The following is a 144,179-nucleotide window of genomic DNA, read 5'->3' as shown; positions in this document are numbered from 1 at the left end:
CTGAATCAACATCACTAAACAACAGATTATCTGGTCATTATCACATTGCTGTTTGTGGGAGCTTGCTGTGCGCAAATTGGCTGCCATGTTTCCTACATTACAACAGTGACTCCACTTCAAAAGTACTTCATTGGCTGTAAAGTGCTTTGGAATGGCCTGTGTTCATGAAAGGCGCCATACAAATACAAGTCTTTCTTTCTATAAGTGCAAGTTGTTGTAAGCCAGATTCCCGTAAACCATACCATGCACTTATTAACTGGCATTCACGACAACTTTCTCACGGAACATGCTTGTATACAAAGAAGGTCCTAGGTTTTATATTGCTTAGTATTTACATCTGTAATGGGCAGAGTGCTTAAAAATTAAGTACAATGACACGGCAACAGTCTGCCCAGATTGGAACGCGGCCTACTGCCTACGGCAGAGATTGATTTTCATCAGCTCTTGGTTAACGCCTCATTCTTGTACAACAGGACATCTTGGGCAGTCATTTTCTTTCAATAAATCTAAGGCATTGAGGATACAATAGTGAATAAAGAATAAATCACGTATGTACTCTTAGTCTAACATCTTTCAACTTCGCTGAATGTTAGATTGTAGCTGAGATGCTTCAATTCCCACCTTTCCAACCATCATAGGATAGGAAACATAGGAACAGGAGGCCATTCAGCCCCTCGAGCCTGTTCCACCATTCAATTAGGTCGTGGCTGATGTGTGTCTTAACTTCATTTACCCATCTTCGTTCCGGAAACTTTCATACCCTTACCTAACTGGACGGTTTGCACCTGGGCAGGACCGGGACCGATGTCCTAGGGGGAGTGTTTGCTAGTGCTGTTGGGGAGGGTTTAAACTAAAATGGCAGGAGGTTGGGAACCTGCGCAGGGAGACAGAGGAAAGGGAAGCAAGGATAGAAACAAAAGACAGGAAGGAGGTAAGCAAAAGTGGAAGGCAGAGAAATCAAAGGTGTAAATCAAACAGGGCTACAGTAAATAATAATTCTAAAAGGACTAAGAGTGTTAAAAAAACAAGCCTGAAGGCTTTGTGTCTTAATGCGAGGAGCATTCGTAATAAGGTGAATGAATTAGCTGTGCAAATAGAGGTATACAGATATGATTTAATTGGAATTACGGAGACATGGCTCCAGGGTGTCCAAGGCTGGGAATTCAACATCCAGGGGTATTCAATATTCAGGAAGGACAGGCAAAAAGGTAAAGGAGGTGGGGTAGCATTGCTGGTTAAAGAGGAGATTAACACAATAGTAAGGAAGGATATTAGCTCTGATTATGTGGAATCTGTATGGGTAGAGCTGAGAAATACCAAGGGGCAGAAAATGTTAGTGGGAGTTGTATACAGACCCCCAAACAGTAATGCTGAGGTTGGGGATGGCATGAAATGGGAAATTAGAGACACGTACAATAAGGGCACAGCAGTTATCTTGGGTGACTTTAATCTACATATAGATTGGGCTAACCAAATTAGTAACAATACTGTGGAGGAGGAATTCCTAGAGTGTATACGGGATGGTTTCCTGGACCAATATGGGGAGGAGCGATCATAATATGATAGAATTCTTCATTAAGATGGAGAGTGAAGTAGTTGACTCAGAGACTAGGGTCCTGAATTTAAATCAAGGAAACTACGATGGTCTGAGGAGCGAGTTGGGTAGGATGGATTGGGGAATGATACTTAAAGGGTTGACAGTGGAATAGGCAATGGCAAACATTTAAAGATTGCATGGATGAACTACAGAATGTGTTCATCCCTGTTTGGCATAAAATAAAACAAAAAAGGTGACTCAACCATAGCTAACAAGGGAAATTAGGGATAGCATAAGATCCAAGGAAAGGACATATAAATTGGCCAGAAAAAGCAGCAAAGCTGAGGATTGGGAGCAGTTTAGGTTTCAGCAAAGGAGGACAAAGGGATTAATTAAGAGGGGGACAATAGAATATGAGAGTAAGCTTACAGGGAACATAAAAACTGACTGTAAAAGTTTCTATAGATATGTGAAGAGAAAAAGATTGGTGAAGTCTAGCATAGGCCCCTTGCAGTCAGAATCAGGGGAATTTATAATGGGGAACAAAGAAATGGTTGACCAATTAAATACATACTTCGGTTCTGTCTTCACAAAGGAGGACACAAATAAACTCCCAGAGATGTCGGGGAACATAGGGTCTAATGAGAGGGAGGAATTGAATGAAATCCGTATTTGTCAGGAAATTGTGTTAGGGAAATTGACAGCATTGAAGGCCGATAAATCACCAGGGCCTGATAATCTACATCCTAGGGTACTTAAGGAAGTGGCCCTAGAAATAGTAGATGCATTGCTGGTCATCTTCCAAAATTCTACAGACTCTGGAACAGTTCCCATGGATTGGAGGGTAGCTAATGTAACCCCACTATTTAATAAAGGTGGTAGAGAGAAAATGGGGAATTACAGACCGGTAAATCTGACATCAGTAGTGGGGAAAATGCTAGAGTCCATTATAAAAGATGTAATAGCAGAGCACTTGGAAAACAGTGACAGGATCGGACAAAGTCAACATGGATTTACAAAAGGTAAATCATGCTTGACTAATCTACTGGAATTTTTTGAGGATGTAACTGGTAGAATAGATAAGGGAGAACCAGTGGATGTGGTGTATTTGGACTTTCAGAAGGCATTCGATAAGGTCCCGCATAAGAGACTGGCGTGCAAAGTCAAAGCACATGGGATTGGGGGTAAGGTCATTACTTGCATAGAGAACTGGTTGGCAGACAGGAAGCAAAGAGTTGGAATAAACGGGTCATTTTCCGAGTGGCAGGCAGTGACTAGTGGGGTACCGCAGAGATTGGTGCTAGGACCCCAGTTATTCACAATATATATATTAATGATCTAGATGAGGGAACTAGATGTAATATCTCCAAGTTTGCAGACAAAACAAGACTGGGTGGACGTGTGTGCTGTGAGGAGGATGCAGAGAAACTCCAGTATGATTTGGACAGGTTGGGTGATTGGGCAGATGCAGTATAATGTGGATAAATGCGAGGTTATCCACTTTGGTGGCAAAAACAGGAAGGCAGATTATTATCTGAACGGCAATAGATTGAGAAAAGGGGAAGCACAATGAGACCTGGGTGTCCTTGTGCACCAATTGCTGAAGGTAAGCATGCAGGTGCAGCAGGCGGTTAAGAAGGCAAATGGTATGCTGGCCTTAACAGCGAGAGGATTAGAGTACAGGAGCAAGGATGTCTTGCTGCAGTTGTACAGGGCCTTGGTGAGACCACACCTTGAGTATTGTGTGCAGTTTTGGTCGCCTTATCTGAGGAAGGATGTTCTTGCCACGGAGGGAGTGCAGCGAAGATTCACCAGACTGATACCTGGGATGGCTGGAATGATGTATGAAGAGAGATTGGGTCGATCAGGCTTATATTTGCTAGAGTTTAGAAGAATGAGAGGGGATCTCATTGAAACTTATAAAATTCTAACAGGACTAGATAGACTAGATGCAGGAAGGCTGTTCCCGATGGCGGGGAGTCCAGAACCAGGGGTCACAGTCTAACGATAAGGGGTAAGCCATTTAGGACAGAGATGAGGAGGAATTTCTTCACCCAGAGAGTGGGGAACCTGTGGAGTTCTCTACCACAAAAGACAGCTGAGGCCAATTCATTAGATATATTCAAGAAGGAGTTAGATATATTTCTTAAGGCTAAGGGGATCAAGGGATATCGGGAGAAAGCAGGGACAGGGTACTGAATTTGGATGATCAGCCATGATCGCATTCAATGGCAGAGCAGGCTCGAGGGGCCGAATGGTCTACTCCTGCTCCTATCTTCTATGTTTCTAACAAAATCTATCTATCTCAGTTTTGAAATTTTCATTTGACCTACAGTCTCAAAAGCTTTTTGGGGGAGAGAGTTCCAGATTTCCACTACCCTTTGTGTGAAAATTTGCTTCTTTTCCTGAATGTCCTAACTCTAATTTTAAGGTTATGCCCCCTTGCACTGTGTTGCGGCCATGTATAATAAGACACAGACTGCGGAGAATGGTACAACAGGTGTTTACTCAACATGGCTCATAGTGGCACTGATCTGTACAGATTACTACTCAGGGCTATATACAGGTGTGGTCACTGCCGGTACTACAGTATACATGAGCTGTAAAAGATAGTTCCCCACTTAAAGGTATATACATTACAATTCCTCCCCTTTTAGATTAACAGTACCATAACACTCATTTAACAATTAAATATCAAACTAATTACAATTAACACTTTTAACATGCAACATTAGCTGAAAATAGTCTATTTATATATTCAGTCTTTGGGGAGGCTTCCTGATCCTTTCTGGATAGCGCTTTTCCCGAGTGTCTTGCTCTTGGTGCGGAGGCAATTCTGGCCCCCTGTCATCGGTTGGTTCATCAGCTTCCGATGCTACTGTTTCTGGGGCAGATGCGACCTGTACGTCGGGTTCATCACCAGGTACGTATGGGCGAGGCATGGGGTTGACTTGTTCCTGTGACTCTACGATCTGGTCAGCATGGCACCTCACGTTGCTCTCCCCAACGTCCACTGTGTACATTAGTGGGCCCTGCCGTGTGCATATCGTTCCTGGCTGCCATTTTTCTGTTCGGTAGTCGCGGGCCAAGACTGGTTGCCCTACATTGAAGCTCCTGGTTGGCTTCTCATGGATGTGCTGGAATTGCTTACTCTCAACATCTCTTCGTACGTTTGGTCTGAGCAAATCCAGGCGAGATCTTAACCTTCGGTTAAAGAACATCATGGCTGGGGCCTGGTTGGTGACTGCATGTGCCGCATTCCAGTAGGCGAACAGGAAATTGTCCACCTTGTGCTGCAGCGGAATGTGGTCATTGTACATAGCCTTTATTGCCTTCTTAAAGGTTTGTACGAACCTCTCAGCCAATCCATTTGTGGCTGGATGATACGGGGCGGATGTGCAATGCCTTACCCCATTCTTTTTCAAGAACCTCCGGAATTCTTCGGACACAAACTGTGATCCGTTGTCAGAGCAAATCTGTTCTGGCAAGCCAATCCTGACAAAAATGGTCCGTAGGACTCCAATAGTTTTCTCCGTGGTGGTGGAGGACATTTTGATGACCTCAGGCCATTTCGAGTGCGCATCCACAGCTATTAAAAACATTGAGTCCATGAATGGACCAGCAAAATCAATATGCACCCGTTGCCATGGAGATGAGGGCCACTCCCATGGGTGTAGATGGGCCTGTGGTGGTGCATTTTGGACTTTCTGGCATCCTGAGCAACTCTTGGTCAGGTCCTCGATTTGTTTATCGATTCCCGGCCACCACACATAAGCCCTGGCTAGGCTTTTCATTTTTACCCCTCCCAGATGACCCTCATGAAGCTCATTGAGCACTCTCTCCCTTAACTTGGGTGGAATTATCACTCAGGATCCACACATCAAGGTCCCCCGGCATACTGACAGCTGTTCTCTCCTTGTCGAGAATGCTGGCAACAGTGAGTCGCCATGTGCTGGCCATCCCTTCACCGTCAAATCATATACCCGAGACAGTGTCGGGTCATTTCGGGTTTCCTTTTCGATACAAGCGTTAATTACCGGTAGGTATTCAACTATAGTCGAATGGAATATTTCGACAGGATCCACTGCTGCTGCTTCCTCTGCAGTAGGCAGTGGCAGGTGTGATAGCCCATCAGCATTTCCATGCTGTTTCGTGCCCTTATATTCAATCTCATAGTGGTGCGCCCCTAGAAAAAGGGACCATCTTTGTAGTCGTTGCGCAGTCATCACCGGAACGCCCTTCTTCGGATTAAAAACGGAGACAAGAGGCTGGTGATCAGTCAGCAAGGTGAATTTCTGCCCGTGCTGATAGTGATTGAACTTTTTCACTCCCCACACTAGTCTGAGGGCCTCCCTGTCAATCTGGGTGTAGTTACGCTCGGCTGAGGTTAGTGATCGTGACGCGAAGGCTATTGGCCTCTCTGAGCCATCCGAGAATTTGTGCGACAGCACCGCTCCAATGCCGTAGGATGACGCATCACATGCCAACTGAATTGGTAATGCTGGGTTGTAATGGGCCAATACCTCTTTCGATGTGATTAGTGTTTTGCTCTTCTGGAAAGCTCATCTACATTTGTCACTCCACTTCCATGGCACCCCAGTTTGCAGTAGGGTGTTCAGTGGGTGTAGTATTGTAGACAAATTTGGCAAGAACTTATGGTAGTAGTTTACCAGCCCGAGGAACGACCTCAGTTGTGACACATTTTCCGGTGCTGGAGCCTTGACTACTGCCTCAATCTTCTCTGCGGACTTATGTAACCCCTCTTTATCGATAACGTGGCCACAATACGAGATCTGTTTTCTAAAAAACTCGCATTTGGGGCGGTTAGCTCGGAGCCCATATTCCTGCAATCTAGTGAACACCTGCTCCAGGTTGGCAAGGTGATCACTGTCATTTTCGCCCGTGACCAGGATGTCGTCCAAATAACACTGGGTCCCTGGGATCCCTTGCAGGACTTGTTCCATTGCCCTCTGCCAAATAGCCGGAGCTGATGCTAGCCCGAATACCAGCCGGTTGTATTGGTAGAGACCTTTATGGGTGTTGATTGTGAGTTATTTTTTTGATGCTTCTTCTACCTCCATTTGCAGATACGCCTGGGCCAGATCAATCTTAGTGAAGCGTTTCCCTCCAGATAGCGAGGCGAAAATATATATAACGGTCACCCTTATTTTTCCTTTGGGGTAGACTTTTTGCCCCGTGTACGTCTTCAAAATAATTTTTGTGTCTCTCAAGGGTATGTGTGAGAATAGCCGCTTGTAGTCCCGTCGGTTTATGACTGTTAGGGCTGATCCTGTGTCCAATTCCATCTTTACCTTGCCTCCTGCTATCTTGAGAATGACCCAAATGGTTCAGTGATCCTCCGTTGTGATCACATTATGTAGTTTCAGACAACTCAGTTCCCTGCCTTCGGAGTCATTATCACTCTTTTGTTCATCTGAACTATTCTCCGTCATCTTATGTACCTCCTTGTACTTCTCTTTGGTAGGTTTCCTATTGCTGGTTTTCTTTCCCGACCTGCAGACTCGTGCTATGTGTCCTACTTTTCCACACTGTCTGCACACTTTGTCTTTGAACCAGCAATCATTCTGGTCGTATGTTGTTCTGCCGCAGCGATAGCACTTCTCTGTTCCATATGACATTTCGTTTGTGCCATATTCTTGCGGTCTCTGTTGTATCTCTGCAGCGCCCCGTGCTGCTGCTTCATATGATACCGCAATGCTGAAAGCCTTTTCCAGCGTAAGGTCCTTTTCAGATAAAAGCCGTTTCTGGGGTCCTTCACTTTGAAGCCCACACACAAACTTGTCCCTTAAGGTATCTGCCAGTCCCGCTCCAAACTGGCAGTGTTTCCGATAGTTTGCACAGTTCTGTTAAATAATCAGCATTGCTTTCATCCTTATGCTGGTTCCGTTTGTGAAACTTGAATCTTTCTGCTATCAGCAGCGGTGTGGGGTTTAAATGTTCCTTTAGTATCGTTACTATGTCTTCAAAACTCTTTTCCATTGGCTTCGTTGGGGTTACTAGATTTCGTAATAACCCATACGTCTTTGCACCCATTAAATTTAACAAAACCGACGCTTTCTTGTCATCTGACACCTCATTTGCCTTGCAGTACACCTCTATTCGTTCGACATATGTAGTCCAATCTTCGACTTCATTGTCAAATGCGGTGATACTGCCACTCTTCGGCATTTTGGGTGTGGTTTAAAATGGCGTCTCCCGTGCTTTCCTTCCTCCCCCGCTGCTGCCAACGCCGCTCCCGACGGTTCTCGTGGCAATGGCGGCGCCCTGTAGGTTTCGCGCGCTTCTCCTGCGCTGCTGCCAATGCTGCTCTCGGCGGTCCTCGTGGGTTTCTGCACGTCTCTCTCTCCCTCTCTCCGACGCTGCTTGGCCCCTGAACACCGGCTGCGCCCTGTGCACTCTGCCCTCTCTCTCTCTCTCCCCCGTCGATGCTGCTCGGCCCTTTGCTGTGCCGCTTGGTCGGGCTCTAGCCCGCCGCTGTCCGGGAAGGGCCTGCGCACTACCTGTTGCCAGCCCGTTTCGCTGGACCACCTCGACTGGAAAGCCAAGCCTGGCTCTCGACAGCCTCCCCCGCAATTCTCGAGTCTCTGCTGGATGACTGGGTGGTTGCCCGTGGTCGACGCCCAAGTCTCTGGCCTTGACCTCCAATCCACTGATCTCCAGGAACGAATCCCCGGGAGGTGATGCAGAGTTGCAGATAGGTTCGAACTTGCCTTGTCGCCAATGTTGTGTCCGTGTATAATAAGACACAGACTGCGGAGAACCGCACAACAGGTGTTTACTCAACGTGGCTCACACTGCAACTGATCTGTGCAGATTACTACTCAGTGCTATATACAGGTGTGGTCACTGCCGGTACTGCAGTATACATGAGCTGTAAAAGATAGTTCCCCACTTAAAGGTATATACATTACACACTGGACTGCCACCAGAAGAAATAGTTTCTCTCTATCTATCCATCTATCCTGTCAAATCCTTTAATCATCTTAAACACCTCAATTAGATCTCCCCTTAATCTTTAAGGAAATACAAGCCTAGTCTATGCAACCTGTCCTCATAATTTAACCCTTTTAGCCTGGTATCGTTCTTACTCTGGGGTAAGATGGGTATATAGCAGTTAAATCATAAACACTGTTGGTCATTACAACAATCGACAGGTTCTACCTGCACATTTTATTTCTAAAATTGGGACTGGATGACAGTCATCCTCAGTGAAGCATTTCTTTGAAGTCTTTGCGTTAGCCATACTTCTGCCTGCAAACCTCCCAAAACACAATAGCTTATGCCTTTTGTTATGCTCCCATGTTACATATTCATGCAGCCATGAATTTGTCTGTCCAACCTATATTTCAGGTCTACCAGAGTCATTGCTCAGATTGTCCTCAATGTTACTATTTGTTTTTCAGCTTTTAATACAGTTGTGGTAAACCACTGTTTGTATTCCTGTTTGTCCTGTTTGTATTCCACTGTGTACATGCCTGGACATGCCTCGGCTGACTCCTCCCACAGGTCCTAGTATAAAGGTGACTGCTCCCCAGCCCTTAGTATCATGGACCGGTCGACCACGCGAGGCAGACCTCCATTCTGTTGTTAATAAAAGCCTTTAGTTACTCTTCTAACTCTCAGTCTTTTATGAGTAATTGATAGCGCATCAATTTTATTAACAACATTTTTATAATGGAGAAGATCCTCACACCAGCATGCCTGGACTTAGATCATCGGGAGGCGGACTCATCCACCAAGTTTACTCACTGGCTTAAGTGTTTCGAAAAACTCCTGACCGCCTCCGAAGCAATCAAATCGGACGAGGACAAACTGGATGTCCTGACCTCCAAAGTGAACCACCGAGTGTACTCGGTCATCCAAGACGCGACCTCGTACGCGGACGCTATCAAGCTCCTCAAGGACCAGTACACGCGCCCAGTGAACGAAGTGTACGCCAGGCACTTCCTGGGGAGTCGTAAACAACAACCTGGGGAATCGACCGTGGAATACCTTCAGGCACTGTCTGTGCTTGGCCGGGCCTGTGGTTGTAAGGATGTAAAGGCCGCCGTGTACACAGAGGAACTTATCCGGGACGCTTTTGTAGCGGGCCACAGATCCAATTACACCCGACAGCGACTGTTGGAGCAGAGTAACCTCGACCTCAACAAGGCCTCTGAACTCGCACTATCGTTGGATGCAGCCTACCAGGGCATGGATGCCTACTCCTCTGCACCGTGGACGCCGCGGGGAATGACAGCCTGGGACACGGTAGGACTGCCTCATAGCGCCGTGCCACCCCAGCCACACCCCAACAACGGCCCAACTACCGCAGCAGTGTCCCAAGGCCAGACAGCAGTGCCCCAAGGCCAGAAATGCTACTTCTGTGGCCAGGCAAAACACCCCAGAGCGCGCTGCCCGGCGAAAAACGCAATCTGCTCGGGCTGCGGGAAGAAGGGACACTACGCTAGCATCTGCAGGGCCAAAGCCACCCCGAACCCCAGCAGCGCCGCGTGTGGGCCATGCGGGCCGCCATCTTGGACCTCCCCGGCCATGTGCGAATCACCGGTACAGCAGCCATTTTGGACGCCTCCAGCCACATGGGGATCATGGACGCCGCCATCTTGGACGACAGCCGGGACGCAGCAGGCCCCCGACACCGCCTCATCTGATACCCGCAGCGACACACCGACCCCTACGCTGGCATCCGTTACACTGGACCAAGCGAGACCGCACCAACTGGCCAGTTCCACAATGGACATTAAGGTAAATGGTCACGATACAATCTGCCTTTTTGACTCTGGGAGCACAGAGAAGTTCGCACGAGCCAGTGTGTCAAAAGATAAAATCATAACGTTTATCCAGGTGAATTGTAGATCCAAGTACTGGGGAAGGAAACGCCATGTATACCCAGACATAATCAAAACACTTCTAAATTAGTCATAACATGGATTAAAGAAAGGGCGTGCATTTATATAGCATTTTCATGCACATTCCGCGGTGCTTCACAGCCAATGAAGTATATTTGAAGTGTAGTTACTGTTCTAATGTAGGAAGCACGGCAACCTCTGCAGAGCAATCCAGTCAGTTCCATTCCCCCGCTCTATCCCCGTAGCCCTGCAAGTTTATTTCCCTCAAGTGCCTATCCAGTCTCCCCTTGAAAACATTGAGTGTCTCCGCTTCCACCACTTCCGTCGGCAGCGAATTCCAGGTCCTCACCACTCACTGAGTAAAAAGGTTTTTCCTCACATCTGCCCTGCATCTCTTGCCTAAAACCTTAAATCTGTGTCCTCTAGTCCTTGTACCATCAACTAGTGGGAACAGCCTTTCCCTGTCTAGCCTATCCAAACCCATCATAATTTTGTCCACCTCTCTATCAAATCACCCCTCAACCTCCTTTGCTCTAATGAAAACAAATCCAGCTTCTCCAACCTGTCCTTGTAGCTAAGATCCCCCATCCCCAGAACCATTCTGGTAAATCTCCTCTGCACCCTCTCAAGAGCCTTCACATCCTTCCTAAAGTATGGTGACCAGAACTGGACGCAATACTCCAGTTGTGGCCTAACCAGTGCTTTGTAAAGGTTCAGCATAACCTCTCTACTTTTGTACTCAATACCTCTATTTATGTAGCCCAAGATCCCATATGCATTGCTAACCACTCTCTCAATATGTCCTGTCACCTTCAGGGACATATGCACATTAACTCCCAGGTCCCTCTGTCCCTGCACACCCTTTAAAACTATGCCATTAAGTGTATATTGCCTCTCCCTGTTTCTTCTGCCAAAATGCATCACCTCACACTTCTCTGTATTAAATTCCATCTGCCACTTGTCTGCCCATTCTGCTAGCCTTTCTATGTCCTGTTGCAGTCGATTGGTATTCTCCTCACTGTTTGCCATACCCTCAAGTTTGGTGTCATCGGCAAATTTAGAAATTCTACTCTGTATTCTAATATCCAGGTCATAGATATATATATATCAAAAAAGCAGTGGCCCCAGCACTGACCCTTGGGGAACACCACTGTCCACCATCCTCCAGCCTGAAAAACAGCCATTTACCACAACTCGCTGTTTTCTGTCCTTCAGCCAATTCCTTATCCAAGCTGCCACTGACCCACCTATACCATGAGCCTCAATTTTATAACCAGCCTTCTATATGGTACTTTGTCAAACGCCTTCTTAAAATCCATGTGGACAACATCCATTGCATTCCCTTCATCAATCCTCCCTGTTACTTCATCAAAAAATTCAATTAGTTTAGTCAAACATGATCTGCCTTTTACAAATCCATGTTGGCTCTCCTTAATTAGCTTAAACCTCTCCAAATGCCCATTAATTTTTTCCTTGATTATTGTTTCTAAAACTTTACCCACCACTGATGTTAAACTGACCGGCCTGTAGTTACTAGGATTGTCCTTACACACTTTCTTGAACAATGGTGTCACATTTGCCACTTTCCAATCTTCAGGTACCTGCCTCGCATCTAGGGAAGATTGGAAAATTATGGCAAGACCTTCCACTACCTCCTCCCCCAATTCCCTTAGCAACCTGGGATGCAAGCCATCTGGACCAGGCGACTTGTCCACTCTAAGCATACCCAGCCTTTCTAGTACATCCTGTCTATCAATTTTCACCCCTTCCATTGCTTCTACCTTTTCCATTTGTACCACTGAGCCAACGTAATCAAGATTGTGTCATCCAAAAGTACCTTAAAGGCAGAGGTGTGCAAACTGTGATCCCAAACCTTGGCAATCTGCTTTTCAAAGCCTAGGTGACTCAAGGCAGCAGCTAAATTAAGATAGCTAAAGTTGCTTGCAAAAAAAATACTCCCCTCCTTACAATCACTATCCGCAGTGCCCTGCTGGATAGTACATAAAAAATGCAATGTTAGGTGAGGATAGGATGAGGCACAGGTGTGATGCCCACCCAAGGTCAACACACATCGTCTAGACAAGCATTTGAAGCTACTTGGATAATGTACAAGGGTGCTGCTGGCACCTGTACCCTAGCATTGCTCAGTGTCTTCAGGAGAGAAGGGAACAAAGAGAAACCTCAACTCTAAAAATTATACAGCATAGGAGGCCATTCAGCCCATCGCGCCTGTGCTGGCTCATTGAAAGAGCTATCCAATTAGTCCCACTCCCGTGTCCTTTCCTCATAGCCCCTGCAAATTTTTCCCTTCTAGTATTTATCCAATTATCCTTTGAAAGTTACTATTGAATCTGCTTCCACCGCCCTTTCAGGCAGTGCACTCCCGATCATGATTCGCTGCATTAAAAAATTCTCATCTCGCCTTTGGTTCTTTTGCCAGTCACCTTAAGTTTGTGTCCTCTGGCCGACAACCCTCCTGCCACTGGAAACAGTTTCTCATTATTTACTCTATCAATACCCTTCACGATTTTGAACACCTCTATTAAATCAGAAAATGCTGGAAATACTCAGCAGGTCTGGCAGCATCTGTGGAGAGAGAAAAAAAGTTAACATTTCAGGTTGATGACCTTTCGTCAGATCTGGAAAAGGTTAGAAATGTAACGGGTTTTGTCTTAAAACAAACTTCCGTTTGTTCACTTGAGTAGTAACGAATTCAGTCTTCTGGTTATAATCATTATGGGCTAGAAATTCAGTAGGCTTTGCGCCCAGTTTTCGCCCAAAGAGGGCTTTTGCGCCACTTGCTGAGCTTTCGCCGATATTCAGCGCTGCGGTAATGGCGGCGTTAGCCAGTAGCGCTGCGCCACCACCGATGACGTCATCGGTGTGCGCAGTGCCCCGCTACCGGCCCGACCGCCATATTTAGTTGCGGCCGCCTCTTCCGCAGCGGCCGCAAACAGCGATCAGAAAACGGGGCCGTCCTGTAGCGTTAGTGGGGCGAGTTAAGGCGGAGGTGTGGTCGGCCGCTTTTTCGGCAGCCGCCTGCCCGCACCTCCTTCCCTGGCCTCCTCCACCCACCCCCCCCCCCCGCGGCATTGCCGGCTGTTTTCCGGGAGCCCGGCACTTCTCCGTGGTGCCGGGCTCATTTGCCGGCACTAGCGAGCGGCGATCTCGCTGTTGCAGGCACCTCCCCCTTAAGAGGGAGAGGAAGGCCTGCAGTACCGCAGCCTGCCGCTCTGCAGCGGGTGGCGCTGCGGCACCTAGCGCACCGAAATTCAGTTTCAGCGCCCCAAGCGGGGGCGCCGAAACCCTTGAATAGCGGCCGCCTTTGAGTTGGGGCGCTGAAACTGAATTTCCGGCGGGCGCAAGTGGCTCCGCACGCAGCGGTACTTTCTGGGCGCGAGCGAGCTGGCCGCCCCAAACTGAATTTCTAGGCCTATATTCTTTAACTTCAGCATAAAAAGCAATTTACAAGCTCAGTATAGTCACAGATAGAGCACGCAAACCTAGACATGGGTCCTTTCGTGCTGCCTGAACAAAGGAAAATGCTTACATTTATACACTGTTTTCTTATCAAACTGGAGCTGGCATTGCCTAATATGGTAGTCTCTGGCTACTGCATAATCCAGAGACACAAGTTTGCATTTTCTTCAACATGCATCAACAACTTTAGAAGCACATAAAAACATCGTGGCCTTGCTGTGGAAGCATAAATCTTCTAGTCTCTAGACTTTCTTATCCTAACATGATATTTCTAATCTAAACATTCTATTCTGAAAATATCCAAGGCAAACACCAGCTGTTGCTAAGTGAAATCTGTCTCTCTCTCTCCAATGATACCAACCACATTTTTTCCTTATATCGAATGAACTAAACATGAAAACCTTTCAGAAGCTGAATTAACCGAGTTCCATATGCCAACAGGTTTCACACAAGTATAGAGGCAGGGAAAGGGGGGAGGGAGGAAAGAACAAAAGGGAAGGTCTGTGATAGGGTGGAAGGCAGGAGAGATTAAATGACAAAAGGGATGATGGTGCGAGGCAAAAGGGGATGGTAATGGGACAAGTAAAGAAACAAAAGATGGGTCTAGAAGAGGTGTAAATGGGAATATCAGAATCGCTCCTTAACCTTCCCTGCTCTAAGGTGAATAACCTTAGCTTCTTCAGTCTCTCCACATAACTGAAGTCCCTCATCCCCTTGAGCTTGTTGTGCATTCAGTTAGATCATGGCTGATCTGTACCTCAACTCCATTTACCTGCCTTTCCTCCATATTTCACAATGCCCTTAAGAAAATAAAAATCTAGCAATCTCAGTCTTGAAAATTATTGACCCAACATCCACAGCCTTTCAGGGGGAGCAGAAACTCTCAGCGCAATATGTGAATTTCATAGCTACATAGAGAACAGGATTGGCAACTAAATATTGCAGGATATAACACATTTAGGAAGGAAAGGGAAGGAAGGGGGAGGTGAGTAGCTGTACTAGTTAAATTTAACATAATGGCAGTAGAAAAATAGGATGTAACTAGCAGGAAGATAGGTACATAATCCATATGGATTGAGTTTAAAGGTAAGGGATCCATCACCCTGATAGGGGTATACTATAGCCCAAATAGGGGAAGGGAATTGGAGGAAGAAATATGTGAGCAAATCTGAGGTGAGTAGCAGGCTGGAATAGTAATCAAATTTCAACTACCCCCAAATAAACTGGCAGGAAGAAGTAGCGAAAGGAGAAAAGGAATTGAGCTTTTACAGTGTATACTCACTCAGTACGAAAGAATCCCAATGAGAAAAGAATCACTGCTGATTCTTGTAATGGGTCATAGAGTCATAGAGTCATAGAGTAATACAGCACGGATAGAGGCCCTTCGGCCCATCGTGTCCGCGCCGGCCATCAAGCCCTGTCTAATCTAATCCCATATTCCAGCATTTGGCCCGTAGCCTTGTATGCTATGGCATTTCAAGTGCACATCCAAATGCTTCTTAAATGTTGTGAGGGTTTCTGCCTCCACAACCCTTTCAGGCAGTGAGTTCCAGACTCCAACCACCCTCTGGGTGAAAAAGTTCTCTCTCAAATCCCCTCTAAACCTCCCGCCCTTTACCTTGAATCTATGCCCCCTAGTTATTGACCCCTCTACTAAGGGAAAAAGCTCCTCAGCATCCATCCTATCTATGCCCCTCATAATTTTGTACACCTCAATCATGTCCCCCCTCAGCCTCCTCTGCTCCAAGGAAAACAAACCCAATCTGCCTAGTCTCTCTTCATAGCTGAAGCGCTCCAGCCCTGGTAACATCCTGGTGAACCTCCTCTGCACCCTCTCTAACGCGATCACATCCTTCCTGTAGTGTGGCGACCAGAACTGCACACAGTATTCCAGCTGTGGCCTAACCAGTGTTTTATACAGCTCCATCATAACCTCCTTGCTCTTATATTCAATGCCTCGGCTAATGAAGGCAAGTATCCCATATGCCTTTTTTACCACCTTATCCACCTGTTCCGCCGCCTTCAGGGATCTGTGTACTTGCACACCCAGATCCCTCTGACCCTCCATCTTGCCTAGGGTCTTTCCATTCATTGTGTATTCCTTTGCCTTGTTAGTCCCCCCAAAGTGCATCACCTCGCACTTTTCCAGGTTAAATTCCATTTGCCACTGTTCCGCCCATCTGACCAACCCATCTATATCGTCCTGCAGGACAAATAGGAGAAGTAGGAGAGCATCGTCATAGTAGTGATCACAACATAGTAAGGTTCAAGATGAGGGTCGAGAGTGACACGAGGAGGACATGAGGATCGAGAGTGACATGAGGAGGACAAACACTAAGGTAATAGATTGGAAAAGAGCTAATTATGAGGAAATGAAGGTGAAACTAAAGAAGGTAAACTGGGAGAAAATCTTGAAAAACAAAGAGACAGAAAAATAGTGGGAAATCTTTTAAAAGGGTAATCAATAGAGTTCAAGAGAAATTGCACTTAAAACCCCAAAACAAGCACGCTAATTATGGGGCACTGTGGATGAATTAAAGAACCGAAGGGAAAATTGAATCTAAAGAAAAAGACATAAGAAGTACAGGAAACTCTCGCTTAAATGGCACCTAAACATTTGGAATTCTCTATTAACCAGCAAAATTCATACTCCGAAAACAACACCTCAATAACTGGAAATGTTGCCGAGTCCGAATCTCCCGCGGTGGCCGAGTTAGTCAGTGGGGGTAGTTCTCCAAACTGCCACTACTTGGCTTCTTGGCGCTGTCGGAAGTCCGAACACCTCAATAACAGGAGTCTGACTCTCCCGCGCTGCCGGTAGTCTCTTCCGATCTGCCATTTTTCTGTTTACTGTACAAGTTTTGTTTCACTGTTAAGTAATTAAAGAGTTATGGATTAACCTCAACTGGCAGTACTGTACTTAATCAAGCATCTTCCACCATCCATTTAACACAACATTCTGTAGGTGAGTACCCAATTACTGTATACTGCACATTTCTTGATTTTTTTTATTTTTGTTTGTTAAAAATAGCCTCGGTAGATAACCCTCTCCGTCATCCGGAATTTTTAATCATCCGGCACCATCCCGGTCCCGTCAGTGCCGGATATCAAAGAGTTTCCTATACTTTAGATAATAAAGGCGAGGAGGACAAAAGGGAATACAAAGAACTTAGGAGAGAAGTTTAAAAAATAATCAGGAAGGCAAAGAGAAATTACAAAATCAAATTATTAAGGAATATAAAAAGAAGTAAGTGTTCTATAGACAGATAAATAACAAAAGGAAAATTAATGTAGGGATAGGGCCACTAAAGAATGAGCAAGATAAACTCACATGTAATGTTTTTACTCAGTTTTTACTGAAGATAATGAAATAGACACTTCACTGGAGGATGAGTTTAAACAGATTAATACAGGGGGGATATAAAGGGAGAAATAATTGACAAACTAGCAAAGCCAGAAGAGGATAAAAGCCCAGGTCTGGATGGTATACACCCACGCATACTCAAGGAAACTAGAAAGGCTATACATAACTAAAAGTTCCATAGAATAGGGGATAGTGCCAGAGGACTGACGGACTGCTAATGATGTTCCTATATACAAAAGGGAGATAGAACAAAACCTGGGAACTATCGACCACTCAGCTTAATGTCAGTGATAGGAAAGATACTGGAATCTATCCTAAAATAACTGATAGAAGAGCATCTAGAGAGAAAACATAATAAAAAAAGTCAGCTTGGATTCCGAAAGGCTGTCTTGCTTAATGTTCTGCCTTATAATTGCAGGAGTTTCGTTTTGTTGCCGCCAGTAGGTGGCAGTAAAGGGAAATGGCCAGTAGGGTCACTCAACAGGAAGTAGTATAGTGATAGCAATCAAAGAGGTCACAGCAGCATGGAGCGTGCTGCAAGTTAATCCACTGTAATCCTACATTGTTACGCCTTCGAAAGCATTGCCTGTGAGTTCAATGGTTTCATTACATATCCATGTTTAGATGTTAGTTATATCTCATGTATGTAACAAGGTGCATTTCTTTCTTTTGTCTTTCTCAGTTTTACTCCAACCCAATGCAACTGATTTGTATTGTTTCATTGACCTCATGCAAGTGTGGCATTATTAAACACCGGAGCTTAGACGCTACATCCTGACTCCCATGTCGTTATTGAAAGGAGTTTGGCTGGCTGTCTAACTGCGTACAGACACATACACGTAGGGAGGACAGTACAGTAAAAAGGCAAGTCATCAGCTGGCGCAACAAGCAACATTCGCAGTGCAGCACGGTGCAATCATGGACGGCAAGAGCTTCCAAGACGAGCAGAGATCTGTGACCAGCTCAAGAAGTACACGCTCATCTAGATCATCAACAGCCAGTGTAGCAGCAGCTAGAGCCTGGGCTAAAGCTAAAGCGCACAGGCTCGCGTGACCTTTGCTAAACAGGAACTGGCTGTGAAGAAAGAGAAGGTCCGACTACAAGCAGAGGCTGCTACATTGGATGCCACGCTGGAGGCACTACACATTGAGAAAGAAGCAGCTGCCGCTACTGCTGAGGCGGAGATATGGGAAGCAGCACTAGAAGCAGAGATGAGAGAGCACCGCAGCATTGCTCGTCCTGCATCACCTCAAAGCACTGAGAGGCGGACAAGCGACTATGTCCAGGAGCAGGCTAGGATACGCACAGACATCTCCTCCTTCCCAAACTTTGAACCATTGCATGAGAACACGGAATCGCCATCACCAGCCCAACATGAGGTCACTCAGGTGGATCATTCACGCTACACTGATGACGACCCCTTCCTTGTTATTGACGACTGGTCACACGAAGGAGAGTTTGCAGCGCTCCCGAAGAAACCTGTGCCTCAATCCGCCGCTCCCAACCACTTGGAAGGTACTCATGCTAAAATTCCACACATCAAAAAAGAACCCTTTCTAAAGGCTAGAACAGGTCATCCGGCATGGCAGTCTCCCATCCAATCGCAGCCCTTCCGATGCGATCACACTCTGGCAACCCATGCACAGACTCCTAATATGACAGGCATTGCCCAATATTTGGCACGTAGAGAACTTGTAATCACAGGTCTCACAAAATTTGATGACAAGCCAGAGAGTTTTAGAGCATGGCAGTCATCCTTCCTTAATGCCACTGGCGGCTTGAGCCTGAGGGCTAGTGAGGAGTTGGATTTATTGTCATCATGCTGGGCAAAGAATCGTCAGAACATGCCCGTAGGATCTGGTTTGTGTACACAAATGACCCAAGCATAGCCCTTAGAATGGTCTGGGCAAGACTCAGGGAGTGTTACTGCGCTCCTGAGGTGATAGAGAAAGCCCTCTTCAGTAAGCTGGAAAACTTTCCTAAAATAGGTAACAGAGACTACCTTAAGCTTAGAAAACTCGGAGACCTTTTAATGGAGTTACTGGCAGCCAAAACAGATGGATACTTACCTGGGCTCTCCTATTTAGATACTGCTCGCGGCATCGACCCAATAGTGGAGAAGTTGCCCCACCCTCTCCAAGAAAAATGGATCAACGTAGGCTCAAAATTCAAAGAAGACAACCACATGTGGTTTCCCCCATTTTCCTTCTTTGTGAACTTCATCTGCAGAGAGGCCAGAATTAGAAATGATCCAAGCTTTGCCCTGTCCAGCTACTGTAGTGGACCCTCAAAGTATGAGAAGCCCATGTCAAAGTACATAGGCACAAGAATGCCTCTACCTGTGCATAAGACAGATGTCACTGCAGAGTGCTGTGGCATTTGAGTGGAGAGAGAGTGTGGTAAGTAGGAGAAAAAGTCATTTAAGTGTATTTTGTGAATTTTAGTGTGCTAAAAAGTTAATTATTTGAAGTGAGTTAAATTTTTTAATGTAAATTAAGCTGCTGGGGAGCTTAAACCAGAAGTAGAATCCGGGTATAAAAGGGGCGGGACTAGTGCGGCTGCACAGAGTGCAGTGCATTGAGTGGAGTGAGAGTTTGTAAGTGGGAGAGTTCAGGCAAGTGGGAGGTGAGGGGGTGTTTTTGCTCTGCTTTGTTCCCTACTCCCAGGCTTAGACACCACTGCGGAAGTGGAGCGGCGAGACAAATCAACCAAACAGGCCCCACAGACAGCATTCAAAGAGGAGGTTGGTGATCAGCTGGTTGGTAGGTTCTCTTCCTTCTCTTTATACCTTTAAGTTGGTAAGTCCTATTGAATAGTGGTGTGATATTATCATCTATATCCGGGCAGGGTCTTCATAACTAATATTAAGAAATTTAATTAATTATATAGAATGGAGCAGGTGATGTGTTACTGTTGCGAGATGTGAGAGCCGGTGGACCCCATTGAGGCTTACGGTGAATACATCTGCGACAAGTGTTTGCTGCTAGAGGAACTCCGGCTCCGTATTGAGGTGCTTGAGACCGAGCTTCAGACACTGCGACACATCAGGGAGGGGGAGAAGTTCCTGGACTCTATGTTTCAGGAGGTAGTCACACCTATGAAATGAATTAATTCAGATGTAGTCCGTGGTCAGGGACAGGACGGTGTGACTATGAGTGTGGTAGGTACAGGGATCCAGGAGGTAGTGTTGAAGGAGCCACAGTCCTTGCTCTTGTCAAACAATTTCGAGATTCTTTCTCCCTGTGAGGGCGGGAGCGGGGACTGCGGGGAGGATGAGCAACCTGGCCACAGCACCGTGGAACAGGGGGCCATTCAAGTGGGGGGAGTAAAAAGAAATGTTGTAGTGGTAGGGGATAGTATCACTAGGGGGATAGATAGGGTTCTCTGCAGTCGAGAGCGGGAGTCCCGAAGGCTGTGTTGTCTGCCCGGTGCCAGGGTTAAGGACATCTCTTCTGGGCTGGAAAGAAACTTGGAGTGGGAGGGGGAGGATCCAGTTGTCGTGGTCCATGTTGGTACAAATGACGTAGATAGGACAAGGAAGAAGGTTCTGTTAAAGGAGTATGAACAGCTAGGGATCAAATTAAAAAACAGAACCTCAAGGGCAATAATCTCTGGATTATTACCTGAGCCACGAGCGAATTTGGCTAGGATTGTAATGTATGTACCTTTAAGGGAGAGAACTACTTTTTACAGCTCCTGTATACTGTAGTACTGGCAGTGACCACACCTGTATATAAACCCTGAGTAGTGATCTGTACAGTTAGTTCTAGAGTAACCCTCATTCACTAAACACCTGTTGAATCGTTCCCTGCAGTCTGTTGTCTGATTATTGAAGGACACAACATTAAGATACACGGATCTAACATTGGCGACGTGGCAGGTTCGAACCTACCTGCAACTCTGCATCACCTCCCAGGGATTCGCTCCTGGAGAACAGTGGAAGAAGGTCGAGTCCAGAAGCACGGGCGTTGACCACGGGCAACCGCCCTGTCATCCAGCGGAGATTTGAGCATCGCAGGGGAGGCTGTCGAGATCCAGGCTTGGCTTTCCAGTCACGGTGGTCCAGCAAAACGGGCTGGCAACAGGTACTGTGCAGACCCTTCCCGGACAGCGGCGGGCTAGAGCCCGACCGATCGGTACAGAAACGGGCCAAGCAGCGTCGACGGGGGAGAGAGGGCAGAGCGCACAGGGCACAGCCAGTGTTCAGGACCGAGCGGCGTCAATGGGGGAGAGAGACGAGAGAGAGCAGAGCGCAGCCGGTGTTCAAGGGCTGAGCAGCGTCAACGGGGGAGAGAGGCGCGCAGGAAAACGCGAGGCGCTACCATTGCCACAAAGACCGCAGAGAGCGGCATTGGCAGCAGCGCAGGAGCAGCGCACGAAACCCACAGGGCATCGCCATTTGCCACGAGGACCGCCGAGAGCGGCGTTGGCAGCAGCGCGGGAGACACCATTTTAAGCCGCAGTGGGAGATGCCATTTTAAGCCAGTCTAACCACACCCAAAAATGCCGAAGAGTGGCAGCATCACAGTGTTCGACAATGAAGTCGAAGATTGGACGACATATGTCGAACGCATAGAAGTATACTGCAAGGCGAATGAAGTGCCAGATGACAAGAAAGTGCTGGTATTGTTGAATTCAATGGGTGCAAAAATGTATGGCTTACTACGAAACCTAGTAACCCCAGAGAAGCCAGTAGAAAAGGATTTTGAAAACATAGTGTCAATCCTACAGGACCACTTAAACCCCACACCGCTGCTGATAGCAGAAAGATTTAAGTTTCACAAAAGGAACCAGCATAAAGATGAAAGTAATGCTGAGTATTTAACGGAACTGCACAAGCTATCGAAACACTGCCAGTTTGGAACGGGACTAGCAGATACTTTAAGGAACAAGTTTGCGTGTGGGCTTCAAAGTGAAGGAACCCAGAAACGGCTTCTATCAGAAAAGGATCTTACGCTGGACAAGGCTTTCAGCATTGCAGTATCACACGAAGTAGCAGCACGGGGCGCTGCAGAGATACAACAGAGACCGCAAGAATATGGCACAAATGAAATGTCATACGGAACAGTGAAGTGCTATCGCTGCGGCAGAACAACACATGACCATAATGATTGCTGGTTCAAGGACAAAGTGTGCAGACAGTGTGGAAAAGTAGGACACATAGCAAGAGTCTGCAGGTCGGGAAAGAAAACCAGCAGTGAGAAATCTCCACAGGAGAAGTACAAGAAGGTACATAAGGTGACGGAGAGTAGTTCAGACGAACAGAAGAGTGATACAGACTCCGGAAGCAAGGAGCTGGGTTGTCTGAAACTACATAATGTGATCAAAACGGAGGATCACCAAACTATCTGGGTCACGCTCAAGATAGCAGGAGTCCAAGTGAAAATGGAATTGGGCACAGGATCAGCCCTAACAGTTATAAACCGAAGGGACTACAAGCGGCTATTCTCACATATACCCTTGAGAGATACAAAGATTGTCTTGAAGACGTACACGGGGCAAAAAGTCTACCCCAAAGGAAAAATAAGGGTGAACGTTATATATAACGGCCAGGAAACACCAAAAATGGACCTATATGTATTGCCAGATGGAGGACCACCACTACTAGGACGTGAATGGATCCGGAAGATACAGCTAGATTGGCATTCCATACAGGCACTGACTGTGGCTGACAAAAAGGATGACAACGTCACACCTGGGCGACTGTCAAAGATCCTAACTGATGTGAAAGAAGTGTTCCAGCAAGGACTCGGAACACTAAAAGGCATGACAGCGATGATTAAAATTGAAGAAAACACAAGCCCAAAATTTTTTATGCCAGACCGGTACCTTATGCGATCCGCCCAGCCGTCGAAGCAGAGCTGGAGAGTCTGGAACATTCAGGTGTACTGTCCAAGGTAGACTGGAGCGAGTGGGCTACACCCATCGTCCCTGTGATGAAAAAGTCATTGAGCAGCGCGCCTGGGGAACCAAGGAAGGTTCGCATCTGTGGGGACTTTAAGGTAACAGTGAACCCGGTCCTTCACACCGTACAATATCCACTTCCGCGGATTGAAGATATTTTCGCCTCGCTATCTGGAGGGAAACGCTTCACTAAGATTGATCTGGCCCAGGTGTATCTGCAAATGGAGGTAGAAGAAGCATCAAAAATATACCTCACAATCAACACCCATAAAGATCTCTACCAATACAACCGGCTGGTATTCGGGGTAGCATCAGCTCCGGCTATTTGGCAGAGGGCAATGGAACAAGTCCTACAAGGGATCCCAGGGACCCAGTGTTATTTGGACGACATCCTGGTCACGGGCAAAAATGACAGTGATCACCTTGCCAACCTGGAGCAGGTGCTCACTAGATTACAGGAATATGGGCTCCGAGCTAACCGCCCCAAATGCGAGTTTTTTAGAAAACAGATCTCGTATTGTGGCCACGTTATCGATAAAGAGGGGTTACATAAGTCCGCAGAGAAGATTGAGGCAGTAGTCAAGGCTCCAGCACCGGAAAATGTGTCACAACTGAGGTCATTCCTCGGGCTGGTAAACTACGACCATAAGTTCTTGCCAAATTTGTCTACAATACTACACCCACTGAACACCCTACTGCAAACTGGGGTGCTATGGAAGAGGAGTGACGAATGTAGATGAGCTTTCCAGAAGAGCAAAACACTAATCACATCGAAAGAGTTATTGGCCCATTACAACCCGGCATTACCAATTCGGTTGGCATGTGATGCGTCACCCTACGGCATTGGAGCGGTGCTGTCGCACAAATTCTCGGATGGCTCAAAGAGGCCAATAGCCTTCGCGTCACGATCACTAACCTCAGCCCAGCGTAACTACAGCCAGATTGACAGGGAGGCCCTCAGCCTAGTGTGGGGAGTGAAAAAGTTCAATCCCTATCTGCACGGGCAGAAGTTCACCTTGCTGACTGACCACCAACCACTTGTCTCCATCTTTTATCCAAAGAAGGGCGTTCTGGTGATGACTGCACAACGGCTACAAAGATGGTCACTTTTTCTAGGGGCGCACCACTATGAAATCGAGTATAAGGGCACGAAACAGCATGGAAACGCTGATGGGCTGTCATGCCTGCCACTGCCTACTGCGGAGGAAGCACCAGCAGTGGATCCTGCCGAAATATTTCATTCGACTATAATTGAATGCTTGTCAGTAACTAACGCTAGTATAGAGAAGGAGACCCGAAATGACCCGACACTGTCTCGGGTATATGATTTGACGGTGAAGGGATGGCCAGCACATGGCGACTCACTGTTGCCAGCATTCTCATCCAGAAGAGAACAGCTGTCAGTGTGCCAGGGGACCTTGATGTGTGGAACCAGAGTGGTAATTCCACCCAAGTTAAGGGAGAGAGTGCTCAATGAGCTTCACGAAGGTCATCTGGGAGGGGTGAAAATGAAAAGCCTTGCTAGGGCTTATGTGTGGTGGCTGGGGATCGATCAGCAAATCGAGGACCTGACAAAGAGCTGCTCAGGATGCCAGAAGGTCCAAAATGCACCACCACATGCCCCTCTACACCTATGGGAGTGGCCCTCCTCTCCATGGCAGTGGGTGCAGATTGATTTTGCTGGTCCATTTATGGACTCAATGTTTTTAACAGCCGTGGATGCGCACTCGAAATGGCCTGAGGTCATCAAAATGTCCTCCACCACCATGGAGAAAACTATTGCAGTCCTACGGACCATTTCTGCCACGAATGGCTTGCCAGAACAGATTTGCTCCGACAACTGACCACAGTTTGTGTCCGAAGAGTTCCGGAGGCTCTTGAAAAAGAATGGGGTAAGGCATTACACATCCGCCCCGTATTATCCAGCCACAAATGGATTGGCTGAGAGGTTCGTACAAACCTTTAAGAAGGCAATAAAGGCTATGTACAATGACAACATTCCGCTGCAGCACAAGGTGGACAATTTCCTGTTCCCCTACCGGAATGCGACACATGCAGTCACCAACCAGGCCCCAGCCATGATATTCTTTAACCGAAGGTTAAGATCTCGCCTGGATTTGCTCAGACCAAACGTATGAAGAGATGTTGAGAGTAAGCAATTCCAGCACATCCATGAGAAGCCAACAAGGAGCTTCAATGTAGGGCAACTAGTCTTGGCCCGCGACTACCGAACAGAAAAATGGCAGCCAGGAACGATATGCACACGGCAGGGCCCACTAATGTACACAGTGGACGTTGGGGAGAGCATCGTGAGACGCCATGCTGACCAGATCCTAGAGTCACAGGAACAAGTCAACCCCATGCCTCGCCCATACGTACCTGGTGATGAACCCGACGTACAGGTCGCATCTACCCCAGAAACAGTAGCATCGGAAGCTGATGAACCAACCGACGACAGGGGGCCAGAATTGCCTCTGCACCAAGAGCAAGACACTCGGGAAAGGCGCTATCCAGAAAGGATCAGGAAGCCTCCCCAAAGACTGAATATATAAATAGACTATTTTCAGCTAATGTTGCATGTTAAAAGTGTTAATTGTAATTAGTTTGATATTTAATTGTTAAATGAGTGTCATGGTACTGTTAATCTAAAAGGGAAGGAATTGTAATGTATGTACCTTTAAGGGAGAGAGCTACTTTTTACAGCTCCTGTATACTGTAGTACCGGCAGTGACCACACCTGTATATAAACCCTGAGTAGTGATCTGTACAGTTAGGTCTAGATTAACCCTCATTCAGTAAACACCTGTTGAATCGTTCCCTGCAATCTGTTGTCTGATTATTGAAGGACACAACATTAAGATACACGGATCTAACAAGGATAAATAAAATTAGAGAGTTAAATGCGTGGCTCCAAGACTGGTGTGGGAAAAATAGGTTTTGCTTCTTGGGACACTGGCACCAGTACTGGGACAAGAGGGAGCTGTTCCGTTGGGACGGACTCCACTTGGCCAGTGCTGGGACTTGAATCCTGGCGAATCATATAACTCGGGCTGTAGAGAGGGCTTTAAACTAATTAGTGGGGGGGAGGTTTCTAGAGAGCAAATAACAGAAATGACAATGGAGAAGGTCATAGACATAGGTAGCAGTGGGGAAATTAAAAAACAGAGCGTGTCAGGAAGGGACAGAAGGTATGGAGTAAAAGGTAAAGTAGTAAAAGGGGAAAAAGCAGGAACTAAGTGTCACAAAACATATTTGAAAGTTCTTTATCTGAATGCACATAGCATTCGTCACAAAATGGACGAGTTAACGGCACAAATAACTACATATGGGTATGATCTTGTGCCCATTACAGAAACATGGCTGCAGGGTGACCATGACTGGGAATTAAATATACCAGGTTATTTAACAATCAGGAAGGACAGGCAGGAAGGAAGGGGAGGTGGGGTGGCTATGTTAATAAAGGAAGGAATCACTGTAATACAGAGAAATGATATTGGGTCAAAGGACCAGGATAGTGAAACAGTTTGGGTGGAGATAAGGAATAATAAGGGGAAAAAAACAGTTGTGGGCGTAGTCTATAGGCCTCCGAACAGTTGCAACTCTGTTGGACGGAGTATTAATCAGGAAATAGTTGAGGCTTGTAATAAGGGAACAGCTATAATTATGGGGGATTTTAACTATCATATTAACTGGACAAATCAAATTGGGCAGGGCAGCCTTGAGGATGAGTTCATTGAGTGTATTAGGGATGGGTTTCTTGAGCAGTATGTAACTGAACCGACCAGGGGGCAAGCAACCTTAGATTTGGTCCTGTGTAATGAGACAGCATTAATTAAAAATGTTCCATATTCAATTAGAGGGTGAGAAGGTGGATCTCAAACAAGCGTGCTGAGCTTGAATAAAGGAAAACTATGAAGGTATGAGAGCGGAATTGATTAGAGTGGACTGGGAAAATAGATTAAAGGGTAAGACGGTACATGATCAGTGGTGTACATTTAAGGAGTTATTTTACAACTTCCAAAAAATATATATTCCACTGAGGAAAAAAGGGTGTAAAAGAAAAGATAGCCATCCGTGGCTAAGTAAACTAATTAAGGATAGTGTCCGACTAAAAACAAGGGCATATAAGGTAGCCAAATCTAGTGGGAGGATAGAAGATTGGGAAGTCTTTAAAAGACAGCAAAAAATAACTAAAAGATTGATTAAGAAAGGGAAGATAGGTTATGAAAGTAAATTAGTAAAAAATATAAAAACAGACAGCAAAAGTTTCTATAGTTATATAAAAAGAAAAAGGGTGGCTAAAGTAAATGTTGGTCCCTTAGAGGATGAGACCGGGAAATTAATGGTGGGAAACATGGAGATGGCAAAAACGCTGAACAATTATTTTGTATCAGTCTTTACGGTAGAGGACACTAAGAATATCCCAACAGTGGACAAACAGGGGGCTCTGGGGGGGGGGAGGAGCTAAATACGATTAAAATCACTAAGGAAGTGGTACTTGGTAAAATAATGGGGCTCAAGGCGGATAAATCCCCTGGACCTCACGGCTTACATCCTAGGGTCTTGTGGGAAGTGGCGGTAGGGATTGTGGATGCATTGGTAATAATTTTCCAAAACTCCCTGGACTCAGCAAAGGTCCTGGCAGATTGGAAAACTGCTAATGTAACACCCTTATTTAAAAAGGGTAGTAGGCAGAAGGCTGGAAACTATAGACCTGTTAGCCTAACATCTGTGGTTGGTAAAATTTGAGAGTCGATTATTAAGGAGACAGTAACGGGACATTTGGATAAACATAATTTAATAGGACAAAGTCAGCATGGTTTTATGAAGGGGGCACGGTGGCATAATGGTTAGCACTGTTGCCTCACAGCGCCAGGGACCCGGGTTCAAATCTGGCCTCGGGCGACTGTCTGTGTGGAGTTTGCACATTCTCCCTGTATCTGCGTGGGTTTCCTCCGGGTGCTCCGGTTTCCTCCCACAGTCCAAAGATGTGCGGGTTAGGTTGATTTGGCTATGATAAATTGACCCTTAGTGTTAGGGGATTAAATACATGGGGTTACGGGGATAGGGTGGGATGTGTGTCGGTGCAGGCTCGATGGGCCGAAATGGCCTCTATCTGCACTGTGGGGATTCTGTGATTCTGTGAAGGGGAAGTCATGTTTGACAAATTTGCTTGAGTTCTTTGAGGAAGTAACATACAGGGTGGATAAAGGGGAACCAGTGGATGCAGTGTATTTAGACTTCCAAAAGGCATTTGACAAGGTGCCACACAAAAGATTATTGCTCAAGATAAAAAATCACGGGATTGGGGGTAATATTCTGGCATGGGTGGAGGATTGGGTATCTAACAGAAAGCAGAGAGTTGGGATAAATGGTTCGTTCTCAGACTGGCAATCAGTAACTAGTGGTGTTCCGCAGGGGTCAGTGCTGGGTCCCCAACTCTTTACAATCTATATTCACGATTTGGAGGAGGGGACCGAGAGTAACATATCAAAGTTTGCAGATGATACAAAGATGGGAAGGAAAGTAATGAGTGAGGAGGACATAAAAAACCTGCAAAGGGACATAGACAGGCTAAGTAAGTGGGCAGAGATTTGGCAGATGGAATACAATACTGGAAAGTGTGAGGTTATGCACTTTAGCAGGAAAAAACATAGAGCAAGTTATTATCTTAATGGCAAGAAACTGGAAAGTACTGTAGTACAAAGGGATCTGGGGGTCCTGGTGCACAAAACTCAAAAAGTTAGTATGCAGGTGCAGCAAGTGATCAAGAAGGCCAATGGAATGTTGGCTTTTATTGCTAGGGGGATAGAATATAAAAACAGGGAGGTATTGTTGCAGTTGTACAAGGTATTGGTGAGACCGCACCTGGAATACTGCATAGTTTTGGTGTCCATACTTAAGAAAAGACATACTTGCTCTTGAGTCAGTACAAAGAAGGTTCACTCGGTTAATCCCGGGGATGAGGGGGTGGACATATGAGGAGAGGTTGAGTAGACTGGGACTCTACTCATTGTAGTTCAGAAGAATGAGAGGCGATCTTATTGAAACATATAAGATTGTGAAGAGGCTTGATCGGGTGGATGCGGTGAGGATGTTCCCAATGATGGGTGAAACTAGAACTAGGGGGCATAATCTTAGAATAAGGGGCTGCTCTTTCAAAACTGAGATGAGGAGAAACTTCTTCACTCAGAGGGTAGTAGGTCTGTGGAATTTGCTGCCCCAGAAAGCTGTGGAAGCTACATCATTAAATAAATTTATACAGAAATAGACAGTTTCTTAGAAGTAAAGGGAATTAGGGGTTACGGGGAGCGGGCAGGAAATTGGACATGAGTCTAGGTTCGGAACGGTCATGGCCCTGTGGGTAGTGGAGCGGGCCCAGGGGCCATGTAGCCTGGTTCTGCTCCTACTTCTTGTGTTCTAATTATGTGTTAGATTTGAGGAGATGGTTCTATTCCTGTTCCTGGCTCGGGTGGAGATCACCTTTTACAGAAGGTAAGTACTGTAGAAAATATAGGGACTAGATGGGTCGGAGAGGAATTTCCCAGATTTTTTCTCCCAAATTGGCCATTGGGTTTTTTAATCTGGTTTTTCGCCTCTCCCAGGCGATCACATGGGTTTGGGTGGGATGTAGAGTGATAGTAGATTTGAGGTTAGGATCAGATCAGCCATGATCTTATTGAATGGTGGAGTAGGCTCGAGGGGCCGATTGGCCTACTCCTGCTCCTATTTCTTATGTTCTTAAGTTCTTATAAGACCGACATCAGCATAGATGCAGCAAAGAATGAAGACGATCCCGGAAAACACTGCCCCATCCATCATAAGCCTCATCCGCTCGCAAAATGCAGAGACTTCAGAAACAAGACCATAGATGAACGCAGAGCCTACCTCAAAGATAATGGGATATGTTTTAGGTGTTGCGCCTCCATTTCCCACACTGCGAGAGACTGTAGGATAGTGTTGAGATGCAGGGAGTGTGAGAGTGACCACCACAGCACAGCTATGCAGCCAGGTCCTACACCCCACAACGGAAAAGCCAACCATCAAAGACTCTGAGCCCGGAGACGAGAGAAAGGGAACCCTTACCACTGCACCAACGGTGAACTCCATGTGCACTGAGGTGCAAAATGGGACAAACACCCAATTGAGATCCTACATGCAGAATTCTGTAAAAGTATCCTCCGGACTCAAAGGAAAACAGTAAACAATGCATGCAGGGCGGAACTAGGCCAATATCCATTAATAATCACTATCCAAAAAAGAGCCACCAAATTTTGGAATCACCTACAAATGAGCAACCCCCAATGCTATCACTACGACGCCCTGAAATGCCAAGAGCTGACCATAAAGAAAAATACCCTCAGTCAACTAGTCCTGGGACTCAGTGAAGTAACTACTAACAACACTAACAATAACCAGTCCCAGGACAGTGACAGGGTAACACAAAGAATTCGACCCAACACAATCGCCGCTAAGCAAAAGGAAAAATATCTGACATATTGGGCAGAAACAACAAAAACCCAAAGCAAACTCAATTGCTACTTGGCCCTAAACAGACAATACAACATAGCTGATTACCTGACCATGGTAAAGGATAACAAACTGAGAAGAACCTTGACAAGGTACAGACTTAGCGAACATAGCCTAGCGATCGAAAAAGGCAGACACAGGCAAACCAGGCTGCCAAGAGAAGACAGGATATGCTCTCACTGCAGTCTGGGAGTAGCTGAGACAGAGATGCACTTCCTCACAGCCTGTGGAAAATATCAGGACATCAGGGAGAATTTCTACCAAAAATTCTCCCAAATATGCCCTGAATTCAGAAATCTGAATGACAACCAAAAACTCCCTTTCATACTGGGGGAGGAGAGAAGCTGTGTAACACTGGCGGCACACTATGTTACAGCTTGCCATGAACAGAGGGACAACCAGTAAACTAAGACAAGAATATATACAAACAAGGCGAATGTATATTTATAAACTGTATGAATAGAACCGCGTTTATGTGTTCAACCATAAATGTATTTTGATGCTTTGGCAACATAAGATGTACCTTATCATGCCAATAAAGCGATTTGAATTGTGAATTGTGTGGCCAAGGCCTCACAGGACGATCGTGTTCCAAAATATGCCTTGTAAGAGTCTACCCACAAGGACAGCGCGACCGCTCAGTTAACATGTACGCAATACTCGATGACCAAAGTAACCGGTCACTCACACGGTCAGACTTTTTTGACATATTTGGCGTCGAGAGTAGCCCAGTCCCTTACTCACTGAGAACCTGTGCCAGACACCAGGAGATGGCAGGAAGGAAAGCAGATGGGTTCTGTGCCCAGGCAGTGAGTGAAGGGGTGAGCATAGACTTACCGCCACTGATAGAGTGCAGTGAAATCCTGAACAACCGATCGGAGATACCAACGCCTGAGACAGCACTTCACCATGCCCACCTAAAGCCCATAGCATCACGCATCCCAGCATTGGATCCAAAGGCCCAGATTCTCCTCCTGCTCGGGAGAGATGTGGTGAGGGTGCATAAGGTGAGAGAGCAAGGTAACGGACCACACGATGCCCCCTTTGCCCAAAGACTCGACTTAGGCTGGGTGCTCGTGGGAGAAGTGGGCCTAGACCAAGCTCACAAGCCCAACGTAAGCACCTTTAAGGCCAACGTGCTAGAAAGCGGACGACCCTCTTTCCTCACTCCCTGCCCAAGTCACATCCACCTGCGTGGCTTGGGCAGGGAGTGAGGAAAGAGGGTCCAAGAGCGAGCTACGGCGGGGAGCAACAAGGTGATTTCTCTCGCACAACATGGGGGTGCTCGGCTGACACCAGAGCTGTCGACAAACTGGGGCACACCGTGTTTGAAAAGACAAAAGATGACAACAAAGGTGCTCTCTCCTTCGAAGACGAAGCTTTCATGAATATTATGGAGAAAGAATTTCACAAAGATGAGGCGAACAACTGGGTTGCGCCTCTCGCCTTCAAGGTACCCCAGCTTCTTCTGCCTAACAATCGCGATCAGACACTGTCACGCCTCACATCACTGCGGCGCACATTAGATAGAAAGCCCGAAATGAAGGAACAGTTCATTGCCTTCATGGAAAAGGTTTTCGAGAGTAACCATGCTGAATTAGCACCTCCACTCAAAGAAGAAGAGTGCTGGTATCTCCCGATTTTTGGAGTTTATCACCCCCAGAAACCTAGTCAAATAAGTAGTTTTCGACTCCAACGCTCAGCACTGTGGCATCTCACTCAACAACCTTCTGCTCACGGGACCAGACCTAAACAACACCCTCCTTGGCGTGCTGATTCACTTTAGGACAGAGCTCGTAGCAGTAACCACAGACATCCAGCAGATGTTCTATTGCTTTGTGGTGAGAGAGGACCATAGGAACTATCTGAGGTTCTTCTGGTATCGCAACAACATGTCAAAGGACATCACTGAATACAGGATGCGGGTCCACGTTTTTGGTAACAGCCCCTTCCCTGCAGTCTCCATCTATGGGCTCAGAAGTGCAGCCAAAGAGGGAGAACACGAGCATGGAAAAGACACAAGACAGTTTGTGGAGAGACATATATCCTCATATCCTTACCTTCAGAAGCAGAAGCCATCAACCTGCTGAAGCGAACTCAAGCTTCATTAGCACAGTCCAACCTGAGGCTGCACAAAATTGCCTCAAACAGTGTAGCAGTGATGAAGGCCTTTCCAGCTGAGGATCTCGCCAAGGGCATTAAAGACTTAGACCTCAGCGACGAAACCATGCCAGCCCAGCTAAGCCTTGGTTTATGTTGGGAAATTGAATCCGACACCTTCACCTTTGCAGTCTGTAGGTGACAAGCCATTTACACGCCGTGGAGTGCTATCAACGGTCAACTCACTCTTTGACCCTCTCGGCATGATGGCGCCCATGACTATTCAGGGAAGAGCCCTACTACGAGAACTCTGCACAGACATGAGCGACTGGGACTCTCCACTCCCCGAAAGCAGGTTAACAGAATGGGAGACATGGAGAAATTCTCTCAAAATTCTAAAAAATCTTCATATCCCACGCACCTACTCACCAGACACACTCTCCAAATCCAAACGCACTGAGTTGTGTGCATTCTCAGATGCATCCGAGAAAGCTATCGGCGCGGTAGCCTACCTGAGATCCCTGGATGATGAGGGCCAAAGCAACGTGGGATTTGTCCTGGGAAAGGCGAAGTTGACACCCCGGCCAGAGCCCACCATACCACGCCTGGAGTTATGCGCTGCAGTATTAGCGGTGGAGATGGCGGATCTCATCCTGGATGAGATAGATTTCAAGCTTGATGCAGTGAAATTCTACTGTGACAGCAAAGTTGTGCTCGGTTACATCTCCAATGAGTCAAAGAGGTTCTTCATATATATACACAACAGAGTTCAGCGAATAAGACAATCAACATGCCCCGACAAGTGGCACTATGTGCCCGCAGAGCTGAATCCAGCTGACCTCGCCACCAGGTCAGTGCCTGCCTCCCAGCTCTCCAGTACAATGTAGTTTACCGGGCCAGCTTTCTTACACAAACCTGCCCAAGCTAACCATACGGCACAAGAATCATTCAAGCTCGTCAGCCCAGAACTAGATGTGAAGGCCACTGTTCAAGGGATGGTTAAAAGTTCTTCAGACCCATCTCAGAGGTCGTACTCCTCTTACCTAAGGAGGACTGAGTGTTATTGATTCCACAGTTCTGTATGTTTTATAAGTAGTGGCATCTGATAGACGCCAGGCAGGGAGTGTTCTGCCTTATAATTGCAGGAGTTTTGTTTCGTTGCCGCCAGTAGGTGGCAGTAAAGAGAAATGGCCAGTAGGGTCACTCAACAGGAAGTAGTATAGTGATAGCAATCAAAGAGGTCACAGCAGCATGGAGCGTGCTGCAAGTTAATCCACTGTAATCCTACATTGTTACGCCTTCGAAAGCATTGCCTGTGAGTTCAATGGTTTCATTACATATCCATGTTTAGATGTTAGTTATATCTCATGTATGTAACAAGGTGCATTTCTTTCTTTTGTCTTTCTCAGTTTTACTCCAACCCAATGCAACTGATTTGTATTGTTTCATTGACCTCATGCAAGTGTGGCATTATTAAACACCGGAGCTTGGACGCTACATCCTGACTCCCATGTCGTTATTGAAAGGAGTTTGGCTGGCTGTCTAACTGCGTACAGACACATACACGTAGGGAGGACAGTACACTTAACTAATCTGATAGAATTCTTTGAAGAGGTAATCGAAAGAGTATAACAAGGGTAATGCAGTAGATGTCATATGCTTGGATTTTCAAAAGGCCTTCAATAAGGTACCACACGGTAGGCTCATAATGAAGGTTAGGGTATGTGAAGTCAGGTGACAAATAGCTGAATGGATAGCAAATTGGCTAAAAAATAGAAAGCAGAGAATAGGAGTAAAAGGTAGTCATTCAGATTGAAGGAAGGTAGAAAGTGGTGTTCCACAAGGATCACTACTGGGACCACTGTTATCCATAATTTACATCAGTGATTTGGACTTGGGAACAAGTAACTTAATATAAAAATTTGGAGATGATACCAATTTTTTTTTGGGGGGGGCAGGGGTGGTATAGTTAACATCTGAGCAGTTAAGGACAAAGTAACTTTAACATAGATAAATGTGAGGTGATTCACTTTGGTAGTAAAAATAAAAACATCACCTACACCTTAGAAAATAAGAAACTGTTTGGGGTAGAAGAGCAAAGTGATCTAGGGATACAGGTAAACAAATCATTAAAAGCATCGCAGGTCAGCAAAGCAATTAAAAATGCTAACAAAGCACTGGGATTTATTTCTTGGGGTGTAGAATTCAAAAGTAGTGAAGTTATGTTACACTTGTACAGGAGTCTGGTCAGGCTACACTTAGAGTACTGTACACAGTTCTGGTCTCCATACTATAAAAAAGGACATAGAAGCACTGGAGAAAAATTTACAAATAAGATTTACAAGGATGGCACCAGAACCGAGAGATTATAGCTTTTGGGAAAGATTGAACAGGTTGGGACTTTTTCCTTAAGAGACATAAACGTGATCCGATAGACGTCTTTAAAATTATGAATGGGTTGGACAGGGTAGATGTGGAGAAAATGTTTCCACTTGTGGGAGAATCCAAAACTAGGGGCCATAAATACAAGATAGTTACTAATAAATCCAATAGGTAAATGTGGAATTTCTTTACTCAGTGTGGTTAGGATGTGGAACTTCCTACCACAGGAAATCATTGAGGCAAATAGCTTAGATGCTTTCAAAATGAAACTAGATGCGTACATGAGAGAAAAGGGAATAGAAAGATATGCTGAAAGGCTGAGGTGAGGCTGATGGAATGGGAGGAGACTCGTGTGGAGTATAAACACCAGCACAGACAAGTTGGGCCAAGTGGCCTGTTTCTGTGCTGTATATTCTATGTAATTATTACATAAACTATTTCAAGCTTCTTCAGTCTCTCCACTGAAGTAACTGAAGTCTGGCATCCCTGGTACCATTCCAGTAAAGCTCCTCTGCATCCTAAAGTCTTGACATCCTTCCTAGTGTGTGGTGCCCAGAATTGAACACAATACTCCAGCTGGGGCTGAACTAGTGTTTTATAAAGGTTCAGCATAACTTTCTTGTACTCTCTGCCTCTACTAATAAAGCCAAGAATCCTGTATTTTTATTTTACATCAGCCTTCTCAACTTGTCCTGCCACCTTCAAAGATTTGTGTACATACTGTTGTATCCGCGTGTTAATAGAGACACTGAAGACAGGAGTTGGTTTCATAGGTGTTTACTGAACAAAGTCTGGAGGGGAACTAACTGATACAACACAATATACAGGCTTATATAGCCCGAGTGGCCATTACCGGCATTACAGTACACAGGGGGCTCTTAAAGGCACATACACTACAATTCCTCCCCTTTTAGCCAACCAGTACATAATATTTTAAGTAATCATTAATTACATGTTACAAGAAAAATAATCTACACATTGCTGCAGTTAATCAATTATAAGTCAGTCTCTCTGGAGGCTTCCTGACTCGGTCCGGATAACGCCTCGGTGGTGTAGTAGGTTCTTTTGGCAAGGCTGATTCGGCTTGAATGCCAGTGTCGGGTTCATCGGGTTCCAGTATCACCGGATTGGAGGTAGATACTATGGGTATCTCTACGTCATCATTAGGCGTATAGAGTTGTGGTGTAGGTTGTCCCTTTTTGGATGACTCTATGATGTGGTCAGCATGGCGCCTTATTATGCTTTCTCCGATGTCCACGGTATACATCAGCGGTCCTAGTCGTGTGCAGATAGTTCCAGGCTGCCATTTCTCGGTACGGTAGTCCCGGGCCAAAACTTGTTGACCTATCTGGAAGGTTCTAGTTGGCCTTTCATTCATGCCTTGAAATTGCCGGTTCTCCACGTCCCCTCTGATGCTTGGCTTGATCAAATCCAGCCGGCATCTTAGGCTTCTATTGAAGAACATCATGGCGGGAGTTTGGTTTGTAACCATATGTGTTGCATTCCTGTATGCAAACAAGAAGTTATCCACCTTATGCTGAAGTTTTATGTCTTCATTACCCATGGCCTTTATGGCCTTCTTGAAGGTCTGGACAAACCTTTCAGCCAATCCATTGGTGGTGGGATGGTATGGGGCGGACGTGTAGTGCTTAACCCCATTGTTTTTTAAAGAACTTCCTGAATTCTTCGGACACAAATTGCGGTCCATTATCAGAACAGATCTGTTCAGGCAGCCCATTCCTGGCAAATATGGTCCTTAATACTGTGATGGTTTTTTCCGTGGTGGTGGAGGACATCTTTATTACCTCCGGCCACTTGGAGTGTGCATCAACCGCGATTAAGAACATTGAATCCATAAATGGACCAGCAAAGTCGATGTGTACCCTTTGCCAGGGAGATGAGGGCCACTCCCATGGATGTAGAGGGGCTTGTGGTGGAGCGTTTTGGACCTTCTGGCACCCTAGGCAGCTCTTGGTCATTTCTTTGATGTCTCCATCGATACCTGGCCACCATACAAACGCCCTGGCTAGGTTCTTCATTTTCACTCCACCCAGATGCCCCTCGTGAAGCTCCTTTAGAACTTTATCCTGGAGTTTGGGTGGAATCACCACTCTGGATCCACACATCAAGGTTCCTCGGCACACTGACAGCTGTTCTCTTCTTTGCGAGAATGCTGGCAACAGTGGTTCGCCATGTGCTGGCCATCCCTTCACTTTTAAATCGTAGACTCGTGAGAGAGTCGGGTCATTTCTAGTTTCCCTTTCAATGGCAGAATTTGTTACTGGTAGACATTCGACTATGGTAGAGTGGAAAATCTCCACTGGGTCTACGGTAGGTGCTTCTTCTACCGTTGGCAACGGTAGGCGTGATAAACCGTCAGCATTCCCATGCTGTTTTGATCCTTTGTATTCTATGTTATATTGGTGTGCCCCTAGAAAAAGGGACCACCTTTGTAGCCTTTGCGCTGTCATAATGGGAACACCCTTTTTAGGGTTGAATATGGAGATGAGGGGTTGATGGTCAGTCAACAAGGTAAATTTTTGTCCGTGTAGGTAATGGTTGAATTTCTTCACTCCCCATACCAGGCTGAGTGCTTCCCTGTCGATTTGGGCATAGTTACGCTCAGCTGAGTTCAATGAGCGTGACGCAAAAGCTATTGGCCGTTCCGAGCCATCAGGGAATTTATGCGATAATACTGCTCCTACGCCGTAAGGGGATGCACCGCACGCCAGTCTGATTGGCAGTGATGGGTTGTGATGAGCCAAAACTTCTTTGGACGTGATTAAGTCTTTGCATTTATGGAAGGCACGTTTACAGTCTTCGCTCCATTTCCAAATTACTCCTGTTTGTAGCAGTTCATTAAGAGGGTGTAGAAGAGTTGATAAGTTCGGTAAAAATTTATGATAGTAATTTATTAATCCCAGGAACGACCTTAATTGCGAAACATTTTCAGGTGCTGGGGCTTTTATGACCGCTTCAATTTTTTCAGGTGACTTATGCAACCCTTCCTTATTAATTATGTGGCCACAATATATTTGATTCTGGAAAAATTCACACTTGGGGCGATTTGCTCGTAGGCCCCGTTCTCTCAGCCTAGTGAGCACCTGCTCCAAATTGGCAAGGTGCTCGTTGTCGTTTTCTCCTGTTACAAGGATGTCGTCTAGGTAGCATGGAGTCCCCGGAATCCCTTGGAGGACTTGCTCCATAGCTCTTTGCCAGATAGCTGGAGCGGATGCTACTCCGAAAACCAGTCGATTGTACTGGTACAGACCTTTGTGTGTATTTATCGTGAGATACTTTTTAGAGGCCTCTTCAACCTCCATCTGTAGATATGCCTGTGCCAAGTCAATTTTGGTGAAACGTTTCCCTCCGGATAGTGAGGCGAAAATATCTTCTATCCTCGGAAGAGGATACTGTACCGTGTGAAGGACCGGGTTTACAGTCACCTTGAAGTCTCCACAGATGCACATTTTTCTCTGTTCTTCAGATTTATCATTATTCAACGTTTTCTTCATGACCGGGACGATGGGTGTTGCCCACTCGCTCCAATCTATTTTGGATAATACGCCTGCCTTTTCCAAATTCTCCAGCTCTGCCTCGACTGCTGGACGAATTGCGGTCTTGCCTTAAAAAACTTGGGAATTGCCGCATCTTCCACTTTTATTGAGGCGGTGATGCCTTTCAAGGTTCCTAGTTTCTCTTGAAACACTTCTGTGGCATTGGCCAAGATGTCTTTTAATCGTTCAGGTATGACATCATCGTTTTTTTCCTTACTGGTCACCGTCAGTGCCTGAATGGAGTGCCAATCTAAACGTATTTTCCTGATCAATTCACGTCCCAACAGCGGTGGACCACCATCTTGTAGAATGTTTCAATACAACTTTTGTATTTCCTTGCCGTTGTATACAACAGGCACCCTTATTTTTCCTTTGGGGTTTACTTTCTGCCCCGTATATGTTTTCAAGATAATGGATGTGTCTTTTAAAGGTATATGCGGAAATAGCCGCTCGTAATCCCGTCAATTTATGACGGTCAGAGCTGATCCTGTATCTAGCTCCATTTTAACTGGGGACCCTGCTATCATGAGGGTAACCCAAATGGTCTGGTAATCTTCTTTGGCAATTACATTATGTAATTTGAGACAGCTTAGTCTCTTGTTTTCGGAGTCGCTATCGCTCTTCTGGTCTTCGGAGGTACTGTCCGTCATCATTTGTACCTTTCTGTACTTTTCTTTATTGATTTTTTTTTTTCCTGTCCGTGAATTTTTTTGTCCAGATCGGCATACCCGTGCAATGTGTCCAATCTTTCCGCATTGCCTGCATGCTTTGTCCTTGAACCAGCAGTCCCTCTGGTCATGGGTGGATCTGCCGCAGCGATAACATCTCTCGAAACCGTGTCATTTCATGGGTGCCGAAGTCCTGTGTCTTTTGTTGTATCTCTGCAGCTCCTCTTGCGGCTGCTTCGTATGATACAGCCATACTAAAAGCCTTGTCCAGTGTTAAATCTTTCTCAGAAAGCAGCCTTTTCTGTGTTCCTTCACTTAGGAGACTGCAGACGAATTTGTCTCGAAGATAATCTGCTAGTCCTGCCCCGAATTGGCAGTGCTTTGATAGCTTTCTTAATTCGGCGAGGTAATCAGCGTTACTTTCATTCTTGTGTTGATTCCTCTTGAAGAATTTGAATCGTTCCGCTATCAGCAGCGCTGTTGGGTTTAAGTGCTCCTGTAGGGTATCAACAATTTCTTTAAAATTCTTGTCCTTTGGTTTGGCTGGAGTGATTAAGTTTCATAACAGCCCGTATGTCTTTGCGCCCATTAGATTTAGAAGTACTGACGCTTTTTTTTCATTTTCTATTCCATTTGCGGTGCAATATACCTCCACTCTTTCCACATATGTGGTCCAATCCTCTATATCGTTATCAAAAGCATCAATATTGCCAGACTTAGGCATCCTGGAAAAAAAATGGCGCTTCACGCGCTTTTTTCTTTTCTGCAGAAAAGGTATGGCGCTTCCCCGCCGCTGCTGCTGACAACGCTGTTTTCCGCGGGTTTCCCTTTTTATTTATTTATTTACAGGTGGAGATTCGTTCCCGCCAGACTCTCTCTGCTAGGTCTGCACGCCGACCTGCTTGCAGTGCCGGCCGTCTCCCGAGTGCTCCCTCCCCGCCTGTTACTGCTTGCCTCTGCCTTCGCTGCTTGGCCTAGCTGCAGAGCCAGCCGCTGGAGCCCCAGCCCGATGCCCAGGAAGGATTATTGCAGTGCCTGCCACCAGCTCGGCTAGCTGGTGAAACCACAGCTTTTTCTTTTTCTTGCTTTTTTTTCGACTTTGGACGCCAGAGGAATCGATGTCCTTGAGGTGCTGCCGAATTGCAGGTAAGTCCGTTTCCAATTCGTCGCCACTGTTGTATCCGTGTGTTAGTAGAGACACTGAAGACAGGAGTTGGTTTCACAGGTGTTTACTGAACAAAGTCTGGAGGGGAACTAACTGATGCAACACAATATACAGGCTTATATAGCCCAAGTGGCCATTACCGGCATTACAGTACACAGGGGGCTCTTAAAGGCACATACACTACACATACACCTCCAGGTCTATCTGTTCCTGGCATTTAAAATATTGCCCAGGATTTGGCCATAGAATTCCATGTAATTCTCTGGCCAAATCCTGGGCAGTATATTCTCTTTTTTTTTAAATCACAAAAGCTAACTTTCTATCCTTTGCAACACAGACCAACACAACTACTGCTTTGAGTTACCCTCGACAACTACCAAGAGCATCTTTTCCATTAACCATCTTTTATTCCCTAAGGAAATGCCCATCTTCCATTCAACGTCTCCTCTAATCTACCCGTCCAAGATTAGATTCTTGGGTAGAGAAGCCCAGGTGGAAACCTAACTCCTTGCCTGTACAATGCATCACGAGATCATATATATTGCAACAGGCAAAATAAAAACACAAAGGACTTTTAGTGCTGGTATTATATAAATCTAACAAATGTCACATTTGTGGAAAGGGGCTATACTTCAATAAAACATGCTTGAAAAAAGTTTCTTCAATTGTGTATAAAGTTTATTGATAAATCTTATGTACATAAATATACCAGTATAAATTATCATCGGCAGGTTACTTTAAAAAAACAATTGGCTTCATTGATTTGTCCTTTCAGGAAGCTGCAGATCCCTTTAAGCAGTACTGAACACTATGGGGTGAGAACCTGACGCCTACACATGGCGGCAGAGGACAAACGGATCAAAAGCACAACGTGATCTCATCAGTTTCATTCCTCCAACTGCACCAATAAAACTTCATCAGAAAGAGCTGAGTTCGTAACTATTTTGTTAACTGACATGTATTCATTAGTTTACAACTGTATAGGAAAAATGTGTAAACAAATACCATGATTTCAGACATGAGCCAAATACTGTTAAACACACTATTTAAAACACAGGGCTCATTGACAGATCACTCCTGGAGCACATCTCACTGAAGTGTAGCAGTCAAGCAGACAGATGATTTTTTCCTCTCCTTTAACAGAACACTTCTAGCACCCATTTGTTGCATTTTGGATAGTTTATTGGACAAGCAGGGCCACACCAACATCCTTAGCACAGCATCAATGTGGTGATGTTAGCTAGTTCTCAAAAGGTTAACATATGTGTTTGGTCATACAATACTGACGCAACCAAGGCCTTGCAGCTTGACGGTTGGAGTGTCAATCCCTTGGCCTGCTGCAGGTACTCGATTGGTTTCTCAGTGCCATCTCCGAAAATGGAAACATTCAAAGATGGAGACTGGGTTTGAGTGGAAGAATGAGAGCTTGAAGCACACCTCCAAGAGCACTTGGTGATTGATGTGTGCTGGCTACACTGTCCCATCTTTCTGGTATAGGCTAACGTGGTTACACATCAATAACTTTGGGCACAAACCAACACAGTTTCACAGGTTATTAAGAAACCAAGAGACAGATGAGGATGACCAATGTATACCCTAATGTACATTAGGTACAGTTCAAGGAACCAAAATGGGATTATCACGGAGGCTGGATATTGGCACAATAGCTCCACTTTATTCAGTCTCACACTGAGTAACTTCTATTATCTGGAGCCTGAGAGCTGCTTTTGGGTCACAGTGGGTTAGACGTATTTGTCAACAGTTCTTTCACTTTCAATTTTGAGTTCCTCAATATGCACATCCAGACGTTTTAAGAGCTGCTGCGACCGCCTGTCCTCCTCCTCAAGAAACTTGACTGCAACCGATGTGTTTTGCGACGCAATTGTTGGGCTCTGAAATAAATTAATCAATATGAGTAACAACAACTAAAGTGAGGATTATCGTCTTTGGGCGAGTCAGACAAATTAGCACCACTAGTGCACAAGTGTGAGCCGTTTTATACCGTATGTTCACACCCATCAGTTGAGAGCCTTACCAGCCATCAGAGGAAGGAGACATTCAGATACACTGGATTCAAATGCAAGTCCCTCATGTAAAAGCCAATGTCCTAACTAAATGTATCACCCATAGCAACATCATATTTATACAATGGAACAGCACAATTCTAGTTCAGCTTGTATGTTTTTTGCACATACTGTGTCCAGTTCTGGTCCCCTCACATGGTGGGAGATAGACACTCTGAAAAAGGTTTGGAGGAGAGCCACTAGATTAATACCTAGTTTAAAAACCCTTAGTTATCACAATAGTCTCAGGGGGCTGGGTCTTTATTCAAGAAAAGCAGAGATTATGGGGGAGACTTAATTGAAGGATTTAAAATCATATTTAAAAGACTGTGTACATGTGGACAGATTATTTGAATTAGATAAATTAGGGAGAACATGGGAAATGCGTACAAGTTACGTAAGCATAAGGTTCGATGTCAGAGGCTTTTCTTTTCAGAGGGTCATTAACGGGTGGCATTAGCTATCGGATCATGCTGTTGGTGCAGATTAGCTGCAAAGATTCAAAAGGGAGCTGGACAAGTTTCTAGAAGAGGCCGATATCACTGCATATAAGAGGTAGGTGTGATATTGCGTGATGCACCTCATGGTAACTTATCACCTCGTTTTTGAACAACTTGCATTTATATAGCGCCTTTAACGTAGTAAAATGTCCCAAGGTGCTTCACAGGAGCGTTATCAAACAAAATTTGACACCGAGCCATATAAGGAGATATTAGGACAGGTGACCAGAAGCTTGGTCAAAGAGGTTGGTTTTATGGAGCATCTTACAAGAGGAGTGATGGGTAGAGAGGCGGAGAGGTTTAGGGAGGGAATTTCAGAGTTTAGGGTCCAGGCAGCTGAAGGCACGGCCGCCAATGGTGGAGTGATTAAAATCGAGGTGCGCAAGTAGTCAGAATTAGAGGAGTGCAAAGACTTCGGAAGGTTGTAGGGCTGGAGGAAGTTAGAGATGGGAGGGGTGAGGCCATGGAGAGATTTGAAAACAAGGATGAGAATTTTAAAATCGAGGCTTTGCTGTAGGTCAGTGATTACGAGGGCAATGGGTGAACAGGACTTGGTGCGAGTTAGGACACGTGCAGTAGAGTTTTTGATAAGCTCAAGTTTACAGAGGGTGGAAGATGGGAGGCTGGCCAGGAGAGCGTTCGAATAGTCAAGTCTAGAGGTTACAAAGGATGAAGGTTTCAGCAGATGATCGGAGGCAGGGTCGGAGACGGCAATGTTAGAGGTGGAAGGTCATCTGAGAGTCAAATACGACTCCAAGGTTGCGAACAGTCTGCCTCAGGGTTCAGAGGAATTTCCCAGAATTCTCCCTTTCCCCGGAGTTGCAGGTGGTTTGTTTTGCCTCTCCCAGATGACATGGCTGTGGGCGGGTAGGGAACACTGGGGGAAGGTGGCTGTGATGCTTAGTTACAACACTGCTGAATGGGACAAACTCAATGGACCAGTTGGTCTTTTTCTGTTTTGTATGTTATATTCCAGTTTCAAGTTCTGTTGAAACATTAACTTATCTTTCCACTTCACACTGTGTATTTCCAGCATTTTCTGCTTTTATTTCAGATTTCCAGCTTTTCTTTACCTTTTAATAAAAATGCCTGTTACAAACACTTTGGAAACTGGTTAGATTTGCAATCAACTGTGGAATATTTGGTCAAACCTGATCATGATCATATTTTTCACAGCATGCAATAATTATGAAAACTTTGGAAGTTAAAGGAGAAAACGGGTTTCAATGACAAAACTTCAATTTAGTTTCTTTCCCGGTGCACTTACACCCGTCTAAGGTGAATGGCTGCAGGTTGGATTTCTGTTGGGCAGAGCCCAGTCAACACAACCTGACTAAAGCAGGGATTCTCTGCGCATGTCCATGCACTGAGCTTCACCCCAGCAGTAAAATATTGCAAGTTTACACATGCAGATGCCAATGTTAGCCTTGGATAAACACGGGGACAGATATTGCAGTCGGCGGCGTACCTACGGAGTTCACTGTCGGCATTCAAATAGAATATAAATTTACCTGATGGGGACCCTCCTTCGTGAACTTGCTCTCTGACGCTGCATATTCGAGGGCTGCGCAATGGCCCACAGATCCCAGGGGCGCAGCGTGTGATGAAGCGTACCTGGGATCACGTGGGCCTGATGCTCCAATCCTCAAACAGAATTAGATTTTAGATTATTTCAGATTTAAATCCCGTAATCAGATTTAATTACAATTACTGTACAGGATTGGAATTTAATTCCTAATTAGCTTCATTCCACCAACTTCACTAGATCTTAGCTTTATTAGTAAAAATTTAAATTTGCTGGTGGTAATTATCAACATCAGTAAAACTCCAATCTTTCCAGAAACAAGAAAAACTCATTTGATACTTTGTGTATGTTTAATTAACGAAGTTGAGTTACGAATGGGGTTCAATTCAAACACCTCAAACGGTACACTCGGATCGCAGAAAATTAAACATTCTGAGATGAAAATGTTAAAACATGCCTGAGGTATCCACTTACGCTGATGCAAACAGGCCCTGTGCCTGTTTGCATCATAAGAACATAAGAAGTAGGAGCAGGAGTAGGCCATACAGCCCCTCGGGCCTGCTCCGCCATTCAATAGGATCATGACTGATCCGAACCTAGACTCACGTCCACTTCCCTGCCCGCTTCCCGTAACCCCTAATTCCCTTATCAGCTAGGAAACTGTCTATCTCAGTTTTAAATTTATTTAATGTCGCAGCTTCCACAGCTCTCCGAGGTAGCAAATTCCATAGATTTACTACCCTCTGAGTGAAGAAGTTTCTCCTCATCTCAGTTTTGAAATGGCAGCCCCTTATTCTATTATGCCCCCTAGTTCTAGTCTCACCCATCAGTGGAAACATCCTCCCCGCATCCACCCGATCACGCCCCCTCACAATCTTATGTTTCGATAAGATCGCCTCTCATTCTTCTGAATTCCAATGAGTAGAGGCCCAACCTACTCAACCTTTCCTCATACGTCAACCCCCTCATCTCCGGAATCAACCGAGTGAACCTTCTCTGAGCTGCCTCGAGAGCAAGTATATCTTTTCTTAAATATGGAAACCAAAACTGTACACAATATTCCAGGTGTGGCCTCACCAGTACCCTGTATAACTGAAGCAAGACTTCCCTGCTTTTATACTCCATCCCCCTTGCAATAAAAGCCAAGATTCCATTGGCCTTCCTGATCACCTGCTGTACCTGCATACTAACCTTCTGTGTTTCATGCACCAGGACCCCCAGATCCCTTTGTACTGTAGCACTTTGCAGTTTCTCTCCATTTAGATAATAACTTGCTCTTTGATTTTTTCTGCCAAAGTGCATAACCTCTCACTTTCCAACATTATATTGCATCTGGCAAATTTCTGCCCACTCACTTAGCCTGTCTATGTCCTTTTGCAGGTTTTTTATGTCCTCCTCACTCACTGCTTTCCCTCCCATCTTTGTATCGTTGGCAAACTTGGATATGTTGCACCTGGTCCCCTCCTCCAAATCGTTAATATAGATTGTAAAGAGTTGGGGTCCCAGCACTGACCCCTGCGGAACACCACTAGTTACTGATTGCCAACCCGAGAATGAACCATTTATCCCAACTCTCTTGTTTTCTGTTAGATAGCCAATCTTCCACCCATGCCAGTATATTTATTACCCCCAATCCTGTGATTTTTTTTATCTTGTGCAGTAATCTTTTGTGTGGCACCTTGTCAAATGCCTTTTGGAAGTCCAAATAGACCACATCCACTGGTTCCCCTTTATCCACCCTGTTTGTTACATCCTCAAAGAATTCGAGCAAATTTGTCAAACATGACTTCCCCTTCATAAAACCATGCTGACTCTGTCCGATTAAATTATGCTTATCCAAATGTCCTGTTACTGCTTCCTTAACAATGGACTCCAACATTTTACCAACCACAGATGTTAGGCTAACTGGTCTATAGTTTCCAGCCTTTTGTCTACCTCCTTTTTTAAATAAGGGCGTTACATTAGCAGTTTTCCAATCTGCTGGGACCTTTCCTGAATGCAGGGAGTTTTGGAAAATTACCACCAATGCATCCGCAATCCCTACCGCTACTTCTCTCAAGACCCTAGGATGTAAGCCATCAGGTCCAGGGGATTTATCCGCCTTAAGTCCCATCTCCTTAGTGATTTTAATCGTGTTTAGCTCCTCCCCCCCTATAGCCCCCCTGTTTGTCCAGTGTTGGGATATTTTTAGTGTCCTCTACTGTAAAGACTGACACAAAATATTTGTTCAGCGTTTCTGCCATCTCCATGTTCCCCACCACTAATTTCCCGGTCTCGTCCTCTAAGGAACCAACATTCACTTTAGCCACCCTTTTTCTTTTTATAGAACTGTAGAAACTCTTGCTATCTGTTTTTATATTTTTTGCTAGTTTACTTTCATAATCTATCTTCCCTTTCTTAATTAATCTTTTAGTTATTCTTTGCTGGCTTTTAAATGCTTCCCAATCTTCTATCTTCCCACTAGATTTGGCTACTTTATATGCCCTTGTTTTCAGTCGGATACTATCCTTTATTCAGCTGTATTCATCTTTTTATCAGCCGTAAAATGTTCATACGTAATTGCTAGGAAGTTGGTAGCCCAACTCGGCACCAGCAATTGGGATTTCCAAGGCAGTGCGGATGATCTGTCAAGTCGTAACTTGACAGATCGCAAGTTCAGGATTTAGATGCGCTAATCCCGAACATGCAGTCCATTTCAAAAGGTGGTATGACGGGTACTCCGTCATACCCACCGCAAATTCTGGCCCATTGAAATTAATTGCAGGTAGATGCATTAAGTGTCCAGGAGATTCAGGGGATTCCACGGGCAATCTTTCACACCTGGCTTGCCACTAGAATGGACTTACACTCCAAACAGAAGTGGTACGCGACTCTCTCCTCCAGAGAGACTCATTTCACTCCAGTCAGGCCCAACATTGAAACTGCATTTACATTACAGGATACGTGCAAAACCTCTTTGCAATGATAGTTATGTCACAGGACTAGTATTCCAGAGGCCTGGACAAATAATCCAGAGAACGCGAGTTCAAATCTTACCATTTGAAAATTTGAGTTTAGTTTAAAAAAATAATTCTGGGAATAAAGAACTGGTATCAGTAATAGTGACTATGAAGCAGTCGGGTTGTTGTAAAAACCCAACTGCTTCATTGTCATTTAGGATAGGAAACCTGTCGTCCTTACCCGATCTGGCCTATACATGACTCCAGTCCCACACCAATGTGATTGACCCTGAAGTGCCCTCTGATATGGCCTAACAAGTCACTCAATTGAACTTTTTCTCAAGAAGGTAACCCACTACCACTTTCAAAGGGCAATAAATGCTAGGCCTTGCCAGTGACTCCCAAGAATGAATTAAAAAATAAAGGTGTAGTGCAAATGCACCTTTTGCTAAATAGCATGTATTTTACTAACAGAAAAACTGCAATCACGATGTACATCTACTGTATCCAACAAAAAGACAGGTGTTGGATGTTCTTTAAAAGTTATACTAGCAACCTCGCCTTCTGATGCTCATTCCCCTGCTCTAAAGATAAATACCATTTTGGGATATAATATAGGAGTAATTTGAGACATGAGATGTGGTAAGTGTAACAGGCTCGGGAGGAACAGGCGAGTTTGGACCTATGGTTTCGAAAGCTCTCCACCACTGATCTTCCTCATTTTGTTTTGATAATATTTTATTTTCTTGTTCTGAAGCCAGTCACAATTGAACTATGGTGGGTCTATTGTAGACTAATTCATGGAGATTGATTGCTATGATTAAAACATGCCCGAGGTATCTCCATTATCATTGTATCGTGCGACGACCTGGATGGTAGATGAATTAGACGGACCTTGGTCTTTTCTCATCTAGCAATTCCTATGTTCCTAGTTGATATCGATGGAGTGGTTGACTTTTCAGGATTGGATCAACTTAGACACGCCACAAGTTGTGTTAGCTTTAGAAATGGTTTTAGTCACGTTGAGATGTGACTAGCTTCAGAACAAGAAAATAAAATATCACCAAAAAAAAAAAATCAAATTCATTTCTTGATCCAGGTGAGGGGAAATATGAGAGATTTCATTTGGGACATGATTAAAGCAGAATAGGAAGACTTGCACTACTTTATTTTAGGGATGATTAAAACCAATAATCATAGACTCTTACAACCCAGGAAAAGGCCATCGTGCCATGCCAGCTCTTTGAAAGAGCTATCAAATACTCCCATTCCCCCGCTCTTTCCCCATAGTCCTGCATTTCTTTCCTTTTTAAGTAGAGATCCAATTCCCCTTTGAAAGTTACTATTGAATCAGCTTCCACCACACTTTCAGGCAGTGCATTCCAGATCATAACTCGCTGTGTAAAAATAATTCTCCTCATCTCCCCCTGGCTTTTTTGCCAATTATTTTAAATCGCGTCCTCTGGTTACTGACCCTCCTGCCAGTGGAAACAGTTTCTCCTTACTTACTCTATCAAAACCATTCATACTTACATTTACAATATTTGCACATTTAGGAATAAGGTGGAAATTCACTTTGTTGAGTAGAATGCAAGGGTTTCATACACAATAAAAGCACAATAAAACCCACTTACCAAAGGCAGAAATTGTTCACTGTGAAGCGAATGGACAGACCGCACTGACGCACTGTCAGAAAAATCTGCTTCATTCTCATCTGCAGACAAGGTGATGTAAGAGGTGATCCCACGCAGCGATTCAGAAGGCGAAGCATCACATGAATCACTCTGAACAGCATTGCAAAGGTCACTCTCAGTAACTTGACCTCGGCCCTCTGTTAAATTTTGGAAGTCAGACTCCGACAGTGGATGCTGACTCTGTAATGTCCTCTTCCCTCCTTTGGAATGCACAGTCATCTCCCTAAGTCTGTTCTGAAGCTCTCTGAGTTCTTCCTTATGTTCAAGCTGGAGCTCCTCCACTCGCCTGGAGATTTTCAGAAAAGTTTTCAGATTACACAACTGTTCCTGTAATTAATGAATTAAAACAAGTGCTGGAAGCTGTAAAACACCAGTTGTCCTGTGGGTGCTGCGTGAATCGATCAGCAGTTCCACTTTACACATTTTGAGGGAATTTTAACCAAATCTTAAACAAAAATCATTTTACACCTTTAGGGAAGGAAACCTGCCATCCTTAACCGGTCTGGCCTATGTGACTCCAGTCCCACACCAAATTAGTTTGACTCTTAAGTACCCTCATAAGTGTCCGAGCAAGTCACTCAGTTGTATCAAAACCACTACAAAGAATAACAAGAATAAAATGGGATGTACCTTCACCACATGCACTGCAGCGGTTCAAGAAAGCAGCCCACTGCCTCCTTCTCAGGGTAACTAGGGATGGGCAATAAATGTCAACCTTGCCAGCGATAGCCACATCCCAAGAATTAATAAAAATGATTTTTTTTTAGCATAAGTTGAATACAAAGCAATGAACTTCTGGAGACCTTAAACCATGTCTTTCGCCATCACCAGCTACAAGAGAGAGCTCAACTTCTCAATTCTGGATGAGGCATTTAAAAAAAAATCTAATTGAAATTTTTTAGGAGTAAATGCTTTGTAGATTATAAATCTTTGCCAACTATCCAAGTTTCAGAATCACCGGCACAACTCAATGTTGCTGGGCTCCACCCACCTTGAGATAGGCCCAATGAGAAACTCTTAAGGTGCAAAGAACCCATGTCATGTCAACAAGTTTCTTCATCACGATGTAACATCCAACATTGAAGGCGTGTAAACCATGTGGGTCACTAAGTTTTGTGCATCATAGTTTGGAGCTTACTGAACCCTTTAGGAGATTGGGGAAAGGCAAGTAGTAATGAAAGGCTGGAATTAAAATCACCACTACATCTGCTCAGGTCTCCTATACATGGTACAGTCCAATTCAAATGCAGCCGAGATGATTACAGTCCTGAGATGCAAGAGTGGTTTGTGGCAGGGACTGCAATTCCCTCCTCGCCTGAAGATGCCAACATTCCCTGGGGTACTGTTCCACAGATGCTGGCAGTCCTCCATTATCTCGCCCATGTGGCCATTCTTCAAGTGTGAACAGAAACGGAATACTAGTCTGCAGGCTTCTGAACTCTGGAGGGCATCACCAGACATGCATAAACATCCTTTCTAACAATGGTTATTGGATAACTATTGGGAGCAGCTACACTGGCTGAAGCTTTCCCCTCTCTAGCCCATGGGTTCAGAGACCGATTATAGCATCCCAATGACCATGGAAGTTGCTGGATCAACGTAGAAACCCAATTGGTTCATTAATGGCTTTCAGGGAAGGGAGGGTGCCACCCCTATCCGGTCTGGCCTACACGTGATTCCAGCTCACTCTTAATGCCGTCTGAAATGGCCGAGCAGGCGGTAGCTCAGTCATTTTCTCAGAGCAATTACAGATGGGTCATAAACGTGGCCTTGCCAGCATCACTCGCATTCCAAGAAAAGAATTTGCTGTTCTGACTGAGTTCTACTAATTAAACATAGACTAGAAATCAAACCCGGGACTTACTGCTCTGGCTAACTTTGTCAATTACAAGTACATAGCATGCAAGCAAACCTGTCAACTAGAGGCAAAAAAGAACAGGTTCTGTCAATTACAGGAAACTTTGGTTTATCCGGAGGTTGTATGTCCGGAAACCCCGATCTAACGGCAGAAATCAGCAGCCATTTTGGTTAGGTTTTTTTTCTTCTCCTAGCATTTTTTTTAATTTTTATAAAAACAGTCAGGCTCTGGAAAGCGTCTCTGTAGCTTAGCAACAGCTTCAGAGACGCTTCCAAGGTACGGGCCACAAGCTGTTGCTAAGCAGTGTTTGTTGTCAGATACGGAGATGAAAACCTCCGTATCCTTCAACATTAGCGCTGGTCTATCAGGAAGTTTTGATAGATCGGCAGCAGCTCGGTCCCGTCGGTGCCGGATATCGCGAAGTTTCCTGTATCTTGATTAACAAAGGCTCCATACCGGTCCTCCGTTTCTCTGATATCTGTCAGCTTCTTCTGTATCTGCAGTAGGAGCATCTCGTATCTGTCCTGAGACACCTTGGCTGACATCTCCAACTTGGTTCTCACTTCAGCCAGTTCTTGCTGGAGCTGCTTGTTTTCCTGTTCCAGTTGCCTCAGAGATGAAAAATAGCCATTGCGAAGGTCCATTATCGAACAATTGTGCTGTCATTGGAATTAATGGAAGTTTGTTATTGCTTATTTTTCTCCTTCCCCCCCCCCCCGCCCCTGGAAGTCATCGACTCTCGCAGCTCATCAATATCACAATTTTTCAAGTGTCAACCTAGTGTTGCAGACTATCGAACCACAGAGGGCATCACCGCTAAGCCCAATCCTGTCGTCATCCAACATGCGCACACTTGCACGCTCCAGCATGTGCCAGGAACTTTGGTCGGGGTGCCATCTCTCTAGCTCAAGGGCACGGAGGTCAATTATAGTGCCCGAAACTGCTGGCCCAGCTGAATTCAGTTACCTCAGCACAGACTGCGAGTCTAACCTGGGACCTGCTGCCGCAGTTAAAAACTAGCTTAACTAGCGGAGCGCCCAAGGCTCACTTTCAAACCCATGAATCAGTCATTAAACCCATAAAAAAATTAGTTGCACTGTCGATAAACAACTCTTAATTTTAAAAATGATGAAATGTTTCATCAACCAAATCAGTAACTTAAAAATGGTAATAGCTGCAGGGCACAGTTATTTCAGTAAAACTAGATTTGATTTTTTGAAAAAGGTAGTCTTGTACTATGAAAACTGCATTTTATTAACCATGAATTGCCATCATCAAGAAAAAGGGTAACATTTAGTTTTCTATTACTAACTGTTGAGTAACACAAGATAAAACCCCAGCCCGTGAGGATGTAATGTGTAACTGAGAGAGCGTACACGCGAGTGTGAGAAAGAGAGCGCAAGTGTGTGAGAGCGAGAGCACTTGCATTTATATAATGCCTTTCACAACCTCAGAATGTCACAAAGTGCTTTATAGCCAATGAAGTACGAGTCATTGTTGTAATGTAGGAAACATGGGAGCCGATTTACGCACAGCAGGGTCGCACAAACAGCAATGAGATAATGACCAGATAATCTGTTTCTAGTTTTAGTGATGTTGGTCAAGGAATAAATATTGGCCAGGACATAAGAAATAGGAGCAGGAGTAGGCCATTTGGCCCTTCGAGCCTGTTCCGCCGTTCAATAAGATCATGGCTGATCTTCTACCTCAACTCCACCTTCCCACACTATCCCCATATCCCTTGATTCCCTTAATATCCAAAAATCTATCGATCTCTGTCTTGAATATACTCAACACCAGGTTATAGTCCAACAGCTTTATTTGAAATCACAAGCTTTCGGAGCGCTGCTCCTTCGTCAGGTGAAGTGGAGAAATGCATAAAGACACAGCTTAGAAAGTCAGAGAATAATGTCAGATGTTTACAGGTAATCTTTCCAACTGCCATTTATCACACCTCGGCAGAGAGATAATCACATGGTGCATACTCATGTGACTCGGCCAACGTTGTCTACCTCATACGTTGCAGGAAAGGATGCCCCGGAGCATGGTACATCGGCGAGACCATGCAGACACTGCGACAACGGATGAACGGACACCGCGCAACAATCACCAGGCAGGAGTGTTCCCTCCCAGTCGGGGAACACTTCAGCAGTCAAGGACATTCAGCCTCCGATCTTCGGGTAAGCATTCTCCAAGGCGGCCTTCGAGACACACGACAACGCAAAATCGTCGAGCAGAAACTGATAGCCAAGTTCCGCACCCATGAGGACGGCCTCAACTGAGATCTTGGGTTCATGTCACGCTACATGTAACCCCACCTGACACAGGGTCATCCAGACTCGAGTCGACATTGGCTTGTTCTCTCTACACAGATGCGGCCGGACCTGCTGTGATTTCCAGCAAAAAAAATGTTTTTTGTCTGTTTTTTTGTTTTTCATACAGACCCCAGCATCTGCAATATTTGACCCCTTGTGACCCCACCTCATTGTTCTTTGATGTAATGTTTTCCTGACTGACCTGTTTGGACACCATTCACACCTTTGATTGCTGTGATAATCTCTCTGCCGAGGTGTGATAAATGGCAGTTGGAAAGATTACCTGTAAACATCTGACATTATTCTCTGACTATATAAGCTGTGTCTTTATGCATTTCTCCACTTCACCTGACGAAGGAACAGCGCTCCGAAAGCTTGTGATTTCAAATAAAGCTGTTGGACTATAACCTGGTGTTGTGTGACTTCTTACATTTGTCCACCCCAGTCCAACTCCGGCATCTCCACACCTTGAATATACTCAACAACTGAACATCCACAGCCCCCTGGGGTAGAGAATTCCAAAGATTCACCACCCTCCGAGAAAGAAATTTCTCCTCATCTCAGTCCTAAATGGCCGACCCCTTATTCTGAGACTGTGACCCCTGGTTCTAGATTCCCCAGCCAGGGGAAACATCCTCCCTGCATCTGCCCTGTCAAGCCCTGTAAGAATTTTGTATGTTTCAATGAGATCACCTCTCATTCTTCTAAATTCTAGAGAATATAGGCCTAGTCTACTCAAACTCTCAACATGGGACAATCCCCCCCATCCCAGGAACCAGTCTGGTGAACCTTCGTTGCACTCCCTCTATGGCAAGTATATCCTTTCCTTAGGTAAGGAGACCAAAACTGTACACAATACTCTGGGTGTGGTCTCACCAGGGCCCTATATAATTACAGTAAGACGTCTTTACTCTTATACTCAAATCCTCTTGTAATAAAGGCCAACATACCATTTGCTTTCCTAATTGCTTGCTGTACCTGCATGTTAACTTTCAGGTGATTTGTGTACAAGGACACCCATCTCCCTCTGAACACCAACATTTCCCAATCTCTCACCATTTAAAAAATACTCTCCTTTTCTATTTTTCCTACCAAAGTCGATAACTTCATTTCTCCACATTATATTCTATTTGCCATGTTCTTGCCCACTCACTTAGCCTGTCTATATCCCCTTGAAGTCTCCTTGCATCTTCCTCACAACTTACATTCCCACCCAGTTTTGTATCATCAGCAAACTTGGATATATTACATTTGGTCCCCTCATCCAAATCATTGATATAGATTGTGAATAGCTGAGGCTCAAGCACTGATCTTTGCGGTACCCCACTAGTTACAGCCTGCCAACCCGAAAATGACCCGTTTATTCCTACTCTATTTTCTGTCCGTTAACCAATCCTCAATCCATGGCAGTATATTACACCCAATCCCATGAGCCCTAATTTTGTTTAATAATCTCTTGTGTGGCACCTTATCGAATGCCTTCTGAAAATCCAAATACACCACATCCACTGGTTCCCCTTTATCTATTCTACTAGTTACAACCTCAAAAAATTCTAACAGATTTGTCAAACACGATTTCCCTTTCATAAATCTGTGCTGACTCTGCCCAATCCTATTATTATTATTTTCTAAGTGCCCTGTTACCACGTCCTTAATAACAGATTCTAGCATTTTCCCTACTACAGATGTCAGGCTAACTGCTCTGTAGTTCCCCATTTTCTCTCTCCCTCCTTTCTTATATAGTGGGGTTACATTTGCTACCTTCTAATCCACGGGAACCGTTCTAGAATCTATGGAATTTTGGAAAATGACAACCAATGTATCCACTATCTCTATAACCACCTCTTTCAAAACCCTAGGATGTCGGCCATCAGGTCCAGGGGATTTATCGTCTTTCAGTCCCATTAATTTCTCCAGTACTATTTTTTTTTACTGTTACTAATTTCTTTCAGTGCCTCATTCTTGCTAGAGCCTTGGTTCCAGGAAGTTTTTTGCGTCTTCTTCCGTGAAGACAGACATAAAGGCTACGATTTTATTAATGGAGGCGGGTTGGGTCAGTTGGTTTACGGCTTCCAGTCCCGCCCCCAGTTGCATCCACTCCACAGACGTGATTTTGCCTTGATTGACCTTGTTAAGCCCGCCCCGCGGGCTTGCCGGCCAATTAACAGGAAGCGAGTCAGATGACGTCATTTGATGATGCGTCATCTGCCGGTTTCCTTAAAGGGACCACACACAATTTTATTTTGACAGGTGATTTCTCAGTGTTTGACAGCATTGAGGTGCTGCACCTGGTGTGGTGTCCGGACGTTGGGAAACCCGAGCCAGAAGCGGCAAATTCAAAAATAGGCTGACAACTACTGGCAAGTACCTGTTAATAGGCAGGTAAATGCCTTTAATCCGCTTCCCGCCGCTAGGCGTCGGGTCCATTCGCAAATCGGGGACCCGACACTTGGGAAAGCTTTTTGGAGGTGGGTTGACGGTGGGAGTGCAACGCGCCGTCAATCAAAACAATTTTAACCTAGGACCCGCTTCCAAACCCACCCTCTGAGCACTGCCAAAATCGTGGCCAAAGTATTTGTTTAATTTCTCTGCCATTTCCTTATTCCCCATTATAATTTCTCCAGTCTCAGCCTACAAGGGACCCACATTTACTTTTGCTAATCTTTTCCTTTTTACATACCTATAGAAGCTTTTACAGTCTGTTTTTATGTCACTCGCTAGTTTACTCTCATTCTATTTTCCCTTCCTTTATCAATTTCTTGGTCCTCCTTTGCTGAATTCTAAAATCCTCCCAATCCTCAGGCTTACTACTCCTTTTGGCAACATTATAAGCCTCTTCCTTTGATCTAATACTATCTTTAACTTCTCTTGTTATCCACGGTTGGACCACTTTTCCTGTGGAGTTTTTGTGCCTTAAAGGAATGTATATTTGTTGTAAATTATGTATTCATTCTTTAAATGCTAGCCATTGCTTGTCTACCATCATACCTTTTAATGTAGTTTCCCCAATCTACCTTAGCCAACTTGCCCCTCATACTTATGTAGTTTGCTTTGTTTAGATTTAAGACCCTAGTTTCAGATTTAACTAAATCACTTTCAAACTCAATATAAAATTCTAACTTATTATGGTCGCTCTTCCCTAAAAGCCCCTTTACTACAAGGTTATTAATTAATCCTTTCTCATTGCTCAAAACTAGATCTAAAATAGCCTGTTCCCTGGTTGGTTCCTCAACATACTGATCTAGAAAACTACCTTGTATACATTCCATGAATTCGTCCTCCACACTATTACTGCAAATTTGGTTTGCCCAGTCTATACGTAGATTAAAGTCCCCCATGATTACTGTATTACCGTTGTTACATGCACTTCTAATTTCCTGATTTATACTCTGCCCTACATTACAACTACTGTTTGGGGGCCTATAAACAACTCCCACCAATGTTTTCTGCCCCTTGCTGTTTCTTAGCTTCACCCAAACTGATTCTACTTTTTGATTTTCGGAGCTAAGATCTTTTCTCTCTGCTGTCTTTATCCCATCTTTTATCATCAGGGTTACCCCTCCTCCTTTTCCATTTTACCTATCTCTTCTAAAAGTTAAATATCCTGGAATATTTAGTTCCCAACCTTGGCCACATTGCAACCACATCTCCATTATGGCTATTAGATCAAACCTATTAATTTCTATCTGCGCTATTAATTCATCTATTTTGTTGCAAATGCTTCTCGCATTCAGATATAGTGTCTTTAGCTTTGACATTTCTATTTTCCCCTGATGTCTTATTACCTTTGTTACTCTCTCTGTCCCTTCCTGACCCACTCTGCTTATTTTTACCCAAAACTCTACTCTGCTATAGAACCTTGACATTCCTATCGCTGCTTTTAAGTTTACTCTTTCCTGAATCCTCCCACCCCCCCTTCATTAGTTTAAAGCCGTCTACTGCCCTAGTTATTCAGTTCGGCAGGACATTGTTCCCAGTCCGGTTTAAGTGGAGCCCGTCCCAACGGAACAGCTCCCTCTTTCCCCAGTACTGGTGCCAGTGTCTTATGAACTGAAGCCCCTTGCTCCCGCACCACTCTTTGAGCCACGCAGTTAAACCTCTAATCTGTTTGTCCCTATGCCAATTTGCACGCGGCTCAGGTAACAATTCAGAGATCATTACCTTTGCGGTTCTGCTTTTTAATTTGGATCCTAGCTCCTCAAACTCCCTCAGCAGAACCTCATTCCTAGTTCTACCTATGTCGGTGATTCCTACATAGAACACGACAACTGGATCCTCCCCCTCCCACTCCAAGTTCTTCTCCAGCCACGAGGAGATATCTTTAACCCAGGCAACACAATCTTCGGAACTCTTGGTCGCGGCTGCAGAGAAAAGTATCTATTCTCCTGACTATACTGTCTCCTACCACAACTACATTCACTTTCACTCCCCCCACTTGAATGGCCTCCTGCACCTTGGTGCCATCGTCAGCTTGCTCATCCATCCTGCAGGCTTTTCCCTCATCCACACAGGCAGCAAGAACCTCTTACCTGTTGGACAAGGGCAAAGGCTGAGGCTCCTCCAGCACTGAATCTTGTGTCCCCTTACCTGCCTGAGTTTCAGTCACCCCCTCCTGTCCCTGACCACTAACCAGACCTGTACTACTACCTAACCTAAGGGGTGTGACTGCCTCCTGGATCAAAGCATCCAGGTACCTCTCCCCATCCCTGATGCCCCGCAATGTCTGCACCTCAGACTCCAGTTCAAAAACTCTGAGCCGAAGTTCAAGATGCAGGCACTTACTGCAAACGTGGTTGTCCAGGATCACAATGCTCTCCACACTCTCATATGCTGCAGTTCTGGCACACCGCCTGTACTGCCATCCCTATATGACCTTATTTTATTTAATTAAATTTAAATCGGGTAACCTAGTTTTGTGTAGTTTATTGACTACTTACTTGATCTAGATTAAGTTAAGGGTACTGAAATTAAATATCTACCTGTAACACAAAGCAAAAAGGAGTAACTCCTTCCCCCATTTCCAAATTCCAAAATAAAACACTGTTCAAGTCTACTGTTTCATCCCACTCTGTGCAGACCAATATTTCCAATATCACCAATATTTCCCATGCTTCTTCAAATAGTGCCATGGGATCTTTTACATCCATCTGAGGGGGAAGGCGGGGCCTCAGTTTAATGTCTCATCCAAAAGATGACACCTCCTACAATGCAGCACTCCCTCAGTACTGTACTGGAATGTCAGCCTAGATTGCGTGCTCAAGTCTCTGGAGTGGGACTTGAGCCCACAAAGTGCACAGTCGATGTAATGTGTTACTGGGCCTATGAGTGAATCATAAAGCAATAGGTGTGTGGTTTGCACCGTCAGCCTTGAACATAATGGGTCCTTGACCTCAGCCGCACTGTTGGAAGATCCAATTGGTGGCCATGTTTCCCCTCAAACTTTGTGCTAATGTTGACTGGAATTAACGGCAGAATCCCATTTTCAACCAAGAGCCCCATACTAAACTTATGGCAAACGATTATGCTTAAGAATGACTGTCAAATTTAAGAAAGTAAAGTGAACCTGAAACTTGGCTCCGCCTCACCTGACAAATTCTGAATATGCCCTTACCCTATCTACTTTTAACATTCCTGCTAAGTGTTCATTTTCCAATTTCAAGGTCTCGAACTGAATCTGGGTGACCTGGAAAACAGGAAAAGAAATGTGCTTTAAAATCTGGGAATTCTCTTTTGAGGTTTACAATGTTATTTGTGATTCAGTGTGTGTCAATTTTGATATTTAAGTAGATGAATGCGGAGACTGCATTAAGGCAAATACCGAAAAATAAATCAGGAACCAGGATCTGTTAAACATAGTACGATAGCAAAATACTGCAGATGTTGGAAATCCGAAATAACAACAGAGAATGCTGGAAAAACTCAGCAGGTCAGGCAACATCCGTGGAGAGAAATTTGAGTTGACGTTTCGGGTCGAACCCTTCTTCAAAACTGGAAAGAAAAGAAACCAGATCGAAGGCAGGGCTGCGATCAGACAAAAGAAGTGAAAGAAACAAAAGAGCTAGACGAGATGGTAATAGGCTGAGATTAGGTGTAAAGTGTACTGGCAGGGCAAGAGATAGCTGCCAGGTGTGAGAGAGAAACAAAAGGAAAGGGGGGGCGGGGGGAGAGGAGTGGAAAAATTACAAGAAAAAATGTGTAATAGGGGCCGAGGTTATCACCTGAAATTGTTGAACTCGGTATTGAGTCCAAAAGGCTGCAGAGTGCCTAATCGGAAGATGAGGTGCTGTTCCTCGAGTTTACGTTGAGCTTCCATGGAACAATACAAGAGACCAAGGACAGTGAGGTCCGAGTGGGAATGGAGCGGTGAATTAAAATGACAGGCGACCGGAAGCTCGGGGTCACCCTTACGGACTGAACGGAGGTGTTCCGCACAGCGGTCACCCAATCTGCATTTGGTCTCCCCAATGTAGAGGAGACCGCATCGTGAGCAGCGATTCACTACAAGCCCACCGACTCCCACAGCTACCTGGACTACACTTCCTCCCACCCCGCTTCCTGTAAGGACTCTATTCCATTCTCCCAGTTTCTCCGTCTCCGCCGTATCTGCTCCGACGATGCCACCTTCCACACCAGTGCTTCAGACATGTCTTCCTTTTTCCGCAACCGAGGATTCCCCTCTACCGTGGTTGACACTGCCCTCGACCGTGTCAGTTCTATCTCCCGCACTTCTGCCCTCACCCCTGCCCCTCCCTCCCGGAATCACAATAGGGTTCCCCTTGTCCTCACCTTTCACCCCACCAGTCTCCACATTCAACGGATCATCCTCCGGCATTTCCGCTACCTCCAAAGTGATCCCACCACCAAACGTATCTTCCCCTCCCCTTTCAGCATTCCGTAGGGAACGCTCCCTCCGAGACACCCTAGTCCACTCCTCTATCACCCCAAACAGCCCTTCCCCTTCGCCTGGCACCTTCCCGTGCAAGCGGAGGAGATGTAACACCTGCCCCTATACCTCCCCTTTTCCCACTGTCCAGAGCCCCAAACACCCCTTTCCAGGTGAAACAGCGATTTACTTGTACTTCTCACAATCTAGTATACTGTATTCGTTGCTCACGATGCGGTCTCATCTACATGGGGAGACCAAACGCAGATTGGGTGACCGCTTTGCGGAACACCTCCGTTCAGTCCGTAAGGGTGACCCCGAGCTTCCGGTCACCTGTCATTTTAATTCACCGCTCCATTCCCACTCGGACCTCACCGTCCTTGGCCTCTTGTATTGTTCCACGGAAGCTCAACGTAAACTCGAGGAACAGCACCTCATCTTCCGATTAGGCACTCTGCAGCCTTTTGGACTCAATACCGAGTTCAACAATTTCAGATGATAACCTCGGCCCCTATTACACATTTTTTCTTGTAATTTTTCCACTCCTTTCCCCCCCCCCCCCCTCTTTCCTTTTGTTTCTCTCTCACACCTGGCAGCTATCTCTTGCCCTGCCAGTACACTTTACACCTAATCTCAGCCTATTACCATCTCATCTAGCTCTTTTGTTTCTTTCACTTCTTTTGTCCGATCGCAGCCCTGCCTTCGATCTGGTTTCTTTTCTTTCCAGTTTTGAAGAAGGGTTCGACCCGAAACGTCAACTCAAATTTCTCTCCACGGATGTTGCCTGACCTGCTGAGTTTTTCCAGCATTTTCTGTTGTTATTTCTGTTAAACATAGAATTACAACGGATATACAACACAAACAAGCCATTTGGCCCAACCAGTCCATGCTGGCGTTCATGCTCCACTCGAGCCTCCTCCCATCCTTCCTCATCTAACTCCATCAGATTAACCCTTCTATTCCCTTCTCCCTCATATGCTAATCTAGCTTCCTGTTAAATGCATCTATACTATTTGCCTCAACCACTCCCTGTGGTAGCGTGTTCCACATTCTCACCACTCTCTGGGTAAAGAAGTTTCTTCTGAATTCCCGATTTGATTTCTTGGTGACTATCTTGTATTGATGGCCTCTAGTTTTGCGCTTCCCCACGGTGGAAATACTCTCTGTGTCAACTTTATCAAAACCTTTCATAATTTTAAAGACCTCTATTTAGGTCACCCCTCAGGCCTTCTCTTTTCAAAAGAGAGACCCAGCCTGTACATCCTTCGCTGATGGGTATAACCTCACATTTCTAGTATCATCCTTGTAAATCTTCTCTGTACCTTCTCCAGTGCCTCTATATCATTTTTATAATATGACGGCCAGAACTGTATGCAGTACTCCAAGTGTAGTCTAACCAAGGTTCGATACAGGTTTAGCATAACTTCTCTACTTTTCAATTCTATACCACTAGAAATAAACCCTAGTACTTAGTTTTTTTTTAAATGGTCTTATTAACATGCATTGCTACTTTTAGTGATTTAACATAGAAACATAGAAGATAGGAGCAGGAGTAGGCCATTCTGCCCCTCGAGCCTGCTCTGCCATTTAATGAGATCATGGCTGATCATCCAAATTCAGTGCCCTGTCCCTGCTTTCTCCCCATATCCCTTGATCCCTTTAGCCTTAAGAAATATATCTAACTCCTTCTTGAATATATTTAATTAATTTGCCTCAACTGCCTTCTGTGGTAGAGACTTCCACAGGTTCACCACTCTATGGGTGAAGAAATTCCTCCTCATCTCTGTCCTAAATGGCTTACCCCTTATCCTTAGACTGTGACCCCTGGTTCTGGACTCCCCCCGCCATCAGGAACAGCCTTCCTGCATCTAGTCCTGTTAGAATTTTATAAGTTTCAATGAGATCCCTCTCATTCTTCTAAACTCCAGCGAATATAAGCCCAATCGACCCAATTTCTCCTCATACGTCATTCCTGCCATCCCAGGTATCAGTCTGGTGAATCTTCGCTGCACTCCCTCCACGGCAAGAACATCCTTCGTCAGATAAGGCGACCAAAACTGCACACAATACTCAAGGTGCGGTCTCACCAAGGCCCTGTACAACTGCAGCAAGACATCCTTGCTCCTGTACTCGAATCCTTTCGCTATGAAGGCTAACATACCATTTGCCTTCTTAACCACCTGCTGCACCTGCACGCTTACCTTCAGCGACTGGTGCAGAAGAACACCCAGGTCTCGTTGCACTTCCCCTTCTCCCAATCTATTGCCGTTCAGATAATAATCTGCCTTCCTATTTTTGCCACCAAAGTGGATAACCTCGCATTTATCCACATTATACTGCATCTGCCATGCATCTGCCCAATCACCCAACCTGTCCAAATCATACTGGAGTTTCTCTGCATCAACCTCACAGCACACACGCCCACCCAGCTTTGTGTCGTCTGCAAACTTGGAGATATTACATCTAGTTCCCTCGTCTAGATCATTAATATATATTGTGAATAGCTGGGGTCCTAGCACCGGTCCCTACGGTACCCCACTAGTCCCTGCCTGCCACTCGGAAAAAGACCCGTTTATTCCAACTCTTTGCTTCCTGTCTGCCAACCAGTTCTCTAGCCAAGTCAGTACCTTACCCCCAATCCCATGTGCTTTAACTTTGCACGCTAATCTCTTATGCGGGGCCTTATCGAAAGCCTTCTGAAAGTCCAAATACACCACATCCACTGGTTCTCCTTTATCTATTCTACCAGCTACATCCTCAAAAAATTCCAGTAGATTAGTCAAGCACGATTTACCTTTTGTAAATCCATGTTGACTTTGTCCGATCCTGTCACTGTTTTTCAAGTGCTCTGCTATCACATCTTTTATAATGGACTCTAGCATTTTCCCCACTACCGATGTCAGTCTTACTGGTCTATAATTCCCCGTTTTCTCTCTACCACCTTTTTTAAATAGTGGGGTTACATTAGCTACCCTCCAATCCATGGGAACTGCGCCAGAGTCTAGAATTTTGGAAGCTGACCAGCAATGCATCTACTATTTCTAGGGCCACTTCCTTAAGTACCCTAGGATGTAGATTATCAGGCCCTGGGGATTTATCGGCCTTCAATTCAGTCAATTTCCCTAACACCATTTCCCTACACATACTGATTTCATTCAGTTCCTCCCTCTCATTAGACCCGATGTTCCCCGACATCTCTGGTTCCACAACATTTGTGCTCCCAGATCCCTTTGCTCATCTACCTCACTTAGATTCCTATTTTCCAAGTAATATGTGATCTCATTTTTCTTAGCAAAATATAATACATTGTGGCGGAGCCACCAAGAGACACTGGGCAATCAGTAATCATTCCTTTAACTACCATGTAGTGCAGCTGTGGACTGCACCTTTAAACTATGTAGTTTCTTGTATTTTCACATCATGACACCGATCACGTGACCCCCAGTTGGCGCGGAGAGCGTGATAACGTCATGACGTCAGCTTCCAGTATTTAGTAGCAGTCTTGGAGAGGCTGTGGGACTGGACAGACCTGCTTACATCTGCTCTTGTAGTTTTACCAGTTAAAGTTGTTTGTTTATTAAACTTGGTTATTTTGTTTCACTGCGTCGAACTTCATTATTCGGATAGGAACTTCCGTTCTTACATTGGTGACCCCGATCTCGTTGGACAACTTTCGTCGAGATACTTATAATGAACACGAACGCCGTTGCCCTTAAATTGCCGCAGTTCTGGGAACAGCAACCAGCAGCATGGTTTTTCCAGGCAGAAGCCCAGTTTGCACTCCGGGACATTACAGCGGATTCAACCCGTTATTATTACGTGGTTTTCGCTCTCGACAGCGCCACGGCTTCACGGGTCGTCAGCCTCTTGGGGAATCCACCAGCAGAGGGCAAGTATGAAGCTCTAAAAAATCGTTTACTACAGGTGTTTGGTTTAAATAAGTCGGAGCGTGCACGCAGGCTTATTGCTATGCCCGGTCTTGGGGACTCAAAACCATCGGAATTGATGAGCCAAACGCTCACGCTTTTGGGTTCGAGCCCCAATGTTTTTTGTTTCGAGAACTCTTCCTCTGCCAGCTACCTGAGCCAGTTCAGGCAGTCTTGGCCAGTTCTATGATTATGGACTGTGCCGAGCTGGCTGCAGAGGCAGACAAGACTTTTACGGTCACACAGCAGAGTTGTGCAGCCACGAGGCGTCTTTCCCCTATGCGAGCAAAGTCCAGCCCTCCTCCAGCAGGCTGGTGTGTGTACCACGCCCGTTTTGGCGCCAAGGCTGGACGCTGCCGTCCTCCCTGCAGTTTTGTTGAAAAAAAATCTCCAGCAGGCGCTCAAACTTCGATGAGGATGACAGGGTCTGACAAACACACCCAGTTCACCATGGCAGTCGGTTCAGCGGGAAAACTCCTCTACATTACTGATTCCAGGACAGGGCGACGATTCTTGTGTGATACTGGTTCTCAGTGCAGCATTTTGCCAGTTTCAAAGCTAGATCTACAATCCGGCGGTCACGGCCCTTCCCCCGAGGCAGCCAATGGTGCGGCCATTCGCACGTTCGGTAAACGGACAGTTCATTTAACTCTTGGAGGTCAACGTTTTGTGTGGGAGTTTATAACGGCTAAAGTATCACAGGCCATCCTGGGGGCTGATTTTTTCTGTGCCTATGGTTTTCTGGTCGACGTCCAACATTGTCGACTCATTAATGCGTCTACTTGCCACGCGGTGCCTTGTCACCGCAGTACTGCTGTCTCCTGGTCGGTTGCCTGTGCGGTTCCATCGCAGGAAGGGTTTAGGCGCCTACTCGGCGAGTTCCCGGGGCTCACCAGGCCTACATTCTCGGCAGCAGTCGCGAGGCACGGTGTGGTGCATTACATCACCACAACGGGATCGCCTGTTTACGCTCGGGCACGAAGATTGGAACCCGGAAAGCTTGTAGCCGCAAAGGCAGAGTTTCAGATCATGGAGCGCCTTGGGATTGTCCGACGCTCCGATAGTCCTTGGTCTTCCCCACTACACATTGTACCTAAACCAGGTGGCGGATGGAGGCCTTGCGGGGATTACAGACACCTTAACGAAGCCACTATGCCGGATAGGTATCCAATACCGCATATACAAGATTTTTCGGCTCATTTGGCTGGCAACTCAATATTTTCCAAAGTAGATCTCGTCCGTGGATATCACCAAGTTCCTGTGCACCCTCAAGACGTCCCCAAAACGGCAGTCATCACACCGTTTGGCCTTTTTGAGTTCCTTCGCATGCCGTTTGGATTGAAAAATGCAGCTCAGGCCTTTCAGCGACTTATGGACTCTGTGTTACGGGACCTTCCCTTCATTTTCATTTACTTGGATGACATTCTCATTGCTAGTAAGGATAAGGAGGAGCACATGGCTCATTTACGTACACTCTTTGCCCGTCTCAGCCAACATGGCCTCATCATAAATCTAGCCAAATGCCAGTTTGGGTTAACCAGCATTGACTTTCTGGGGCATAGGATCACCTCAGAAGGCGCTGTCCCACTGGCCACTAAGGTAGAGGCAGTTACGGCATTCCCGCGGCCTCGTATACTCAAATCTCTTCAGGAGATCCTGGGGATGGTAAATTTTTATCATCGTTTTGTCCACAAGGCAGCCCAATTGATGCAGCCGCTGTATGAAGCACTTAAAGGGAAGTCGGGTAAAGATGTTATCATTTGGACACCACAGATGGACCAGGCGTTCCTGGACACCAAGGCGGCATTGGCAGATGCAACTATGCTTGCACACCCACTCCCGGGCGCGACCATCGCCCTTACTACCGATGTCTCCGATTACGCCATCGGGGCGGTTCAGGAACAATGGGTTGACGGGATTTGGCAGCCATTGGCCTTTTTTAGTCACCAACTGCGTAAGAATGAGCGAAAATATAGCACTTTTGATAGGGAGTTGCTGGCCTTGTTTTTGGCCATCCGGCATTTTCGTTTTCTCCTAGTAGGGCGCCCGTTCACTGTATTTGTGGACCATAAACCGCTCACTTTTGCAATGGCCAAAACGGTGGAGCCGTGGTCAGCCCGGCAACAGCGCCACCTTACATTTATATCTGAATTTACGACGGATTTACGACATGTGTCTGGCAAAGATAATCTTGTGGCTGATTTGCCTGGACTGGGGCCCGCGAAAGGCATTCACCTGGGAATCGATTTCGTCGGGTTGGCGGAAGAACAGCTGGCAGATCCTGAAGTTCAGGTGTATCGGACCATGCCTTCTAGCTTGCAGGTAGCCAATGTTATGTTCCAATCAGCAGGAACCACGCTCTTGTGTGACACATCCATGGGAGTGCCCCGGCCCATTGTGCCAGTCGAATGGCGTAAGAAGATTTTTCAGGTTATACATGGCTTATCACACCCGGGGATGCGAGCTTCACAACGACTTATGTCCCGCAAATTTGTTTGGAAGGGAATGCATTTAGACGTTCGGGACTGGGCAAACAATTGCGTGGACTGTCAAAAATCAAAGGTCCATCGTCACGTTAAGGCTCCAGTGGCCATCTTTCCGGTGCCTGAACGCCGGTTCGATCATGTACATGTGGACTTAGTGGGCCCCCTCCCCACTTCGCGGGGTTTTATGCATCTCCTGACAATAGTGGACCGTACTACCAGGTGGCCAGAGGCAATTCCCTTGGTTGCTACTACTACAGCGGACGTATCCAGGGCGTTTATTTCGTCGTGGGTGGCCCGGTTTGGGGTGCCATCTGATATCTCCTCTGACCGAGGTCCACAATTCACGTCAGAGTTGTGGAATGCAGTTGCACAGGGCTTGGGTACCAAGCTGCACCGTACCACCGCTTACTATCCGCAAGCAAATGGTTTATGTGAGAGGTTTCATCGGTCTCTAAAGGCGTCCCTCCGTGCCAGCTTGCGTGGTTCCAACTGGGTGGATAGACTCCCTTGGGTGATGCTAGGCCTCCGTACAGCCCCCAAAGATGACCTCCAGGCTTCATTGGCTGAGTTAGTCTACGGTCAAGCGCTTCGAGTACCAGGGGACTTCCTCCCTCCACATACAGAATCATGGTCGCCTGCTCAGCAGCTCCTTCAGCATCACGAGGTGGCAAAGAATTTCCTGCCTATTCCAACCTCGCATCACAACCTACAGAGGCCTCATGTTCCGGCAGAACTCATGAGTTCCGATTATGTTTTTATTCGGCAGGATGCTCATAGAGATACACTCAGACCACCTTATGCTGGACCGTTTCGTGTCATCGCAGCGGGAGAGAAATATTTCACGGTCGAAGTGGGAGGTAAGTCCGATACCATCTCCATCGACCGACTTAAACCAGCCCATCTGGATCGGAGTGAACCAGTTGTTGCTGCTCAGCCACCTCGCCGTGGACGACCACCGTTGGCTGCTAGACCAGTTATGCAACAGTCTACTATTAAATTGCCTGCTTCAGCCTCATCCTTGTCTACACCTTCTGCTACTGTTTCCTCCACCCCAGATGCACTGCTTCAGACACAGCCAAGCATTGGCTCATCTTCCAACGTTCCACCGTCTGAAGTTCGTAGTCGTTCGGGCAGAATTATTAAACCTCCTGTTCGTTTGACGCTGTCTGTTAAAGAGAATTCTGGGGGGGCGCCTGTGGCGGAGCCACCAAGACACAGGGCAATCAGTAATCATTCCTTTAACTACCATGTAGTGCAGCTGTGGACTGCACCTTTAAACTATGTAGTTTCTTGTATTTTCGCGTCATGACGCTGATCACGTGACCCCCAGTTGGCGCGGAGAGCGTGATAACGTCATGACGTCAGCTTCCAGTATTTAGTAGCAGTCTTGGAGAGGCTGTGGGACTGGACAGACCTGCTTACATCTGCTCTTGTAGTTTTACCAGTTAAAGTTGTTCACTTGGTTATTTTGTTTCACTGCGTCGAACTTCATTATTCGGATAGGAACTTCCGTTCCTACAACCTCACATTTATCTGTGTTGAAATTCATTTGCCAATTATATGCCCATTCTGCAAGTTTATTAATGTTGTCTTTGTAATTTGTTGCAGTCCTCCTCAGTATTGGTGTCATCCTGAAATTTAGAAATTGTGTCTTTGATTCTAAAGTCTAAATTGTTAATATAAATTGTGAGCAACAGTGGTCCCAGCACTGATCGTTGTGGGACCCCTTTCCACCTGTTGCCACTCTGAATAGCTACCTTTCACCCATACTCTCTGCTTTCTGTCTTGCAGCCAGCTAGCAATCCATTGTCCCCTGATTCCACATGCTCCGCCTTTATTCATTAAGCTATTATGTGGCACCTTATCGAAATCTAGATAAATTACATCTACTGCATTATCCTTGTTTACTCTCTCTGTTACCTCTTCAAAGAATTCAATGAGGTTGGTCAAGCAAGAATTTCCCTTTTGAAATCCATGCTGACTATTCATTATTATATTTTTGGTTTCTAGATGTTTTTCTATTTTCTCCTTTAGTAGGGATTCCATTACTTTTCCTACCTGTTAAGCTGACTGGGCTATAGTTCCCTGGACATGTTCTCTCTCCTTTCTTAAATACGGGTATAATGTTAGCGACCCACCAGTCCTCCGACACTGCACCTTTTTCTAACGAATTATTAAATGTGTAAATAGTACTTCTGCTAGCTCTTCTATAGATTTATTTAAAACTCGCAGATGCAATCTATCTGGACCAAGGTTTATCCTCTTTGACTTTGATTAGTTTATTTACTATTTCTCGCCTCTATTTTAAATGGGGTTATATCATTTCTAATCTCATCTTCCAATGTTATACCCACCTGATCCGTCTCCCTGGTAAATACTGAAGCAGAGTCATTATTTAATATTTCGGCCATTTCGCTATCACTGCCTGTGATTTTATCCTATCCATCCCTTAGTGGCCCTATTCCCATCCCGACTTTGCTATTTTTATTTGTGCCTGTAGAATATTTTACTATTTTGTTTTGTTCCTTGATAATTTAATTTCGTAGTTCCTCTCTGCCTTCCTAATTGATTTGACGTCTCTCCCCTCCTGCCTCTTTCCTTACCCTCAATTTTTCCTTTATGTCTTTATTCTTCCGTGGTGTCTCATTAGTGTTTAGTTGGTTCTTGTTTTTTAGCAGAATATATTGTTCCTGGACTCTGTTGGACACCATTTTAAATGTTTCCCATTGCTACATTGTTTGCCAATATTGTTGTCCATTTTATTTTCTCAAGTTCTATTCTCAGCCGCGCAAAATCAGCTTTCCTCCAAACTATTACCCTGGTCTTTGTCATACTTATGTTCTTCTCAATTATCGTATTATATTATGTTCACTATTGCTTAGCTGTTCCCCTACTTTTACTTCCCTTATCTGTTCTGGTTCATTCCCCATTGCTAGATCCAGTAGCGAATCCTCCCTTGTTGGGTTTCTTACATACTGGGTTAGAAAGAAGTTCTGTACACATTGTAGGAACTCCATTCCCTTATCCCCTTTACCTACCTCTTCTGGCCAATTAATTTCAGGGTAGTTGAAATCCCCCATGATTATTATTCTATGTTTTTTACTCATTTCCCTAATTTGTTTGCATATTTCTTCTTCCACCTCCCTTCCACTATTAAGTGGGCTGTAGACTACCTCTTTTAGTGTAATTAATCGCTTAATATCTTTTATCTCTATCCACATGGATTCTATTTTTGTTTTACGGATAGCTGTGTCACTTTTTTCTACTTCTGTTATGTTATCTCTAATAAGTACAGCTACTCCACTTCCCCATTCTCCCTCTATTTTTTTATTTTTTTTATTTGTTAAAAGGATGTGGACGTCACTGGCAAGGCCAGCATTGATTGCCCATCCTAATTGCCCTCGAGAAGGTGGTGGTTAGCCACCTTCTTGAACCGCTGCAGTCCATGCATTGAAGGTACTCCCACAGTGCTGTTAAGGCAAGAGTTCCAGGATTTTGACCCAGCGATGATGAAGGAACGTCGATATATTTCCAAGTCAGGATGGTGTGTGACTTGGAGGTGATGGTGTTCCCATGCGCCTGCTGCCCATGTCCTTCTAGGTGGTAGAGGTCGCGGGTTTGGGAGATGCTGTCGAAGAAGCCTTGGCGAGTTGCTGCAGTGCATCTTGTAGATGGTACACACTGCAGCCACGGTACGCCAGTGGTGGAGGGAGTGAATGTTTAAGGTGGTGGATTGTGTGCCAATCAAGCGGGTTTGCTTTGTCCTGGATGGTGTCGAGCTTCTTGAGTGTTGTTGGAACTGCACTCATCCAGGCAAGTAGACACTATTCCATCGCACTCTTGACTTGTGCCTTGTAGATAGTGGAAAGGCTTTGGGGAGTCAGTAGGTGAGACACTCGCTGCAGAATACTTAGCCTCTGACCTGCTCTTGTAGCCACAGTATGTGTGTGGCTGGTCCAGTTAAGTTCCTGGTCAATGGTGACCACCAGGATGTTGATGGTGGGGGATTCAGCAATGGTTATGCCGTTGAATGTCAAGGAGCGGTGGGTAGACTCTTGCTTGTTGGAGATAGTTATTTCCTGGCACTTGTGTGGCTCGAATGTTACCTGCCACTCATCAGCCCAAGCCCGAATGTTGTCTAGGTCTTGCTGAACGGACAGCTTCATTATTTGAGGAGTTGCGAATGGAACTGAACACTGCAAAGTCATCAGCAAACATCCCTACTTCTGACCCTGTGATGGAAGGTCATTGATTAAGCAGCTGAAGATGGTTGGGCCTAGGACACTTTCCTGAGGAACTCCTGCAGAGACATTCTGGGGTTGAGATGATTGGCCTCCAACAACTACAACCATCTTCCTTTGTGCTTGGTATGACTCCAGCCAGTGGAGAGTCTTTCCCCTGATTCCCATTGACTTCAATTTTACTAGGGCTCCTTGATGACACACTCGGTCAAATGCTGCCTCGATGTCAAGGGCAGTCACTCTCACCTTACCTCTGGAATTCAGCTCTTTTGTCCATGTTTGGACCAAGGCTGTAATGAGGTCTAGAGCCAAGTGGTCCCGGCAGAACCCAAACTGAGCAATGGTGAGCAGGTTATTGGTGAGTAATTCCACTTGATAGCACCATCAATGACCCTTTCCATCACTTTGCTGATAATTGAGAGTAGACTGATGGGGTGGTAATTGGCCGGATTAGATTTGTCTAGCTTTTTGAGGAGGACAGGACATACCTGGGCAGTTTTCCACATTGTCGGGTAGATGCGAGTGTTGTAGCTGTACTGGAACAGCTTGTCTAGAGGCTAGTTCTGGAGTACAAGTCTTCAGTACGGCAGCCGGGATGTCGTCAGGGCCCACAGCTTTTGCTATATCCAGTGCGCTCAGCCGTTTCTTGATATCACATGGAATGAATCGAATTGGCTGAAGACTGGGATCTGTGATGGTGGGGGCCTCAGGAGTAGGCCAAGATGGACCATCCACTCAGTACTTCTGGCTGAAGATGGTTGCAAACACTTCAGCCTTGTCTTTTGCATTCGCGTGCCGGGCTCCGCCATCATTGAAGATGGGGATGTTCATGGAGCCTCCGCCTCCCGTCAGTTGCTTAATTGTCCACCACCATTCATGACTGCATGCAGGACTGCAGAGCTTTGATCTGATCCGTTTGGTTGTGCGATCGCTTAACTCTGTCTATAGCATGTTGCTTCCGCTGTTTAGCATGCATGTTGTCCTGTGTTGCAGCTTCCCCAGGTTAGCACCTCATTTTTAGGTACGCCTGGTGCTGCTCCTGGCATGCTCCTCTGCACTCCTCATTGATCCAGGGTTGGTCCTCTGGCTTGATGGTAATGGTAGAGTGAAGGATATGCCAGGCCAGGAGGTTACAGATTGTGCTGGAATGCAATTCTGCTGCTGCTGACAGCCCACAGCATCTCATGGATGCCCAGTTTTGAGCTGCTAGATCTGTTCTGAATCTATCCCATTTAGTACGGTGGTAGTGCCACACAACACGATGGATGTCCTCAGTGTGAAGATGGGACATCATCTCCACAAGGTGGTCAACAATACTGTCATGGACAGATGCATCTGTGACAGGTAGATTTGGTGAGGACGAGGATTTTCCCTCATATTGGTTCCCTCACCACCTGCCACAGGCCCAGTCTGGCAACTATGCCCTTCAGGACTTGGCCAGCTTGGTCAGTAGTGGTGCTACCGAGCCACACTTGGTGATGGACATTGACGTCCCCCTCCCAGAGTACATTCTGTGCCCTTGCTTCTTCCAAGTGGTCAACATGGAGGAGTACGGATTCATCAGCTGAAGGAGGGCGGTAGGTGGTAATCAGCAGGTTTCCTTGTCCATGCTTGACCTGAGCCATGGGGTCCGGAGTCAATGTTGAGAACTCCCAGGGCCACTACCTCTCTCCCGTGTACCACTGTGCTGCCACCTCTGGTGGGTCTGTCCTGCTGGTGACAGTACCAGGTCAGCAGTTGAGGTGTTGCGTTTAAGCCTCAAGACCTGGGCTCAGAAGAAGGATGTGAAGTCAGTGCATCATCTTTGGATTGGGTGTGGAGATGAGTGGGGGCAGGATTCAGATGTTATGGACCCATGGTCAAAAAACCCCACAGACATTCACCTTTTGGGGTCATACATGATGGGTGGGAGCGGCTGTCGATACTGTGGAGTAATTGGCATTAAAAAGAGAGACATTGGCCCAGAAATTCGGGTCAATAATAATAATAATCAACTTTATTGTCATTGTTAGTGCACAAGTGCAGTACAACGAAATGTAGGCTTGCGGCTCCCGAGAGTGCCACGGGTGCAAGCCTCCGACCTGCACTTAACTAGCGCGCCGGCCGTTGAGCTGTGGGTCCGCGTGGGATTCTGATCCTGGGCCTCCTCCAACTGCCGGCGCGCAGTGCTTGCGTATCCCAGGGGCGCAGTTAGTTCGATTAATACTCTAAGCCCCAAAACATCACTAAAACTTCAAATAATTTTTTTTTTTTTTAAATCACATTTTTAAAATAACTATAAATTATATAAAATAACTATTTTAAACAATAATTTAAATTTTTGAAAAAAATAATTACATTTTCTAATGAGGCTAAAAATAAACTTACCTTTCTTTAAAGGATTAAAAAATGTTTTAATTTTAATTAATTCACCACTTACCTTGTTAAAAGCAGGCCTTGCGTCTGCTTTTTATATGTGTAACTCCTGGAGACTTACCCTCCCGGAAAAACATGGAAAAAAACCTAAGTTCAATGCGCACCGTTGCCTCTCCGGCGCACGCGTTCCACCTCTGAACCCCTTCTTTCAAGGGAACGGAAGTTCTGGTTTCCCGCGCATGCGCAGTGCATGCACGAAACCGGCACTTCCATTGGGCTTATGGGTGAGTACCCGGTGCGTACTCACCCGTGGAGACCCGAATTTCTGGGCCAATGCTTTCAGCAAAGGAGGGCCAAACAGTGGAACAGCTGGAAACATTGTCACTGTATGTAGCATATTCCTCTATAATGCACAGTGTGAGGCATATTGTATGACAGGCTAGATTGTTCGACTCAATAAAGGGAACATCTGTCATGAGCATTTTATTTTATACAGCTATGTAACCATCATTCCATACAGGGACACAGCAGCACATGTTGAAAGTAAAACACCAACAGCTGCTATCCCTCATCTTCATGCTAGACATCCATCTTAAATCAACACTCTCCTAGCAACCACACAGCCAATCAACAGAATACCTAAACTAACTAACTAAAATGTACCCACTGCCACAGACTCGACAACTGCAGCACTAAATTCATTCTCCTGCTTGCTCTGTGCTGTGATGGTATCGCACTGCCCTAATCTACAGTAAGGTGGATTAGGGATGTGGTGGGTTGTGATAGACAGCAACTTTTATTCTCATGTTCTGCTTCCACCATACCTGTTGCATCTCAGTCTGAAATCAGAAAAATATGAAAAAAAAACCCTTTATATTTCAAACCACTGCGTAAATGCCTGGCAGCGACTTAAAAAAGCAGTAATTCAATCTCAGAGCTCTGCTAAAATACATGAAGCTCAGCTCTTGCAGTTAATGATGTCATCATAACTGCTGGATTGAATTGCTGCCTTGTAAGCTTTCAGCCAATTGCAACGATCTTTATTAAATGGGAATCAAGCTAATGACATTTGGGATAAAGGATCTCCTTTCTGTCTAGGGTGAGGCTTTGAAGAACTGCTGCTATATATTAAATAATAACAAAATATATTAATTAAGCAAATTATTGTATGTATACTTAGCGTAGCAGCAGCAAATTACTAACAGGCAGAAGGAGTGGTTCTGTTATGTTCCCATATCATCCCAAATCTGCAAAGCTTTTAAAGGGTAAACTCGTTTTAAAAGAGCATTTCTCAAACATTCTTGGCGCCTTCATGCCAACCAATTTCCGGCAGCTTTGGGGGCAACTTACCAATGCCACTTTGAAACCCACCCTTATGAGGTTTGTGAAACATTAGCATCAAGCTGATGCTCCTTCCAATTGTTTCTCTCCCTCCAACAATCTGCCTGTGGCTCAGTTTGGGACTCTCCAAACCCTGCTCACAAATACTTCGCTCATCACATCAATGTACTGTGCCACCTTTCAAAGCAGAATTCTCAAATAATCATCTCTGAGGTTTGTTTTTGCTCCCTCCCAACTGCTGCCCCCCCCCTCCAGTCGTAGCCACAGCCTCACTCAGCTGGCACAGCAAAGGAACAAGACCTGTGCCGGCTCTGTGAAAGAGCTCTCCAATTAGTCCCACTCCCCGCTCTTTCCCCACAGCCCTGCAAATTTTTCCTTTTCAAGTATTTATCCGATTCCCGTTAGAAAGTTATTAATGAATCTGCTTCCACCACCCTTTCAGGTAGTGCATTCCAGGTCATAATAATTTGCTGCATAAAAAGAATTCTCCTCATCTCGCCCCAGGTTTTTTTTGACAATTATATTAAATCTGTGTCCTCTGGTTACCGACTCTCCTGCCAGTGGAAAGTGTTTCTTCCTATTTACTCTATCAAAACCCCTCATGATTTTGAACACCTCTATTAAAACTCCCCTTAACCTTCTCTGTTCTAAGAACAACCCCTCTGAACCATACAAAGCAAACAGGTCTTGGGTCTGATCCTTGGTCTGTGTGGAGATGGCGGACCTCCATTGTGGCAGCAATAGGAGTGCTGTAATAGACCTTGGCACTGTTGGGTTAGAGTGAAAAAAAATCAATCAATCAAGGCTGATGATCACTATCCAACCACGCCTGTTGACAGTTTTAGGCTCAGCTGTGATGTTTCTTCTTCACTGTCTGGGCTCAGAAATGACCACTGGCGATTTGGATGTGGTGACCAGGGAACTACACCCCAGCCAAGAATTGATACCTTGAGGAGAGGAGGGAGGGAAGGAGGGCACCAATCAGATGGAAAAAGGAATGGAAACATAAAAAGAAACTCTCTTTCAAATTCTGACTGGCCATCTGTACATTTCCAGGTGTAGAAGGAAAAGGGCTGACTACAAGCTTGACCAGAATTGTGGAGGAGGTTGACAATTTTAGTTAACAATCTGAAGATACTGCAGGTTTGGATGTTCTCGTGACCTAGAATGATTATATTTACAACAAACAACAACAACTTGCATTTATATTGCACCTTTAATGTAGTAAAACGTCCCAAGGCGCTTCAAACAAAATTTGACACCAAGCCACTCAAGGAGATATTAGGAGAGGTAGGGTTTAAGGAGCATGTTAAAAGGAGGAGAGAGAGGTAGAGAGGTTTAAGGAGGGAATTCCAGAGCTTAGGGCCTAGGTAGCTGAAGGCACAGCTGTCAATGGTAGAGCGATGAAAATCGGGGATGTTCAAGAGGCTGGAATCGGAGGAGCGCGGAGAGCTCGGAGGGTTGGAGGAGGGCCACTCCCGCACTTCCCGACACTCACATCCCTCACTTTGATAAGCGGAACATTTTTTTTCAAATTTATGAGGATCATGCCACAGAGACAAAGCAACAAATGAATATAGTTAGTTTAAATACCTTAATTTCTTTTGCTTTCCTATCAGTTTTCTCCAATTCACTTCGAAGCTGTCGTTCCATGTTGGAGGTGCTTGCGCTCATAGCTGCGATTGTTACATCACGTTGATGCAGTTCTGTGGTCAGCTGCGAGACCTCCAATTTCATTCCCTCCAACTCAGAGTGACGTTGCTGCTCGACACAATTCAACTGATCCCTCAGCTGTTACAAAAAGAAAACACTGTTAAATGAGGACGCAAAGCGTTCATTAATGGATCTCCTTCCTCAGCTCGTTCAGGTGTGCCAGAGGTAGATGACCTCCCAGCTGACTCACAATATAATCCACGTGGTCTATCCTCCATATGTTAAAAGGATGTCACCCTTCACAACAGAACACTGAAGTGGTTTTATGACAAACTAAGCACTTTTGTGCTGTGATCTTCCCATGTACATTGATTGGAGACTGCATGGAGACTAATGGAGTTCAACGAATGTCCCATTTCTAACCTGTTCAAACATCTAAAATTTAACTGCTATGAAACCATAATGGAGAAATCAGATTTCAGGTAGAGCAGCTTCAGTCAATTGCCTGGAGTTTCCGCTAGGTTATGCTGGCTTTTTCAGCGCAATTCGCCCGAAATCGGCCAAACCAACGCAAAAGATTGCGGAATTTCAAAACATTGTGTTAGAGCCGGCCCCGCCCACATAATTGGCCAGGACCCCGGATCGAATTAATCACCATGGCGAGTTTCCGCTAATTATGCCTGTTTGCCGGCCTACGAGGAGGCTTTTAAAATTAAGTTTTTTGGGGGCATAAGGCACCTTTTAAAAGCTTTTGAATATAATTTTTTTTAAATTTACCATGAAACTGACTATTGCGCTCCAATATAACTGGCAAATGGTCCTGTATAGTTTTTTAAAGACATTTCCAGTTATTTAAACTCGCATTACTCACAGGTGGTGGTGTAGACACTAATAAAAGTGCTTATGTTTTGTAATAAACCCATTTTCAGCTGCATTAATAAAAATGCACCAAGTTACCACTCGTAAATACATCAAGCAACTTTTTTTGAAGCAAAAAGTTTTTTTAAAAATTATGTTCTAAAATGCTGCCCGATTGCGCTGGTTCATGGCAGATTTTACGTCCTGCAATATGCAAATGAGTTTGAGCGGGATCTTGAGGGGAAAAAACACTTACCAAAACTAGCAGAATTTTGGGCACAATTTGCGCCCGGATTGCCAATTGCACCCTAAGCGGGAACTCTACCCCCTTAGATATTGCCAATACTACCTTCAGCACGGCACCAAAATGCCGCTACTTTGCCACATACCAATAAACTGTACCGCATAGATGGAGATTCCCCAACAGCGAAGGCCCACATAACAAGCTCCTGATGTCAGACTGGCAGGGCTCATGTTCAACACCAAGTTAAGGCTGGATGTTTTCTCGCACGGGAAGGAGGAAAATGCAGAGGTTAAGTCAACCAAAGTTCACCTCATGCACCTGTGAGGAGATGGTTAAAGACTGTCAAGGCCAGTCAGTCATGTTGGAGCAAGTTGCTTGCCCACACTTCTGGTTGCAGAATGCTGTGGTGTGGAACTAATTCAGGTTCAATCTCTGCTCTATGCTATTAGGTGATCGCACCAGGGTGGCAGTGGGATTAGCCTCAGTGCCCAGAATTGGAGTGGGGAGGGGGAGGAAAAAAAAGAGGGGGTGGGTAAATTTAACAGCCTCTGATCCAACTTCATTGACTCCCGCTGGAGCCTGCATATGACTAGATAGACTGTAATACTCCTTCCCCCGGATAATAGTTTGGCACATCCTATGCCTAGGATCATTCAGCAAGGCACCCTAGAGGCTAGTAGGTCCTGCTTACTGCAGAGCCAACGGTCAGTGCCTTCAGAAACAAAAGGAATAAAAATTGCAAGGGGTGGGGGGTTGGGTATGGTATCAGAGAGAAGAGAAAGGGGCACCTTGACTTTGGATCTCAAGTCAACTTGTCCTTTCAAGCCACTTGACCAACAACTCTACTCCAAAATTGTATTGTGACTTGCATTAAGTATTTTCAAAGCAGTACCAGGATAAAGTGTGCATGTTATCAATGGGACATAGTGCTCTCAGAGTTGAGCAGAGGCACAACTGCGAAATAAGGCAAGGACAGGAGGAATGCCATTTGGAGCAGATTATGCAGTGCTTCTGGACAAGGTAGGAAACATAAATGGTGGAATTATACAGCGCAATCAAAGGCAAACGACTTATTTTTACCAACCAAATAAATTAAGCATTTAACACAGTGATGGAGGAATGAAGACACTGCAGTGCCACCTAGTGTTCATTCGGTACCTTTTTAACGTCTGTTTTGCATTTAGTGTGCCCCTCTTCCATCTGTCTCAGCTCCTCCTGTTTTCTGACAATTTCCTCAGTCAGGAATGTACAGTGACCATTCGATGAATCTAAACTAATAAAAGTGTTTTTTTTTTTTAAAAACGGGTTGCGAGAAGTCACCTGCATTGAGAAAATTAACCAAACTAAGTTTCCTCTTAAAGCTACAGCACTTTATTCAAACAAACCACTAGAATCTAATGGTTTGAAAGTCCGGTTACAAATTTACGTCTGCTACAGGTATGTGCTCAGGTTCAGTAGTGTCACCTGCTCCCTCAAGCAGTCTGGTCACCTGACTCTTACAGAAGTTGACTACTTTGCATCTACCAGTGCGGTAGCGGGACCTGGGAGTGTAGCAATAAAATTTCCTTTTGATCTGGACTGAATTAACGTGTGTTATGCACGTGCTCTGTTTCAACATCTCTGAAGGCGGAGTGAGGTAACGCTGGGTGAGGTGAACTTTGGTTTGAATCATAAGCTGCTTTATTCCATAGTAGGTTAAAAATACAGAACAATGAGATTGGTGAGAGTCGCTTGTTACAAATTGGTACCATTTCTGTTTGCATACCATCACAAAAATAAAGAACACTTAAGCGCTAGCCCACTCCAGTGGGTCAGCCAACTCTTGGTGCTCTCGGTGCACTGTCCAACTGCCCACTAGGACAGCGATTCACTCTCTTCACACCCTCTGCTGCTCGACTCCCTCCTCGTGTGTGTGTGTTCTGATTTATAAAGCCTCTCTCAAAGCCTCCCCAGAGATTAGAAAAGGTTTGCAACACCAAGGTGTCTCTCTGAATAACCAGACATGACTAACGAATGGCCCAGGACTTCCCGTCTCGCATTCCACACTTCAGCATTGGGCTGGCTGGGAAAGCAACATCTTTTAGGAAACCGCTTGCTAAAAAACACAGCTTAGCATAGCTCGTGCCCAAGTCCTTTTTGTGAACAATCCCGACCCGCGATATATAATTGCGACAAGACCTATTGCATACATCACAAAATATATGAATATTAATGCAAGATACAATAAACAGTTCAAAATTAACCAGCATATTTAGCTGTAATTTTTGTTAAGTGTTTTTTCTTTTATATTCCTGAAAGCTACAGGTGTTAATGATGAGCAGAACCCTATCCCACTTCAGGCACCAACTGGCATCAAGAACTCACAGGTCGTCACCAATACCTCGTATTTATATAGTAGCTTGAATGCAGAAAAATGTCCAAGGTGCTGCACAGTGAGGAAAAAAATGAATGCATAACCAAAGGAGGAGATAGTATGAGGGTGGTGATCAAAGGTTTGGTCAAATAAGGGGGTTTTAAGGAGGGTCTTCAAGGAGGAGAGGGAGATGCATGGGCAGAAGGTTTAGAAAGGAAATTCCAGAGTGTAGGCCCTAGGCAGGTGGGGAAAAGGGAGGGTAGGATGAACAAGAGGCCGCAGTCAGAGGCATGGAGGGGGCCAGAGGCAGTTGCAAGCTGCAGAGGGATTTAAACACGAGGATAAGAATTTTAAATTTGAGGAGCCAACGTAGGTCAATAGGACAGGAGCGACGGACAAGCGGGATTTGCTGCAGCCAATGATATGGGTAGCAGAGTTTTGGATAAGCTGAAGTTTACAAAGGGTGTAGTATGGAAGACCAGCCAGGAGAGTGTTAGAGGAAGAAAAAGGCACAGATGAAGTTTTCGGCTGCAAATGGACTGAAGAAGGGGTGGAGGCTGGCAATGAGAGTTGAAAGCAAGCGGTCTTACTAATGGAGAGGATATGAAGTTAGGAGCTCACTCAGGGTTGAAGAACAACAATTTGCATTTATATAGCGCCTTTAAAGTAATAAAACATCCCAAGGTACTTCACAGGAGCGTTATCAAACAAAATTTGACACCGAGCCACATAAGGAGATATTAGGATAGAGAGGTAGGTTCTAAAGAGAGCCTTAAAGGAGGAGAGAGAGGTAGGAAGGTGGAGAGGTTTAGGGAGGGAATTCTAGAGCTTGGGACCTTGGTGGAGCGATTAAAATAGGTCATGCACAAGAGGCCAGAATTGAAGGTGTGCAGAGATCTCAGGGTGGGGGGGGTTGGAGGAGTTTACAGAGATAGGGAGGGGCAAAGTCATGGCGGGATTTGAAAAGAAGGATGACAATTTAAAAATTAAAGCATTGCTACACCGGGAGCCAACATAGGTCAGCGAGCACAGGGATGATGGGTGAACGGGGCTTGGTGTGAGTTAGGACACGGGGCAGCGAGCACAGGAGTGATGGGTGAACGGGACTTGGTGTGAGTTAGGACACGAGCAGCAGAGTTTTGGATGAGCTCAAGTTTATGGAGGGTAGAAGATGGGAGGCCGGCCAGGAGAGCCTTGGAATAGTCACATCTAGAGGTAACAAAGGCATGGAGGAGGGTTTCAGCAGCAGAGGAGCTGAGGCAGGGTCGGAGTCAGGTGATATTACAGAGGTGCTACAGTAGGCGGTCTTGGTGATGGCGCCGATATGTGGTCAGTGCAAAGGCTGAGGGAGCACATCGCAGCAGACACTTGGGGTAGTACTTGGAGAGCAGGTAGACAATGAGGATTTTAGAGGGGTGAGAGGAATGTAACAAGGCGAGATACTTGCAGGAAAAGAAGGTGCCAGAGGGGATGGGGGGGGGGATTGTGTGAAACCCGTCCACAGACAGTTAAACACAAAATGGAGAGGGGGAGGGGGGGGGGGGGGGGGGGAAAAGAGGCTTTCAGCCCCATTACAATATTTAAATTTAGGTACTGCCCACTGGGAGTGGGTTGGTCGCCGTCGCCCATCCCACCTCAGGTAAAATCAGAAGTGGGCAGATTGGAGGCGGGAATCCCATTTTTAACACTTCAGCTGCCCCCATGCTCCAAACCCACCTGTTTTTTATGGGGAAAATTCCGGCCTGAATGCCAGGCCCCCACCACCCTCTGGGTGAAAACATTTCTCAACTCCCTTCTAAACCTCCAATCAATTACTTTAAATCTATGCCCCCTGGTTAGTGACCTCGCTGCTAATGGAAATAGGTCCTTCCTATCCACCCTATCTAGGCCCCTCAAAAGTTTATACACCTCAATTAAATCTCCCTCAGTCTCCTCTGTTCCACAGAAAACAAAGCCAGCCTATCCAATCTTTCCTCATAGCTAAAATTCTCCAGTCCTGGCAACATCCTCGTAAATCTCCTCTGTATGCTCTCTAGTGTAATCACATCTTTCCTGTAATGTGGTGACCAGAACTGTATGCAATACTCTAGCTGTGGCCTAACTAGTGTTTTATACAGTTCAAGCATAACCCCCCTGCTCTTATATTCTATGCCTCAAGCTAATAAGGGAAAGTATCCCGTATGCCTTCTTAACCACCTTATCGACTTGTCCTACTACCTTCAGGGATCTGTGGACATGCACTCCAAGGTCCCACTATTCCTCTACACTTCTCAGTATCCTACCATTTAATGTGTATTCCCTTGCCTTGGTAGCCCTCCCCAAATGCATTACCTCACACTTCTCCAGATTGAATTCCATTTGCCACTTTTTAGTGCTCACCTGACCAGTCCATTGATATCTTCCTGCAGTAGAATCATAGAATGGTTACAGCACGGAAGGAGGCCATTCGGTCTGTCAAGCCAGTGCCGACTCTCTGCAAGAGCACTTCAACCACTCCCACGCCCTTTCCCTGTAGCCCTGCAATTTTTTTTTCCTTCAGGTACTTATCCAATTCCCCTTTGAAAGCCAAAATTGAATCAGTCTACAGCTTTCTTCCTCACTATCAACCACACGGACAATTTTTATATCATCTGTAAACTTCTTAATTATGCCCTTTACATTGAAGTCCAAATCATTGATGTAGGCCACAAAAAGCAAGGGACCCAGTACTGAGCCCTGCGGAACTCCACTGGAAACAACCTTCCAGTCACAAGAACACCTGACAATCATTACCCTTTACATCCTGCCACTGAGCCAATTTTGGAACCAACTTGCCACTTTTCCTTGGATCCCATGGGCTTTTACTTTTTGACCAGTCTGCCACAGGGAACCTTGTCAAAAGCCTTTCTAAAAAAAGAGGTTGAAAAGAGAGACAGAACTAATGATCAAGTAAAACGAACATTAGGTACAGAGTAAAGCTCACCCCACTCTGCACCAACCAAAGAGAATCCCTACTACACCAGTTGGAAATTTCCACTTCCCACAGTAGTTATCCCTGACATCTTGCACAAGGCTATCAAAAGTCTGACAGGTAATGGAAGCAGAGACAATGGTTCTAACGAAAGGTCATCGACCTGAAACGTTAATTCTTTTTTTATCTCTACAGTTGCTGCCTGACTGCTGAGTATTTCCAGCATTAGCTGCCAATGTCCTTTCATATGGAAATGTTAATGACTTAATCAAAGTAAGGACTTCAATTCCTCATTCACTCCGAGTCATGCTAACTCCAAGGATCGGTCCTTGGACCCCAGCTATTCACAATATATATTAATGATCTAGACGAGGGAACGAGATGTAATATCTCCAAGTTTGCAGACGACACAAAGCTGGGTGGGTGTGTGTGCTGTGAGGAGGATGCCGAGAAACTCCAGTATGATTTGGACAGGTTGGGTGATTGGGCAGAAGCATGGCAGATGCAATATAACGTGGATAAATGCGAGGTTATCCACTTTGGTGTCAAAAACAAGGCGGCAGATTATTATCTGAATGGCAATAGATTGGGAGAAGGGGAAGTGCAACGAGACCTGGGCGTCCTTGTGCACCAGTCGCTGAAGGTAAGCATGCAGGTGCAGCAGGCGGTTAAGAAGGCAAATGGTATGTTGGCCTTCATAGCGAGAGGGTTTGAGTACAGGAACAAGGCTGTCTTGCTGCAGTTGTACAGGGCCTTGGTGAGACCACATCTTGAGTATTGTGTGCAGTTTTGGTCGTCTTATCTGAGGAAGGATGTTCTTGCCATGGAGGAAGTGCAGTGAAGATTCACCAGGCTGATACCTGGGATGGCAGGAATGATGTATGAGGAGAGATTGGGTCGATTGGGCTTGTACTCGCTGGAGTTTAGAAGAATGAGAGGGGATCTCATTGAAACTTGTAAAATTCTAACAGGACTAGACAGACTAGATGCAGGAAGGATGTTCCCGATGGTCGGGGAGTCCAGAACCAGGGGTCACAGTCTAAGGATAAGGGGTAAGCCATTTAGGATAGAGATGAGGAGGAATGTCTTCACCCAGAGAGTGGTGAACCTGTGGAATTCTCTACCACAGAAGGCAGTAGATGCCAATTCATTAACTATATTCAAGAAGGAGTTGGATATATTTCTTAAGGCTAAAGGGATCAAGGGATATGGGGAGAGGGCAGGGACAGGCTACTGAATTTGGATGATCAGCCATGATCGCATTGAATGGCGGAGCAGGCTCGAGGGGCCGAATGGCCTACTCCCGCTCCTATCTTTCTATGTTTACCCCCGCCTGTCACCTATTCCAGCCCATTATGTCAAGTATAAAGTATCCACTTCATGCACGTACAATCCAGTAACTGGTGCAGTGCTCCCTTCAACCAGAAAAGTCAAAGCATCGAATATTAAAGCAAAAATTTGCAGGGCGATGGGGAAAGAGCAGGGGAGTGGGACTAATTGGCTAGCTCTTTCAAAGAGCTGGCACAAGCACGATGGGCCGAATGGCCTCCTTCTGTGCTGTATGATTCACTGATACGGCACATGCTAAAAGTATCTTAAATGTAGCAAAAAACAAAAAGAGCAAAGGTTTCAGCTGTCAGCTTTGTGTTCATGCCATGGCTCACTTTACAAATCTCTTGGTGCTTACCTCTGCTGAAGTTGCATCACTTCTTCCTTGAGATTCGCTTCACCTTTCAGGCTTGCTTGGAGTTGCACTTGTGCCCGCTGGAGCTCAGCCAGGCTGTGGGAAACATCACTGTACTGCTGCTTCAGCAGGCTTTCTTCCAATGATCTGCTGGAATTCAGAGTAGAAAAGATTTGTTTTTAAACAGTGGTCTGTTCCGAAAAGTACTCAATGCACGTGTGCAACAAGTACATTGAATTAAATATATACAGCTGTACAGGTATTTGTTTAATTTGTAATAATCCCACTTTCAGCTGGTAAACGATGCATTACATGAGGAAGGGAACAGAGCAAGATTGATAAAGTCTCATTGAAATATTCATTCAAAATATGTAATACTGAAATGTACGTCTTCTAATTTCCTTCCATTTAGGTTATAAAACCTGTTCAGTGCAATACATTGGAGTGTGAAGCACCTCAGCTGCTTCAACCAACTGGAATTGAGAGCACAAACACACCTGAACCTTTCAGCGTCTAGCCTGTTACATACATAATCAGACTCTGCCTTTGAGCAGATGTTTTCTTTCTTTGTACCACATCTATAAACGCCTACTTCCCTTCTTCACTCTGCAGATTTTTATTGGACAGAATTTCTTCATTTTAAAATCAAACTTGGTTTGACTAAAGAACAGCGACATACAACAGGAAGTCTTTGCAATGCTGTCCTTCAGATGTGGGGAGCATATTTTAGAAAAAGTGGGTATGCGAATTAAGAACATAAGAAATAGGAGGAGTAGACCATTTAGCCTTTCGAGCCTGCTCCGCTATTCAATACGATCATGGCTGATATTCTACCTCATCTCCACCTTCCCCCACTATCCCCATATCCCTCGAGTCTCTTAGTATCCAAAAATCTATCAATCTCTGCCTTGAATATCATCAACGACTGGGCATCCACAGCCCTCTGGGGTAGAGAATTCCAAAGATTCACAACCCTTTGAGTGAAAAAATGTCACCTCATCTCAGTCCTAAATGGCTGACCCCATATTCTGAGACTGTGACCCAAGTTCTAGACTCCCCATCAAGGGGAAACACCCTCCCTGCATCTACCCTGTCAAGCCCCTGAAGAATTTTATATGTTTCAATGAGATCACCTCTCATTCTTCTAAACTCTAGAGAATATAGGTCTAGTATATACTCATGGGACAATCTCCCCATCCTAGGAATCAGTCAAGTGAACCTTTGTTGCACTCCCTCGAAGGCAAGTATATCCTGCCTTAGGTAAGGAAATCAAAACTATACAGTACTCCAGGGTGTGGTCTCACCTAGGCCCTATATAATTGCAGTGAATTCTATGGTTTCTGTTTACAAGATTAAGGGAAACATTAAATAACTAGAGCCCACTTATGTTTCATATAATGTTGCAGAAAAAAAATGCAATGTTCCAAATGCAATCCAACAAGATCCCACAAGCAGAGATGAATGACCAGTTAAACTATTGTGAAGTTGTTGGTTGAGCAATAAATGCTGGCCATGATACCAGGAGACCCTGTTCTTTAAATAGTGCCACGGGATCATAAACCTCAACCTGAACCAGTAGACGGGGCCTCAGTTTAACGTCTCATCTGAAGTTTGGCACCGCTAACATAGGAACAGGAGTAGGCCATTCAGCCCCTCGAGCCTGTTCTACCATTCAATTAGATCAAAGTTGATCTGTACCTCAACTCCATATCCCTTAATACCCTTCCCCAACAGAAATAAGAAATAGGAGCAGGAGTAGGCCATACGGCCCCTCGAGCCTGCTCCGCCATTCAATAAGATCATGGCTGATCATCAACCTCAACTCCACTTTCCCGCCCAATCTCCATATCCCTTGATTCCCCTAGATAGACAACTCTCTATTCCTTCATTCAAACCAGTAATATATTGTGTAAACAGCTGTTCCCCAGAACAGATCCCTGGGGAACACCTTTTGTCATATCTTTCCAATCGGTGCGTTCCCTTTATCTCTACTCCCCTTCTCCTACCTAAAAGATTATCAACCCACTTAACAAGATTACATCCAATTCCATGCGTTTTCAGTTTTGATAATTTCTTGTGTGGAACCATATAAGTTTACTTCTGGAAGTCCATATTGACAACATCTATAGACACTCCCCTATCCAGCATGCTAGCGACTTCCTCAAAAAAATGTAAGTACAGGAAACTTTCGATTAACCGGCCCCCAAATAACCGGAACGCTCTATCCACCGGCAAAATTCAGGAGTCGGTTCAAGTAACTTTTTTTACTTTTAGTTACTTTTTTTAATTGATTTGTTGCTGTGCAAGGGTGTAGCTGAAGCTGTTGCTAAGCTACAGAGACACTTGCAACTTGTGCCGATTGTTTTGAAGCTGCAACAGGGTTTGTTGCTTTATACGGAGCTCTGAGCTCCGTATCTTTTACTATAGCGTTCGGTTATCCGGAATTGTTGATGAACCGGCAACACGTCGGCCCCGTCCGTGCCGGATACCAGAAAGTTTCCTGTAGATGAGTCAGACATGACGTACCCTTCACAAATCCATGCCCACTCTCTCTGATCAGCTCGTACTTGCCCAAGTGCTTCGTCACTCTGTCACCGATGGTAGATTCTAGTAACTTTTCCACAACTAATGTTAAACTGGTGGATCTGTAGTTACTGGGTTTCTCCCTCCCGCCCTTCTTAAATAATGGAACGTCATTTACAATTTTCCAAACAATTGGCACAGTTCCTGAATCTAGAGAGCATTGAAAAATTATGGCTAATGCATTTGCCATTTTCCCTATTTCTTTTAATACCCAATGCAGCACTCCTCGGGTATTATGGAGTGTCAACCTAGATGATGCATTCAGTCCTGGAGCCCACAACTTTCTGATTCGACTGATAAAAGGACCATTAATAATTTTAGCTATATTTTATGCAACTCACATGATCTTTCTTCTTTGTATATAAGGAAGATAAAGGCACATTGAACAGGCTGGTCAAATCTCACTCAGTTACAGTGAGTCACAATTTTTATGAAAAAAAATGTAACCTTATTCTATACATTTCATTGTGGAAGAACTCCTAACTCAATTACGTTTCTTTAATGGGTTTGCAATCAATGTCACTCTTATTTTTAAAAAAATTCAACATTTTCAGTAGTGCAACCTTGACAATAAATTATGTTTGCATGTGTCTGGGTGAGACAATGATCACTCGCAGACTCTTGCACAACCAGCTGGTCAAGGAAGGGATTGTCAGACAAAGTTTTGAAAATCCTACAACTACTGAGCTAATAAGGGGAAAAAACTTGCATTTATATAAAGCCTTATCAGATCACCCAAAAATAGCTCAAAATCCTGGAACGGAGCTTGAAAATGTGGCGTTAAGGCAGTTAGTGCTGAATCTGAATCACAAAAGATGCTCAAAATGCAACGTGTGGTCCAATGCAAGGTTGGGTTGTGTATGCTTAGGGAACCTGTGTGGTTTAATCGCACTTAAGGAAACAAAGGGAAAAGGAAAGCGTTGCATTTATATAGCGCCTTTCAAGATCTCAGGATGTCCCAAAGCGCTTTACAGCCAATGAAGTACTTTTCAAGTGTAGCCATTGTTGTAATGTAGGAAACACAGCAGCCAATTTGCAGACAGCCAGGTCCCACAAACAGCAATGTGATAATTCCCAGATAACCTGTTTTAATGATGTTGGTTGAAGGAGGAATATTGGTCAGGACACCAGGGAGAACTCCCCTGCTCTCCTTTGAAATAGTGTCACGAGATCTTGGTTTAATGTTTCATCCGAAAGGCTCCCACAGTACTGCACTGGAGTGTCAGCCTAGATTTTGCGCTCAATTCTCTGGAATGGGGCTTGAACCCACCACCTTTGGACTCAAAGATGAGAGTGCTACCACTGAGCCACGGCTGATAACAGCTAATAATGATAATAAGCTAATAACTAGTGTTTATTATTGTGACTATTTTGGTTTCCTCAAAAAATGCCGGGTTAGTCTGTTCAGTTACAATGTAATTCATATTATGAGAGCGATTAAAGATAAAGGGAGCGAGAGATTTTAAAGATATATTATCCACTCCCTTGTCATGGCACACAGGGACTAAGGGCCCAGTGCAGTCTTCTGGCAAAGTGGGGAACAAATGGACCAGAGTGTGCAGACATGAGATTTTTAATAAGATATGTAGATGGGCATGTAATATAAAATATATGCCTATTCAGTTATTATAAAAATCTCAAATTATCTAATTTTTATACAATGGCCTAGGAATTGCGTTTGGAGGCGTACTTCTGGAGTATGCCTCCGACCCGCGAAACATTACCTCCTGGTGCCCAGGCTGCGAAGAGGTGCAGTCTCAGGCCTTGAGCGGAGGGCAGCGTAATGGCCCACGGATCCCAAGCGGTTCGGAAGCACCCTGAGATCATGTGGGCCTGGTCCTCCAATGAAAAAGGAGAATTCCATTGCAATTATTTACGAAGGGAATCCCCTAATGATGTGCAATGGAATCCCCAAATAATTATACAATTTAGAGAATTGCAGTTTTATTCATAAGTTCCTTCATTGCACCAACCTCAAGAAAAATTTAATTTTTTGATAAATAACTTTAAACATTGAGGCCTAGAAATTGGGTATAGCCCCGCTTGAGGCGTTAGAACTGGCGATGCGCAAAGTTTATAGCCAGACGAAACTTATCGCCGCCTGGCGCGATATTGGGTTGCATCGCCCCCAAATGGGATTGAGGCATTAAATCAGCCGTTGCATGGTGCTCTTAAGGCGCAAAAGGTCAGGCGCTACTCAATTTCGACGCGGACGGGCGCAGCGCAGGTGAACTCAATTACGGGAAAGCACGAGACCTCCAGGCGCCGGCCGGCTCTTGAAGGGGTGGGTCAGTCAGCCTGAGCTTCAACACCCAACGCCCTGTAGGCCTCAGATTCGGCGCTCGCCCTTGTCTGGTGGTACAAACTTGTTCATCATGGAGAAGGTTAGACAGAGAGCAGAGCGCTTCAACACTGAGGCTCTGGACCACTTGGTGGCTGCAGTTGAACACCGTCGAGAGGTCCTGTATCCGAATAATGGCAAGAGGCCGAATCAGAAGGCTTATCGACGATCTTGGAGGGAGGTTGCTGTGAGGGTGAACTCCAGCAGCATGCCGACCAGGACCCCTGTTCAGTGCAGGAAGAAATTCAACGACTTCACACGGATCGTTAGGGTGAGTGATGGTTTACCAAACTTGTGCTTCCCTCCATCTGCAGCTGACTTCGGGCACCCTGCTGCAATGATGCGCCAATGGCCATCTGTCAGTATGCACCCATGGCCCTTTCTGGGCACACACATGGACAGATGTCTCAAGGCCTCATGTAAGGGCTCTTGCAACATGGGGGGCATGCGATGAGGTCTCAAGGCATCGTGTAACAGAACCTCCCCTTCTTTCCCCTGCAGTCCAAGCTGGCGATGATTCGAAAGGAGCAACATCGAACCGGTGGCGGACCTGCACAAGTGGTCACTCTCACGGATCTGGAGGAGAGAGTGCACCAGATACTTGGAGGACGTCTGTCTGGTCCTGTGACCACTGCATCTGCCGACCCCATTACCGACAGCGAGGGTAAGACTCTCACCTTTTCCACCTGTTGCCTTCCACTTGGTCCCCCCACCAGCATGCATCCTCAGTGTGCAGCCATGTCAGAGCCTTGCCGCAATCTGGCATGCCTTTCAGCAAAGCTATCCTTTTGCTAAAGCCACTCTTCCACCTCCCACTTTCAGATGAAGCAGCACCAACTCGGGCTCAACGCGCTGAAGCTGCCAGTGCCACCGGAGGCGAGGACCAGGAGGAATCCAGACCATCCGCTGCAGAATCCAGGGAGCTGAGACATCTGCAGACTGGGGACAGTAGTCCCCTGGAGGGGAGGGGGGGTGGCTCTGAGGATGAACCAGTTGCCGGACCAAGCGGCATGGAGCAACGCACGGGGGATAGGCAAGTTCGGCCACCGTCTCCCCGCAGGGCAAGGCAGGTCGTCATGACTGCTGCACAGAGTGCAGATGAGGTCCGTCGCCTGGCTGAGATGAGCAAACAGGCCCGGGTCAGACACACGGAGCTGATGGCTGCAGTGGAGAAGATGCCTGAGTCAATAGATTCATTGGCTAGGAGTATGTTGGACTTCGGGGCAACAATGGAGAGGACTCTGCAGGGCTTTGGGGCAACAATGGAGAGGACTCTCCAGGTGTTCGGGGAAACAATGGACAGGTCTATCCAGGGCTTCGGGGCCACAATGGACAGGACTATCCAGGGCTTCGGCCCAACAATGGAGAGGACTGTCCACGGCTTTGAGTCGGCAATGGAAAGGACTGTTCAGGGCTTCGGACAATCCCTGGAAAGGTCTGTGCAGGGCTTGTCCGAGGCAGTGGAGCGGTCGGCACCTGCCTTGTCCGAAGCCATGGGAAGAACTGTCCAGGCCTTCTCCGAAGCACTGGCACCTGGCACACAGGTACTCACTGTTGCCACGCAGTCACTTGCTGGGCTCCTCCACAGCCAGATTGACGCAACGCGATCTCTCACTGCAGCCACCCTCTCTGCATCAGATAGGATCACCCCGGGCCCTTCCACTCCCGTACAAGGCCAGGAATCAGTGGAGCATGCGATTGTGGCGGATGAGCCGAGCCGCTCCCCTCAGATAGCCAGTGTGTCGTCCGACCATGGTGCAGGTGTCCTCTCTCGGCAGGAGAGCATTGCACATGCCAGCGCTGGGACGCCTGCATTGCAGCTGCCACCACCTGCAGGCCACACTGCTTCCAGCCATGGTCACAGCAAGCATCCTGCGTCCGCACCCTCCAAGCCCAGAGGTCGGCCAGGCTGTCCCTCAGGGGTTTCTGCGCTTCCAGACAGTCAGGAGGCGTCCCCCAGCCTTGAGCCCGCCACTGGGGTCCAATTACATAGGAGCAGCAGGGAGGGAAGGGGCCGGGCGCGAACGAGAAGTCATTCTCCCTCAAGGGGCCAGTTGTAGAGGGAGGTGCTGAGACGTTTGTTTGTCCAAATTCAAGGACACCCTCACCTGCTGTTATATTTACAGAAGGTTTGTTGAGTTTTGCGGCTTTGCCGAACAGTTCACAGTTATTTTGAAAGTTATGGTTTCTGCTCACATTACGTTGTTTAGCTGTAATGAAAGACTTTTGTGTCAATAAACAGAAGTTTCAATGTTGCATGGTGCATGTGACTACTTTCAGTGATGCTGGCATTCAGAGGCCCTCAAACATCCAAAGTGCGCATGAGTTAAGACTCTCATCATTCCGCCACAGGGGTGTCGACACGAGTCCAGAGGAGCCTCTGACGTATGGACCTTCCACTTTCAGCAGCCCTTCCATCTTCCTCCTCCTCCTCCGCATGCTCTTCCTCCTCCTCCTCCTCATGCTCTTCCTCCTCCTCCTCCGCCTGCTTGTGCAGGGTCCGAGGGAAGGTAATGAATTGACGCGTTCGCCTATAAAGGGCAGCTGTCACTTGCCGGATGCAACAGCGGACTGCAGCCTGAGCGACAGTCGCATTGTCCCCAATGGCTGACTGAAAGGATCCGTTGGCATAAAAATGGAGGCCATCAGTCAGTTTAGCCATCACGGACAGAGAGGTTCTGCAGCGTTCACGCGGCTGCAGATGCTGACCAAGCAGGTGGCACAGATCAGTAACAATGTCCCTCCAGATTCGGAGCCTTCGCAAATACTGCTCCTCCGGCATGTCAAGGCTGGTCACCTGCTGCCTAAAGACCCTCGCAGCATCCTGTTGGATTGGCCGACCTCCATTGCCCCTCCTCATTCTGGCCAATCCCGGCCCTCTCTCCCGCCGTCTCTCTGCCCCTTCACAGTGTTGGGCGATGAGGCTGTCGCCCTCCAAACAAGCTCCCATTCCGATGCCAGTTGGTCAAAAGGCTTTTAGGTGTAGTGCTGCAAGTGCTTCGGACAGGGTTGGAGGTCCCAAGTACTGTAAAGCTAAATTCCCAGAACTCCACTCCACATTAGCTCGCCAACTCTCTCTAGCAGCGATTGCAATGAGCAGGCCAAGTGGCAGAAGATTCTGCACTAGAGCTGTCCCCTTTAAATAGCGCCGCCCTACTCCGAGAAGGGCCCGTTAGCCCTCCCTCGAACTGTCACTAATAGTGCTGGGCGCTAAGGCTCCGGGCGCCACCCAATATGCGCTCAGGCGCTCCTAAAAGGCATTGCACACTGAAATAACCTCATGAGCTGCTTGCGCTCGCGGGCACGCGCAAACACTTAGCGCAGGCGCTAAATGTATAGTCAATATCTGAGTTGGCGCTATCTTCATAGCGTTCGCCCCAACATAGGGCTTCGCCCCAATTCTAGGTCTCTTTAGGCGCTCAGCGCCGGCGCTACCAACCCAATTTCTAGGCCTAAGAGTGCATTAAGGCCCTACGCCTGCTTTTACCAGCCGTAAGAGTGGTGTGGGCAATTGCTGGCCAGTTGTTGGACAAATAGCCCAACGCTGAGCCAGCAATACTCAGTTTTCAGGCGGTTCAGATGATCTGTCGAGGCATGCCTTGACAGAGCGCAAGTTCCGGATTTTGCACACACAGAAATCCAGAACTTGCGGGGCCTTTCAAAGGGAATACGACAGCGTACTCAGAGTATGCCATCACAGACACTGCAATTTCAGGGCCAATATTTCTTTTTTATATTATTTACCGTTAAATAGCAACGTTTATGGCAATTTGAGAAGTAGAGTTGGTTGGAGCAGTAAGTTTCTCTGCAGCAGTCAGGATGTTCAAAATCAAGACACTGCAGTGCCTCCTCTGGTGGGAGGCTGTAGTTGCAGCGTGACTAGTTTACAGAGGCAGTTTCCATTATAAATGTGGACATAGAAATTGGAAAAGGAAAAAGTTGACAAATGTGCAACAAAAACTGTGACAACAGGAAGTTTCGTAGACACAAGGGCCTAGAAATTCACTTGGGCGCGGGCAGCTCGCTCGCGCCCAAAAGTTAGCGCTGGGCGGGGAGGCATTAGCGCACGCCGTATATTCGTCTTCTGCGTCCCAATTCGGAAGCGGGTGCTATACCAGGGTGTGCCCGCCTCCGTTTGGGGCGCTGCAACTGAATATCGGCACACTAGTTGCCGCAGCGCCACCCGATGCGGTGCGGCAGGCTGCGGTACTGCAGGCCTCCTCCTTCTCTTAAGAGGGAGGTGCCTGCAACGGCCGGAGCCCCGATCGCGAGTGCCGGCAAAAGAGCCCGGCACAACGGAGAAGTGCCAGGCTCCACGGAAACCAGCAGGCAATGCCGCGGGGGGTGTGGAGGAGGCCGGGGAAGGAGGTGCGGGCAGGCGGCCGCCGAAAAAGCGGCCGGCCGCACCTTCCGCTTTAAAGCGCCCCACTATGGCAGCAGGACGGCCCCATTTTCTGGTTGCTGTTTGCGCCCGCTTCGGAGGAGGCGGCCGCAAATAAATATGGGGATTGGCGCGGTTTCGGGGCATTACGGGCCACCGTGCACACCGATGACGTCATCGGTCCCGGCGCAGCGCTAACGGCTACCGCCGCCAATACCGCTGCACTCAATTTCCGCGCTACCACCCCGCCGGCGCAAAAGGCCTCTTTAGGCGCTAAGTGGGCGCAAGGCCCACTGAATTTCTAGGCCCAAGTCTTTCCAGACATAAGATTTTTAATAATATGTCTTTGTGAGAGCGAGAGCAGGAGAGGCTATGGAGGAGGATAGGGCGGTCAACCACATCAAAGGCTCCAGAAAGATCAAGTGAAAGGGGAGGGGACAATTTCACACAGTTGCAGTGACCAAATGTATTGCACTGTAAGTGCTGCCAACTGCATCAATGCCAAGCATATATTCCATAACACTATGCTCCATTTTCAGAGATGCATTCAATATTGGTTTACCCATGGTTCCTCCCACTGAAACCAAACCTAAAGTCAACCGCTAAGCTTAAATAATCAGTTGATTTCCACTGGATGGCATCAGGTAAAGCAGTGCATTAGCTGAGCAATACAGACCAGAATTTGATCTATGCTGATCTCAGCTGGTGTGTAAATAGAGGTTGATATAATTGGCCTCAGCAATCCTGTGCTTAGGGGAGGGGGAAAATGCAAAGGAACTGCCAGGATTCCCACTGATGCACAAGTGTGGATATCATGTCAGATCAGGATTCGCCTTGTCTGTTGTGTCCTAGGCCACACACGAATGAATGAGGAAGTGAGAGTGTGGCTGCGAGTTGCCCATGATACCACACAGCAGCAGCAATTGGTGCCTTCAAGAGAGATGGGGCAGGGAAAAAACCCTCTAAAGGTTCATGACCAATGCCAGGAAGTAGTAGCTAGAGCAAATAAGGTGCAACAATAGGACAATTCACTATAAAACAAAGCACACTATTTTGTCTTTGTACAAGACCTTGGTTAGGCCTCAGTTAGAATACTGTGTGCAGTTTTGGTCTGCTCACATGGTGGATGATATTGAGGCTTTGGAAAGGATGTCACAAGATTAATTCATAGCTTAAAACGCCTTAGTTACCAAGATAGACTAAGAGCTGGGACTCTACACTTTAGAGAAGCTTAGACTATGATGTGATCTGATCAGGGTTTATAAGATGATGACGGGATTAGATTGTGTTTGTGTAGACAATTTGTTACAACTAAATAGGTTAGCGAGGCCCAAGGGCACAATCGCAAATTATGTAAAGACAGATCTAGGTTAGATGTCAGGAGGTGGTTCTTTCCCAGAGAATAGCGACTTCTGGAACAGGCTGTCGGCTGGTGCCATGAACGCCGATTCACTGAATTCCTTCAAGTGAGAGCTGGACTTGTTTCTGGCTGGGGCGGAGGTCACCTCATATAAGAGGTAGGAACTGCAAGGAATTATCAAGGCCAGAGTGATCTCCTGGACTACTTTCAATCACCTAAGGGGGTCAGGGCAAAATCTCCCAGATTTTGTTAATCCTCTAATCGGCCTGGGTTTTTAAATCTGGTTTTCCTCCTCTTCCAGTGGGGTGGGGTGTGTCTGCATTGTGATGCACAGGACATTGCAGTTATATGGGACATGCTAAATGGACCAGTAGGTCTTTTCCTGTCCATTATTCGTATCACACTACCCACTTTAATTGACAGGGTCACCCTTACAACAGTTGGTTACCTGGCAGTTTTCTCCCTTTCCTGCAGTAACTCATTACACCCGGCCAACTCCTTGCACAGTTGCTTCTGTTCAAGATCTTTGCTCTGAATTATGTCCTCTTGTGCTTGGAGCTTACTGTGCAGTTCCTGATTTTCCTCCCTTGTTTCCTAGTAAGCAAAGAAATTGCAAAATTTAAAATCAAACTGAACTCTTTTCTAAGTTAGTCAAGAGTTTAAAGGTAATGTTTTAAAAATGAAATGAAAAGCCAGAAATATTGCACGAGAACAGGATTTCACACTTAAAATGCCACTGATTTTCCAGATGAAAGCATATGCATGTACTTGGTCATGCCAATTTAAAGCAGCAACATCCCTTAGTTAATGCTGTAAATGGTGGAATTAACAAAAATTGCAATACTTTCACCAAGGGAATCAGAACCACTTCCTGTACTAGGAACAACACCCAAAGCAGCATGCTTTTCAAATCCAACCTAGTTTTTAATGTTTTTAATGTTTTTTGTGAATAACATGGAAAAGGCCTGTCATTTTTTGCTTTCTCTTCATCCCTTTGAATCCCTCGCTCTACAGAAACAAACAAATTTGCCTCCCAGCGCCATTTCATTGTCTACTTCAATGGCCCTTCCTGGTCACTTATTTTACAAATTTGTGCCCTTTAGGCGTTAAAACTCCAGGCTCTGTTGCTGGAAAGTACTTGTGTGGGGGGAGGATTGGCCTTGCTTACAGTGTCCCAGTCCCCCTATAGCTGAATAAAGTGCTGACACTCAATGGAAAACCTGGACAGGCGAGATAAAAATGGCCAGTCGGTGAGGTATCGGGAGATGCTGGCATCCGTAATGTACCTCAGCATGAGTCATAGGAACACAGGAAGAGGAGTAAGCCATTTATCCCCTCGAGCCTGTTCGGCCACTCAATTAAATCATGGCTGATTTGTATCTTAACTCCATTTACCCGCCTTGGTTCCATAACCCTCAACACCCTTGCCTAACAAGAATCTATCAAAAGTAAAATACTACAGATGCTGGAAATCTGAAATAAAAACAGAAAATGCTGGAAATACTCAGCAGGTCAGGCAGCATCTGTAGAGAGATGCAAAGTTACCGTTTCAGGCCAATGGCCTTTCGTCAGAACTGGAAAACATTAGAGATGCAACAGGTTTTACACAAGTACAGAGGCAGGGAAAGGGGGGAGGGGAGGAAAGAACAAAAGGGAAGGTCTGTGATAGGGTGGAAGGCAGGAGAGATTAAATGACAAAAGGGACGATGGTGCAAGGCAAAAGGGGATGGTAATGGGGCAAGTAAAGAAACAAAAGATGGGTCTAGAGGAGGTGCAAATGGGAATATCAGGTGTATTACCAACAGCTGTTGTCTGAAAAGATAGGGGCAGAGGTTATGGTCTGAAATTGTTGAACTCGACGTTGAGTCCAGAAGGCTGTAAAAGTGCATAATCGAAAGATGAGGTGATGTTCCTTGAGCTTACGTTGAGCTTCATTAGAACAGTGTAGGAGGCCAAGGTCAGAGTGGGAGTGGGAGGGAGAATTAAAACGAAAGGTGACTGGAAGCTCATGGTCACGCTTGCAGACTGAACGGAGGTGTTCTGCAAAGCGGTTACCCAATCTGCGTTTGGTCTCCCCAGTGTAGAAGAGACCGCATCGTGAGCAGCGAATACAGCATATTAAATTGAAAGAAGCACAAATAAATCGCTGTTTCACCTGGAAGGAGTGTTTGGGGCCCTGGATAGTGAGAAGGGAGCAGGTAAAAGAGCAAAGCGCTTTATAGCCAATGAAGTGTAGTCACTGTTGTAATGGAGGGAACATGGCAGCCAACTTGCGCACAGCATGGTCCCACAAACAGCAACGTGCGGGATAAAATACATCACTCTCCATTTTTAAATTTTCAGTTGACCCCCAGCCCCAACAACTTTGAGTCAGAATCTTGTAAGGAGAAGGAAGAAAACCAGGAAACAAAAGGAAGAAATTAGGAAACAAAAACAATCTGTAATAACGTGAAATTTCAGCTGAATGCTCCAAGATATTGAAACCATACACCACCAACCTACATAACCACAGAATTAAAAAAACCTCTTGGTTCATTAATAATCATGCTCTGAAGGTTTTAGAAACTTATGACTGTAATAAAAGCTGCTCGAACAGAAAATGAGTCAGACTTAAACCATTGGACATGGCACAAAGTCAGTAATATAAAAAGGAAAAAAATTACATTAATACTGCGGAAGTCTTTTACATTACAACTTTGTTGCAACAAAAATTCACAATCAGAGATCGGCCATTTAAGAATTACAGACAAGCACTTTCATGAAACAAGGAAAGCATCAAGTTGCAGTCTTGAAACAGACATTCACAAAACATTTGAAATTTGATCCTTTTAAACTGTAGTTGAACTTGTGTCATTGACTGGGCTCGAAACTGGTTGCTTAGAAACACTTGAATGTATCTAGTGCCTTTCACAACCTCGATGTCCCAAAAGCACTTTACACTCAATGAAGTGTAGTCACTGCTGTAATGTAGGGAACATGGCAGCCAATTTGCACACAGCAAGGTCCCACAAACAGCAATGTGATAACGACCAGATGCCCCTGCTCGTCTTCAAAATAGTGCCACAAGATCTTTTACATCTACCCAAGGGGGCAGAGGGGCCTCGGTTTAACATCTCATCCGAAAGACGGCACCTCTGACAGTGCAGCACTCCCTCAGTACTGCACAAGGAGTATCACTCTGGATGTTGTGCTCAAGTCTCTGGAGTGGGACGTGAACCCACAACCTCTGACTCAGATGCGAGAATGCTACCAGCTGAGACACGGCTTACACCATAGTACAATAAGATTCCTGAAGCTAAACTGCAATGAACACTTTTTTTCAAATTTAAGTTTTTCTCTCTTGAAGGTGCTGGCTCTTAGCGGGCTGTGTTTCCAATGGCAGCACAATCCTCCTGTACCTCCTCCAAATGCTATTCTACATGAATAAGCCCTGTTTCAACCACAGAAGGCACTGAAACTAATCGTGCACTCATATGTTCTATATCAGGCATAGCGTTTAGTTACGAGGCCATTAGGAGAGCTCAATTGAATAGGCATAGATAAAAGGAACATTCAAGGTTGGGAGACAGCTCCACAATACCACTTTATTGTAAAAGTCAAAGAAAGAAGATTCCAGTGAATAGCTGAGCCACACAAATCAAAATGATCCCATAATCAATGCTTGACCTCAATCAAGGTAGGTGTGTGAGCACAATTCACTTCCGTACCCCAGGAGAAGGAGCGAGAAGAAAAAATTAAAAACCGGTCAAGGTTCCTGCTCGCTATCCACCAACCCTTGCTGCAAATCTATGAGCATGGTGAGAACTGTGCGAGACTTGCATGCAGTGACTCCTGAGGTTGAACAGCCTGCTCACACATGAAGAATGGCCATTTGAGCAAGGTGTCAGAGCATGGCCTATGCAGATGGAACTATACGGCACAAGGGTGTAGGGCATAGCTGGATGGCATTTATTTTAATGCAAGGAGTCTTGCGAATAAGGTGGATGAACTGAAGGTGTTGATGAATACATGGGAGTATGATATTGTTGCTATCACGGAGACATGGTTGAGGGAGGGGCAAGACTGGCAGCTCAATATTCCGGGGTATAGAATCTTCAGGCGAGACGGGGGGGGGGGGGGGGGGGGTAAAATGAGGAGGGGGTGGCGCAATATTAATTAAGCAGTCAATTACTGCTGTAAGGAGGGATGATATATTAACAGGTTCCTCTAATGAGGCCATATGGGTAGAACTTAAAAACAAAAAGGGGGCAAGCACTTTGCTGGGAGTGTACTATAGGCCCCCAAACAGTCAGGGGGAGATAGAGGAACAGATATGTAGGCAAATCTCAGAGAAATGTGCAAATAATAGGGTAATAATAGTGGGGGATTTCAACTTCCCCAATATTAACTGGGATAGTCAGAGTGTGAAAGGCTTAGAGGGTGCAGAATTCTTAAAGTGCATCCAGGAGAGCTTTTTGAGCCAGCATGTAGAAAGTCCTACAAGAGAGGGGGCGGTACTGGACCTAATTCTAGGGAATGTGGCCGGGCAAGTGGTAGAAGTGTTAGTAGGTGAGCACTTTGGTGACAGTGACCATAATTCGGTGAGATTTAAGGTAGTCATGGAAAAGGACAGAGATGGACCGGAAATAAAGGTTCTAAATTGGGGGAAGGCCGATTTTAATATGATAAGGCAGGATCTGGCCAAAGTGGACTGGGATCAGCTACTTGTAGGAAAATCCACATCGGAGCAATGGGAGTCTTTCAGAAAGGAAATTGAGAGAGTACAATGGCAACACGTTCCCGTAAAGGTCAAGGGTGGGACCAACAAGCCCAGGGAACCTTGGATGTCAAGGGATATACGAGAATGGATTAGGAAAAAAAGGGGGGCTTTTGGCAGATACAAAGGACTAAAGACAGAGGAAGCCCTAGAGGAGTATAAAAAGTGCAGGGGGATACTTAAAAAAGAAATTAGGAGAGCGAGGAGGGGCCATGAAATAACACTGGCGAGCAAAATAAAGGAAAATCCTAAGGTGTTTTATAAGTACATTAAGGGCAAGAGGATAACTAGGGAAAGAGTAGGGCCCATTAGGGACCAAAGTGGCAATCTGTGTGTGCAGCTGGAAGATGTAGGTGGGGTTTTAAATGAATTTTTTGCATCTGTGTTCACTATGGAGAAGGACGATGTAGACATAGAAATTGGGCAGGGGGACTGTGATATACTTGAACATATTAGCATCGAGAGGGAGGAGGTACTAGCGGTTTTAGCAGGCTTAAAAGTGGATAAATCTCCAGGCCCGGACGAGATGTATCCCAGGCTGCTGTGTGAGGCAAAGGAGGAGATTGCAGGGGCTCTGACACAAATTTTCAGAACCTCTCTGGCCACGGGGGATGTGCCAGAGGGCTGGAGAACAGCTAACGTAGTACCATTATTCAAGAAGGGTAGTAGGGATAAACCAGGGAATTACAGGCCAGTGAGCCTAACATCAGTGCTAGGGAAATTATTGGAAAAAATTCTGAGGGACAGAATTAGCCTCCACTTGGAGAGGCAAGGATTAATCAGGGATAGTCAGCATGGCTTTGTCAAGGGAAGATCATGTCTGACCAATTTGACTGAATTTTTCGAGGGGGTGACTAGGTGTGTGGATGAGGGTAGTGCAGTGGATGTGGTATACATGGATTTCAGTGAGGCTTTCGATAAAGTCCCGCATAGGAGACTGGTCAAGAAGGTAAGAGGCCATGGGATCCAGGGTGCCTTGGCACATTGGATCCAAAACCGGCTTAGTGGCAGAAGGCAGAAGGTGATGGTCGAAGGTTGTTTTTGTGACTGGAAGCCTGTGTCCAGTGGGGTACCGCAGGGATCGGTGCTGGGTCCCTTGCTGTTTGTGGTCTACATTAATGATTTGGATGTGAATGTAAAAGGTATGATCAGTAAGTTCGCAGATGACACGAAAATTGGTGGGGTGGTAAATAGCGAGGAGGGTAGCCTCAGTCTGCAGGACGATATAAGGGCAGCACGGTGGCATAGTGGTTAGCACTGTTGCCTCACAGCGCCAGAGACCCGGGTTCGAATCCGGCCTCGGGCAACTGTCTGTGTGGAGTTTGCACATTCTCCCCGTGTTTGCGTGGGTTTTCTCCGGGTGCTCCGGTTTCCTCCCACAGTCCAAAGATGTGCGGGTTAGGTTGATTGGCTATGATAAATTGACCCTTAGTGTTAGGGGGATTAAATACGTGGGGTTACAGGGATAGGGTGGGATATGTGTTGGTGTAGGGGTTACGGGGATCGGGTGGGATATGTGTCGGTGCAGGCTCGATGGGCCGAAATGGCCTCTATCTGCACTGTGGGGTTTCTGTGATTCGGTGATATAGATGGGTTGGTCAGATGGGCGGAACAGTGGCAAATGGAATTTAACCCTGAAAAGTGTGAGGTGATGCATTTTGGAGGGACTAACAAGGCAAGGGAATACACAATAAATGGTAAGACCCTAGGAAAGACAGAGGATCAGAGGGACCTTGGTGTGCATGTACATAGATCCCTGAAGGCAGCAGAACAGGTGGATAAGGTGGTGAAAAAGGCATATGGGATACTTATATTCTATGCCTCGGCTAATGAAGGCAAGAGCAGGGAGGTTATGATGGAGCTGTACAAAACGCTGGTTAGGCCACAGCTGGAATACTATGTGCAGTTCTGGTCGCCACACTATAGGAAGGATGTGATTGCTTTGGAAAGGGTGCAGAGGAGATTCACCAGGATGTTACCTGGGCTGGAGCGTTTCAGCTATGAAGAAAGACTGGACAGGCTGGGGTTGTTTTCCTTGGAGCAGAGAAGGCTGAGGGGGGACCTGATTGAGGCGTACAAAATTATGAGGAGCATAGATAGGGTAGATAGAAAGGAACTTTTTCCCTTAGTAGAGGGGTCAATAACAAGGGGGCATAAATTCAAGATAAGGGGCAGGAGGTTTAGAGGGGATTTGAGGAAGAACTTTTTCACCTAGAGGGTGGTTGGAATCTGGAACTCACTGCCTGAAAGGGTGGTAGAGGCAGGAACCCTCACAACATTCAAGAAGCATTTGGATGAGCACTTGAAATGCCATAGCATACAAGGCTACGGACCAAGTGCTGGAAAATGGGATTAGATTAGACAGGGCTTGATGGCTGGCGCGGACGCGATGGGCCTCTTTCTGTGCTGTATAACTCTATATCCCAACATGGAGTCAACAGCATCGGGAGGGGAAAGGAGACAATTAGAAGATAGCTGAAAAAAAAAGATTGGCAATATAACATGCACTAAAAGACAAACAAGAAAAGATCAACATACCCTGCTCAACTTTAGTTTCAAAGAATCAACTCAAACCATTTTCTTCTCTTTGTGGCCCTGACATCAGGCACCCATCCTTTATTTTATTAATGCATTGCCAAATGACAGTCTATTGCATAAGTTCTAAGTGTGAAGTCGTTACTCCTCAAATTGTATTTACACCAAGGCTGCCTTGAATTATAGTCCCATCCCCAATTCACCAGAAAGGACTTTCCATGTTCACCCGGCTGACACGGTTTTTCTACAGTTCCAATGGTTTGGAATGTGTTTTTCCTTATCTTTTGCCCCCATGTTCATAGACACTTTCTTTTCAATGAGAACAGATTGAGCTCCCCTAGCTGCTCTAGTACCACAATAACAATGCAGATGAAGACCACTCAACTTGTCGATCCAGAAATAATCTATTGTCCCTCTATCATAGCTTTCCATTGTCTCTTGGGGTAGATTTATACTGCAATTTTAGTGTCCCACAGCGTCTCAGTAAAACTCCACTGTTGGGTTCCAATCAATCTCTGGAGGGTCCGGATTGAGATCTCCGGGAGTAGGCAGTCTCATCTGCTTGGTCTGGATACTAGACACAGTATAACTCCAGTGCACTATTAAACCTGATCTACAAAATGCTCAGGAGTTTATTTAAATGTAGAGTATGGACTTTTCTTGGTCCTCCAAACACTTTCAATTTAATTTCAATGGCCAGCAGCTGAGGTTACAAGCAAAGTTTCCTTCTGAATCTGGCAGCAAGGCATTGAAAACATGACAATACTACTGCAAACAGATACTGTAGCTACTGATCTCAGAATAACTGCACCCTAATGATACCCATCACCAGTCTTAACCCATCACCCTTACCCTGCTTTCACAGCATACCTTGATCTAATGCTCCAAATGTACCTTTCTCATCTTGTATGTACTTCTCTGTTAAAACACCTTTCCTTTCAAGGCCGAGGAGTCCATGTATTTACAGTCTTTCCTCATAATTCAATCCTGTAATATCAGGGTTGAGTCTTGTTGGTCTTCACTATCACTTCAGAGCATGAATGTTTCCCTTGTGACAAAAAACGGCACAACACAAATTGCAGTCTGACCAGAGCATTGCATGGTTTCAGCAGGTCATCCTCCAACCTTTACGCAGATCTGGCAACAAACATTCTATTTGTTTTGTTTGATTGTTATTCCATGGTGACTATTAAGTACCAGGTCTACAAGGGCCGCCTCACATGGTGGGTGATATAGTGGCCTTGGAAAAGGTCCAGATGAGAGCTACAAGAATGATTCCTAGCTTTAAAAAAACATTAGCTACTCACATAGGCTTAAAGAGCTGGGACTATTTTTTCCTTTTTTAATTATTATTCATTCACAGGGTATGGCCAGCATTTATTGCCCATCCCTAATTGCCCTTGAGAAGGTGGTGGTGAGCCGCCATCTTGAACCGCTGCAGTCCATATGGTGAAGGTACTCCCACAGTGCTGTTAGGTAGGGAGTCCCAGGATTTCCACCCAGCGGCGATATATTTCCAATTCAGGATGGTGTGATTTGGAGGGGAACTTGGAGGTGGTGGTGTTCCCATGTGCCTGCTGCCCTTATCCTTCTAGGTGGTGGAGGTCACAGGTTTGGGAGATGCTGCTGAAGAAGCCTTGGTGAGTTGCTGCAGTACATCTTGTAGATGGCACACGGCAGGCACGGTACGCCAATGGCAGAGGGAGTGAATATTTAATGTGGTAGATGGGGTGCCAATCATACGGGCTGCTTTGTCCTGGATGGTGTCGAGCTTCTTGAGTGTTGTTGGAGCTGCATTCATCCAGGCAAGTGGAGGGTATTCAATCATACTCCTGACTTCTGCCTTGTAGATGGTGGAAAGGCTCTGGGAAGTAAGGAGGTGATACACTCGCCACAGAATACCTAGCCTCTGACCTGCTCTAGTAGCCACAGTTTCTGGTCAATGGTGACCCCCAGGATGTTGATGGCGGGGATTTGGTGATGGGAATGCCATTGAATATCAAGGGGAGGTGGTTAGACTCTCTCTTGTTGGAGATGGTCATTGCCTGGCACTTGTGTGGCACGAATGTTACTTGGCACTTATCAGCCCAAGCCTGAATGTTGTCCAGGTCTTGATGCATGCGGGCATGGACTGCTTCATTATCTGAGGAGTTGCGAATGGAACTGAACACTGCAGTCATCAGCGAACATCCCCACTTCTGGCCTTATGTTGGAGTCATTAATGAAGCAGCTGAAGATGGTTGGGCCAAGGGCACTGACCTGAGGAACTCCTGCAGCAATGTCCTGGAGCTGAGATGATTGGCCCTCCAACACCCAGAACCATTTTCCTATGTGCTAGGTACGACTCCAGCCTGTGGAGTATTTTCCCCGATTCCCATTGACTTCAATTTTACTAGGGTTCCTTGATGCCACACTCAGTCAAATACTGCCTTGATGTTAAAAGCAATCACTTGCACTTCACCTCTGGAATTTATCTCTGTTGTCTATGTTTGGACCAAGGCTTTAATGAGGTCTGGAGCAGAGTGGTCCAGGCTAAACTCCAACTGAGCATTGGTTATTGGTGAGTGAAAACATTTACTCCAGAGCAGCATAGACTTAGAGGAGACCTGATAGAAATTTATAAAATAACAAAAGGGCTGGATTGTCTGCCTATTGATAGATTACTTCAGTTTAACAGATTGGGGAGGACCAGGGGACACGAGTTTACATTACGCAAAAGTAGGAATAAGCTAGATGTTAGGTGGATCATCTTCTCTCAGTGAGCTTCTGGAATGTGTTACCAGCTGGTGCGGAGTGCACTGACTCTCTGCATGCCTGCAAGCGGGAGCTGGATCGATTCCTGACTGGGGCAGGGACTGCATCATATTGAAGGTAAACGGATAACTCTTGGATCATGTGATCTTCGGGACTGGTTTTGATCGCCTGAGGGGGTCAGAGAGAAATTTCCCAGAGGTTTGTTCCCTCCCCGCTTATTGGCCCTGTATTTTTGCCTCTTCAGGAGATTATATGGCTGTGGGGGGTGGGGGGGTGGAGTAATTGTTTAGTCATGACGTTCCAGGCATCACGAGTGTGGGGCAAGCTTGATGGACCAGCTGGGCTTTTCCTACCCATTATTTTCATATGTTTCATATTATGTAACACTTGATCTCTCTCACTTTCACCTGCAACCATTTTGATACCATTAACAAGAGCATATTAGAGGTATAAATGCGTGGCTCAAAGAGTGGTGTGGGAGGAAGGGGTTTCAGTTCATGGGGCACTGGCACCAGTACTGGGGAAAGAGGGAGCTGTTCCGTTGGGACAGGTCTCACTTAAACCGGGACCAGTGCCCTGGCGAACCGAATAACTAGGGTAGTTGACTGGGCTTTAAACTAATGAAGGGGGGTGGGAGGATTCAGGAAAGAGTACGTTTAAAAGCAGCGATAGAAATGTCAAGGCTCTACAGCAGAGTAGAGTTTTGGGTAAAAATAAGAGTGGGGCAGGAAGGGACAGAGAGAGTAGCAAAGGTAATAAGGCATCAATGACTAAGGTGACATCAGGGAAAAATAGAAATAAGTCAAAGCTAAAGGCATTATATCTGAATGCGTGGAGCATTCGCAACAAAAAGATGAATTCATAGCACAGGCAGAAATTAACAGGTTTGATCTAATAGCCATAACGGAGACATGGTTGCAATGTGGCCAAGGTTGGGAACTGAATATTCCAGGATATTTAACTTTTAGAAGATACAGGCAAAATGGAAAAGGAGGAGGGGTAGCCCTGATAATAAAGGATGGGATAAAGACAGTAGAGAGAAAGGATCTTGGCTCGGAAAATCAAGAAGTAGAATCAGTTTGGGTGGAGCTAAGAAACAGCAAGGGGCAGAAAACATTGGTGGGAGTTGTTTATAGGCCCCCAAAACAGTAGTTGTAATGTAGGGCAGAGTATAAATCAGGAAATTAGACGTGCATGTAACAAGGGTAATACAATGATCATGGGGGACTTTATTCAACATATAAACTGGGCAAACTAAATTTGCAGTAATAGTGTGGGGGACGAATTCATGGAATGTATGCAAGATAGTTTTCTAGATCAGTATGTTGAGGAACCAACTAGGGAACAGGCTATTTTAGATCTAGTATTGTGCAATAAGAGTTAATTAATAACTTTGTAGTAAAGGGGCCTTTAGGGAAGAGTGACCATAATATGATATAATTTTATATTGAGTTTGAAAGTGATTTAGTTACATCCGAAAATAGGGTCTTAAATCTAAACAAAGCAAACTACGTAGATATGAGGGGCGAGTTGACTAAGGTAGATTGGGAAGTTACATTAAAAGGTATGACAGTAGACAAGCAATGGCTAGCATTTAAAGAATTAATACATAATTTACAACAAATACACATTCCTTTAAGGCACAAATACCCCACAGGAAAAGTGGTCCAACCGTGGCTAACAAGAGAAGTTAAAGATAGTATTAGATCAAAAGAAGAGGCCTATAATGTTGCCAAAAATAGTAGTAAGCCTGAGGATTGGGAGGATTTTAGAATTCAGCGAAGGAGGACCAAGAAATTGATAAAGAAAGGGAAAATAGAATGAGAGTAAACCGGTGAGAGACATAAAAACAGACTGTAAAAGCTTCTATAGGTATGTAAAAAGGAAAAGATCAGCGAAAGTAAATGTGGCTCCCTTACAGGCTATGACAGGAGAAATTATAATGGGGAATAAGGAAATGGCAGAGAAATTGAACTAATACTTTGTGTATGTCGACACAAAAAACCTCCTGGAAATAGTGGAGAGCCAAGTCTCTAGCAAGAATAAGGAACTGAAAGAAATTAGTAACAGTAAAAAAAATGTACTGGAGAAGTTTATGGGACTGAAAGCCGATAAATCTCCTGGACCTGATGGCGTACATCCTCGGATTTTGAAAGAGGTGGCTATAGAGATAGTGGATGCATTGGCTGTCATTTCCCAAAATTCCACAGATTCTAGAACGATTCCTGGGAATTGGGAGGTAGCAAATGTAACCCCACTATTTAAGAAAGGAGGGAGAGAGAAAACGGGGAACTACAGACCAGTTAGCCTGACATCAGTAGTAGGGAAAATGCTAGAATCTATTATTAAGGACGTGGTAACAGGGCACTTAGAAAATAATAATAGGATTGGGCAGAGTCAACATGGATTTATAAAAGGGAAATCGTGTTTGACTAATTTGTTAGAAATTTTTTGAGGTTGTAACAAGCAGAATAGATAAGGGGGAAACCAGTGGATGTGGTGTATTTGGATTTTCAGAAGGCATTCGATAAGGTGCCACACAAGAGGTTATTAAACAAAATTAGGGCTCATGGGATTGGGGGTAATATACTAGCATGGATTCAGGATTGGTTATTGGGCAGAAAACAGAGTAGGAATAAACGGGTCATTTTCAGGTTGGCAGGCTATAACTAGTGGGGTACCGTAAGGATTAGTGCTTGGGCCTCAGCTATTCACAATCTACATCAATGATTTGGATGAGGGGACTAAATGTAATATATCCAAATTTACTGATGATACAAAGCTGGGTGAGAATGTAAGTTGTGAGGAGGATGCAAGGAGGCTTCAAGGGGATATAGACATACTAAGTGAGTGTGGAGAAATGTGAAGTTATCCACTTTGGTAGGAAAAATAGAAAAGCAGAGTATTTTTTAAATGGTGAGCGATTGGGAAATGTTGGTGTTCAGAGGGACTTGGGTGTCCTTGTACATGAATCACTGAAAGTTAACATGTAGGTACAGCAAGCTATTAGGAAAGCAAATGGTACGTTGGCCTTTATTACAAGAGGATTTGAGTATAAGGCCGCGATCTTGCCAGCCCTGAGGAGGCGGGACTGCCGGGAAATTGGCAGAATTTTGGGGGCGGGTGTCATTCCACCTATTTACAGATTTTACCTAATTCTTTTTGTAAGAGGTTTAAATGCGTGGCTGAAAGAGTGGTATGGAGGCAGGGCTTTCAATTCATGGGACACGGATGCCAGTACTGGGGAAAGAGGGAGTTGTTCCATTGGGATAGACTCCACTTAAACTGGGCTGAGACCAGTGTCCTGGTGAATCGACTAACTATGGCTATAGATAGGGCTTTAAACTAACATGAGGGAGGGAGGGGTCAGATATGGGTAAATTTATAAGTCTGAAGAGAAAAGTCAAGGCTGTAGAGAACAGTGATTTGGGTAAAATCAAGCAGATTGTGTCAGGAACGGACAGAGTGTTTAATAATGGAAATAGGGCATTAGCGGCTAAGGCCACATCAGGGAAAAACAGTAAAAAGTTAACACTAAAAGCAATATATCTGAATGCACAAAGCATTCGTAACACGATAGATGAATTAATGGCACAAATAGAGATAAATGGGTTTGATCTAGTAGCCATTACGGAGACGTGGTTGCAGGGTGACTAAGATTGAGAATGAAATATTCCCGGGTACTTGACTTTTAGAAAAGATAGACAAAATGGAGGAGGTGGTGGGGTAGCCCTGATAATAAAGAATGAGATAAGGCAGTAGAGAGAATTGATCTTAGCCCAGAAAATCAGGATGTAGAATCAGTAAAGGTGGAGCTACGAAATAACAAAGGGTAGAAAACACTGGCGGGAGTACTTTTATAAGCCCCCCCAACAGTAATCATAGTGTTGGACAGAGTATAAATCAGGAAATTAGAGGAGCATGTAACAAGGGGGACTTGAATCTTCATATGGACTGGGCAAACCAAATTGGCAAAAGTAGCTTGGAGGACGAGTTCATGGAATGCATTTGAGACAGTTTACTAGAACAATATGTCGAGGAACTAACTAGAAAACAGGCCATTTTAGATCTAGTATTATGTGATGAGACTGAGTTAATTAATAATCTTATAGTAAAGAATCCTCTGGGGAAAGTGATCATAATATGATAGAATTTCATATTAAGTTTGAGAATTATGTAGTTAAGTCCAAAACTAGGGTCTTATATTTAAACAAAGCCAATTACAGAGGTATGAGGGGTGAGGTAGATTGGGAAATTAGATTAAAAGATATGACAGTAGATAAGCAATGGCAAACATTTGAAGAAATAATTTATGATTCTCAACGAATATACATTTCCAGTGGAGTTTTTATTCCTCAAGGGAAAGTGGCACAGCCATGGCTAACTGGAGAAATTAAGGATAGTATTAGATTAAAAGAAGCTTACAATGTTGCCAAGAAGAGTAGTAAGCCTGAGGATTGGGAGGGTTTTAAAAATCAGTAAAGGTTGACCAAGAAATTGATAAAGGGAGAAAATAGAATATGGAGAGTAAACTAGCAAGAAATATAAAAACAGGTGAATCAAGGGATGAGAGGATCCGGCAGGAAAGTGGATTTGATGTAGAAGCTCAGCCATGATCTTATTGAATGGCGGAGCAGGCTCGATGGGCCGTATGGCCTACTCCTGTTCCTATTTCTTATGTTCTTATATAAGTCCTTGGCTGCCTCATTTGACTTCACTGCCCCTCTAGTTTGCATTGCCTCGGAGTTTCACCAATTTACCTTGAGTTACTGAATCCTTGGCAAATTCCTCGCTGATTTCCTTCATCTCAGTATTACTCCTCTGACAAGTACTCAACATTTCCTTTCCTTTGACCATTTTTTTCTTTTACCCATAACCACTTTTCTCAGAATCCTTTCAAGTTCACCTGCATCATTTCACAAGTATGGTGATCAAACCATTGCGGAGGTGATCTCAACAAAGCTTTATAATGTCAGTAAAAACTCCTTGGACACTCACTCTAGATCCATTTACCACCCCAATGATCACTGCCATACAACACTGTGATTTGAGAGAACACATGAACAGTCCTGGATTTGTGTCCTAATCCTGCCAGATAGACATCCCTGCAAGGTACATCAAGGACTCTCATCGCTGAGGTGGGGGTCAGGTCATAAAAATATAGGGAAAAGATGGCTGTCCATCCTGCTCTATCTACTGGGCCCTGCTTCATGGCAAAGTGATTTTCTTTTTCCTGTCCCAAACGCACATCTCTATATTCTCTGCTACATCAGGGAACAATCCAGTTCTTTACAATAAAAGCAGTCTTTACTGCACTGGATGGTGGTTTATTCCATAAGTCAACTGCCAACCATAAAGTTACCCAAGTTCAATTGATGGTGTTTTCAGTCTTTGGGCCTGGCTTGACGCAAAATACCTCAATATCTAGCTGAACAAACTCTTTCATTATTTAAAACCCATCTTATAGCCCCCTTAAATTAGTTTCTTTCCCAGAACTGAATTAACTTCCACAGCCTCAATCTGCAAATAAACTTTAAAACATCTCAATGTTTCACAAAGGGAAATAACCTTCTCCACTATTAAAGCTGAATCCTCCAACCTGTAGGAGTTGCTGCAATCGTTGCAGTTCTTCCTGCAAGAGATGTTGTCCCTCTTTAAACCGCTGGTTAGCACCTTTTAGTTCATCCACTGTCATATTCAGCCGCTCCATGGTCATGTCATTTGCACAGATTGTGTCATTGGCTCTCTCCAACTGGCTCCTCAGATGCTGCATTTCTGATTGGCTGATTAGCTCAGTCTGTTCAATGAGCTGTTTCCGACCACTGAGCTGAGTCTGATATTTTACAGTCTGTTGCTGATGAAGGACAAAAACAGAAGGAAAGCACAAACACAGAAACAGAGAAGGCTTGTGAACAAATAAAGGCAAGAGAGAGTACAGATGGAACTGAAATTAAACCAGCTGGGCAATTAAAATAATCACTACATTCAGGTCAAATCACAGCAGAATGCTGCATAGAGTCCAATGAGTCAGACGGCCCACTTCATTTAGAATGTTCATTGGGAAGGTCTTGCATCAAGGCTCCATTTAACAAAAGTGAAAATAAAGGGCTGAGAAGCTGCCTCCGCAAAAAAAAAAATCAAGGACTGAAATGGAGTCCGTTTTACTCTTTTGTTCAATTGAGTGTTAAAATCACAAGTATTGGGGTTCCTCATCACTAGCGAGGCACAGCAGTGCATTTAGAGCATCACTGATTTCCAGGCAGAGTTTGAGGGTTGAATCACTGATGTGCTACGACACCTGCAGCTTCTCCATGAAGCCAATTAAATGTAGAGCAGAAGTGCAGGGGTCCGTACGTACATGTACATGTTCTCAGCTCTTTGTCACCAGATGTCTGTTTGATCCTGGCCAGAACACTGAAACCTGGAAACTCTGTGTTAAGTGAACTGGTTTCTTTTGATGAACACAGGCATGGTAATCAAACACAGGAAGCTCCACTTAGTCATCAGCAAATGGCCTATTTCATTTTAAAAACCCTCCAACATTGATCGTTTATCAACTACTTTCTGAAGTTTAGGAGATCACGAGGTTCTATAAAAAAGATTTGCATTTCTATAGCACCTTTCATGACCTCAGGACGTCCCAAAGCACTTTACAGCCAATGAAGTACTTTTAATGTAGCTTCCTACATTACCAGATGGCTTGCTGACTCGAGTAGTCTGTGGTGCTGAGCACAAGGAAAATCGCGGAACATTTTTGCTCAAACAGCAAGTTTAAGCTCCTTGTCTTTGCTCTTTTCAATGCCTGGAACTCGGCTCATTTTTATTTCCCAGACTCCTGGAATCTTCTGCCATTAGGACTATGCTGCTGTGCTGGACTACACTACACTTCTTGCCTTGGCTGCTGTGACTCTGCTCTGCCACTCAATCGCTTCAAGAAAGATTGAACAGGCTTCTCCAGAAAAGAGCAGACTGAGGGGTGACCTGATCGAAGTCTTCAAGATTATGACAGGGTTTGACAGAGAAGATGTTTCCACTTGCAGGGGAGACCAGAACTAGGGGCCATAAATATAAGATATCACTAATAAATCCAATAGGGAATTCAGGAGAAACTTCTTTACGCAGAAAGTGGTGAGACTGTGGAACTCGCTACCACATGGAGTAGTTCAGGTGACTAGCATAGATGCATTTAAAAGGAAGCTAGATAAACACACGAGGTAAAAAGGAATAGAATGATATTTTGATGGGGTTAGATGAAGTAGGGTGGGAGGAGGCTCATGTGGAGCATAAACACTGGCATGGACCTGTTGGGCTGAATGGTCCGTTTTTGTGCTGTAAATACTTTGTAATATTATGTAAGCGGACTCCATCCTGTCTACAAATCAACTTCACCTACCACAGGACTGAATTTAGCTCTGAAATCTCTCATATTGCTGCCTTCCAAACCTTTTTACAGCCACGACGTGTCTCTCCTAATTACTGCCTTGCCCATGTAAGCTGAATTCCCTCTGTGTCCATTCGAGCCAGTTCCTTCTATCTCCTTTTTTTTCCTCTTGGCCCCTCTCAGGTCCTTCTCTCCTATCCCCTCCCAGTCTTGTCACCCACTCATGCCAACTTTCATTTTTCCCCTCTTGGGCACTTTGCCTCCCCAATCCCTACCCCAATCCAGCACTGTCTCCTCTACCTCCCTATTCTCCTGCCGCCACCCCAGGCTTGAATCCCCTTTGAATAAGACCACACCTACTCTCTGTGCCTCTCTTGGGATTCTCTGAAGGGTCCTGTAAAGTCTGTGGGTTGTTTAGTTAATTAATACACAGACTCCAAGAGTAACTTAAAACAGGACTTTACTATTCGAAGGTCAGGGCGAATCTGCCCAATACTTCCTGACACAGCACTTATATACCGGTGTGGTCACCGTCGGTATTACAGTATACAGAAGCCAACAAAGTAGTGCAACACCTAAAGTAGTTCTCTTAAAGGTGGACGGTTACATACAATAGTTCTCTTAAAGGTAGACGGGTACATACACTACAATCCTCCCTTTTTAGCTTACAACATACTGATTCCCCATTAAACATACATTATAACATATATACAACTTTATGCAAGACAGTTCACAGATTCAGTCTCTCTGGAGGTTTCCGGACTCTGTCCGGATAACGCCTCGGTGGTGTCGTAACTTCCGGTGGGGTAGTAGGTGCTTCTGGCAAGGTCGATTCGGCTTGAAGGACAGTGTCAGGTTCATCTGATTCCAGTATTACCAGATCGGAGGTAGGTGTTCTGGGTATCTCTGTCTCAACATTAACCGTGTACGGTGGTGGAGTAGGTTGGCCATTTGTGGCTGACCCTATGATCTGGTCAACATGGCGCTTTATTATACTGTCCCCAATGTCCACCGTATACATCAACGGCCCTAGCTTTTTTCCGATAGTTCCAGGCTGCCATTTCTCGGTACGGTAGTCCCGGGCCAAAACTTGTTGACCTATCTGAAAAGATCTAGTTGGCCTTTCATTCATGCCCTGGAATTGCCGGTTCTCTACGTCCCTTCTGATGTTTGGCTTAAGCAAATCCAGCCGGCATCTTAGTCGTCTATTAAAAAACATCATGGCGGGAGTTTGATTTGTGACCGCATGTGTTGCATTCCTGTACGCCAACAAGAAGCTATCCACCTTATGTTGGAAGTTAATGGCTTCATTACCCATGGCCTTTATGGCCTTCTTGAAGGTCTGGACAAACCTTTCAGCCAATCCATTGGAGGCGGGATGGTATGGGGCTGACGTGTAGTGCTTAACCCCATTGCTCTTTAAGAATTTCTTGAATTCTTCGGACACAAATTGCGGTCCATTATCAGAACAGATCTGTTCTGGCAGCCCATTCCTAGCAAACATGGTCCTTAACACTGTGATGGTTTTTTCCGTGGTGGTGGTGGACATCTTTATTACCTCCGGCCACTTGGAGTGTGCATCCACCGCTATTAGAAACATTGAGTCCATAAATGGACCAGCAAAGTCGATGTGTACCCTTTGCCAAGGAGATGAGGGCCACTCCCATGGATGCAGAGGAGCCTGTGGTGGCGCGTTTTGGGCCTTCTGGCATCTTAGACAGCTCTTAGTGATTTCTTCGATGTCCCCATCAATGCCTGGCCACCACACAAACGCTCTTGCTAGGTTCTTCATTTTCACTCCACCCAGATGTCCCTCGTGCAGCTCCTTTAACACCTTCTGTTGAAGTTTGGGTGGAATCACCACTCTAGATCCACACATCAGGGTTCCTCGACACACTGACAGCTGTTCTTTTCTCTGCAAAAATGCTGGCAGCGTTGGTTCGCCCTGTGCTGGCCATCCCTCCACCGCTAAATCATAGACTCGTGAGAGAGTCGGGTCATTTCTTGTTTCGTTTTCGATCATCGAATTTGTTACTGGTAGACATTCCACTATGGATGAGTGGAACATCTCTACCGGGTCCACTGTAGTCGCTTCTTCTACTATCGGCAATGGCAAGCGCGATAACCCATCAGGATTTCCATGCTGTTTGGACCTTTTGTATTCGATGTCATATTGGTGTGCCCCAAGTAACACGGACCACCTCTGTAACCTTTGCGCTGTCATGGTGGAAACGGCCTTGTTAGGGTTGAATATGGACACCAACGGCTGGTGGTCTGTCAGTAATGTGAACTTCTTGCCCTGCAGGTAATGATTGAATTTCTTTACGCCCCACACAAGGCTGAGGGCCTCCCTATCTATTTGAGCATAATTTCGCTCCGCGGAGGTCAATGATCGGGACACGAATGCCACTGGCCTTTCCGAGCCATTTGGTAACTTGTGTGAAAGTACTGCTCCAATTCCATAGGGGGAAGCATCACAAGCTAGACGAAGAGGTAACGTTGGGTTGAAATGAGCCAACACTTCTTCAGAGGTAATCAACGCCTTGCTTCTGCGAAAGGCCTTTTTACATTCCTCACTCCACTTCCATGGTACTTCTTTCCGCAACAGAGCATTCAGCGGATGCAGCACCGTGGATAGATTCGGCAGAAACTTGTGATAATAATTAATCAACCCCAAGAATTATCTTAACTGTGATACGTTTTCCGGAGCGGGGGCCTTCACGACAGCTTCTATCTTGTCAGGTGACTTGTGCAGCCCCTCTCGGTCAATGACATGACCGCAGTACGAGATCCGTTTTTGGAAGAACTCACATTTCTTGCGATTAACTCGAAGGCCATATTCCTTCAACCTAGTGAGCACCAGTTTCAAATTTGTGAGGTGTTCTTCCTCGTCTTCTCCCGTAATCAGGATATCGTCTAAGTAACACTGCGTGCTTGGAATTCCTTGTAATACCTGCTCCATGGCCCTCTGCCAAATTGCTGGAGCCGAAGCTACCCCAAAAACCAGTCTATTATAACGATACAAGCCTCTGTGTGTGTTGATGGTGAGGTACTGACGCGACTCTTCCTCGACTTCCATTTGTAAGTATGCCTGTGCCAGGTCTATCTTGGTGAAGTGTTTCCCTCCAGCCAATGAAGCAAAGATATCATCAATCCGCGGAAGCGGGTATTGTACCGTGTGAAGCACCGGATTCACTGTGATCTTGAAGTCTCCGCAGATGCGGACCTTCCCCGGTCCCCCTGGCTTGTTACTTGGTGAAGACTTCATGACGGGAACAATGGGCGTGGCCCACTCACTCCAGTCCACTTTTGACAGTACCCCTGATCGTTCAAGTTCTTCCAGTTCTGCCTCCACAGCAGGTCGTATCGCGTAAGGTGCCGATCTGGCTTTGAAAAATTTTGGGCTTGCATGTTCTGCAATCTTAACCATTGCTTTAATTCCTCGCAGTGTTCCCAGTCCTTGCTGGAATACCTCTTTAGCTTCGTCTAATATTCTGGACAACCGTTCAGGTTTGACATCTTCCTTTCCGGAATCTACCGTCATGGTGTTTAGTGAATGCCAGTCTATCTTTATTTTCCTGATCCACTCCCGTCCCAGAAGTGGTGGACCTCCCTCAGGCAACACATACAGGTCCATCCTTTGGTGCTCTTTGTCCTTGTATCTCACCTTGACTTCTATCTTTCCGATGGGGTATACTTTGTGCCCCGTGTATGTCTTCAATACTAGTTCCGTATCCCGTAGGGGAATATGCTTGAATAACTTTTTATAATCATGCTTATTCATGACCGTCAACGCCGATCCGGTGTCCACTTCCATTTTCACTTGGACTTTTGCAATCTGTAGTGTGATCCAGATAGCTTGTCGGTCAGCTTCATTACTCACATTGTGAATTCTCAGACTATCCAGTTCCTTGCAGTTGGAGTGTGAGTCCGAATTCTGTTCTTCCGGACTCTTCCTAGTCACCTCATGTACCTGCCTGTACCTCTTTTGTGGTGACTCATTATTGTTGGTCTTCTTTCCTGACCGGCATACCTTAGCTATGTGACCGAGCTTGCCACATTTCCTACATTCCTGGTTTTTAAACCAGCATTGGTTCTGGTCGTGTGTTGTCTTCCCACAGCGATAGCATTTCGTTGTACCCGAAGTAATTTGCTGCACCCTGAGTGCCGCTGCCTTTAGCTGCATTTCCGCTGTTCTTTTCGCTGCGGCTTCGTTCGATGCAGCAATAAGGACAGCCTTCTCCAGTGTAAGATCGTTCTCTTCGAGCAGTCGTTTTTGTGTTTCTTCCTTCGACATTCCGCACACGAATTTGTCTCGCAACGCCTCTGTCAGATTCCCTCCAAACTGGCAGTGTTTCGCTAGTCTACGCAGTTCGACCAAGTATTCTGCGTTGCTTTCGTCTTTCCTTTGCGTTCTCGCATAGAATTTGAATCGTTCCGCCAACATCAACGGTGTGGGGTTCAAGTGATCCTTCAGAACAGTCACAATATCATCGAAAGTCTGATCCGCCGGTTTAGCTGGTGCTAGATGCTTCAAGAGCTCGTATGTCTTCGCGCCCATCGAGTTTAGCAAGGTTATAGCTTTGTCAGCTTCTTCTATTTTATTGGCCTCACAATAGATCTCAATGCGTTCCACATACGTGGCCCAGTCTTCTACCTCGGAATTAAAATCGTTGATGTTACCACGCTTAGGCATCTTCCTCTCTTCCTGATAACACCACGAATTATTTCTTTAAAATTTTTTTTTTTTTCCCCAAGATGGCAGTTCCCGCGAAAATGGCGGTTTCCCGCGCTTATCTTCTCTCCCCGCCCACTTCAATGGCGGTTCCCCGCTTCTGTCTTCTTCTCCGCCTAATGGCGGCTTCCCGCGTTTCTTCCCCTGGCGGGAGGGGTACACTTTCCCCACGGGCGACGGCCGCTGGCTTTCAGGTTCACAGCCTGCGCGTCGGCTTCAGTGCTTTCCCTTTTCTCGGCAGGGCAACCGGCGCTGGGTACACCCCGTTGACAGCGAACAGTTTCAGCCGCTGGGCTGGCTCTCGCTCAGTTCCCCTTGCTCGGGCTCTGTCTCTCTCCCGCTCGCTCGGCTCTACCGGCGCTGGGTACACCCCGTTGACGGCGAACAGTTTCAGCCGCTGGACTGGCTCTCGCTCAGTCTCCCTTGGTCGGCTCTGCCTCTCCCGCTCGCTCGGCTCCCAATCGCGCCTCCCAGCCCTCTCGCAGTCCGGTGCTTCCCTCCCCGGCTGCGGCTGAGTTTTTATATCTTCCCGCGCCTTCGCTCCCGGTCGCAGCGCTTCGTGGCTTTGGTCGCTGCCCGGCCTTTTTCGCCAGTCGCGGTCTAGCTGTCTCACGACGCCGTTGCGTCCCCAGCCTGTCTGTACCGCGGCTTCCTTGCTCCACGCTGCCCCAGTCTCAGCGCCTCTGGGCCCGACTTCTGTCCGGCTCCTTTCCCCCTCGACCGTGGTCGAGTGCACCGCCCTTATCCTCCGGTTATTCTTTTTACTTTTCCCTTACTCACAGTCACCGTGGCCGCCTTGCTTCTCGTGCTGATCGGCTCACTCCTCACCGTGGCAGAAGGGACAGTCAGTGCCTGTTGCTGATGGAAGTCTTTGTCTCTGAATTCTTCCTCCTTTCCAGCTCTGCAGACTCGAGTTTTCTCCCAGCAGAATGACGAGGGCGGTTGCCTCTTCTCGACGCTCGTTAACTGCTTCGGAAGTATTGTTGCCGCAGGGTACGATCGGACTCGTCGCCACTGTAAAGTCTGTGGGTTGTTTAGTTAATTAATACACAGACTCCAAGAGTAACTTAAAACAGGACTTTACTATTCGAAGGTCAGGGCGAATCTGCCCAATACTTCCTGACACAGCACTTATATACCGGTGTGGTCACCGTCGGTATTACAGTATACAGAAGCCAACAAAGTAGTGCAACACCTAAAGTAGTTCTCTTAAAGGTGGACGGTTACATACAATAGTTCTCTTAAAGGTAGACGGGTACATACACTACAGGTCCCATCAGGGACCTTGTCCCTGCCTGCTGAGAAGCAGCAATCTCAACTTCCCCAACCTCCTTTCTGGCCAACCTTCCCACCCAGTGCACCCCCTCGGGGCCAATCTCCTTCCCATTCCACTCACTCCATGCACCACTGCCTCCCTAGACTCTGCCAGCAACAATCAATGTCCCACTCCACATTTCCCTCCAGAATGTCTGTTCCTCACATACAAACCCTTCCCATCTACAATCTTATTGTGGATAATTACATTCACATTCTTTGCTTTGACTGAAACTTGGCTCAAGGACAGAGACACCTTGCCCCTTACTGATGACTGCTCACCTGGCTATACTTTCACAGAATCATACAGCACAGGAGGCTGTCATTCGGCCCATTTCGTAGCAAGAGGGTTCGAGTACAGGAACAAGGAGGTCTTGCTGCAGTTGTACAGGGCCTTGGTGAGACCGCACCTTGAGTATTGTGTGCAGTTTTGGTCGCCTTATCTGAGGAAGGATGTCCTTGCCATGGAAGGAGTGCAGCGAAGATTCACCAGGCTGATACCTGGGATGGCAGGAATGGCGTATGAGGAGAGATTGTGTCGATTGGGCTTATACTCACTGGAGTTTAGAAGATTGAGAGGGGATCTCATCGAAACCTAAAAAATTCTGTTAGGCCTGGACAGACTAGATGCAGGAAGGATGTTCCCGATGGCCGGGGAGTCCAGAACCAGGGGTCATAGTCTAAGGATAAGGGGTAAGCCATTTAGGACTAAGATGAAGAGGAATTTCGTCACCCAGAGAGTGGTGAACCTGTGGAATTCTCTGCCACAGAGGGCGGTGGAGGCCAGTTCATTAAATATATTCAAGAAGGAGTTGGATATATTTCTTGAGGCTAAAGGGATCAAGGGATATGGGGAGAAGGCAGGGACAGGGTACTGAATTTGGATGATCAGCCATGATCTCACTGAATGGCGGAGCAGGCTCGAGGGGCCGAATGGCCCACTCCTGCTCCTATCTTCTATGTTTCTATCCACCACCTGCCCCACCCAAACCAGCGCAGTGGCGATGTGACCTTTATCACCAGATCACACATTTATCTCCCCCCACCTGCTCCTCTGGTACATTCTCTTTCTTCAAGCACTTCACCATGCTCCAACCCTCTTGCCTTTCCTTTAAAATCCGAATTTTCTACCATTCCTCTGCAGCCACATCCCAAGTTTCTCCCCAAGATATCCTGCCTCCTTTCCTCCCTCAGCCTCTGCCGTGAGCAACTCCTCGTCCTTGGTAATTTCAACTTCTATCTCCACTCTCATACGAATTTGATTAAGGGACAGAGTACAGAGAGTAGCGTTAAATGGTTATTTTTCATACTAAAGGGAGGTATACAGTGATATCCCCCAGAAGGTTGGCATTAGGACCACTGCTCTTTTTAAAATATATCAATCACCTGGTCTTGGATATATAAAGAGCATCATTTCAAAGTTTGCAGATGACACAAAACTAAAAAAGTAGTAAAGAATAAGTAGGATAGTAGCAGACTTCAGGAGGACGTAGACAGACTGGTGAAATCGGCAGGCTCGTGGCAGATGAAGGGTGAAGTGATGCATTTTGTAAGGAATGAGGAGAGGCAGTATAAACTAAATGGTACAATTTTAAAGGGGGTGCAGGGACGGAGAAGCCTGGAGGGGTTACGTACACAAATGTTTGAAGGTGACAGGACAAGTTGATAAGGCTGTTAAAAAGCTTTTTAGACAGGAGGTATCGAGTACAATGTTATGCTAAACCTTTATAAAACACTAGTTATGCTCTAGCTGGAGTATTGTGTCTATTTCTGGGTACTAAACATTAGGAAGAATGCCATGGCCTTGGAGAGGGTGCACAGGAGATTTGCTCAAATGGTACCATGGATGAAAGACTTCAGTTATATGGAGAGACTGGAGAAGCTGGGATTGTTCTCCTTAGAGCAGAGAAGGTTAAGGGGAGTTTTAATAGAGGTGTTCAAAATTATATTGGTGTTTTGATAGTGTAAATAGGAAGAAACTCTTTCCACTGGCAGGAGGGTCAGTAACCAGAGGACACAGATTTAAGAAAATTGGCAAAAGAATCGGAGGCGAGACGAGGAGAATTTTTTTTTATTTTTTTACTCGAGTTGTTATGATCTGCAATGCACTGTCTGAAAGGGTGGTGGAAGCAGGTTCAATAGTAACTTGAGAATTGGATAACTACTTGAAGGGGAAAAAAATTACAGGGCTATGGGGAAAGAGCGGGGGAGTGGGACTAATTGACTAGCTGTCTCAGAGAGCTGGCACAGGCACGATGGGCTGAATGGCCTCCTTCTGTGCTGCATCATTCAATGATTCTAACTAGTCACACTGTATTTAGACCCTCCCACCAATGGTGGTGCTGTAGAACCTCAGTTTTGCATCTCCCTGCTCCTCAATCTGCACGGCAAAGAAATTCCCATACTCCAAACTACTCGACTTCTGTGCTTCTCAAGCTGCCCAAAGTTTGGTTATTGACATATAAATAATATAAAATCAAAGTATTACATAAAAATAAGGTCTGAATGTACACCCTTAAAATCAGAACTGAATTATGTCTGCATGCCCTGGTCCAATTATGCCCACCCTCTAATCCTAGTTCACCTGAAGATTACACTTGATGTCGACTCCCTGTGTGCAAGGCCAGGCGAGATTGGCTAGTCCAGCATTATTCCGTTAAACACTTCTTTTCTAAGTTAGAGACTGATAAAACTGGCACATTCAAGTTGCTGTCAAAGGAAATACATTATCTTTTCTAATTAAGCCAAGAGCACAGTACAATAACTCAGCATTCATTTAGCTTAAAGACTACACAACTTTAACGAACACGAATATTTTGAATACTTAGTAATTTTACACATACTGTGGCTGATCAGTGGATTAAATGGACTTCTGTTGAAAAGAAATTCAAAAACAGATTTGGGTAACCCAACAAGCCTGTTATTAATAGAAATTTCAACTCCTGGTACACAGGTCAATCTGACTCACAGGAATTTATAGTAATAATAAAAGCATAAAGGGAGAGGGTAATAGAATTTGTTTCATGCAAAGGGTCATTAGGATATGGACACATTATAGAAATTGTTTTTCCAAAGTCAAGCCAGTCGCAGCTTTTAAGGGGGAATCAAATCCTTGCCCGACAAATATTAAACTGGGATTGGAATAGCTATATTTGCCGTGGAGCTAGCCCCAGCACAGTCACACTTGGCTGAATGGCCTCCTTGAGTGCAGGAATGTCTATGACTCACCACTGAAGGGGACACTCAAGCTCCATAAAGCTTCCCCATTCAGCTGCCCAGCTCATGTTACCCTATAACTAAAGCTGTATTTGTACTGTGCTCAATGGGATAACTAGGGAGGCTGGCCTTCACACAAAAAACGAGTCTCCCCAGTGGCTGCTTTTGCAAATCCGGCACGTTTGTTCCAGGGCTGGCACCAGCTGTGTGAAGCCTACCAGTTGGGGGCGCCAGTGCCAGTACTTAACGTAATCTAAAAGCAGTTTAACAGACCACCAGTGGCCTCAGGCATTTAATTTGCTACAAAGACCCTTAACTGAAACAATCCAGCATCTAAACATGCCAATGTGGGTTCAGCTTCAAACAGAATTATCAGACATGGTCCCAGCAACCATTACTCATTGCCTTCAAGTTATCACTCCATTGTATCCCAACATTGAAGCAGCCAATTAGGATTCAATTGTTTCCATTTTTAAAGACATTAGAACTGTATTGCAGAAAACTATTTGCATATTTGGTACAAAGCTGTGAAATTATTCAACAGTAACAAACATTCCACCTGAACTTGAAGTTGAGGCTTCAGATGTCCAAAGGCAAAGGTGTGGCGTGTACATTTTGTAATAATGATAAAATAAAGCCATGCCAGCAAATATATACTTGCACATTATTTGCTCGTAATCAACTGTTCACTCCTTAAATCATATTAACATCGCTTGTCCTGGTCAAGTTTCAGGATTTCTGACTATTTGGCCTTGGTGGAATTTATATAAAAATTTGACATCAAGTTAAATTGAGCTCACAAGCGGTTAAGTTCACTGTACATAACTGATGGGAAACGTGGATTGGATTCAGACAAACCATCAATTGAAGTGGGGCTTCCTGCACACCAATTCAACCCAAGGCAATGGAAATTCATTTAACCAATTCAGTGAACACAATCCATGTGGACACTATTATGTTTGGAAGGCCTATTTAATTAAGGCCAGCATGAGGTAGTTGCAAGGAACCCTCACATAGGAGGGTGGTAGGCAGTTTACTTGGCAAGTCAGCTGGCCAATCCCTGGACATGTTGCAGTCAGGTGCGATTTACCATAAATGTTGCTCTGTTTGCTCACTTAGTCTTTATAAAATAAAGCAGCTTGATGATTTATATTTGGCCTCATCTCACTAAAGTCTTAATCAGTGCACTTTTCGAAAGATTGGAGAAGGCACTCAAGAGGTTAACATATCCAGTTCTTATAACAAGTACAGGAGCAAGGATGTCTTACTACAGTTATACAGGGCCTTGGTGAGACCACACCTGGAGGACTGTGTGCAGTTTTGGTCTCCTTACCTAAGAAAGGATATACTTGCCATAGAGGGAGTGCGGCTAAGGTTCACCAGACTGATTCCTGGGATGGCAGGACTGTCGTATGAGGAGAGATTGGGTCGACTAGGCCTGTATTCACTAGAGTTTAGAAGAATGAAAGGGGACCTCATTGAAACGTATAAAATTCTGACAGGGCTAGACAGACTGGATGCAGGGATGATGTTTCCCCTGGCTGGGGGCTCTAGAACCAGGGGTCACAGTCTCAGGATACGGGGTAGGACATTTAGGACTGAGATGAGGAGAAATTTCTTCACTCAGAAGGTGGTGAACCTGTGGAATTCTCTACCACAGAAGGTTGTGGAGGCCAAGTCACTGAATATATTTAAGAAGGAGATAGATAGATTTCTAGACGCAAAAGGAGTCAAGGGGTATGGGGAGAAAAATAGAAGATAGGAGCAGGAGTAGGCCATTCGGCCCCTCGAGCCTTTTCCGCCATTTAATGAGATCATGGCTGATCATCCAAATTCAGTACCCCGTCCCTGCTTTCTCCCCATATCCCGTGATCCCTTTAGCCTTAAGAAATATATCTAACTCCTTCTTGAATATATTTAATGAATTGGCCTCAACTGCCTTCTGTGGTATTGGGCACTAAATGTAAACTCCCAATCAAACGGGACATGGGGTCCACTTATTGGCGTGCTCGGTGACACTGAGCCAGAGAGAATATCTAGTGCTGACCCAAAATCTGTAACGTGGACATTCTTGCAGTGATGTAGGGCACCACAACTGGCGACCATTACCGAGACACCCATTGCCAATAAATGACAGCAATTCCAGCTAACAATACTATATAAATGATCCCAAACTCTGCAGTATGTGTAGGAGAGATATCGGATGCTTGGGAGCCATTTCCAAACAGTGACGGATTGTATTCAAATAATTCGAAACCAGTAGAGAGCAGGGAAGGATTTTCATGTCTCATGGGTGTGACCGTTCCTAGTCAGCAATGCTCTCTATGCAATTTGTATTTCTTTTCAAATGATGGAAGTGCCCAAGGTGCCAAAAGCAGATTCTAGCATGCACAAGTCAGGTTGTTTCATGTAGCCAAATATTGATCAAGTGTTGTACCTGTATGGCTTCGCACTGCTCTAACAGCAGCAGTCTCTCTGCATCCAGCAATGCCACCTGCTGCTGATAATGAAGTCTCTGATTCTCCCAGTCCAGTGACTTCTCTCGAAACTCCTAAAATCAGAAATGCTTTTTGAAACTCAGTAAATGAGAAAAATACACCCAGAATGAAAGGAACCCACATGGAAACAATCGCACAATAAACTGGGCCAGCAGTGGATCCACTTGATAAGTATCGGACAGGGGCTTTAAAGGTTAATTCTTCAACGTTTTTAAAGCCTTATGAAATTTGGAATAAAACTTGTAATGGTCAACTGCTGCACTGTCATCTTTCGGACGAGATGTTAAACCGAGGATCAGGCTGCCTTCTCAGGTAGACGTAAAAGATCCCATTCCACAATCTGAAGAGCAGAAAAAGGGTTCTCCAATATTTATCCCTCAATCAACACCACAAACAGATGATCAGCTCATTATCACATTGCTGTTCATGGGAGCTTGCTGTGTGAAAATTGGCTGCCGCATTTCCTACATTACAACACTGACTACACTTCAAAAAGTACTTCATTGGCTGTGAAGCACTTTGGAACTTCCTGAGGTCATGAAAGGTCTTTTCCTTTTCTTTATTTCAATTCCTATTTTATCAAAGGAATTATATATAATCTCATCAATTATATTAAAATACTGGGCTGATTAATTATACAAGTAGCAGCTGCCACATCCACACACTTGCAGCAATCGGGTATCTCAGAAACAAGCTTTTTATTCATCGGGATTCATTCCTGAAACACCAGCCTGCGCTGCAGCAGGACACCACAAGCCCTTTCAAACATTTTCAGAGAACTGCAGTCAGCATTTGCTCACATGGATTCATTCAGGTGTTCCAGGCTCAAGAGAACAATGGCAGCCACTTGGCTCTGGAGTCAGCAACTGTTCAACTGACATAGTCTTTCTTCTGAGGTCACATAACTGGCTGATATTAAGCGGTTAGCCAGGTGACCATTTCAAGACTGCTCCAAACACAGCAAGTCCAATTTTGGCAGAATGACAGAAACGCACTCACATTTGTACCCAGAACCTCAGGCAGGCCATCCGCCATCCCACAGGGAGCAATCAAAGGAAGATTCACTTTTAAAAAGAGTTACTTCTAATGGCAGCTCAAACATCTGCTACTGCAAAGTTCACAGTACACTTAGATTTGCAAGGATGATACCAGAACTGAGAGGGTACAAGTATCAGGAAAGACTGAACAGACTGGGGCTCTCTTCTGTAGAAAAGAGAGGACTGAGGGGTGACCTAAGAGTGGTCTTTAAAATTATGAAGGGGCTCGATAGGATAGACGTAGAGATGTCGTCTCCACTCGTGGGGGAATCCAAAACTAGGGACCATAAATATAAGACAGACAGTCAGTAATAAATCAAATAAGGAATTCAGGAGAACCTTCTTTACCCAGAGTGGTGAGAATGTGGAACTCGCTACCACAAGGAGTGGTTGAGGTGAATAGCATCGATGCATTTAAGGGGAAGCTAGATAAGTACATGAGGGAGAAAGGAATAGAAGGCTATGCTGACAGGGGGAGATGAGTTAAGGTGAGAGGAAGCTCATGTGGAGCATAAACACTGGCATAGACCTGTTGGGTCAAATGGCCCGTTTCTGTGCTGAATTCGACGTTATTCTATGTATTTAACTTTACTTAACTGACTGATAACGCATCCGTGTCCATCTACAATGGCCCACGATGTCAAACTCTTAATTCCATCAGAAAAGTCAGGTAAGAGCCGAACAAAACAAAAAATGTACTGCGTACCTAGTGAATCTTGGCAGCTGAAAATATTGCTGAAACCTTGAGAAATACTGAATAATCCAAATGCCCAAACCAAACAAGCTAAATTTCACACAGGGTCATTTACCTCGACCTTCCTGTTCAGCCTGTTCAGTTCGGATACGTCCTCCTTCTCCTGTCTGTTCTTCACGTTCTCCCTCACTTCTTTCAACTGCCGTCTCTGCAACTTCTCGTAGCTTTTCTTCAGTTTCTCGATCTGAAAGCATGAAAGTTTGAATGCAGGCTAAAAGTTGATTGTTTTGAGAAAATGTATCCCCCCCTCCCCACTTTTGCAGCCTGCGTGTTACCATGCCACCTGCAGTCACCGGTGAGATGGGCAGGCTAGTTTCAGGGCTCCTCGGTGAACACTGCAGCAAGTGAGCTGAGCCATGGGATTTTCCAGACTGAGTCCCAAGACACGATACCTTACTTTAACACTGAACTCCATCTCATGGCAAGAGAATAAACAAAACATCCCCATCTCAGCTAGCCTTGTGGTGGGGTACAGATGGCATTAGCCTCTGCATGCCAGATTTGGGGTGGTGTGAAGAGAGGAAAAAAATCAGCTTGGGCTCCTGATGCTATCCAGCAAACCTAAATGGCAGCATGCATGTCTGGGCACCAAGCGAGGACACAGCTGGCTTGGCTTAGATGTTTCCTCGACAGTCACCGTCTAAGCTCACATATATAGAATAGAATGGCCAGGTGTGAGTGAGATGCCTATGGACCTGTAATCCTGCAACTGTCAGCCCCTTTGATAGAGGAGGGAAATGGGAAATGGGATCCTGCATCTAGTCCTGTTAGAATTTTATAACTTTCAATGAGATCCCCTCTCATTCTTCTAAACTCCAGTGAGTACAAGCCCAATCGACCCAATCTCTCCTCATACGTCATTCCTGCCATCCCAGGTATCAGCCTGGTGAATCTTCGCTGCACTCCCTCCATGGCAAGAATATCCTTCCTCAGGTAAGGCGACCAAAACTGCACGCAATACTTAAGGTGTGGTCTCACCAAGGCCCTGTACAACTGCAGCAAGACATCCTTGTTCCTGTACTCAAACCCTCTCGCTACAAAGGCCAACATACCATTTGCCTTCTTAACCGCCTGCTGCACCTGCATGCTTACCTTCAGCGACTGGTGCACAAGGACACCCAGGTCTCGTTGCACTTCCCCTTCTCCCAATCTATTGCCATTCAGATAAGAATCTGCCTTCCTGTTTTTGACACCAAAGTGGATAACCTCGCATTTATCCACGTTATATTGCATCTACCATGCTTCTGCCCAATCACCCAACCTGTCCAAATCATACTGGAGTTTCTCGGCATCCTCCTCACAGCACACACGCCCACCCAGCTTTGTGTCGTCTGCAAACTTGGAGATATTACATCTAGTTCCCTTGTCTAGATCATTAATATATATTGTGAATAGCTGGGGTCCTAGCACCGATCCCTGCAGTACCCCACTAGTCACTGCCTGCCACTCGAAAAAAGACCCGTTAATTCCAACTCTTTGCTTTCTGTCTGCCAACCAGTTCTCTATCCAAGTCAATACCTTGCCCCCAATCCCATGTGCCATATGCAGCAGTTTAAAAAAAAAGGAATTTTATGTAACGTTTTGACACTACCTCTTCCCGAAATATGTTCAGCTGTGCTTCATACTGCACCACTATATCATGTTGAACCTTTTCATTGTCTTGCAACTGCTGTCGCAATAGCCCAACCTGAAAGACAGAAAAAATACTTCTTTGATATTTGCGTATAAGAACGAGGAATATTGATATGTAATCCAAAGAGTACAGTTTAGTTATTACCCACAGTCTGGGCTCTTCAGTCCCAGAGTTAGTAAATTCACTATTTAAATATGGATTCCTGACAGGCTCACCATATTGGAGCAACAAAGTACTAGAGCAGGCTGTAGCAGGATGGGGAGAGGAGGCAGGAAGGAAAGAAAAGGGGGTGGGGAAAGAGGAATCCCAAACACAATTCCCCATACAGCAAGTTAATCTCAGCAGCATTTTCAAAAAGAGATGACAAGCAGATGACTAGGTACTTCACCACAGGGGGAAATAAGGCTGCTTTTATTTGTTCTTAAGATGTGAGCGACACTGGAAGACCACATTTATTGGCCATTGCCAGTTGCCCTGAGAAGGTGGTGGTGGTCCTTCTCCTTGAACAGCTGCAGTCCTTGTGGTGATGGTGGTCCAATGATGGTGTTAGCTAGGGACCATCGGCGTGAGAGTCGCTCTCAACGTTCTCACGCACATCTCCAAAAAAAATAACAGGATAACCATCACCTTCAGCTTTAGGGTTAGGCATGACTTCGACACAAACAGGAGAAGTGAGGGAGATGAGAAGAGAGTGGGCGAGAATTTACTGAAAACATAACAGAGTGTGAAAGACGCACACCATTATTAATGTGGGAATCAGCCAGAAACTTCTGGGTAGTTAGAGATACCCTGTGAATTGCGAATCGCCACAAGTTGCTGGACGATTTGCACCGTTCCGCCGTTAGCTTTATGAAAATGGCATTTCACCATTAATCTCCCCGTGGGTTTCATGAAGTTGCTGCATTTGCACATTAATGGCCCGTTAAACTCACTACAGAAAGCTAAGTCTAATAACTAATAGCGCAGGTACCCTTTTAACAAGCTAATCATCAATAATGGCTGCCAATAAACCTCTCTGCCCAGAAAGTGAACAATTAAAAGTGTGGAGTCTCATTCCTTCAGGTAGTGAATTGTTGTTGGAGATTTTAAAAATGTCAAATTATAAAATTCACACTTTTTTCTTACTTTTCTTTTCTCTCTCTCTCAATCCAATCTCTTTCTGTACCTGATCTGACATTGAATTCACCCACTCTAATTCATCCTCCTTCGCGGTCCTTCCTCTGCTTATTTCTCAATCTGAATTCTCATTGGTCCCATTGTTTACTCAGGTCCCAAATGCCCTGCTGCCCTTGATGCACCGTTACCAGCTCGTACTTCCAGCAACTTTGTGGGCAAACATTTTTGGAGCTGAAGGCTGCAGGAACGAGTCTAACTAACAAGACATGCCATGAGATGCCCTGCTCCAGCAAATTCTGGGCCATTGAGCGCCATTGTGACATCCATGTTTCATTGTTTCCCAGATTAACGCCAAGTGTCCCATCAGACACTGAAAGCCACTGAGCTCTATCAAGTTGGTGAATAATAACAAGGATTGATAATTCGGGCGAAAATCATATTAGCATTGCCAACTGAGCGATGGCCAATTTGTAAGAAATACATAGCAGTTTGAGATATTAACCAAAGTGATCTCACTGAGTTACTACTGTACTTGAAAGTCTACAACCCCTAAGCAATGAAGGTATCTGGTCATGCTCAACACTACAAAACACAGGCATTAGCCAGTTTCATTATTAATTCTCTTTACTTGGACACAATTTGAGCAGCGCAAAAGGTGATTTAAACAGTACTTCCTCTTGAAACCTTTGCAGTAAAGAATGGACTACAATATAAAGCACGAATGCCACCTAGAGGCACAATTAAGCACTCAGTGCAATGGTAAGCTAACTTTCTGCTGCATATACAAGATGAAAAGCAAATATAGCAGGAATGACTTTCCAAAGTGAAGCACTGCACCGATCCAGTCACAAGCAGCTCTGACTGCAGTAACCCACCATTTCAGGACTCCGTCTCACCAGGGTGCCTATCAAATACAGGTCGCAATCAACTTCAAAACTAAGTGACCCCAGTAAGCTACGTAGCCCCTCAGCAGTGACATTTCAGTCATTAATCTCCCAGTTACCATCCAGGACTCAAAGGATACTGGCTTTCACTGGCACTCATTAAAAACTTTCTAATTAAATTCATATGGACATGTCACACTGCTCACACTTAAGTTCTCTTTTAAAGGCCAATATTGTCCCAATGGGGAGCTTTCCAGCAAGTGCCCCCCACCCCCCTCGATCACGGCCAGAGACCCTCCTCGATCACAGCCAACCCCCACTGCCCCGCCCTGCCCCCCCACCCACCGATTGCAGCCAGAAGCCCTCCCCCACCCAACCCCCTCGATTGCGGCCACAACCCTCCCCACCCCACCCCCTTTATCGCAGTCAGAAGCCCTCCCCCACCCTCCCCCCTCGATCAAGGGCAGGGCCCCTCTGCCATCCCCCCCCCCGTGGCCAGAGGCCACACCCCGATCGCGGCCAGAACCCCTCCCCCACCACTTCTCCATCGTGGCCCGAGCCCCCCAAGATCATGTTTATATCATAATCCCACAGGGATTGCAGTATCCTCCTCTTGTGGACTGAAACGAGTGAGCAGCCAACTTGTAAGTTTGCATAATCGCTTTCGATTGCGGTACGGAGAGAAGTTTTGCACCTACCTCCGCGTGTTTCTGGTCAAGCAATAATCGAATGGCACTAAGCTCCTGTTCTCGGACCTTCAGCCTGGTTTCCACTGACTGGAACTGCACTTCCCATTCAGACTTCTTCTGGGCTACCATGATATCGATCTGCTTCATCAGCTCTTGTAATTCAGCCTCGCAGGTGGTAAGGGCACTTCTGCAACTTGATTTAGTCAAAGCCAGTAGAATCAGAGAGAGAAAGAAATTCAGAAGTTTACAAACAGATTCCATTCTTTAATGACTTGGGGTGTAAAGGCACCATCTAGTGAAACACTGAGCCACAGGGCCTGGAATGTCAATGTTCATTCTTGGTCTGTGCTGACCTAGTTGTGGGGTTACAACTGGCCTCAGAGACCCTGGCCAAGGGAGGGAGGAACAACAAAATTAGCCAGAACCCCTGATCCTGAGCGCTCTGCAGTGAACCTTGCTGGAAAGCGGGTGTGCAGACGTACACGAGGCCAGGACAAGGCTCAGTTGCGATACCTTCTACAGTCAAAAAAGTTGCTGCCTTCACTCATGCGCTCGCACTGTGTGTGTAGGCTCATGTGAGGAACTGCTACTTTGGTGAAATACTAGAGCACTGTTGATTCAATAGAAATATACCCAGTGCCTTCAACAGAGGAAGCGAAAAACAAATTGTCAAGAAAAAGGTTTCTTCACAGCTTTTCTCAGTTATTTAGGTTAGTTTCATTCTTGCTTGTTATCTTTCAGTTTTCTATATGATATTTCTCATTGGCCCTTAATGTGGTGACTTGTGCAGGGGAATATTTTATAGGCAACAACAATGCTTCAAGTGGTCATTTTTCACATCTCAACAGTAAATTATAACCTATTCGACTGTCGGGGCCATCATATCTAAAGGTAACATCATGGTTCTGGTACTGGACTAACAACCCAGAGGTTGAGTTCAAACCCCACTGTGGCAAATTGGGAACTTGGATTAAATAATCTGGTCATTTGTGGGCCTGCTCCAGAAAGAAGGACCATGAAAGCTGGTTCACTAATGTCCTTTAGGAACGAGAATTTGACACCTTAAGTGGTCTGGCCTACGTGACACCCGTCCCACACCAAGTGGTTAACTCTTAATACCCTCAGGACAATTAGGAAGACAACAAATGCTGCATTGGCAGCATCACGCACTTCCCAAGAACAAAATTTAAAAAATCCCTGTCCACTTGAGCACAAGTCCAGCTGAGGCAACAGTGGATCCACCACAAATACAATCTCATGACCCAATCCTTGGATCAAAGATGTCAAGACCAACTGCAGAATTACTGAGATGGACCAGGAGTGAAACCCATACCTTTCCTCATTACAGGAAACTTTGGTTTAACCGGAGGTTGTATGTCCGGAAAACTCGCTCTACCGGCAGAATTCACCCCCCGAAAACAGCGCCTGAGTAACCGGCAATGTTGCCGGTTCCGAGTCCGAGTCTCCAACGGTTGCCGAGTTCGTCAGTGGGGGTAGTTCTACAAACTGCCACTACTCGGCCTCTTGGCGCCAGCGGAACTCGGAACACCTCAGAAACCCTGCATCAGGAGTCTCCCCCTCCCACGCTGCCGGTAGCCTCTTCTGATCCGCCAGTTTTTTGGGTTCCAGTACAGTACTGTGTGTCTCCAACGCTGTTGCAACTCATTGGACTGCATTATGGAAATCCCAAAAGTTGATCCAACCAAAAGGAAGAGAGTGGTGTTAACTTTAATGCAGAAAATTGATATATGCAAACAACTAGAAATGGGAGCGAAGCGTATGCACATTATGAAAGAATTCAAAATCGGTTCAACAATGTACGACATCAAAGCGCAGAAGGATAAGCTGCTCAAGTTTTATGCAAGCTCGGAGACATCTAAGAGTGTAGAGAAACGGCGCACGCTTCGTAAGCCTAAGCTTGAAGAGCTGGATACCGTGCTTTGAGTGGTTTGCTCTGAAGCGTTCAGAGGGTGTTCCGATTTCCGGACCCATGCTAATATCAAAAGCGAAGGATTTTTATGCAAAGATGGAGCTCACTGACAAGTGCGCTTTCTCTGATGGATGGCTATCGTGCTTCAAGGCACGGCATGGGATACGACGACTCGATGTTTGCGGGGAGAAGAAATCAGCTGATCACGACGCCGCAGAAGAATACTGCGATTATTTCAATCGGATTGTGCAGCAACATGATTTGTCGCCAGCACAGCTATACAATGCCGATGAAACGGGCTTATTTTGGAGGTGTTTGCCAGAATCAACACTTGCTGGGGCTAGTGAGGCTAATGCTTCAGGTTACAAGAAAAATAAAGATCGTGTAACCATGCTAACATGTGCGAATGCTGCTGGATCACACCGGGTTAAACTTCTCGTCATTGGAAAGTATAAAAATCCCCGTGCATTTAAAAATGTGAGGCACTTACCTGTTGAGTACAAAGCTCAAGCAAATGCTTGGATGGATAAGGAAATCTTTTCAAATTGGTTCCATCATACCTTTGCTCCATCTGTGAGGGAACATTTCTGTAGAATAAGGAAACCTGAAGATAGCAAATGCATTTTATTGCTGGATAATTGTAGAGCCCATCCGCATGAATCCGAGTTGGTTTCTGGAAATATTTTCACCATTTATTTGCCACCAAATGTAACTTCTCTCATACAACTCATGGACCAGGGCGTCATCCAAAATCTCAAGTGTCATTACAAGAAAGACTTCCTACGTTGACGGATAAGCCAAGATGACAATACAGGTATTCAGGCATTTCAGAAGGAATACAATCTTAAAGATGCCATCTTTAATGTTGCATGTTCCTGGAAATTGGTGAAAGGTCACACTTTGAGACAAGCCTGGTGCAAATTGTGGCCTTCTGTAATGTTTGCTGATGGTTCTTCTTCAGAGGAGGAATTTCGTGGGTTCAATGTTCGTCCGCGGAAGACTGCAGTAATGGAAATGGCTGACATGATGAAAGGTGTAGGCCCAGCAAACCCTCTACATCACCTCAGTGAAAGTGATATTGAGCAGTGGGTTGATGCCGATAGAGAAGTTGCTGTTGTGCATTTGCTAAGTGATGATGAAATAATGGAGAATGTTTTGAATCCAAGGAAAGAAAAGGAAAAAGTGTGATGGAAAATGAAGACGATGAGATTTCTGAAGTGAACAAGATTTCTTGGGCTAAAGCTGCAGCAGATCTTGCTTCATTCATCAAATTTGCTGAAAGCCGTTCTTGCTATTCTGCCCAAGAAGTTATGCAGCTCCATATTCTGCAGTCTACCTTTCTGCAAAGAAGGCAAGAGTCCACTAAGCAAGCAGACATCCGGGACATGTTTAAGAAAGCTTCCAAAAGAGTTGGAGCACTGGAAGTGCCTGAAGAATCTGTTGAAGTGCATGATCCTGATGAACCAGTTGGCTTGGAATAAGTGTACAGTCAACCACCGTACAGTACTTTATACTGTACTGTACAGTCGTTTAAGTTTTGGTGCACTGCACAGTCGTTTATAAGTTTTGTTTTACTGTTAAGTCGTTTATAAGTTTTGTTTTACTGTTGTTATTAAAGAGTTATGGATTACCATCAACTGGCAGTACTGTACTTAATCAAGCATCTTTCACCATCCATTTAACACAACATTCTGTAGGTGAGTACCCAATTACTGTATATTGCACATTTCTTGATTTTTAAATTTTTCTTAGTTAAAAACAGCCTGGGTAGATAATCCGCTCACCACTCCGGAACTTTTGATAAGATCGGCATCACGCCGGTCCCGTCGGTGCCGGATATCAGAACTTTTCCTGTATTATTCTTGCACTCTTTGTAGCCTCGTCTCAGTTTTCTTGCTATTTAACCCTCCCACAAATTTACATTTTCCCCTCCTTTCCCTTTTATCATGGAATCATACAGCACAGAAGGAGGCCATTCGGCCCATTGTCTCTGTGCCAGCTCTTTGAAAGAGCAATCCAATTAGTCCCACTCCCCTGCTCTTTCCCCATAGCCCTGCAAATTTCTGGGTCTTCTTGTAAGATGATGTCAACTGAAAGAAAAATCTAATGTGGTAGGTATTCATGTTTCATAAATATGAGCAATGATTGCAGAGCAATGTAGTTTAGATGTTTACCAGGGTGACAAAAAAGACATTAATCCCCCAAACATAAGACTTTCGAGGCACAACTGAACACTATACCCATCAGAACAAATTATTCTGCTCACCCATCTTGGCCAAGGTTTTGCACTGCTTCCAGTAAAGCCTCCATTTCCTCCCAGCTTCAGAGGGGCAACTGTTGAGACAAAGGACAGAAAGAGTTAGCAAGTTTCCTTTAAAAAAAGTCGAAACCGTATCTGCCCTATTGGTTAAACTTACAGTTTCTACATTTGTCGCAGCTCTCAAATTTGGAGTCATCCCACCCTTACCTTTTCCTTCTCACTGAAACCAGTTTCATCTTCAGGACTCTTCCCCCTTACTCCTTCTAATGTCCCCATTAGACTTCCTACTCTGACTCACCAATCCAAAGGAGGAGCGTGTGTTAAATTCACTTTAATATCTCACTGCAGCTTTCAAATCACCTGATTTAGATCTTCTAAGGCAAAATATGCGTGGCTATGGGGAAAGAGCAGGGGACTGGGACTAATTGGAACGCTCTTCAAAGAGCCAGCACAGACATGATGGGCCGAATGGTTCTATGATTCAGTAGCTGAAAATCTTTCCCCCATTTCATTAAATCAATCTGCTGTGCCTGTTGAACCGATAACTTCAAAGCCAGAAAATGTGATTTTAGGAACATAGGAAAACCATTCAGCACCTGAAGCCTGTTCCGTCATTCAATGAGATCATGGCTGATCTGCGATCTAACTCCATTCACCCGCCTTTGCCCCATATCCCTTAATAACTTTGGTTAACAAAAGTCTTATCAATCTGGGCAGCACGGTGGCATAGTGGTTAGCACTGTTGCCTCACAGCGCCAGGGACCCGGGTTCGAATCCGGCCTCGGGTGACTGTCTGTGTGGAGTTTGCACATTCTCCCCGTGTTTGCGTGGGTTTCCTCCGGGTGCTCCGGTTTCCTCCCACAGTCCAAAGATGTGTAGGTTAGGTTGATTGGCTATGATAAATTGACCCTTAGTGTTAGGGGGATTAAATACGTTGGTTTACGGGGATAGGGTGGGATATGTGTTGGCATAGGGGTTACGGGGATCGGGTGGGATATGTGTCGGTGCAGGCTCGATGGGCCGAAATGGCCTCTATCTGCACTGTGGGGTTTCTGTGATTCTGTGAATCTCAGATTTAAAATTAACAGTTGATCCAGCATCAATTGCCGTTTGCGGAAGAGTGCCAAACTTCTACCACCCTTTGTGTGTAGAAGTGTTTCCGAATTTCACTCCTGAATGGTCTGGCTCTAATTTTTAGACTATGCCCCCTAGTCCTAGAATCCCCAACCAGCAGAAATAGTTTCTCTATCTACCCTATATGTTCCCCTTAATATCCTGAAAACTTCAATCAGATCACCCCTTAACCTTCTAAATTCCAGGGAATACAACCCTAATTTGTGAAATCTCTCCACATAACTTAACCCTTGAAGTCCGGGTATATTCTGGTAAACCTACACTGCGCTCCCTCCAAGGCCGATATCTCCTTCCTAAGGTGTGGTGCCCAGAACTGCTCACAGTACTCCAAGTGTGGTCTAACCAGGGCTTTGTATAGCTGCAGCAAAACTTCTGCCCCCTTGTACTCTAGTCCTCTAGATATAGCCTTTTTGATTATTTTCCATACCTGTTCATGACATTTTAATGATCTATGTACCTGAACCCCCAAGTCTCTTTGGGCATCCACTGTTTTTAGCTTTTCACCATTTAGAAAGTACCCTGTTCTGTCCTTGTTAGGTCCAAAGTGGATGACCTCACATTTACTTACATTGAAATCCATTTGCCACAGTTTTGCCCATTCACAATCTATCAATATCTCTTTGTAATTTTATGCTTTCATCTACACTGCCTACAATGCCGCCTATCTTTGTGTCATCGGCAAATTTGGATAAATGACCTTCTATGCCATCATCTAAGTCGTTAATAAATATTGTGAATAGTTACGGCCCCAACACAGATCCCTGCGGGACACCACGAGTCACATCCTGCCAATTAGAGTACCTGCCCATTATCCCTACTCTCTGTCTCCTGCCGCTCAGCCAATTTCCTAACCAGGTCAATAATTTGTGCCAAACTAATGCGAATACACCAACTCTAACTACCTGCCTGCTGAATCACCATTATTAGCACCTTTAACCTTCACCATTAGCTCTGCCTCTCCTTACCAATCAACCTGGCACTAATGCAAAGTCCTTTATTTAAAAAAATCTTGAATGACTGCATCAGCTTCCTTATATCCGATTGCCCTGTTAATCCAGCTAATCCCAGACATTTTTGACGAGCGTCCCATATCTCTCTTACAGAATAGCTTGCAAAAAATTACACTCTGTAATCCAGACCCATCTCATTCAGTTCTGTAAGGTTCACTCTGTAACCCAGCTCCATCTCATTCAACGAGAAGTTGCATTTATATAGCACCTTTAACATAGTAAAACGTCTCAAGGCACTTCACAGGAGCATTATCAAACAAAATTTGACACCAAGCCATATAAGACAATATTAGGACAGATGCCCAAAAGCTTGGTCAAAGAGTTAGGTTTTAAGGAGCATCTTATAGGAAGAAAGAGATGCAGAGAGATTTAGGGAGGCAATTCCAGAGCTTCGGGTCCAGGCAGCTGAAGGCACAGCAGCCAATGGTGGAGCGATGAAAATCAGGGAAGCGCAAGAGGCCAGAATTGGAAGAGCGCAGAGATCTGAGAGTTGTAGGACTGGAGAAGGTTACAGAGATAGGGAGGGGCGAGGCCATGAAGGGATTTGAAAACGAGGATAAGAATTTTAAAATTGAGGTGTTGCTGGATCAGGAGCCAATGTAGGTCAGCAAGCACAGGGGTGATGGGTGAACGGGACTTGGTGCGAGTTAGGATACGGGTTCACAGTTTGGATGAGTTGAAGTTTATGTAGGGTTGAAGATGACTGTCTGGCCAGGAGAGCACTGGAATAGTCAAGTCCAGAGATAACAAAGGCATGGATGAGAGTTTCAGCAGCAGATGTGCTGAAGCAAGGTTGGAGACAGGTGATGTTGCAGAGGTGGAAGTAGGCGGTCTTGGTGATGGAGCGGATGTGTGGTTGGAAGCTCATCTCAGGGTCAAATAGGACAGCAAGGTTGCCGCAGCCTCAAACAGTTGCCAGGGAGAGGGATCGAGTTGGTGGCTAGGGAACGGAGTTTGTGGTGGAGACTGACAACAATGGATTTGGTCTTCCCAATATTTAGTTGGAGGAAGTTTCTGCTCCTCCAGTACAAGCAGCATGACAAGGATCTATCCTTGGCCCCCATCTATTTGTCATCTACCTGCTGCCCCTCGACGACATCATCCGCAAACACGACGTCAGGTTCCACATGTACGCTGATGACACCCAGCTCTACCTCACCACCACCTCTCCCGACCCCTCCACTGCCACTGATTTATCATGCTGCTTGTCCGACATCTAGTCCTGGATAGGCAGAAATTTCCTCCAACTAAATATTGGGAAGACTGAAGTCATTGTCTTCGGTCCCTTCCCTGCCACCACCTCCATTCCCTATTCAGCACTAAGGTCCACTCCCTGTAATCCAGTCCCATCTCATTCAACACTGTAAATCTGTCAACTAGCAGTTAATCTTTGTTCCTTTTCACTGGTCTAAATGCTGCTTTCACTCTTCTGATGCTTCTCCGTCACTGTATGTTACCTGATTTAAGTGTACTTGGTATAGAAGGATTTGCATTGTTCTGTTAGATCCTGGTTCAATCATATCTTAGTAACAATTCACACCTGGCCATTGATTAGTCTGAAACCAACCTGTGAACTTTTCTAAATCTACTGTTACTAAATGCAACTTTGAACTGTCAACTGCTGTCTTCTACCCTTGGCAATGCTGTTTCCCTTCATTTCTATGATTCTTCTTTTTCACCTCTTCCATTCTGATATCCTAAAGAGAAAACTGACTTTTATTTAATCAATTTTTTATACTTTAAAAGGCACGATATAAAATGCAAGTAGTTGTTGTTTAGCCTGTAGTAGGTGGCTCATACCCGACTATATTCCTCTTTCCGCCGATAGCACGTAAAACCCACATTTGGTGTTATCTAATCATTATGTTCCGATTTACCTCTTTTGTTCTTTTCAACCTGCGCAATGGGCCGTGGACCATCACCGTAAGCCTTGATCCTTCAGCTTAGTTTCTCAGTGACAGACGACAGTATCACACCTGCCCTCTATTTCCTGCTCCTGGAGTTGACATGTAACTGGGTTTGATTTTTAAATACACTAAAAGATCACAGCTGACTCTTCTCTGAACCTATTTAAAAGCCTCGCTGTCAGTTCCAGCAAACTCACACACCACTGGCACTTTTGGTGATCATCCCCTCTCCCCACCACCAAGCATTTGGACCAATTATAAACTTCAGTGCTTCCAGCACTCTGACACAATTGTTGCACATTGCTAAGGGAGGGAGAATATTGGGGATACGTTAAAATGGCCACACGAAAATAAACAACGTGCTCAATGAAATTAGTGATCCAACCTTAGGTAAGGGCAATGTTGATCCACACATTTTGCAACTCTACTGGTTTGCCTTGTTTAAATATCTGTCATCTGTTACCTCAATGCGTACTGAATAGATCATCAGTCAGTCATCCGCCTGGTTCACGCGGCGAGACATGTTACGGAACAAAGGATAAATCAGTATCGCACATAGAACGCATGCACAGAGTAAAAAGAAAGAAAGAAAGCAAAGGAAAGACACAAAAATAATGAAAAAAAGCATTTGTGATAAATTGTTTGAAATGGGAAGTTATACTTTCAGGTCAATGGTCATAATCAGCTTTGTTTCCTTTTCACTGACATCACGCCACCTCACACCTCCAGTGCACTGAACAAAGTCAGAAGAAAATAAAAGTTTTATTTTGTAAATTATATTACGAGAGGTCTGCAGATTAGGAGTCGAGAACGGAATGCCAGAGAATGGTAGGAGTCACCTTTGACTGGCTTCATGGCAATTGACTGGCTCCATCGGAAGAGGAGGTAAGCAGAGGGGCAGGACAAGCAAATATAGAAACCTTGTTGAAGCCTTGAGACTCTCTACCCCACCCCCTGATCGCCGGGTGCACTTTAACCCCCTCTCCCCCTGATCTCCAGGTTCAGTTTAACCCCCCTCTCCCCCTGATCTCCAGGTTCAGTTTAACCCCCCTCTCCCCCTGATCTCCGGGTGCAGTTTAACCCCCCTCTCCCCTCGATCTCGGGGTTCAGTTTAACCCCCCTCTCCCCCTGATCTCCGGGTTCAGTTTAACCCCCCTCTCCCCTCGATCTCGGGGTTCAGTTTAACCCCCCCCTCTGCCCTCGATCTCCGGGTTCAGTTTAACCCCCCTCTCCCCTCGATCTCCGGGTTCAGTTTAACCCCCCTCTCCCCCTGATCTCCGGGTTCAGTTTAACCCCCTCTCCCCTCGATCTCCGGATTCAGTTTAACCCCCCTCTCCCCTCGATCTCGGGGTTCAGTTTAACCCCCCTCTCCCCTTGATCTCGGGGTTCAGTTTAACCCCCTCTCCCCCTGATCTCCGGGTTCAGTTTAACCCCCTCTCCCCTCGATCACCGGATTCAGTTTAACCCCCCTCTCCCCTCGATCTCGGGGTTCAGTTTAACCCCCCTCTCCCCTTGATCTCGGGGTTCAGTTTAACCCCTCTCCCCCTGATCTCCGGGTTCAGTTTAACCCCCTCTCCCCTCGATCTCGGGGTTCAGTTTAACCTCCTCTCCCCCTGATCTCCGGGTTCAGTTTAACCCCCTCTCCCCCTGATCTCGGGGTTCAGTTTAACCCCCCTCTCCCCTCAATCTCCGGGTTCAGTTTAACCCCCCTCTCCCCTCGATCTCCGGGTTGTTTAACCCCCCTCTCCCCCTGATCTCCGGGTGCAGTTTAACCCCCCTCTCCCCCTGATCTCCGGGTGCAGTTTAACCCCCCTCTCCCCCTGATCTCCGGGTTCAGTTTAAACCCCCCTCCCCCTGATCTCCGGGTTCAGTTTAACCCCATTCTCCCCTCGATCTCGGGGTTCAGTTTAACCCCCCCCTCTCCCCTCGATCTCCGGGTTCAGTTTAACCCCCTCTCCCCTCGATCTCCGGGTTCAGTTTAACCCCCTCTCCCCCTGATCTCCGGGTGCAGTTTAACCCCCCCCTCCCCTCAATCTCCGGATTCAGTTTAACCCCCCTCTCCCCTCGATCTCCGGGTTGTTTAACCCCCCTCTCCCCCTGATCTCCGGGTGCAGTTTAACCCCCCTCTCCCCCTGATCTCCGGGTTCAGTTTAACCCCCTCTCCCCCTGATCTCCGGGTGCAGTTTAACCCCCTCTCCCCCTGATCTCCGGGTGCAGTTTAACCCCCCTCTCCCCTCGATCTCCGGGTGCAGTTTAACCCCCTCTCCCCTCGATCTCCGGGTGCAGTTTAACCCCCTCTCCCCCTGATCTCCGGGTGCAGTTTAACCCCCCTCTCCCACTGATCTCCGGGTGCAGTTTAACCCCCCTCTCCCACTGATCTCCGGGTTCAGTTTAACCCCCCTCTCCCCCTGATCTCCGGGTTCAGTTTAACCCCCTCTCCCCTCGATCTCCGGGTGCAGTTTAACCCCCTCTCCCCCTGATCTCCGGGTTCAGTTTAACCCCCCTCTCCCCTCGATCTCCGGGTGCAGTTTAAGCCCCCCCCCCCCGCCCGAGTCACAGTGGGCCCACTCTACCCTCCCCCCCCGGGTCACAGTGGGCTCTCTCTCCCCTCCCCCCCGGGTCACAGTGGGCTCTCTCTCCCCTCCCCCCCGGGTCACAGTGGGCTCTCTCTCCCCCTGCACCCCCCCCCCCCCCGGGTCACAGTGTGCTCTCTCTCCCCTCCCCCCCTGGGTCACAGTGGGCTCTCTCTCCCCTCCCCCCCGGGTCAAAGTGGGCTCTCTCTCCCCCTCCCCCCCGGGTCACAGTGGGCTCTCTCTCCCCTCCCCCACAGCTCACAGTGGGCTCTCTCTCCCCTCCCCCCCGGGGTCACAGTGGGCTCTCTCTCCCCTCCCCCCCCGGGGTCACAGTGGGCTCTCTCTCCCCTACCCCCCGGGGTCACAGTGGGCTCTCTCTCCCCCTAACCCCCCAGGTCAGTAGTCTCTCTCTCTCCCCCCTCCCCCCCCCCGGGTCACAGAGGGCTCTCTCTCCCCTCCGTTCCCCCCACGGGTCACAGTGGGCTCTCTCTCCCCTCCCCCCCGGGTCACAGTGGGCTCTCTCGCCCCTACCCCCGCGGCTCACAGTGGGCTCTCTCGCCCCTCCCCCCGGGTCACAGTGGGCTCTCACTCCCCTCCCCCCCGGGTCACAGTGGGCACTCTCTCCCCTCCCCCCCGGGTCACAGCGGGCTCTCTCTCCCCTCCCCCCTGGGTCACAGTGGGCTCTCTCTCCCCTCCCCCACAGCTCACAGTGGGCTCTCTCTCCCCTCCCCCACGGCTCACAGTGGGCTCTCTCTCCCCTCCCCCCCGGCTCACAGTGGGCTCTCTCTCCTCTGCTCTCCCCCCGGGGTCACAGTAGGCTCTCCCTCCCCTCCCCCCCGGTCACAGTGGGCTCTCTCTCCCCTCCCCCCGTCTCACAGTGGGCTCTCTCTCCTCTCCTCTCCCCCCGGGGTCACAGTGGGCTCTCCCTCCCCTCCCCCCGGCTCACAGTGGGCTCTCTCTCCTCTCCCCTCCCCCCGGGGTCACAGTGGTCTCTCTCTCTACCCTCCCCCCAGGGTCACAGTGGGCTCTCTACCCCCATCCCCCCCCCCAAGGCCAAAGTGGGCTCTCTCTCCCCTCCCCCCCGGGGTCACAGTGGGCTCTCTCTCTCCCCTCCCCCCAGGGTCACAGTGGGCTCTCTCTCTCCCCTCCCCTCCCCTCCCCCTGGGTCACAGTGGGCTCTCTCTCCCCTCCCTCCCCGGGTCACAGTGGGCTCTCTTTCTCCCCTCCCCCTGGGTCACAGTGGGCTCTCTCTCCCCTCCCCCCCCCGGGTCACAGTGGGCTCTCTCCCCCCCCCCCAGGTCACAGTGGGCTCTCTCCCCCCCCGGGTCACAGTGGGCTCTCTCTCCCCTCCCCCCGGCTCACAGTGGGCTCTCTCTCCCCTCCCCGGGTCACAGCGGGCTGTCTCTCCCCCCCCCTCCCCCTGGGTCACAGTGGGCTGTCTGTCCCCCCCCTCCCCCTGGGTCACAGTGGGCTGTCTGTCCCCCCCCTCCCCCTGGGTCACAGTGGGCTGTCTCTCCCCCCCCTCCCCCTGGGTCACAGTGGGCTGTCTCTCCCCCCCCCCCGGGTCACAGTGGGCTCTCTCTCCCCTCCCCGCCCGGGTCACAGTGGGCTCTGTCTCTCCCCTCCCCCCCCAGGTCACAGTGGGCTCTGTCTCTCCCCTCCCCCCCCGGGTCACAGTGGGCTCTGTCTCTCCCCTCCCCCCCTCCCCCCCGGGTCACAGTGGGCTCTCCCCTCCCCCCCCGGGTCACAGTGGGCTCTCCCCTCCCCCCCGCGTCACAGTGGGCTCTCCTCTCCCCTCCGCGTCACAGTGGGCTCTCTCTCTCCTCCCCCCCGGGTCACAGTGGGCTCTGTGTCTCGTCTCCCCTCCGGGTCACAGTGGGCTCTCTCACCCCTCCCCGGGTCTCAGTGGGCTCTCTCACCCCTCCCCCCCCCCCCGGTCACAGTGGGCTCTCTCACCCCTCCCCCCCGGGTCACAGTGGGCTCTGTGTCTCGTCTCCCCTCCGGGTCATAGTGGGCTCTCTGTCCCCTCCCCGGGTCTCAGTGGGCTCTCTCACCCCTCCCCCCCGGTCACAGTGGGCTCTCTCACCCCTCCCCCCACCGGATCACAGTGGGCTCTCTCTCCACTCCCCCCCCCCGGGTCACAGTGGGCCCTCTCTCCACTACCCCCCCCCCAGGGTCACAGTGGGCTCTCCCCCTCTCCGGGACTCTTATGCCTCGGGCTGCCCTCGAAAGCCGAATGCCAGGCGCTAGCCTGTTGCTGACTGTAAGCCCAGGTCCCCCTCGGCCCGGTGCTGATGTCGGTGCCGCTTGTTCTATCCCCGCCCCGCCGTTACCTTAAGGCCACAGTCCCGCCAACCGAGTCAGGGCCTCACCGCGCCTGCGCGCACTCTCAACGCCACGTATTCTGGGAGTTGCAGTCCTAACCCGGACTGCGCAGCCGCAGCGTTCCCCGCACAGCCCGGCAGAGGCGCTGTTTTGAACTCTCAGCCCCGCCTCTCCCTGCCCTGTACAAGCTCCTATACAGGATCTTCTCCATATTGTGTTAGTAATTCACAGCAGGATCTGCCCTGTACTGTCAGTAATTAACAGCAGGATCTGCCCTGTACTGTCAGTAATTCACAGCAGGATCTGCTCTGTACTGTCAGTGATTAACAGCAGGATCTGCTCTGTACTGTCAGTGATTCACAGCAGGATCTGCTCTGTACTGTCAGTAATTCACAGCAGGATCTGCTCTGTACTGTCAGTAATTCACAGCAGGATCTGCTCTGTACTGTCAGTAATTCACAGCAGGATCTGCTCTGTACTGTCAGTGATTAACAGCAGGATCTGCTCTGTACTGTCAGTAATTCACAGCAGGATCTGCTCTACTGTCAGTGATTAACAGCAGGATCTGCTCTGTACTGTCAGTAATTCACAGCAGGATCTGCTCTGTACTGTCAGTAATTCACAGCAGGATCTGCTCTGTACTGTCAG

At 46.0% G+C, this 144,179-nt stretch overlaps 1 protein-coding gene across 18 annotated transcripts; it reads right to left on the bottom strand.

Annotated features, from left to right (window-relative positions):
- Positions 1-41,213: 41,213 nt before the first annotated feature.
- Positions 41,214-143,591, bottom strand: cep63 (centrosomal protein 63). Of its 18 annotated transcripts, none has more exons than XM_085990864.1 (17): positions 143,540-143,585; positions 139,295-139,366; positions 139,019-139,135; positions 134,589-134,656; positions 130,402-130,585; positions 127,662-127,757; positions 126,126-126,281; positions 124,219-124,332; positions 110,735-110,989; positions 95,539-95,684; positions 84,429-84,575; positions 78,597-78,711; positions 76,277-76,474; positions 59,063-59,134; positions 51,593-51,795; positions 49,219-49,564; positions 41,214-42,449 (listed from the first exon to the last, which is right to left on the bottom strand). In XM_085990864.1, exons 4-17 carry the CDS (start codon positions 134,630-134,632, stop codon positions 42,300-42,302), a joined length of 2,226 nt encoding a protein of 741 aa, XP_085846990.1. In that variant the 5' UTR covers positions 134,633-134,656; positions 139,019-139,135; positions 139,295-139,366; positions 143,540-143,585; the 3' UTR covers positions 41,214-42,299. The 18 variants fall into 18 exon arrangements, with proteins under 18 accessions (XP_085846990.1, XP_085846991.1, XP_085846992.1 ...); XM_085990865.1 differs by lacking the exon at positions 143,540-143,585 and adding an exon at positions 139,473-139,607; XM_085990866.1 differs by lacking the exon at positions 143,540-143,585 and adding an exon at positions 138,294-138,423 and having other exon boundaries at positions 139,295-139,463.
- Between the last annotated feature and the right edge of the window lie 588 nt (positions 143,592-144,179).

This window comes from Somniosus microcephalus, chromosome 6 (genome assembly GCF_052327205.1).
Source record: "Somniosus microcephalus isolate GS21.2 chromosome 6, FLI_Smic_1.0, whole genome shotgun sequence".
Taxonomy (NCBI): Eukaryota; Metazoa; Chordata; class Chondrichthyes; order Squaliformes; family Somniosidae; genus Somniosus; species Somniosus microcephalus.
The sequence above is the reverse complement of the archived record's forward strand: the minus strand, read 5'-3'. Positions and strand labels throughout refer to the sequence as shown.

Coding starts and splice junctions, on each gene's coding strand:
- cep63 (XM_085990867.1), bottom strand. CDS start 134,632: ATGGAGGCTTTACTGGAAGCAGTGCAAAACCTTGGCCAAGATGG. Junction 127,758..130,401: donor TTGACCAGAAACACGCGGAG/GTAGGTGCAAAA, acceptor TCTGTCTTTCAG/GTTGGGCTATTGCGACAGCA. Junction 95,685..110,734: donor GATTGCAGCAACTCCTACAG/GTTGGAGGATTC, acceptor TTTGCTTACTAG/GAAACAAGGGAGGAAAATCA.